This window comes from Pipistrellus hanaki (assembly GCF_964339955.1).
Source record: "Pipistrellus hanaki genome assembly, chromosome: 1".
NCBI lineage: Eukaryota > Metazoa > Chordata > Mammalia > Chiroptera > Vespertilionidae > Pipistrellus > Pipistrellus hanaki.
The window spans coordinates 42,554,690-42,671,527 of record NC_140503.1 but is presented as its reverse complement, the minus strand read 5'-3'; the positions used below and the strand labels follow the sequence as shown (position 1 = coordinate 42,671,527).

At 36.3% G+C, this 116,838-nt stretch overlaps 1 protein-coding gene across 9 annotated transcripts; it reads right to left on the bottom strand.

Annotated features, from left to right (window-relative positions):
* Window positions 1-2,282: 2,282 nt before the first annotated feature.
* DENND4A (DENN domain containing 4A) lies at window positions 2,283-111,502 on the bottom strand. 9 transcript variants are annotated; one of them, XM_084886473.1, is made up of 35 exons: window positions 111,185-111,502; window positions 74,099-74,176; window positions 71,903-72,030; window positions 66,551-66,883; window positions 59,488-59,737; window positions 56,003-56,072; window positions 53,840-54,009; window positions 52,788-53,029; window positions 49,196-49,262; window positions 47,765-47,823; window positions 45,291-45,435; window positions 44,861-45,036; window positions 40,427-40,527; window positions 37,160-37,378; window positions 35,562-35,707; window positions 33,812-33,945; window positions 30,777-30,912; window positions 30,203-30,409; window positions 29,984-30,112; window positions 29,584-29,725; window positions 28,828-28,959; window positions 26,374-26,490; window positions 25,436-25,567; window positions 22,824-23,923; window positions 16,142-16,331; window positions 12,596-12,690; window positions 11,184-11,359; window positions 10,950-11,093; window positions 9,741-9,939; window positions 8,813-9,067; window positions 7,730-7,847; window positions 7,588-7,614; window positions 6,907-7,069; window positions 6,696-6,760; window positions 2,283-4,914 (listed from the first exon to the last, which is right to left on the bottom strand). In XM_084886473.1, exons 4-35 carry the CDS (start codon window positions 66,859-66,861, stop codon window positions 4,778-4,780), a joined length of 5,754 nt encoding a protein of 1,917 aa, XP_084742599.1. In that variant the 5' UTR covers window positions 66,862-66,883; window positions 71,903-72,030; window positions 74,099-74,176; window positions 111,185-111,502; the 3' UTR covers window positions 2,283-4,777. The 9 variants fall into 9 exon arrangements, with proteins under 9 accessions (XP_084742599.1, XP_084742598.1, XP_084742601.1 ...); XM_084886472.1 differs by lacking the exon at window positions 111,185-111,502 and adding an exon at window positions 96,294-96,591; XM_084886475.1 differs by lacking the exon at window positions 111,185-111,502 and adding an exon at window positions 96,294-96,591 and having other exon boundaries at window positions 28,828-28,956.
* Window positions 111,503-116,838: the final 5,336 nt, after the last annotated feature.

Below are 116,838 nucleotides of genomic sequence, written 5' to 3'. Positions count from 1 at the left end.
CAACCTCAGGTTCCCCGGCCTAGTGCTGGGTGGGGGGGGGGGCACAGTCTCAGGTCCTCCAGCATATCCTCAGGTCCCCTGGCCTGGCGCTGGGGTGAGGAGCACACCTTGAGGTCCCCTGTCAAGCCCTACTGGGTGGGGGTGGGGGGGGCACAGCCTCAGGTCCTCCCTCACCAGCCCGGTGCTACATAGCCTGAGGTCCTGCTGATTGCTCATTACAAGAACCCCGCATCCACTGTGGGTGCAGCCATCTTGTGTTACGGGAACCCTTCCTCTGCTGTGGGCACAGCCATCTCATGACAGCGTGAGGGTTAATTTGCATATCATCTCTTTATTATCTAGGATTGAATACCAAAGGCAGCCAAAATTGGAATGTAATATTCTGAGAAAAGCCTGGTAGATACAAATGAAGAACTGGTCAACCTTATATGTCAAAGAATACCCTTGGTTCTGACCCTGTTTTTGTGGGCAGGCCCTGCTGCAGGTGGGACTGGTCTCTGTAAAAGGTTCATGGAAAGAGCTCATGATCAGGCTGTCTACCCCTGGGGGTGGGGGGTCACTAGAACCAACAGGTCCCCCTGGCCTAAGGCTGCCCACACACCCAAGGCACTGCTTCTGCTCTTCAGGCCCCTCCCTGTGATGATCAGGTAAAACCTGGAGAATTTCATTTAAAGAAAATTCCATCAGTTGCTCCACTGGTCTATCACAGTTCTATGTTTAAAAGAAAATCATTAAATACCAAAGGAGGGAGCCATCCAAATGAACAGCTACCGTGGAAAGGGCCACAGTAACTTTGTCAGATGAGTTTGTTCCCATCTCGGAGAACAAGCCCACACACACAGATTTTTTGAATCAGAGTCAGAAATGCCTGTGTGAATCTGTACACTGTTAATTTTGTGAACAAGAATAATTAAGCCAGCAAATGCACTGTGAGGCCAGAGGAAGAGGGTAATATGAAGGCATTAAAAAGAAGAGACCAAGGACTGAGGACATGGAGGTAAACTGGTATGCAGCTGCTACCGAATTCAATTCTGAAGTGAATCTCAGCCTTGTGTCTAAACAGAAAGGGCAGAGAATACAGACTCGAGCACAAAGGTGGGCCCAGTGCAGTCTGCTCTTCCCTTCCTGCTCTGAGAGAAGGTGCCTGGAAGCAGCCTTCAAGGTCTAGAGGGGGGAATACAAACAAAGCTGGGCTATCACACTTTACCATACAAATGGGCATTTTCTTACCGTATACTGACAAAGTATTTAGAAAGTCAACATAACAGCCTTCTATGTACAGTAGGCTAATAATTGTTAGTTGCACTAAAATATAGTAATTACCAGCATAAAGTAAATTTAGTATTTATCACCTGAAATGCTGAACCAACATTTTCAGGGATCATTTCTCTACATACAAAAATGGAAAGACGTATTAGAAAATCCTATATAATAAAGAGCTAATATGCAAATGGTTGTCACACCCTCATGCCCTTGCACCTTTGTGCCAGGGCCAGGGAACCAGTGGGCCAGGGGACCTGAGGCAACACCCCCTCCTGCCCCCCCAGCACCAGCCTCGGGGCTAGAGAACCTGAGGCCCGGCTGGGGGACTTGAGGCTACGCCCCCACCTGGCGGGGCTTAATGGGGGTGGTGCCAGCCAGATCTGGGTCTCATGCAATTTCGAGACATGCGAGCATGGGCAGGGACTTCACTCTGGGTCTGCAGTGCACCCCAGACTTTGACAGGAGGGAGATTTTCATATACATTTTACTAATTTTCTTTAATCTCTGACACTTCTATTATAGAGAAAGGGCAAATAGCAATATTAAAATATTTCCTCTAATTCCCTTTTAATGTGTACGAATTTTGTGCATTGAGCCACTAGTCATATAATAAAACAGGCTGGTGATTTTAGGGTTTTTTTTTTTTTTTTAATATATTTTATTGATTTTGTACAGAGAGGAAGGGAGAGAGATAGAGAGTTAGAAATACCGATGAGAGAGAGTCATCGATCAGCTGCCTCTTGCACACCTCCTACTGGGGATATGCCCGTAACCAAGGTACATGCCCTTGACTGGAATCGAACCCGGGGCCCTTCAGTCCCCAAGCCAACGCTCTATCCATTGAGCCAAACCGGTCTCGGTGATTTTAGAGTTTTAAAGTAAAAAAACACCCCTCCAATCATAAAAGACAAAATAAGAATATGAACAAGCTGCATAACTCCCTGACAATAGGGTGATAAACTACCTAAATATGATATAAAATACAAATGTGTGACATTCAAAACACAATTGAAAAGTAGTAAAGTTATACCAGGACACAGAATGATTTATTTGCAACTATTAAACATATAAACAAAACTAAGAGTAAGAAAATTAGAGACAGATAATATAGCAAAGGGTATTTCTCTCCAACACAACTGGCCATGATTCTCCAAAATGTATGGTCAACAGAGAAAAAAACTGAAGGAAAGAATGCATAGGGTTATTTTAAAGGATGATCATATTTTAATTTTGTTTTGAGCAGAGTTTACCACTTCCTTTTCATGGTTCAGAGTATTTTTCAAGACTAAATTTGTGTAAATAATATTCCTTGGGGATTAAAAAGTAGGGGAAACAAAACCCAACCAAAAGCAGAAACAAAACTGTGTGTGGGGGGAGGGGATATCAATTACATTCACTTTCCAAGTAAGTTTGACCCATGAGGAATGGGCTTTACCTCACCGTTTTTGGTCAGATTTGAAATTAAAAAAAACTGTGACTCATACTGTGTTAAAGATAGGTAAACATAGTGAAAGCTGTTCTTATAAGGGACACAGACCAACCAACAAACAACAAAAGCCAGAATAGAACCCCAGGATCCAGTCTGGAGGGATGTTTGAGGGCAATGCCAAAAGCCTCACCTATCACACATTTCTCACTGGACAGCTTACAAGTGATTCAGATCAGCGGTCGCCAACAAGGGGTCCGCAGACCTGGTGGTCCCTGAGGTCCCAAAGGCTGGCGACTGCTGATGTAGAGATCGTAAGACTCAGAATGTGAAGCTTGGATTTGAATAGTAAAAGACAAAATTGGGAGTGGTATTTACAAAGGAGAGGCAGACACATGTGCATAGCACCAGATTTTTCAAGTAAGCAAAGTTAGCCCCAAACTAACTGAACTAAAATATTACATTTTCAAACTCTTCCCATTATTTTCCAGAGTAGAAGAAAGCTGTGAAATGTTTCAGCGTGGTGATATTCACTAACAGTGTGATCTCAAAAGGTGGTTTTCTGGAGCTGAACTGATTCTAAGCCTCACGACTTCATGAAATCTCCAGTCCAAATGTCCTGGGTGCTACTGGCTTTATACATAAACTGAGACCACCCATTTTTTTCTTTGAAATTGGCTAGAGAATTCCTTCCTTATTGATAATGTATGCAAACATACACACACATTGAAAATCTATAAATAATTCTAACAGCCAAGGAATACTTTTGACCAGAATTACCCAAAGAAAGTAAAATTAGAAATGATATTAAAAATATATTTTAGAGTCTATTCATGGTGCTTAAATATTCAATTTATTGTCTGATTTCTGGATTTTAAATTCCATAAACTTCAGATCCTGAAGGCTTATTGAAAAAGCGAATTTCCTCAATATTAGAAATTCTCTCTGACTTTACTTTTAGAGTTCTTTCTACTTTTGAAAAAAAAATTGAATATTTATACGTGTATATAATGTTAACTGAATACTCCAGTAGACCATATTCCCGAAAAATACAGTACAATTTGCATCATACCCAATATTTTAGATTAAAGTTAAAACCTAGAATAGAGTGCACTGTCTGACACATTTCCCAACATAAATATTTATGTAGAGTATTAAAATTTAAACTGATATTTGGCTTCGTAAGCTATTCTCCCTGTGGCCTGTGTGTATCCATTAGCAACAGAGAAGTTTTGCAGTTGTGGTTCGCTGACCCTGACTTTGCAGAAACAGACTCGGAGCCTCTCGGCCCTCCTTCCACAGGGCTCAGTGAGTCCGTCTGGGCGGTGCACGCCCTTGTCATGACTCACGCCCTGCAGCGAGGCGTAGGAGTGCTAACGTGCAATTCCAGGACAACACAGACACTATCACTGACAACTTTTTTTAATCATTCCCCCAAGTCATAAAAAAAATAGAGATAGATAGATATACATATAGAGATCTGCAGCTGTACTAGTCACTTCAAATAGCAGACAAGGAAAATAAGCACTTCATTGCTTGCTTTACAAGTTTAAGTTCATTTTAAGCTTGCTATATTAAGTTTAAAAATTAAAAAAATATCAACTTACTATAAACAATTTAAAATATGTATAATACAACTTCATGGTCAAAACATTTGACTAGTCTATGAAAACAGGGAATACTACATTAGTTCAAGTTCCATACATGAGTTTTCAATCTGTCTCTTTCAAGAGAAGCCATGAAAAGGCTGTTTTATTTTATGGGAACTAATTTTGTTTAGGGATTTCCTCATCACAAAACTAATTGATTGTTACAGGAAAAGTAAAAAAAAAAAAAAAAAAAAAAGGAAAGGGGAAACAGAGTGGCTCTCTCCCTATTTGTCACTATTCTCTTCTTAAAATATTCTGTACATAAGCTATATGGACATTCTGAGCCATTTACAAATCCATTTTCAAAAATTGAAGAAAAAAGTTTAGAGTCTAAAAGTGTTATTTTATACACGGATTATATAATACATATTGAAAGTACACACACACACACACACACACACACACACACACAGACACACACACACACACACACACACTCTTAAAGATAAGGTTCTCCAAAGGTTTTTCGACATTCCATCACTCCTGTACTTGGTGGTCTATCACAGTTGTGTGTACTCTTGACTTGACTAGGTGTGAGACGATCGTATGCCATCTTGTATTCTTTATCAAATACATCTGAAAAAAATTCACAAAGAAACAAGGCATAAAGAAATTTATATTAGACTTTGACAACAACCAAGTGTTGTAATACTACAGAACTGCAAAATTAAAGACCAAGAAGGAATCTTGAGGGTTTTTTCTGACAACTAAAGGACCACAGAATTTCAGAGCTGGAAAACGGGGACGTTAGAGTCCACAGCTCTTTCGCTCTTTAGAGTGAGATTACACAGACCAGTGAAATTTGGAGCTTTAAGATACCAACTTTTAAAAATGATTTTCCCAAATTTTAAAATTGAGGTAAATATATATAACATAAAATTTTACCATCTTAACCATTTTTAATTTTTAAAAAATTTTAAATTTAAATTTTTATTATTTTTATTTATTTTTTATTTTTGGGAGAGGGAGAAGGATAGGGAAAGAGAGAGGATTAGGAGAGGGGGAAGAGAAAGGGGGAGGGAAACATCGATTTGTTGTTTCACTTATTTATATTGATTCTTATATATGCCTTGACTGGGGATTTAACCTCAACCTTGACGAAATGGGACTCTGCTCTAACCAACTTAGTTACACAGCCAAGGCCACTATCTTAGCTATTTTCAACTATACAGTTCAGTGGTATTGCATACATTCATAATGTGCAACCATTATAATCATCCATCTCCATAACTCTTTTCATCTTATAAAATGCAAACACTACATACATTAAACAATAATTCCCCATTTTCCACTCCTCAAGCTTCTGGCAACTACCATTCTACTTTAGTCTCTATGAATTTGACTACTGTAAGTACTTTGTAAATGGACTCATAATAGAATTTGACTTGTTTTGACTGGCTTATTTCGCTTAACATAATGTCCTCAAGGTTCATCCATGTTGTGGCATATGTCAGAATTTCTTTACTTTTTAAGACTAAATAATATTCCATTGTATGTATTTATCACATCTTGTTTATTCACTCATACTTCAATGAACACTTGTGTTGTTTCCATTTTAGCTATTATAAATAATGCTACCATGAGCATGGGTGCACAAATGTCTCCTTAAGACCCTGCTTTCTTTAAAAAAAATATTTTTATTGATTTAGGAGAGAAAGGGAGAGGGAGAGAGAAATAGAAACATCAACAAAGAGAGAGAATCATTGACTGGCTGCCTTATGCATGTCCCCCACTGGGGATCGAGCCTGTAACCCGGGCATGTGCCCTTGACTAGAATCAAACCTGGAACCCTTCAGTCCTCAGGCTGATGCTCTATCCACTAAGCCAAACCAGCAAGGGCAAGACCCTGCTTTCAATTCTTTTGGGTATATATCCAGAAGTGGAATTAATGGATCATACGGAAATTCTTTTTTTTTTTTTTTTGAAATTTTTTGAAATTTTTTTACAGAGAGGAAGGGAGAGGGATAGAGAGCTAGAAACATCGATGAGAGAGAGATATCGATCAACTGCCTCCTGCACACCCCCTACTGGGGATGTGCCCACAACCAATGTACATGCCCTTGACCGGAATCAAACCTGGGACCTTTCAGTCCGCAGGCCGATGCTCCATCCACTGAGCCAAACCGGTTTCGGCTGGATCACATGGAAATTCTATTGTTACCTTTATTATTATTATTAACATTAGCAAAATGTCAAAGTATCTCATATAAAAAAAATCAAAGAAAAAGTATATTATGAATATAAATTATTAAAATAATAAAGACTACTAATATAAAAACTATATTATATTGAAAGTATACACACACATATATTTTATGATATATAAGTATTACATGTTAAGTATTATGCAGAATTACCTATATCAATGTTTTCTCTTCCCAGTGCCACAAGTGAGAGAAATAGTATTTCTCTATATAAACTCCTGGAGGGAAGAATGGAGAAGATATTACTATACATATAGTTTATTCATTTTCTACAAAAATTTTATGCTAATACAAGCATGAGATATTCTAACAAATTACTAATATGCCTAGAGGAACAATATGTTCATTTAAGATAATGACTTACCTCTGTCTTTTAAAATGAGGACATTTATTCAGTGTCTCTAAAATCTGACTCATTGGTCCATAGACATCATTCATTTTAATGCTTTTTACCATATTTTTCAATAGTTCTTGGCTAAATGAATTATCACCTTTTTGTAATAAATGGACCATTGGATACTTTTGGGCTGTAAAAGAACCAAGAAGCAGTTAAAGGAAAATGTTCTTTGTAGAAAGGAGAATGTAATTAAGCAGCAACTGATAGCTGGCAAAGAAGTTACAAAGCACTAAAAATAAATTAAGGGCAATAGAAATCTTAAAGTGAAGAAAGAAAAAAGAAAAAAGAAAATAAAAAAGATAATGATAAAAATAGGCTGAAAGCTTTTTTGGCCTCAAAGACAAAACTTAAAAACACTGTTTTCCTTAATATAGCTCCTGGGGGAAGTTCTACATCAGCAGCCCAGATGGAAACAGACAAACAAAAATAAATATAAAGAAGAAATTGGGACAAGCAATATGCTAAAAGCAGAACTCTACAAAACATAAACCCTTCAGCACATATACAACACTACTGGAAAAAACCCCCAAAAAACAAAACAAAAAAAACAACAGCAACAAAAAAAACACCCCAAAACATAAAAAACAAACAAAAAAACCTTGACCTCCATAGAAGATAAGCACTAAAAGCATTAAACTTAACACTCACTCTCAAACAAAAGAGTACGATTTTGACCTGTAAGACAAAAAGTAGTATAGTAAAATAAAAGTCAGTTACATTAGATTACTATTTAAAGTAAGTAGAGATTACGCTCATATAAAAAGAGCCAGCATTCTATGATCGCACTTACTGTGGGCATTCCAGAGGATATACAAGGGCTGTCCTGGATCCTGATGTAATTTCATATTGTCCCATAACATTTGTATTAAAACATATTTACTATCTTCAGACATACAATGGCGGGGAATCTGTGTTGAAAAATAAACATTCATTAATGATCCTTACATAATGTTTTACAAATATCTTATAAATAACCTTATAAATGTTTTTCGGATGTATGTGTGCAAGAGATAACGAGAACAGAAAATGACTGGTTTGTATGCATTTTATATTGACTGAAGATGGGCTGAGTTGAGAATCCAATGATCTCTAAAGTAAAGTGATCTCTGCTCTGAAGCAGATTTTACAAAGTCCAGAGCCCTGTGAGGAAGGGTAGTACGAAGGGTAACCTCTACCAGCTTATGACTGACGGTCCAAACCAGGCAGCCCCATTCTGCATCAGTCCAAGACCCTAGGCCAGATAATGCTGACTGACTTAACCTTTAGACACTCATTCATCATGCACTGAAAATCCAAAATGTACGCACAGTCATAGATATAAAGCACAAGAAAGGAGAATACGAGGTTTCTGAACTTAGATGCTGCACAGTTTCGTGGTGAGAGCATATGAAAAATAAGAACATTTTTATAGAACAGCGTATCAAAACTACAAATGAACACATAACAAAATGACTACCTAAATGTTAAGCAAAATTCAGAGTAAAGGAATGAAGAGAATGGTAGCACATGACTGCAATATGAATTAGAGAGACCCTCTTTAAAGAAGTGTCAGGCTTGTTTTTGAAGGAGGTCTGAAACGTGAGTGGGGCCAGCTCACAAACTCTTCTCAAAAGAGTCATTTACAGTTAATTCTTGAGACCATAACTAAAATGCAAACCCATTTTGAATAAATTTTACAAGAAGGCTAAAAAACATGACTTAAACTGTAAGAAGAAAAATTATTTGTAAACACAATTTGATCAATCTTAGTAGTCTAATGATTAAGATGGTTATTAAAAATAGCATAAACATTACTTTTTTTGTGATTAGGAATATGCAAACATTACCATGGTAACAACAGCACTACCTTTTAGTTAATTTTTTACTCTCATACCTTTGAATACTTGTTACAATGCTCAGAAGAAAGAATTAATCCAGGTAAGTTGCTGGGCAGGTTAAGACGTCTAAAATACCACACCAGGTTCCAAAAAACAATTGGATGATGATCCACAAAGTCTGCCACTGTTATTGCATGATCGCCTTCATTTTCCAATAAGCTCTCAAGTTCCTTCCATACTACTAAAGGACTGAGATACGGGACAGTGATAGGATCTGGGCTTGGGAGGTGCCATTCTAATCCTAAAGAATCCTGTTGAATAAACAAAAACCATAAATGGTAAATACAAGATTTATGATACGAAGTCATTAAAAAATTTCCTGTCAGTGTTTTCCATGTAAGTAGAAAGGTACTATAATTGTATCATGGAATAAGAAACTCTCCTTTACAATAATAAAGTTAAAGCTGGCCCTGGCCAGGTGGCTCAGTTGGTTGGGCATCATCTGGTACACCAAAAAGTTGCTAGTTCGATTCCCGGTAGGGGCACATATGGGAGGCAACCGATGGATGTTTCTCTCTTACATTGATGTTTCTCTCTCTCTCCCCCCTCCTCAGTCTCTAAAATCAATGAATATATCCTCTGATGAGATTTAAAAAAATTAAAGCTAATAAGGCTGTTTTGGACAAGGTGAACAAAATCATGTAAATGACCAATGTCCAAATTTTTATTTTATTTTTAAAATATATTTTATTGAGTTTTCACAGAGAGAAAGAAAGATGGATAGAGAGTTAGAAACATTGATGAGAGAGAATCATCGATCAGCTGCCTCCTGCACACCCCCCACTGGGGATGTGCCTGCAACCAAGGTACATGCCCTTGACGGGAATCAAACCGGGACCTTTTAGTACGCAGACCGACGCTCTATCCACTGACCCAAACTGGTTTCGGCAATGTCCAAATTTTTAAAAACACCAAAATACATACTGTAGCTCCTTGTAAAGTAGCTGGCAGGCTGCCTGTAGGAATTAGCTTCTTCCCTCCAGAGTCTTCCTTATCCAAGGGACCAGAAGTACTGACACTCCTGGTCATGGGAAATATTGGACATTTTGATATAGCTGTTTTTGATCTATCAGCAGGAATCTGAATACTTCGGGCATATGTATTTTCCAGCCGTTTAGATTTGCTATTGAAAAAAGAAAAAAGCATATCACTGTTTAGATTTACTTTATTTCTCTAGAAAGACCATATTCTGCTCTTTAGCATCAGTGCTGGACATAGCAAAGTAAATCCAAGGAACTCAGGCTTCAGCTTGGAAAAAGGAATATATTTTTAAGTAGTCTAGTCATGTTAAATTTCCTTTTTATCCAGTGCATTTTAAATATTCAAGAGCCATTTAATTATTCAAAAACAGTGGACAACTTTTATACAGCAGGAACTACAGCAGGCCCAGATAATATAAAGCAGAGAAAACAGGCATCTATTCTTTCAGCTTGTGGGAAGGGAGATTCCCACCTACTCATAAGCTAGTGGCAGTCAACGTAAGGGCTACAACAGACCTGTGATGAAAAATAGTGCACATACAGATTTGCGATTTCGCTGCCTAAGCATTTAGGATTAAGCAGAGCATACCAGCCTGCTGGTACTATGCAGGCATTTTCTTTTGCACATGTGGCTACCAATATGGCTTCCTCTGCCAGCTATCTATATTTGGTACTTCTCCAAAATGAATTTTAAGCATAGATTTATATATATTAGGCTTATTGTATATATATCTTAGCTAAATTTTACAGTTCCTTTGTCAGCTCCAAATTCTTTTAGATGAAATAATCCTAAATAGAAGATTAAATATTCCAAAATAGTAGTACTGACTTAATTCCTGAAGAGATAGACATAAGAGAAAGGTGTTCATTATAAACCTCAAGTGTTCTACAAAATTTTTACCTTTAAAATACTAGTAAACATTACATTATATAAATATATAACTGATACCATGAGGATTCATAGAGCATAAACTACAACTACTTAAACATTTAGGTTATTAAGATAATTTTAATATTGTTTTGCTTAGAATTTAAGATTATGAGTCTATTATACATAGCAAATTAAACCTTAAAATGTTCATCTAATTCTTGTCATTATAAGAAACTTGTATAATATAAATTGTTAACATATAGTTCCACATAATATACTCACCTATTTAAATCAAAATTCCCTTGAACAGAGCTAACAGATGTGTCAAGACCAGAAGCTGATGCTGAAATACAAGACTGCCTTCCCTGACTTGAAAAGGATGGAAAATGTATATTTTCTATAGATGGACTTGACTTCAAAAAGTATCTGCAATGTGAATCAAAGGAGCTTATTGAGAAAGGAGAGATTCTAGGAAATGATTCTTAAACATGAAGGGAAAAAAGCATAAATCATTACCTTCCAGGTCGTCTTAAATCTCTTATCTCGACACTTAAAAAGGGCAAGAAAAGATTGCCACAAAACGGGCATGTAGTATTGAGATTTGAATCATCTGCTGTCCAGCCAGCCATGATTTCTTCATCATGGACAAGGCAATCACAAGTTCTACACCGAGAGCAACTTGAGATGAGAACCTGAGGGAGAAAACGGCACTGTATAAAGTAAGCTGGTTGGTGCATATTACAAATTAAAAACCAGTTCAATTCACAAATATACTGGGAAACTAAAATTCAGAAGGATTCAGAAGTTACAAACAAAATATGAATTACATTCATTGCATTATATATTTATCTTTAACTATTTCAGCTAAATCTATTCCAAAAATTTTGCCTGAAAAGGAAACTTGCATTTAAGCGAGCATTTTAACCATTATAATTACTAAAAAGGCCTGCCATGGAAAAGTAAACCCAAGCATAATTTGTTAATACCCCAAATCAGTATTTGTAATTACACATTATAGATTTGTGCTACTCAAAGTACAGTCACCAGACAAATGTTAGTCCACAAATTCTTACTGGTTTGTAATAAGATAAGTTAAAGAAATTGAAGGGATGACTTAGAAACCTTTAAAGTAATTTGTCAATGCTGAAACAGCTAAGCGTGTGATCAATGTATTTTGCAAGAGTATCAGCCATTACAGATTGGAGATTTAAAACAATAATAACCCCCTGGTCTGTCACGATAGATAGCTGCTGTGGATAAACATAAATACTGTCTTTAAATCAATAAAATGTAGAAATTACTGAAGCCATCAGAAACTTTGTAAATTGTAACATCAGTGCTCATCATTTATTTTCCTACTGCATACAAATTTATTCTCCATTTTATGCAACTGTTTTTGAAAGTAAATTATACCAAAAAATTTGGGGAAAATGTTAAAGGGTAAAAAAGTAACTTTTTTATTGTAAGAAAATGAGATGGAGCAGCACATCCAGCAGATAGCTACATTAAACTGATACAAAAAATGAAAAACATGATGGAAAAAGTTGACATAAATGCCAAAATGGCTCCCTGTTCCTTCATCAAACAAGTGTAGCTTGCACAGCAAACTTGGTTGTTAAGTGTTTAAGATGTAAAATAAAAATTCAAAGAGAACATACATATAATAAGGGATAAATAGAAACGCTGAAATGAAAATGTTTTTGTATGTTGATAAATCCCAAAGGAACTTTTCTAAACAGGAAAAATGGTACAACTTCAACAATCTGAAATACTAGATATTTTAAGTTCATTCAGGTGCAACATACATTTTGAAATTTTCAGATTCTACATATTTACCATTGAATTACTCTATCCAAGACCATCAATACTTTAGAAAGGTAAATTTTATAAAGTAGTACATAAAAATGCTCTTTTGATTAAAATTGTACCTCCATGGCATAGTTCTGGAAGATATTTGTATTACTCGTGTTGCAGGAAGATGCCACCTCTGATTTCCCAGGTAAGGCAAACTTTGACAGGGATCCTATCCATTATTAAAAAACAAAGAGCAAAACCATTAAAATTAATGAGAAAGAATATGAGAATCTTTCACTTTCTTAAATTTTCTGATAAAATTCAAACTGTTCTACTCAAAATATTAAAGGTAATTTAAGGAAAAAAAACCACAAATAAATAATGAAAAATATTTTTCAATGCATACGTCTTTGTTTTGAGTGTAAACCTAAGGAAATGCGCCCTCATTCCCGATTCTCACATGCTTGGTGTGTTCATCACTCACTATTAAGCACTTTATGTGTACAGAGTAGAAGGCATTCTAGCTGTTTATAATTACTATTTTGCTGATTGTGTTTTCCCATGTTTAAAATACAAGAAAATGTTTAGTTCTAAGGTTTAAAAAATATAAAATAGCTAATCTTGTTTCAAATCATGAAAGACTCTAAAAATTAGGAAAGAGTTTCCAAGTATATGCTTAAGAGCAATGGGATATCAACAAGTACTAAAACAATAAAAACAACAAAAAGTAAGGGGATTCCTGTGGTCAAATCAATAGTTTACAGTGATTATATCTTGTTGGTAAAACTAGAGATAATCTATACCTTTTGTTTTTCTCTAGCAGCTGTTAAATTTTAAGAATGAGCATTGGTATTTTAATATATATAAAGGTAAAAAAAAAAAAAAGTAACTACTAGTTTACAAGAAATAGAGAGGACAGGAAAACTTGTTAAATACCACCATGGGCATGCAATCAGCATAATCCGGACTAATGACTGGTTACGTCAGCAAATAAGTGATGATGGGGAGGCGGGAGGAATGACTGCCCCAGAGAGATCACTGGCCCTACGCCTGCAGGAGATGTAGAGGCAGAGAGAGACCTGAAGCCTCATATCACCCATTAGGTGCTGAGAGCTGGTGGGAACTGCAGTTCTTTCCTGGATGGCTCCCCAGTAACCTTCTGGAATCCCTCTCTGCTAATGCTAGTTCAAAGCTGCTTTCTAATATTTGCCTTGACTGATTCAATATTTTATGTGGGCACCTTTGTATCTAATGAATCATCAGTAAAGAATATTCATTTGAATAAGTATAAATCAGGTTGTGAGCTAAGTTGTATTTGCTTAGCACATCAAACTACCCATGTTTCCCCGAAAATAAGACATCCTCTGAAAATAAGACCTAGCGCATGGAAAGATAAGACATCCCCTGAAAATAAGACCTAGTGCAACTTTGGGAGAAAAAATTAATATAAGACACTGTCTTATTTTCGGGGAAACGGGGTATTCTGTTATTGTTAAAAAAACTAAAAAGGAAGGGAGTTAATCACCTGATTTCTTCATGAATATATGACAAAGGGGATAAAAGAAGAGAGGGAACAAAGATAAAAGAAAGTTAATAGACATCAACCGAATGCAACAAGTAGACCTTGTTTGGATCCCAATGTGAATAAATCACCTAAAAAAGAGCATTATGAGATAATTTTGAAAATTTAAATATTTAATATAAGATATATAATAACTATTGTCATATTAAAAATACAATGGTATTACAATTATGTTTTTAAAAAATGAATGTATCACAAAAGATACATACCATATAAGTCCATAAAATTCTTAAAAATGGCCATGCTAACATATAGTATTAGAAGATAATGCTTATCTGTGAAGGGAGTAGTGACAAGAACTGGGCATGACAGGAAGTTCTGGATATTGTCAATGCCTGTTTCTTGATCTGAGTGCTGATTACTCAGGTGTCCTCAATTTATAAAATGTTATTTACATACATGGAAGTGCGCACATTATATGCATAACACATAAGATAAAAATAAATAACTTTAATAAGTTAAAAATATATAACATTAAAGTTCTTATATTTTAGAGATACATATTTAAGTACTTATAAATAAAATTATATGTTGTCTGAGATTTAATTTAAAATAATCCAGTGAGGAAGAAAAAATGTTGGCAGTAGAGGGGAGAGAGGAAAAGATAAAACAAGACTTGCCACTTGCATATACTACTGAAACTGGATGAAGGACACATGGGGGGGGATTCATTGTGCTATTACTTCTACTTTGCTGTATGTTTTAGAATTTCCACAATTAAATTTTTTTAAATTAGCAAAGGTACAAATGAAAAAAAATATGATATTCATCCATTCCTCATATCATATACCAGGATAAATTTCAAATGGATCGAATATCTAAATCAAGGTTCAAATCTGTTTTTGTAGAGCCGTAAGAATGGTTTTTACATTTTAAAGCATTGTTTAGAAGAATAAGACAAAAATGAACTATGTGGTTTAAAAAAAAAAAGATGCTTGGTGCCTACAAAACCTAAAATATTTATGTATGGCAGCCCTTTACAGAAAAATATACTGACTCCAGAAAATGTGACAAAGGAAACCAGAAAAGTCTCAGAAGAAAACACTGGTGAACCCGGGGGAGGGGAAGTACTTCCTAATGACTCAACCCAGAAGCCAGATGGGGGAGACTGATAAATCTGATGACAGACAATTAGAACCTTACTTGTGACAAACCCCCACCCCAGACTAGGAAAAGTACTTGCCTTTTACATAAGAGATAAAGGGTTAATTCCTTAATATTATAAGAGTTACTAAAACATTTTAAATAAAGGACCAATACGTGAAGTGTAGGCAAAGGATAGTCCATAGAAAGAGAAATACAAATAGTCCTTAAACATATAAAAAGATCTTCAATTTAGTTCATAAAAGAAATATAAATGAAAACTAAATTGAAATACATTCCTTAGTTATCAGATGGCAAAAATACAAAAGTTTGCCAACATATTTTGCTAACAAGGCTCTGAGGAAATAGGTATTCTTATATTCCCACTGCCAGAGGGAATGCAAAAGAGTGTAGTCCTGAGGAAGGGAACTTGGCAATATCACTTCAAGGAAAAATTTTAAAGTATCTTTGAAAGTCCTGGCAAAAACAATATGATATATATGCATCACAGCATTTTTTTATAATAGTCAAAGGCTGGAAACTTCATAGCCATCAACAGAGTAGTGGTTAAAATAAAGTAGGATACACTGACACATGATGACCTATGCAACCATAAAAATGAATGAGGGACAATGTTATATGATGATATGTAATGATCTACTGTTAAGTGGGGGGGGAGAGGGAATGGGAAGGTAATTCTAGTAGGCTACCTTTTGAATAACAAGACAAGGAAATAATAAGAATACACACACATGCACACATGGGCCTATTATTTTTTAAAAAGCAACAATGGAAGAATAATTAAAATGAATAAAAATGGTTGGTTACCTCTAGTGACAGGGAGAAAACAAATGAAGGGGTTGGGGATGGATACTAGACTTCTCTGGAAATGCCTTGGTTCAATATCGTTTTGACTTTGGAGCCATGCAAATCTTTTACAAAAATAAAACATATAGGGAAATAAAGGTAAAGTGCCACCTATCAAACGAATTATGGCCACACCGTCTGAACAAACCTTCCTGGGAGGCAGCACTTTCTAGGCTTGTTCTGCTGAAGTCAAAGCTCTTGGTCCTCGCGGCGGCACTGCACTCCTGGGAGGAAGTGGTTCCCTCCAACTCGGGGCAGGTGTCTTCGTCCGTCCAAGAGGTGGATTCAGAATCCTGGGCTCCCACTGAAGAAAGACTGGTACGATCAGAACTTTGATCCTAAGGACATAATTACAAGCTTACTTTCCTTCATATTTAAAGTGCATTATTTAAAGTCACTTCTAAGGCAGAGGAAGTACTTAATTACTCAGATGATCAGTTAATCAACATTACAAGAAAAAAAACCCCTGATTTTACAAGTGCAAACTACTTTGGACCAACATATGCTATAGATTCCCCCCCCCTTCTTTATCATTGTTTTAATGCACTTTAAAATGTATCTACATTAGTTGGGAACAAAGAAACAAAAATAGACATTTCTTTGTTTTTCATAAATAACTACTCTCCATATTTGATAAAAATCTCAAAACATTATTTTACCTTCCCACAAATATACACAAAATTTTTCTGAAACAATGCCAGCAAATTATCATGAGACTAAAATAACCACATACACAGCTGTTCTATTGATTTCCAGGATCAAAACAAAACAAAACAAAAAAAGAAAAGATGCTCTGGGTTTCCATTTGTTAATGCTATGGTCTCAGAATTATAATCATCTGCCAATAACTTATAGAATCAAGTTGATTGTCAACAAATAAAATAGCGCTGGCTCTGATTCATGAGTTCTGGAGATGTCTTTGTGAAGCTACTGCATGGGATAGGCACTATACATATATGGAAATCATAAAAATTATTAAATGCCCTTAAATGCCTGGATTCGATCTCCTGACCTGGTATGTGCCTCATTTGGCTCAGTAATAAATTCACCTCCATCAAACCCATATCAAAAGTCACTAAATTTCTCAAATATATACACACACACACACACACACACACACACACATCACATACATACTATATATATAGATCTATTTTTAAGACAGCATTTTAAAATTAGATCAAAATAAGTATCTGTTAATAAGATAACCTTGCTGACTTTATAAATCTCTATTTATTGTTAATTTCTTCTTTGTGAAACTCAGCCCAGGATAATACCTTAGAAATATATTTTATTCTTTAAAATTTATATTTATATTTTATTCATTTTCACAATAATCCAGGCTATATTTCTAGTTTTATATTAAGACATATTTCTAGTTTTCACTTTTAAGAACACCAACATTAATTTTTTTCTGGTAATACCATAATCCATAAGAAAATCTGGTAGATACAAATTTTTGTAGGCAGAAAAAATTAATATCTATAATTCTATTGCCCAGATAATACAACTGATTTTTTTCTAGTTGAGTGTGTGTTACTGAGTTGTTATTTATAAAATTATTTGAATATTTTTATGGGCTTTTTGGCTACATTTCATTGTTGTTTTTTTAATCCTCACCCGAGGATATGTTTTTTTCATTGATTATGAAGAGAAAGGGAGGAGTGAAGGGGGGAGAGAATGAGAGAGAAACATTAATGAGAGAAACAATGATCTGCTGCCTCCTAACAGGGGATGAACTCACAACCCTTCCATACAAGGGATGAGGCTCCGGGCAACTGAGCCAACAACAGCCAGGGCTTATTGTATTTTTCAAGTAGGTGCTCAGGGATTAGCACCTAATCATTTTGATCTACTTAAAGTTAGTAATGTATCACTTTGTATATAATAATATCACTATAGGGGAGTGCAAAAGTAGGTTTACAGTTGTTCCTATGGAAAATACAATAATAAAATAATACAAGAATAAACTTTCACATACTCACAACTGTAAACCTACTTTTGCCCCACTCTGTATAATAAACGTCAGTGGGATGAGTCCCTTTACCATTACAAAACATCACATATATATTTTGAAAAATTCCCAAGAAATAATGTTATAATGTTTGTTTTAGGCAATCATAAGTATTTTAAGAAACTTAAGAGGTAAAGAAATAGTGTTTATATTAACCAGAGGTATCATTTATTTTCAGCCTGAAGAACTTCCTTTAGCACATCTTCTAGAACAGATCTGTTGGCCAAGAATTCTTTTTCTTTATTGAAAATATTTTTATTTCATCTTTACTCTGAAGAATATTTCCACTGGAGATGAATTCTGGGTTGTTGACAGGTTTGTTCTTTCAACACATTAAAGGTGTTCTACTATATTCTTACCTCCATGGGTGATGAAAAGTACAAGGTTACTTAAATCTTTATTCTTTTGTAGGTAATGTGCCATTTTTCTTTAACAGCTTGTAAGGTATTTTTTATTTTTGTTTTCTTTTTTTAGCAATCACTTTCTTATTGGCAGATGGATAGCTCTGGTTTTGAGTAATTTGTGTGGGTATGGTTTTCTTTGAGTTTATCCTGTCTATAATTCACTGGGTCTCTTGTATCTATCTGTAAATATAAATCTCTTACCAACTCTAGTAAGTTTTTTCTACCATTATTTTTCTCCCATTCTTCTGAGACTCCAAATATATATTATACCTTTTGATATCTGTCCCCAAAATCTGAAGTTTTACTCATTTTCATAAAAAATATTTTTTCTCCATTCTTTTTTCTTTTTTATTCTCCCCCTATTCTTCAATTATATAGTTTTATAGACTCTTTCCTTTGCCATCTCCATTCTCCTACTGAACCCATCCAATGAGTTTCAGAGTATTTTTTATAAATTTAAAAAATGAATTCTATTCCTTCTGAGAATTCATGTGTTTTTCTTTACCTCAGGGAATCTAGTTATAATAGCTGCTTTATAGTTTCTGTCTTATAATTCCAGTATCAGGGCTATTTCAGAGTCATCTTTCCCTTTAGAACTGGTCATATTTTTCTTTATATATATCAACTAATTTTGGATTTTATTTTAGACACTGTGAATTTTATGTTGAGTAGTCTGAATGCTGTTATAATCTCTTAGAGAACATTGATACTTTTGTTTTAGCAGGCAGTCAAGTGAGTTATTTCAGATTATAATTTGTGTTTCCATTTTTGAGACTTGTGTGGGCCATCCACAGAATTAGGGAATCCCCTTCTTTTAGATTCCCCTCAAATGTTCTAGCCCAAAGAGGCCCCCTTCCTTGGTTCCTTTGTCCAGGAAATATGGGGATTCTCTTGAAGTTTTAGCTTCCAAAGTTGCCATGTCACATTCTGATGGGCACGTGCACTTGAGGCAAATGTGTGTAAAAAAAGAAAATGGGAAATTCTTCTCTGTGTGAGTCCCTCCTCATAAACTGCCTGATTTTATTTTTCAGAATCCTTAGTTGTTGTGTTTTTAAAAATATATATTTTTATTCATTTCAGAGAGGAAGAGAGAAGGAGAGAGAGAGTAACCTCCATGATGAGAGAAAATCATGGATCTACTGCCTCCTGCATGTCCACAACCTGGGCATGTGCCCTTGACCGGAATTGAACCTGGGACCTTTCAGTTTGCAGGCCGACACTCTATCCACTGAGCCAAACTGGAGAGGGCTTTAGTTATTTTTTGTATTCTGTGTGGAGTTTTTAGTTGTAATTGATGGGAAGGACTGGTGTTGGTGGCTTTATGGTTACCACAGTGGAACTAGAACTCTCATCTTAATTTATAAAGAATATTACTGCTGAATATAGAAAAATGATTGGCAGTTATTTTCTTTTTGTTTTTGGTTAATCCTCACCAGGGAATATTTTTTCCATTGATTTCTAAAGAGAGTGGGAGGGAGGGAAGGAGGAGGAGAGACAGAGAGAAACATTGATATGAGAGAGACACATTGACTGGATGCCTCGTGCACATGCCCTGACCAGGGCCCCAGAGCAAACATGCAATCTAGGTCATGCCCTTGACTGATAATTGAACCAGAGACCCTTGGGTATGCAAGCCAACCACTGAACCACACCAGCCGAGGGCAGCTGGCAGTCATTTTCTTTCAGCACCTTATTCAGGTAATTTGAGTTCCAGAAGAAGAAAAAAGAATTGGATACAGGAAAATTTAAAAAGCTAATTGTCAGTAATTTTCCAAAAGAAAACTAAAGATGTCAAGGTACATATTTAAAGTATCTACAAATCTCAAGCAGAATAAAAAAAAAATCATCCTTCAGTTTTGAAATAGATGAAAATGAAACTCAAAGAAAAATCTTAAAAGAGCCAGAGAAAAGAGATATATTAACTTCCAAGGAACAGCAATAAGAAATGGACAGAAGCCCTAACTTGTTTGGCTCAGTGGATAGAGCATCAGCCTGAGGACTGAAAGGTCCCAGGTTCGATTCTGGTCAAGGCATGTACTTTGGTTGCAGGCACATCCCCAATGGGGGTGTGTGCAGGAGGCAGCTGATGGATGTTCCTCTCCCATTGATGTTTCTAACTCTCTCTCCCTCTCCCTTCCTCTCTGTAAAAAATCAATGAAATATATTAAAAACAAAGGACAGTTGACTTCTGAACAGAAATTATGATGTCATAATATACTGAAAAGACATCTTTAGAGTGCTGAAAGAAAGTGACTGCCAGCTGCCCTCTTCTATGCTTCAGTGTAGATATTTTCTACTCAATTCTCATCTAGTTTACTAGCCTTTATTTTTTCTGTGTTTTGTCTGCTATTAAATCCAACTATTGCACTATTAATTTTTTGTATCTTTTCTGGTTCTAAAATTTATATGTGATTCCTTTATATATATTTTTAAAATTGATTTCAGAGGGAGAAAGGGAAAGGGAGAGAGAGAGAAATATCAATGATGAGAGAGAATAATTGATTGCCTGCCTCCTGCATGTCCCTACTGGGTATTGAACCTGCAACCCTTGACTTACTGGGCCATGAGTTGATGCTCAACCACTGAGCCACACTGGCTGGGCTACATTTGATTCTTTTTAATAAATAATTATCTGGTGAAATTTTCCAACTTGGGAGCTATTTTTTAAACCTCTTTTCTTTATTTTTTTAAAAACACAATTATTTCAAAGTCTCCTGCTATTCAAATATTTGGATCTCCAACCGAAGGACTTGTATGCATGCATATAAGCAAAACCAATGGATGAAAAACTCTAGGGGGGGGGATTTTTTTACAGAGAGGAAGGGAGAGGGACAGAGAGTTAGAAACATCAATGGGAGAGGGGGGGCAATGGAAAGATATGTACACATATAATACCTTAATTAAAAAATTAAAAAAACCCTACTCAAATAAAAACAAACAAACAAACAAATATTTGGATCTCCTAAAGATCTATTTTTAATATCTGTTTTTCTTTCGTTTTTTAGTTGTGGTCTTGTCTCTTGGCATAGTTATTTTTAATTGAACGACAGAATATAAAAAAATTGTATGGACTCCAGATGATGTTCTATTTCTCCAGAAAGGATACACTTTTTCCTCTTTCTAATAAAGGCTGATTATTTTAATCTAACCACAGACTGAAATGAGTCAAGCCTGGGTTTCAGTTTTGGTCAGGCCCGGTCTACCTCCAGTTTGCCAATGCTCCAAAGGTATAGCTCTACAGGGCTTCCAACTAAGGGCTCAGTGTATTCACCAGCACCCTCAGACCCTTGACCAGCATCAGTTCATGAACTCTAGCTATTACTATTATAGTATATTCCCAGTGCCATGAAACTTCTTATCTGTCAGAGACTTTCTTTTTTTAGCCTCCTATCTCATGCAGTTTCAGTGTTTAGAAAATGTCTTGAAGGAAAAAAGTTGTGTATTTGAAGACCCTCAGGTCTCCAATTTTGTTTCTCCAGCTATACATAAGATCTTCAAAGCTCTGCTGCCCCCTTCACCTCTCCACAGCCCTCTGATACAGCAAAGCCTGGATTTGCAAACTCTTGCTCTGTGCTCAAAACAAGCAAATGACCTCAGGGAAAAAGTAGCTACAGAACTTCAGCTCACCTCTGCAAGTCTCCTCTCTCTAGAATCTTGTCCCTCTATTTTCTTTTTTTTTTTTTTAATATATTTTATTGATTTTGTACAGAGAGGAAAGGAGAGAGATACAGAGTTAGAAACATCGATGAGAGAGAGTCATCGATCAGCTGCCTCTTGCACACCCCCTACTGGGGACAGGCCCGCAACCAAGGCACGTGCCCTTGACTGGAATCGAACCCGGGACCCTTCAGTCCCCAAGCCGATGCTCTATCCATTGAGCCAAACCGGTTTCGGCTTGTCCCTCTATTTTCTAATTGCTTCAGCAGTTCTCTGATGACTATGAACAGCTATTTTCTATATTTCACCTAGCTTTTTGTTCTTCGAAGGTATGTAGGTATATCACAAGCTATTCCATCCTAATCAGGAAAAGTCCTACGACAGGCTGGTAATTTTTGAAGGTATGCTGGACACTGTCTGAAAAAAATTTGCATTTTGAAGGAAATAATGAAGTAAGCATTTTCAGATAAGACTAATTTTTACTCTAGCTACAAATCACTTCCTTTCAAAATCTAACTATAAACATAACTTTAGTTAGTTAAATGTTTTCAAGTTTGTATTCAAGTCTAAATTCTAATACTTACAAACTTCACACATCTGAAGAATCCTTTTTAAAAGCTGTGTTTAAGGAGAATGTAAAAAAAACAAAAACAAAAACAAACCCCCCCCCCCCCCCCCCAGACATCTCTACAAGTAAGGGAATTTTGGTGGTGAAGGAGGATAAAGGATAAGTAAAAAATACTAGTAATACATACTTTAGATGATGTGGTATACATGGTGAATCTTGAATACCATTTGCTTGCTTTCTCTGCAACTCCTTTTCCAGCAGTGAACATACTGTTCCTTAGAACATCTAGTTTAGGTACTAGTAGTGTATCTAAATTAAATGAAGGTGATGAATGGGTTAATGCATCTTGAGTTTCTTCCCTAAATGGGCAAGAAGGTGAGAATGTAGGAGAAGACCAGAGTCTATTCCTTGGTCTGTCTTCATTTTTTGTATAACTTTTAGATTTGGTAAGCCTCATTGGCCTAGGAGAATTAGGAGGCAGGCTGGATCTTCTGCACGCCTTGACCAATGTTGGACTTTTCTTATCGATTAATTTATCATCATATGCCCGTTGTAAATCAATGCTTGGTGTCCGACTTGTCAAAGGACTGGTCATGTTATTCATATACATCACAATTTCTTCAGCTAAATCACGCTTAGCAGTAGGTGTTGAAATGCTTTTGCTGTCATCTTCATCTTCTTCCTCCTCTTCTTTTTGCTGCTGCTCAGTCTCAGCAACCAAAAGAGAGAGCGGATCAAATCCTGTTGCAACATCAGTTTTTTCAAAAGGTTTTACTGAAAAACTGCTATTGAGACGTTGAATCCTTTTGGGATTTTGTGTGGAAACATATCCCATTTTTGACCCATAGGTTTCATTGTCTAAGTCTTCTAAGTCAAAAATTACTGGAGAATCCACTTTATCTGCCAAACAATTAGAACCATCAAAAGGTGTATCGTCATCACTAGATTCCTTTTCTAGACTGTCTCTTTTTGATCGTAAAGATGGACTTCCAATATCAAGACTATTTGGTCTTTTGCTTTTTGAGATAGCATGTGAAAGAATTTTTGCATCAGCTCCTAATTTTTCAACCATATCTCCAGGGTTTGCTTCCTGGTTAATTCTATTGAGCATAAGTCCCATCATTACTCCTCCACTATGACTGAGATTTCTATTTCCCCAGGACATTTGCTGCTGCAAATTAGGTTCACTGCCATTTTTATCTCTTTTCCTGAAGCATCTACTTTGAACGTTTCCTGTTTCATTTATATCCTCACAAGATGATATTAAGAGAGGCTCAGATGTGCTTTCTGAAAAACAAGAAAAGTGTTTTTAGCCATAAAAATGTAATGTGCTACTATAAGTTGTCTTAAATATTTAAAATACTAATAATAGAAAATGATAATAGTAAGAACTCATCAAGTGTCTGCTATTTGACTGGAACTATACTAGGTACTTTATTTACATTGTCTACCCATAATTATTCCAACATCCTTAGAACTCGAGAAAAAACTGACACTCAAGAGAGATTATAATCTAGCCCAAAATTACCCAGTCTTTAAATGACAGAACTAGGATTAAAACCCAGATCTGACGAACTATAAAAGGTATATTCCTACATGTTAGACTACTGTTTTTTAAAACTTACAAATTAAAATTTACTCATGGTATACTTAATAATAATATTACCCTACATAATAAAAGGCTAATATGCAAATCAACCAAATGGCAGAACAACTGGTTGCTAGCGCACTGACCAGGGGCCAGATGCTCAACACAGGCATCCCCTGTGGGAGTGCCACTCAGCCAGAAGCTGGACTCATGGCTGCCAAGCGTAGCGGTGATGGTGGGAGCCTCTGTGGCAGCACTATGACCTCCGAGGGTTCCCAGACAGGTAGAGGGAGCAGGCTGGGCAAAGGGACCCCCCACCACCACGGTGCACGAATTTTGTGCACCAGGCCTCTAGTTGTTAATAATAATATTCATGTTAATTCCACTAAATTGATTAAATAACAGTGGTTACTACAATTATGGTTGTGTTAGATGACCTTAAAAGTCTGAGTCTTCTGCCTATAAAAATGAAAAACCAAACCAATTAAAGGCAGCTGTGATAGTTTTATCCACAAAAAATAATAATTATTTAATATGTTTTTATTGATTAAAGGGAGAGGGGGAGAGAAATAGAAACATCAGTGATGAGAGAAAAATCACTGATCAGCTGCCCCCTGAAAGGTCCCTACTGGGGATCAAGCCCTCAAACCAGGCATGTGCCCTGGCCGGGAATCTACAGAGACCCGCTAACATTCTTAGGTCGATACTCAATCACTGAGCTACACCAGCCAGACAAGCATTACTATATTTATAAATATAAAATAATATGTAAAAGCACTTTAAAAAGAAAAAATATTATGTATTGTTACCTAAACAATATGAAGGACTATCCTTTTGTCCCTGAAAAACCAGGAACAATATAAAGACTAATGTCTTCATTAAGCCTATAAGCTTAAAAAATGGCTCTGTATGATGAACCCTCAGACTGATCATCTCAATTGCTCCCACTTCCCTCTTCACAAAAGTCCCAACAGTCCAAACTCAAAAGATAGTATATAGCTTATAAGTTTGTCTCTATACTTTCTTATCATAAAAACTTGAATGAACTATATTACAAAATACAGAATTCAAACTACTAAACTATACTATGTGAGGATGCATAAATATATAAAAAATAATCCTGGAGAATGAAGATTTAAAAAAATAAAAATTTACTAGAAATACAGATACAAGATACACTGCACATAACAGAGGTATACTATTCAACTCACCTGTGCCTTCTCCCAATATTTTATCAGCACTGTTGTTATTTGTACTACTGAGGCGAACTATACTGGAAGAACTTTGATAATTGAGCTTAGGAAGACAATCAGCACTTCCTTTTGCACTCTCACTCTCTGACACTGTAAAAGTTAAATGAAATTGGTAAGATGAAAACTATATGCATCATAAAAGGCATAAAAAGAAGTAGCTTTTAGTTCTAATTATTTCTCCTCCAAATAGATAAATTGTCGAACAACCCTGTATGAATTTGTCAATCACAAATGATTACACTGATCTGAGGCCTCAAGGTATATATTAAATATGTACTGTTTTAAATGAGGTCCATGCATACATATTATAATATTTCTTTGGTTGTAAATCACTGTTTTCAATACGAAGAGGTAAGGGTGAGAATATAAGTAAAAGATGGTTAATAAAAGCATTATTAAACCTCAGGAAAGAGCCACTGTTTGCCCTGGCCATGTGGCTCAGTTGGTGGGAGCATCATAGACCAAAAGGTTTCAGGCTTGAAACCTGGTCAGGGCACATTCTAGATTGTGGGTTTGATTCCCGGTTGGGGTGCATACAAGCGGCAACAGATTGATGTTTCTCTCTCATGTCAAAATTTCTCTCTCTTTCTCCTTCCTACTTCTCTAAAATCAATAAAACATATCATCAGATGACGATTTTAAAAAAAAGATTCACTGTTTGAAGAAATAGATTTCTATTTCAAGAGGAATAGTATTTAATTTGAGATTGGTTGTGCCACTAAAACTATAGACTTCACACATGAAGATTTGTATGTTGGAATATTAAGTGGTAGAGAGGAAAGAGGAGTTATAATAGGAAAGTGAAAAATGAAATTAGTACTTTTATACTGAAAGCCAGTTGTATTAAATTATTAATATAAGCCCACAATTTTATACAATATCAAATTAACACTTACAAGAACTAGAATCACTCCCTTTCTTATCTTTTTCTTCTTGAATGTCTTCAGTAGATGTATCTCCTCTTCTAACTTCATCTTTGGATAATGAATTATATCCAAGATCAGACTGGCCACCTAGAAGAAGAAAAAAAAAAGGAGCAAAATCCCTATGGTGTTTATCATAAACTTCTTTACTGAGAAATGGAATTAGGAGCAACACATTACTATTCTGATTTATTTATAGAAATTTTTCTGGATAACTTTCATTGGAAGCATTATTTTGTTAGGTTCCATCCCCCATCTCTATTAAAGTAAGAAAGGGATAATATTAAAATAATTTATTTTTGGCTCCATGCTGCAGTCAAAAGCATATATATGCACACTACTAGCTGGGCTCCAAAGATAAAGACAAACCAGACATTCTTTATACAAGTCCATAACCTTCCTAGTAAAAGTCTGAGTTCCAACTAAGCAATGAAGAAAAATCTGCATGGAATTCATAACAAGACCTTCACACACAGGAAGCTGAATGTCTAAATAATTTTACCCCAAAAAAGGGTTTATGTAAGTTTATAAGTAAGTAATTACTTTTTCTGAAAATTCAATAGAATACTGAATTGCACTTAAGTACAAATACATGAGAATGAGAAAAAGAATATGTTAAAGCTATTTTTAGGAAATGCAAAAGTTGCATTGTTAAAAGAAAACTTCTGATATATTATAGTATTGTTAGAGGTTCTCTACTTTTCAGCAAATTATTTTCACTAGATTAGCATCAAGACATAAGGTTTTGAAACCTAGTTCTCTATCCTAACAGACATAATTTTAAGTAAACCATATAACCTTTTTTGTTTGGATCTCTAATTCCAAGATTTATAATACACACGGTTGTTATGATTATATGAGAAACTATATATGGTATGGTTTAAATACTTGTAAAGAACTATCTAAAGGAAACTTTATCACTAGGTATTTAATACATTTGTTATACTTTTGAGTTTGTACTTTTAATAATCAATTTTTCAGCTCTATTCCCAAATAAATAAGTTAAAAATGTGAAGATAATCTTGAAATTCATGCTTTCATTATGTCCTGTACTGTTATAAGATAGTATTTTTTTTTTTTTAAAAAGGACATAGTTAAAAACGAAAGATAGACTTCTTCATTTTTAAGAGATAATGCCTGAGGATGACTGCAATGACTAATTATATTCACATTGTATAATTAATAAAACCAGCCCTATAAAAAACTATAAAAATTACATCTCAACACAACTAGCTTATATGTATATTCTTAAAAGAAGGCATAAAAGGAGACTAGCCAAAATGTTACTGTTTGCAGAGATAGTAAAACTTTATATTTTATGCCTTTATAGAAGCATTTATATTTTATTAATGGTTGGAGTTTTAAATTTAAAATTTCTGTCTATTAAGAGGTAGCTCCTATATTTGAAAAGCATATGTAATTTTTAAATATAATAATAAAAAGGACAGAATTATTCAAGTAATTTATTTTTAAAATGTCAGTTTTAATATTAGAGAAGGATATGTACAAACCTATTTTAATGAAATTAATACCATCTTCAGTGCTAGAAAGCTACACATTTTATATATAATTAAATTACTTATTTGTAACTTTTATTTTAATACTAGAGGCCCAGTGCACAAAATTTCTGCACTGGGGTGGGGGGGCCATCAGCCTAGCCTGCACCCTCTTGCAGTCTGGGAGCCCTCAGGGATATGTCTGACAGGCAGCTTAGGCCTGCTCAAGTACAGCCTTAGCACTGCCATGGAGGCAGGAGAGGCTCCTGCCACTGCCGTTGCACTCGGCAACTGTGAGCCTGGCTTTTGGCTGAGCAGCACTCCCCCTGTGGGAGCGCACTGACCACCAGGGGGCAGCTCCCACACTGAGCATCTATTCCCTGGTGGTCAGTGTGTGTCATAGCAACTGGTAATTCTGCTGTTTGGTCGATTTGTATATTAGTCTTTTATTATGTAGGATAGTTTAAGACTCAGAAGGAATTGCAAAAATAATACAATACAGAGAAAGCTCCTGTGTACCATTTACTCAGCTTCCTCCAATAATAATATCTTATATGAAACAGTAAATTGATGTTGATATGGTACTTTTAACTCAGAGCTATAAGTTTTGTTATTTAAAACTTTAATTAAATTTTCATATTTACAAAGAACTTATCCTATAAAATTGATATGATGAAGAGATCTGTGTGCCATCCAGAGTTAATTGGATTATCATAGACTAAATACTTGAATAAATTTTTATTTCTAGTCAAATAAAGAATGAATAAAATTGCATATATTTATTAAGTGCAATATCAAATCAAATGCCTAACATATAAAATTAAAGTGACAGTTAAGTACATCATTGAAAATTAAAATCCTGAAAAGATCAGAGAGAAAATCTAATTTTTAAAATGTACTTTAATATATGTATACATAAGCACAAACAAACCTGTACTAGATCTATCATCAGTAGCATATACTTTGATTAAACCCGTATTAAAAGGTGCCTGCTCCACAGTGTGTGTCCCATGACCACTATCCATGCTGCCATGACTAACAGCATCCAGGTCACTGCCATCTGCTTAAGAACACAATTTGACAGCGTTTTACTACTCAGGGAGATACCAAAAACACACATCAGTTTGTTGCTCAAGCTAATATCTATTAATACTGAATACAAAAAGTGCCACATAATTAGCAAAATATAATTGTTAACAAAGAACGCTACTGTGAATCATCAACGAATACTAAAACAAGACCACCAACAGTTGATAGTTTAAGTTACAAGAAAAAAAGTGAAATTTTGTGTTTTTTAAATGTGAAGAATACGCCAATTAAAATTTGCTTAATGGCTGCTGAAACTGGTTTGGCTCAGTGGATAGAGCGTCGACCTGCGGACTGAAAGGTCCCGGGTTCGATTCCGGTCAAGAGCATGTACCTTGGTTGCGGGCACATCCACAGTAGGGGGTGTGCAAGAGGCAGCTGATCAATGATTCTCTCTCATCAATGTTTCTAACTCTCTATCCCTCTCTCTTCCTTTCTGTAAAACATCAATAAAATATATATATTTTTAAAAGAATTTGTTTAATGGCAATAAAAAACTAGGAAACATTCTATAACTTGAAAGTATTTAAAATTTCTAAAAAATGTCAATTAATTTTAAAGAAAAATATTAACATAAACATCCTTAAAAATCTTTAGTTACCTGAGAGAGTTGTTTGTGATAAATGTGCATGTTTCTTTAAAGTTCTTTTGAACTGTGCTACTCCTAAAACAACGTTTCTTAATTTTGTCCAAAGATAATAGCCATTATGACTTCGTGAAGGCCAGGTACTTTCTAAAACAGCCTATTTGTTCAACAAAATAAAATAATTAGTATAATAATTTTTATAAATGAACACATATGCTGTAGATTCAAACTAAAGAATATCTAAGTAGATTGTATAACACAAAATAATACAAAAATTTTACTTGATTTACAAAATATATTTTAAATAGTCTAAAATAAATGTCAAATAAACCCTGCATCAGCAACTTCTGCCATTAAATTAAGGTTGTATAATCACAAAAGTTATACTCTTTCTCCATGAAATAAAAGTAATTACCTTATTATAATAACCATAAGTAATGGCATTGGGGTCAATACCAGCTTTCCGCATTTCAAAAAGCACTCGAACTGCAAGCACTGGCTGATCATATTGTCCACAGAGCTGCATGAGAATGCGGTAGCACACCTGAAACACAGTTAAGTTCAAAAGCGTACAGAAACAAAAACACCTATGAACATAAATATAGAAATAATGCATTTTAAAGATAATTGCTACCTCATCAGGTGGATCCATCTTCTTTGACTGCATTTTTTTAAGCACATCATATGCCGTTTGCAGCGCCCTGACTTTTGAATGACATACTTTCACATAAGCTGGGAGACAAATAAACCATAGTCCATAACAGTGACGCAGCAGACACCGAGACCACATCTGAGGAATGGAAGAATACCGCTTGGCAATTTTATGGGCTGATTTAATTTCCTAGGGAAAAATGTAAGGATCTTATTAATAAATTTATACACATGGCATTCTTATTTAACTGCATGTTGAACAGGTATAAGTCACTTGCTTTTATAATGTTTCCCTAGTAAAATCTGCTAATAATTAATATATATTCAAGTCTCTGCTTGAATTTGCATTATATCATATATAAAATAAAGTTCTAGACAAGAGAACTAGTTAACGTTTTGAAGTCTGCTTACTCTAAATTATCTTCAGCATTCTTCAGGGAGCTTAATCTAGTCACAGTTATATGTGAGGTGGTAAAGTATATTAAGGGAGGATGAGTGTCATATTTACTTTTGTTCTAATATTTGATTACATGAAATACACAAAAATTTCAAAGCACCTGTTTTGTTCTTCTGAACATAGGAGAAGGACTACTAGGACTACTTGATTTTGAAGGCAATTTGCTCTTTCGTGTTTGTAGAAATCCTTCAGGTCTCTCAAATAAACTGTTCCTAAGAACTGGAAATCCATTATAGCTGTTTTTGAAAAGAAAAAGAAAATCTCAAACACACATGGATTATATCATACTGGTTACACGCTAAAAAAATGTATGACCAATAACTTCTTAATTTACAATTTATCCTGTGTTTCTCCATCAGACTGGGATATATACTCAACAAATATTCATGCTAATGTTGCTTTCCTTATTATAATATTTGGAAATGTAATAGCCAAACATAAACTCAAATATATATTTTGAAGGAAAAAGTTCTGCTGAATTGACATTAAACTACAAAGTAACTCAAGCACTTTGGTAGTATTTATGTAAATATATAGCAAACTTATCAGATATTATGACAGTTGATAAAAGACAGTCATTAATATCGTTATTTGAATTAACTAATCACTGCAGAATTTCCCTCTTAAAAAGATGTAAATAACAGTGCTCACTTTGGAAGCACATATACTAAAATTGGAACAATACAGAGAAGATTAGCATGACCCCTGAACAAGGATGACATGCAAATTCATGAAGTGTTCCATATTATAAAAAAATAAATGTAAAAACATATTAGCATACCAGAACAAGCTCTCATATCGTCATGAATTGTTTTATCAGGTTAGCTAGCAGGTTTAGGGCCTCATTTATCAGGGGGGAAATGAAGAGGGTAGAGAATAGGAAGGAAAAGATTAGACTAGGTAGCTCTTTGAGGAAGAGGGTTTAATTTGGGTGCTAGTGAACGTGTTTGGGCATTTAAGATAGTGGTAGCTAAGAAAAAGACATACTGAAAAGAACAAAAGAAGCCTCTGAACAGCAAAGGTAACCTAGTTTATAATATCCTTAAATAGTTTTAATTAATTAAGAAGAAAACAATAATAAAAGACGGCAAACTATATCAATTATATAAAAGCAAATTCAGTTGAGTAATAAAATATTGGTAATGACTGAATGTTAAACGGCAATAAAATCTCAAAGTTCAGGAAAATCCTGACCCTTAAAAATTCTTTGTATGTATATGGTGTGATAAGATCATTCTGTGTATCCTATAGAAACTTACTGCCTTATCATTTTATATAGAAAATGTAAGTATGTGATCTATTTTTAAAATATATATATTTTTATTGATTTTTTTTTTACAGAGAGGAAGGGAGAGAGATAGAGTCAGAAACATCAATCAGCCACCTCCTGCACCCGCCCCCCATATGGGATGTGCCCACAACCAAGGCAGATGCCCCTGATCAGAATCGAACCCGGGACCCTCCAGTCCGCAGGCCGACGCGCTATCCACTGAGCCAAACCCGTTTTAGCTATGATAATCTCTTATTAAGAGAGCAGACGGTGCTCATTAAAGACATTTGTTTCGAGTAATGGGGATGATTACACCAAAATTATAATGGGTAGTGTCAGGGGGAAAAATAACTTAAGATTCTTTAAAAAAAAAAAAGGGGGGAACTTTTTAAGCTAAGTGATTTTATTATTAAAGGACTAAATCTCAAAGTAAAATTTTAACTAAAAGGTTAAAACCAAGCCCCAAAATCCCACAAAAGTATATTAGTAAACATACCAAAAGAAGTTTTAGAAATACCATGTACAGCCCTGGCTGGTTAGAATGTCAGCCCTTGCACAAAAGGATCTCAGGTTTGATTTTAGGTCAAGGGCACATACTTGGGTTTTGGGTTTGCTCCCTGCCACTGGTCAGGGCATGTTTGTGAGGCAACTGATTGATGTTTCTCTCTCTCCCTCTTTATAAAATCAATAAAAAATGTCCTCAGGTGAGGATTAAAAACAATGAGTGAGCCTGGCCAATGTGACTCAGTGGTTGAAAAGTATCGACCTATGAATCCGGAGGTCACAGTTCAATTCCAGGTCAGGGCACATGCCTGGGGTTTCAGGCTCTATTCTGAGCAGGGGCATGCAGGAGGCAGCCGACTGATTCTCTTTCATCATTGATGTTTCTATCTTTCTCTCCCTCTCCCGTTCTCTCTGAAGTCAATAAAAAAAATATGTATTTTAAAAAATGATATGAATAACATCATCAATAGATGTAAAGGGCAGGAATCAAGTGGCCTATGAATATTTATAAATACCGGTTACACCACTTTTTAAAATTTAATAATCTGGGTTCTAAATAAGGATGTCCTGAAAAATCCTTTCTTAATGAAAATAACAAATTGTGACTTAATGAATGATAGGTGAGAAATGGTTTTAGAATCTTTAAAGTAAGAAATATTATTAGAGAAGAAATAATTTAAAATCTAAAAGGAAATACGACTTTAAGTAAAAATAAATATATACTGGAAACTAACAATAGTATATAACAAATGTATATACACAAAATATATCAGATAGATATATGTATAATAAATCTACCTCTGTTAGGACTTTTCTATAGATTTGAAGACAGAAACTGTGTGTCATTCAAGTCTAAAAACCAAGCACTTAGCAGCAACTGGCCAAATTTCCTCAATTAATAACCATAAATTCCAATCGTTCTGAATCTCCTTTACTTAAAATAAAAAATCATGGGAATAATTAATAACCTAAAAAATTACACATTAACCAATGTGTGTGTGTATGGGGATGGGGAGTGAGGAAACCAGCTTTAGTGAGAAACAAAAACCAAAATTTTATAATAAAAGTGCTGCATTTTGGTGGGGGTAGAGTCCTAACTGAATGCAATCAACATTTATGAGAACAGATACTTATGCAGATATAGAACTTCCCATCCCCAAATCTATATTATGCAAAATTATAATTTTTTTCTTTTTAGACCTCAAAACTTAATAACGGATGTGGGATAAGCTTGCTTACCACCTAAAAATTAGGGATCTGTAAAGTTTGGATTTTTGAAAATACCACAGTCCTTAGAAAGCTACGTCACAGATGATGGATTGCTTCTCTCTTTCAATCTCACACATTCGCCTCTTGAATACCTGTACTGTAAAGGGGGTTCTTCACCATTGGGTAGATGGGGGATCTCAGGTGGTGTTACAAAAACAGTATGTTCACTTTTGAAAGATTCATCCAGTTCTATAAGTCGCATTTCACCACTTTTGTCCATATCCACCTGAAGGAGTTTTAAAAAAGCATATATTAAAAACACACACATCACAATGGTTAGCCAAGTGTTCATCTATAGGGGAATGGTTAAATAAACCATGTATACTACTGGGTACTATAGAGCTATTAAATTAAAAAAAAAAAAAAAGAATGAGCAGGTTGTCTATGTATGACTATAGAAAGAGACCCAAGACAATTAAGTGAAAGTAACAAGGTACAGAGCATTATATATAGTGAACTAATTTTTGAGGAAGAAAGGAGACTTGGCCAGCATGGTTCAGTGGTTAGAGAGTCATAAGTTTGATTCCCTATTAAGGGCATACATATGGGTTGTAGGTCTGATTTCCACCCCCGGTTGGGGTGGGTGTGGAAGGCAACCAATCAATCTTACATCAACAATTCTCTTTCTCTCTTCTCTCTCTGTCCCCCTACTCCTCTTTTCCACTCCCTCAAAAATTCAATGGAAAAAAGATCCTTATTCTTTGGGTGAAAATTAAAACGAAAAAAGAAAAAAGAGGGAAAAACAAGAATACACACACACACACACACACACACACACACACACACTAGAGGACCAGTGCATGGATTAGTGCACCGGTGGGTCCCTCAGCCTTGCCTCGAGGCTGCATTGTCCAGTCCTGATTGGGCTGGGGAGGGACCACGGGAGGGCTCTAGGGTGTGTCCGGCCCCTCTTGCCCAGTCCCGATCAGCCAGACCCCAGCAGGAAGCTAACCTACCAGTCTAATACTCAAACTACATTTGAATTTTGTTGATTAGCTTAATGTTATATCAAATGCATTTAGTTCTAGCCCTAACCACTGAGCAGTGGTTAGAGTGTTGGCCTGAGCACCAAAGGGTCACAGTTTAGATTCTGGTCAAGGGCACTTGCAGGATTGATGCTGGCCTTAGTTGGGGTACATGTAGAAGGAAACCTATTATATATATATATATATATATATATATATATATATATATATATATATATATATATATATATATAATTTTATTGATTTTTTTACAGAGAGGAAGAGAGAGGGATAGAGAGTTAGAAACATTGATCAGTTGCCTTCTGCACCCCCCCCCCCCCTCACTGGGGATGTGCCCGCAACCAAGGTACATGCCCTTGACCAGAATTGAACCTGGGACCCTTCAGTACGCAAGCTGACGTTCTATCCACTGAGCCAAACTGGTTTTGGCAGGAAACCTATTGATGTGCCTCTCTCATATTGATGTTTTTTTCTCTGTCCTGTACCTTCCTTCTCTTCTACTCTTTCTTTAAAAATTAATGAAAAAAATATCCTCAGATGAGAATTAATAACAAAATGCTCAAGTTAGAGGTCCACAGGCTTGAACAAAAGTCCTACTGTCCGTAAGTGGGCAGGCAGAGATACAGACCTGACTGCTAAAATAAAACTCATGATTTAGTAAAACACTTCAGGAAATTTCCAAGAGGTTGTGTGTTCTATAATGGTAGGCCACCAAAACTTTCATAATAAAGGGTCAATAATGGAATGAAATTAATTTAGATTTGTTAAAATCTAGTAAAGCTTATAAGCAGAAACCATAATTTCTAACATTTGTAACAGTCACACGAAATAAGCAGAGCATTGCCGACAAACTTACTTTATCCACACAGTCATCAAAAAAGGCCAGGCTTGCATCTTTGTCACTGACAAAAGAGCATTCCTCAATGAAGCGGATAAACATTTGTGTTTTGGTCATCATGTTATAGAATTTTTGATGTGATCGGTCTCGGCTTCTTAAGAAAGCTGTTCAACACAAATTTACAATGTCAGAAAGAACTTGATCAACCATGTCATTTATACCCACCATTTTGCAGAAAAAGAAACTAAGACCCTGAAAGTAGAAATGATTTGACAAAGATAGCAACAGGAAAGAAACTTGAATCAAGATCTTTCAAATCTTCAGCCAGAACTGTCTCTGTTGTCTGCTCACTACCTTGAAGATTACACATAAACTAGTAAGTGTGAAAGCATCTTAAAACTGCAATTTCCCTCCCTCCTTTATGTATTGCCTGGTATGGGCCTGTGGCTCATGCTCTCTCCATATACATATATAGTTTTTTCAAAGCAGCAGTTACATCACCTCTAGTATTAACTTATGCTTGTGTCATACTTACTGTAACAGAGTAAAAGTTTATTTCCTGATTTCACATTCCACCTCATTCACTATACTCAATTACACAACACGGGTTTCCTTTGGGCGCATGAACTCAAACTATTTCCAGCCTTAGGGACTTTGCATAAACTTTTCTCTCTGCCTGAAACATTCTTCCATTTTCCCTTTGCCTGTCTAATTTCTACTCCTCCTTTTGAACATAGCTCTTATGTGAATTCCTCACAAGGGCCTTCTGTGACCTAAAGTTGTGAACTGAAGTGTTCATTCATATTATTTTCAAACTAGAGGCCCGATGCACAAAATTCGTACAAGAGGCTTGGCCTTCGCAGCCCTGGAGGCTTGCCTTGGCCCTTGCAGCCCCGACCTCATCCGGAAGGTCATTGGGCTGTCCAGTCTAATTAGTATATTATGCTTTTATTAGGGAGTGCTTATCTTTTTACTATAAGCTTTATGGGAGAAGTGACCATGTTTCTCTTTTCTTTTTCTTTTGTGTGCATAACCACGTATCTTATGCATACCACTATATACCCAAAGCCTAGCATTTGGAGGCACTCAATATATTTTTATTAAATAAATTATCTTTTAAATGTTAAACACCACAAAAGAAAGTAAATACACCTTATAGTACAAATGCATTCCAGGGTTTCCCAACATTTTTTTTTTTTTTTACTTTGTGTTATGAACAGAAAATAATATTTGTAAAGCATACTGAAGTAAAACAAATGAAGCTGCTCCAGCCTAGAGGTGACCCTCAAAGGCTACTCGGCATGTCCAACATTGTCTGGCTTCCCTGAAAGCTAAAAGCATCAACATCAACACAACTGTGATGCAAGTGCAATAGTGTATGTTTAGAAATTTCTGTACTTTTCAAATAGTTTTTATGCATACTTTTGCCAATGGGATTATACCTAATGTGCCTGAGAAATAACTAGTCCTATGGAAATGGATTACCAACAGAATTGCTATTCACATACTCTCAAAATAGTTATATATTTTGATACATATGAGTTGTGAGCCAGAAAACAAATCACACAAGGTTAAGCTCAATAATGTGACAACTGTAAAACTATGCCAGCACTTACCTTGTAGGTCAAAAAGAGAGCTTGCATCTGTGGCTGTCTCAGATGGGGCTTGTGTTATTGGTGTTAAGTATGATCTATAACCTTTTAAAATAGAGGCCATGAAACACAAAAATGCCTCTTGGATTTCCAAATCTATCATATGTAACTGCTTTCCAGAATTAAAATCATAGTCATTCATTGCTAAATCCATTAGTCCATCATCTCTTGGTCTCTGCTGCACTGTGAAGAAATAGTTTTAATGTTTCTCCAAATAGTCAAAATTAATGTTAATAGTTGTATTATTGTCAATATAAATTTGTTGCATATGTATATCAAGTCATTATGCTATACACCTTAAACTTACTAGATCTGTATGTCAATTATCCTATATAATAAAGAGGTAATATGCAAATTGACCATCACTCCAATATACAAGATGGTCACCCCCATGTGGTCAAAGATGGCTGTCCCCATGTGGACACAAGAGGCTGCCACAAGATGGCCAGCGGAGAAAGGCAGTTGTGGGCATTCATGCCAGCAGGGTAGGACAGTTGAGAGGAAACAGGCCTGCAAGGGAGGACAGCTGGGGGCAGTCAAGCTTGCAGGGAGGGGCAGTTAGGGGTGACTGGGCTGACAAAGGAGGGCAGCTGGGGGCGATCAGGCCTTCAGGGGAGGACAGTTGGGGGGGGGACCCAGGCCTACAGGGGAAGGCAGTTGAAGGGAACTAAGCCTTCAAGAATGAGGTGACTGATTTCTGATCAGGGCACATGCCCAGGTTGAAGGCTCAATCTCCAATAATGGGCAAGTAGGAGGCAGCTAATCAATGATTATCTCTCATCATTGATATTTCTATTTCTCTCTTCCTCTCCCTTCATCTCTGGAATCAATTAAAAATATATATATATGTATTTTTAATTGAACATAAAATAATTCCTTTTTATCTGATTACTATCAGAAAAAATGTTCATGTTATAAAATAATTATATGTAGATTAATAAATGAAGATCATAACAACCATAGCAACTGGACATAGGGTTAAATGCAATAGTCCTTCCTTTCCTCTTTTGTTTCTTTTAAATATAAGTGCTTATAGGAGGAACATTCTGGGATTAAAATGTGAAAATCAACTCTTACTCTTTCTGAACAATTCAATGCTAAAGCCATTAGGTAGTAAAAGAATAACTTTATAGTAGAGAAAAAGCCTGGTAGATATCACATAATCAAGTGACCAATATGAACATTTTCATCAATAATGGGACATATTGATATAGTGCTCAATCTGATAAGGATACTATGCAATAAACTCAGTGTCACTTCTGTCAAAGTTGCATGATCTGTACTTATCATGAGGACATTCAGACAAACCCATATCATGGACCATTCTACAATAAATATAACCTTCAAAAGTGTCAAGAAAATGAAGAAAAAATTGATGAATTTTTTGGAGAAAAGGACACAAAAGAGACCTGAGACTAAATACAACATCTGATATGCAAATGGGTTCTTTTGCTTTAAAGAACATTACATATTATGATAACTAGCAAAACTAAAATCAGGCCTGAGAATAATGATGGCAGGAATGCTAATTCCCTGATTTCCATGGTTATATGGTTATACTGTAGTGCTATAGGAAAATGTACTTGTTGGTAGGAAATAAATTTCATTTGGAGGTGATGGGACAGCTATTCTCTAAGGATCAGGAGCAAAAAGTTTATGATTGCTTAAAACTTTAAAAACTTTTTAAAATATGAGGAATAAATATCTTAGCAAGTTTTTTTGAGTTCTTATTGTCTAAAAAAATAGAAGTATTAGAAAGAATGTAGGCATTGGAACAGAAGGTTTTAATCATTAGGGTCAACTGAATGATTTCTAAGAAAGTACTTTTTACTTTTTTCAACCTTATTATCCTCACCTCATAGATGCAAAGGTAAAAGAATGTATGTTAAAGTACTCCGAAGCTATAAAATGTTATACAGTCCTGAACTGTCAGTATTGCTTAAAAGTCTATAGTTTTAAGCTTTTAAATTCTGTACTTCAATAGAGCTAAATGAACTATTTCTTTGATTTTAATAATATTTAAGTATTGCTATGTATTCACTGCTGGACTTTTCTGCTATTCAAAGGAAGTGCATGTACTTTTAGAAAGCAATGAACTAGGTAGTTCAAATAAAATTCCATATACAATTTACTTGTTCCATAAGACAAAATTTTATTTATTTGATGTTATTTTTTTAATATTCCAATATTTATGAACCACATTCAAATTATCTACACCTGTTGTGAGTTTATTTTGTAAACATTCTCTTTCGCCCTAGCCAGTTTAGTTCAGTGGATAGAGTGTAGGCCTGCAGACTGAAGGGTCCAAGGTTCAATTCCTGTCAAGGACACATGCCTAGGTTGCAGGCTTGGTTCCCAGTAGGGGGTACACAGGAGGCAGCCGATCAATGGTTCAATGATTCTCTCTTATCGTTGATGCTTTTATATCTCTCTTCCTCTCCCTTCCTCTTGTAAATCAATAAAAATACACTTTTTAAAAAACCAACAAAAGATTGTTTTTCATGTCCTCTTCCATATATACTACAGGTTATAAGCCATTTCCTATGCTTATATTTTATCTACTACATAAATGAGAACCTCAAATATTGCTACACAATTACTGACCATTTTTCATACAGTAAGTACTGCCCTGAATAGACAGTTACTATAAAATACCAAGAGGATTAGATAAATGAAGGTTTAATTCTTTGAATTCTGGATCACTGTCAAGATATTCTTACATAGCTTTTACTGAAATATTCTATATTCTAATCAATTTACATTTTGATTAATTTCCTAATGCTTGCAGCAAGTTTCTATTTTCAAATTATTTGAAGAAAGCACAGTAGGTGAAAAGCAAATGACCTAGCTCTCACCCTATTGGAAATTAACATTTTCTAATGTAACTGAAACCATCTAATATATTCAAACCTAACTTTCTATTCCATGTGTGAAGAAAATATACAAGCAATAAATGCTTAGTTTTTCCATGGTGTTTCAATAACAGTAAGATTAAAGAAAACAACCAGCTTAACTTCTTTTTGAATTTTATTATTCTAAAATGGTTCTATAAAAAAGTGATATCAAAAATAAATCTCCCATTTAGCTTCTAACAAATTCTGCCTATATACTCATTTGCCTTTAAGACTGTAAAAATACTCGCCTTTAGATAAACTTTTTATAAGTACAGCAAAGTAACTGGAGTTCTTTTCTCAGATTAAATTACTTCCTTTAATTAATTTAGACACTTACATTTTGCCAATTGCTGGTACAAATTATTCAGTGTGTTCATCAGATGTTTACATGGTTTCTTTGGAAGTATCTTCCAGGCTACATTTTTCTTGTCACCAGTTCTGAGATTAAATGGCAAAAATAATATATTTGTTAGATGAACTTTTTTTTTGTGGGGGAAGGGAAAATATATACTTAATTATATAAAAAAGAAAAAAGAGAAAACACATTGAACGAAAAAGAAAACATTTAACAAAATATTCTAGTTAATAGGAGAAAACTATTACTGGGGTAAATTGGAATGTTGAATATTAAAGAGTAATTTATATAAGGATGAAACCCTGCAATAAATATAGCTCAAATATTTGTAATTATGTTGGTATTGAGTACATTGCATGTGCACTGGAATCATGCCCATCACTACCAAATTTAATGTGATGGTCATTACTCTTAAACTCCACTTAAGAGTCTTTAAATACCTAAATACTGGGAAAATCCTACTATGTGGATTTTTTTTGTTATGGATTAGAAAACTTTCAATAAGCTTATCAAAATACTTTGACATAAATACTGTTTTTTAGTTTCCTAAAAGAAAAATTATTTTGTTTCCTTTAGAAAAGAAATAATCTATAATATTAACTTAATTGAATAAACTAGAACATTCCAAAATACTTTTATAACTATAAAATAGAATATGTGATTATTTTATATTCATAGTCAATAAAGTGGTATCTTTAGGGGGGGAAAAAGTGGTATCTTTGTTTCTATGACAAACTTCTATAATCTCCTTTAGTACCACTATGGCAACAGTTAGTTGCTCTTTAAACTACATATGGGGTAGGAGGAAAAAAAAAATGGTCATAAAATACCATAAAGGTTTTGGACTTAACTATAACTTTGTTTATTCCACTCTTTATTAAATCTTTTTTTGAAATTTCAATAGCAATGAATACTCATTTTAGAAAACTTGAAAAATGTACAGAAAAAGAAGAAAAGTACATCACTCATGTTTTAACCACCAAACATAACGATATAGCACAGGTGTGCAGTGAAACTTGCTGAACTTTTTCCCCCCAATGTTCCCTAAACTTCCCACAGAACAAAAGGACAAATATCACTTTGAAAATTAAACGACGAAAAAAGAGTAGATGGGAAAGCTTAAGCAGACAAAGAACAACTGTCTTGGAATCTATCCTATCTTTCCACAAATGAGAATAAAAATATAGATAGGAGCGTCGGCCTGCATACTGAAGGGTCCAGGGTTTGATTCCAGTCAAGGGCATGTACCTTGGTTGCAGGCATATCCCCAGTAGAGGGTGTGCAAGAGGCAGCTGATCAATGACTCTCTCATCGATGTTTCTAACTCTCTATCCCTCTCCGTTCCTCTCTGTAAAAAATCAATAAAAATAAATATTAAAAAAAGTATATAGATAGGGCAAGATCAAATTGCAGGTGTCCTGCCATGAAGGTTTTATTTCATTTACTAGAAGCCTGACGCACAAAATTTGTGCAAGGGGCTAGGCCTCACAGCTGTGGTGGCTTGCCTTGGTCCTTGCAGCCCTGGCTTTGTCTGGAAAGTCGTTTGGCTGTCTGGTCTAGTTAGCATATTACGCTTTTATTATTATAGATAATGTGACCAGGAGCATGTAATCCTACATTACAATGAGAACACGACATAAAAACAATATTTACATTATTTTTTTGATAAAACTTTGCAACACAGTACTCCCACTGTGTCTTATTCACTATATGCATGCCTGCCTTAGATTAGATTATGAGCAACTTAAGAAAAGGGAGTGTACTTGGTTTACCTTTTTATTCCCAGTGCCTAGCAAAGGAAGTATTCAAGATGTAGCATAAATGAATGAAAAGTATCTTATCATTTCATTAAATCTAATTATTTACATCAAATAATTAATTTCCTTCTCTAATGCTTGATATCTTCAGTTTAAAACTTGGCTGACTAGGACAGGTTAATTTGGTATCTGAATTTGATTCTATGATAGCTCTCTGCATTTGCATCCATAGTAACATCATTCACAAGGTAACTATTACATAAATAATTAGCTAATAATTAGTGATAGATATATTAGTTTGGAGTCAGACAGTGATAGTTTCAAAAATCCAGTTCTGGCAGTATAAATTATGTGCCTTTTGATAAATGACTTAAAAATCTAAGCTTTGGTTTTCTTCTGTCACAGGGCTAATAGAAACTACCTCGCAAAATAAAGAGAATAATATGAGACAACTAAGGCTATGCATAAAGCTTTATGACTAGTACATATCAGATTCTAATTGCCCTTCTTTCAGATTCTTTACATTAATAATATACTCTGTATTATATTACAGAGAGGGAAAAGGAAACCAAAAATTCCATATTCAGAATTTGTTTTTCTTTCAAATTTCAGGTTGAGGATCCAGAAATTCTGGATGAAGGAAGGTCAAAAGCTGTTAGTTTATTAGTTTAGTGTTCCCAGTTTTATAAGGATGATATCAAGAAGGAAGAATACTAAAGAATGCAAAGACTCATGTTTCTTTGATTCTTTAATTCATTAGTGATCAAAACAGAAAGATAAAATAATAATTAAAAATTCTGTTAGCCATGGCTGGTATGGCTCAGTTGGCTGAAGCATCTTCCCATGCACCCAAAGGTTGCTGGTTCGATTCCCAGTCAGGGTCCATATATAGGTTGGGGCACATTCAGGAGACAACCAATTTATGTTTCTCTCTCACATTGAATATTTCTCTCTTTCTCCCTCCCTTCCGCTCTCTCTAAAATAATCCTTAGGTGAAGATTAAAAAAATTCTTTTAACAAATTGAGAGGAAGTATAAAAAGAGAGAAATGTAATTTATCACCAAAATAAACCTAGTATATACTCATTTACCATCCTTAATTTCAATTTTTAAAAACATTATATCATGTAACATTAACAAATGGCAAAGAAAAGAGATACTACTTTGATATTTAAAGAGTTAAATATTCTGAGTAAATAATTAAATATTCCTAGTAAATAATTTTTTACTCTATTTATCCCATAAGTAAAATGGCTTTTACATACCAAGTACATCCCATATTTCTTGATTAGGCTTTCTCTGAATAAAAGCTTTTTGACAGTAGACATGTTTTATAGTAGAAAATTATTTTTTTGCTAAACTTTTCTGATGATTTAGGAGGTATTTGAAGTTTTGACATATGACAAAATTAGAATTAATGTAAGATTTCAAGATTAAATTAAAAAGCTTTAATATAACACATGCATATTTTAAAATGAAGAAAACCTATTTCACATATACATAAGTTATAAAAGGCATACTAGCTTTTGGGCTTTACTGATAATTATTTTAAGCATGTCCTGTGGATTTAATGTGGACACTGCATCAATTTCCTCTTTCCTGAATAGCATAAGTATGATTAAACTGAAAATAAGGGATATTAAGAGAAACAATTATTAAAAAGATGAAAATATACAGCTCTAATAGTAAAACTTAAATATTATTTCAATAAAAGAGAGAATCTTATAAAATCCTTAAACTCCTAGGATATAAAAGTTAAAAGTGATTTAATGACAGAGGTGGGGGCTAGAAGGACTGGATAAAGGAAGGTGAAGGGACCAGCTAAAGAATATATATATACACTGCCGAAACCGGTTTGGCTCAGTGGATAGAGCATCGGCCTGTGGACTGAAAGGTTCCGGGTTCAAGTCTGGTCAGGGGCATGTACCTTGGTTGAGGGCACATCCCCAGTAGGGGGTGTGCAAGAGGCAGCTGATCGGTGATTCCCTCTCATCGATGTTTCTAACTCTCTATCTCTCTCTCTTCCTCTCTGTAAAAAATCAATAAAATATATATTTTTTTAAAAAGAATATATATACACAGAGCCTATGGACACAGACAATAGTGTGATGAGGGCCAAAGGAGGTGGGGCGGGGCTGAATGGAGGTGGACAAAAGGGGGGAGGGAATAGGGGACATCTGTGATAGAGTGAACAATAAAAATTTTTTTAAGTTATTTAAAAATTTAAAAACATTACATTAATTTTGATATGAAGTATCAGTATTCCAAATAGGATTACACTATACTAGAAACAGGATTGAAATACTAATCAAGGAATAGTATTTCAATTCAATTTGTTTCACCCATACTCATTTGACTAAAGGGAAATAAATTTTTTTCTATTTCTAACCTCAATGTCCCTTCTGCTAAATTTCTAGGTAAGCATAAGATTATATATATTTTTTTAATATTTAAAAAGCTAAGGATGAAAGGTACATTTTCTTATGTCCTAAATCTATCCCACTGTATATAGTAAGAGCTTATTCAAAGATGGTATTAATCCCAAACACAAAAACAATATAGCTAAAGGGAAATTCTAATAAGCATTCATAAAATAAACAATGATACACACAGACTATGAAGTAAAATTTGTGGGTGTAGAATCAGTAAAATATACTTACTGAGAAATGGTGTTGGTATCTAGGTCAACACAACTAACATCTGGTGGAGGGTCATAGAGATCAAAATATCTTGAATCAATTCCTACTATGAATGGACATGGTGCACTCAAGACATCGGCTAGAGCCAGTGGGCAGAGAGGAACATACGGGCATGGCCAGTGAAAAGGGAATATCATCTTGGATAAACAAAAAATTAAAGAATATTTAGCTATTTGACACTGAGCATAATTTATCAGCAAGCACAAAAATTATATTTTAAATATTTAGACTTAAAGTCTAATGCTTAATAATTAAAACTGAATTAAATAATTATAACTAGTGTCAATGGTCAGAAAATTTAAATTATTTTTACAACATTAAAATTCATTACACTTTGAATTAAAATAGCTTTAAATCACATATTTTCATAATTAGAAATGGTGATACTCACAGACACTAATGCTTCCGTCACACTAGTAAGCACAGAAGGCCGTAAGGAATGGATGAGAATCTTATGTTCTGTTACTGCAAACACCAGTAGTGTCACAGCATTTTCAGGGCCTAGATTCTGAAGTAGTGTTGAAAACTTGCCACCACTGTCAACCCAAACAAAAATAAGATAATTAATAAGATATAGATCCAATGACCTCATTACACAAAATAATGAATAAAATTCATGATTAGGGTAGAATCTGTATTATATATTCAACTTTAAATGTGATTGCTGATCTTATGTAGGGAAAACTGCATCAGAAACACTAAAAACAATGATGCTTTATGAGGTTTCAAAATCATTGAATTCTTCTGCATTGTATTCATTATGGAAAATGAAAAATCATCTGCTTTATTTTATATATGAAGATCTACCGTGTAGGTAATGTCCAAATAAAGAATTTAATTTATAACAGGTATACTTTGATTGAAAGCAAATCTTCAATGAACGTTTTGGCTCATCTTCCACTGTAATAATAATAAAAAAAAGCTACATGACTTACAGGTCCACCTCCCTTAAGTTAAATACACATATTATTACAAGTAGATAATTATTTTATATTGTAATAATAGTAATATGAAATCAAGAGCTATCAAGTGATGATATAAATACAAAGCAAATTCATAACCAAAACTTAGATATCTAAGTGGTTGAGCATAGACCTATGAACCAGGAGATTATGGTTTGATTCCTGGTCAGGGTACATGCCTGGGTTACTGGCTAGATCCCCCTTGCAGGTTGTACAGGGAGCAGATGATCAATGATTCTCTCTCATCATTGCTGCTTCTTTCTCCCTCTTCCTCCCCCTCTCCCTTCCTGTCCAAAATCAATAAAGATATATTTTTTTAAAAATCACTTATACATCTTTATAGTAACAAAATACTAACAAGTAAATAGCTTTGTAAGCCAACCAGTATTTTGTCTCTGTAATCTATAATAATAAAAGCATAACATCTATAATAATAAAAGTGAAATATGCTAATTAGACTGGACATCCTTCTAGACAAAGCCGGGGCAGCAAGGGAAGCCCAGATCCCGGTGCCAGAGGGAAGCAGGTGTCAGCAGCCAGGGGAAGGAAGGCCAACTCTTGCATGATTTCATGTATCAGGCCTCTAGTGCTAAATAATTGGCTTCGCTGGATTTTTTTTAAATAAAGCAAAATGAGTAACAAAAGTCTCTTGGAGAAATGAAAACATATGTCCACAAAGATCTTGTGCATGTTCATAGCAGCATTATTCATAGTAGCCAAAAAGCCTATCAACTGATGAATGGATAAATAATATATAGTATATTCATATACTGAAATATTTGTTGGAACTAAAAAGAAACGAAGTACTGATACATACTACGTCATGGATGAACCTTGGAAACATTATGCTAAGTGAAAGAAACTAAACACAAAAGGTCAAATATTATATGATTCCATTTATATGAAATAGTTAGAATAGGCACACCTGTGGAGACAGAAACAGATTAGCTATTGCCAAGGGTTGGGGAGGTGCATGTGTTTGTGTGTGTAGGGATGGGAGAAATAGGGAAGGTAAACTGCTAACGCATACAGGATTTCTTTGTAGAGAGATTAAAATGTTCTAAAAATGATTATAGTGACAGTTGCAAAATTCTGTAAATATAATCAGTAGATTGTACAATTTATAATAATTGAGTGAATTGTTTAATAAGTGAAATATATAGCAAAAAAGCTGTTAATAACAACAAGAACAAAAAGTTCTTGTGAATTTAGAATCATTTTAATATAGTTTCAGTCAGTATTTCTAGTTTATTTTTGGTTTAAACAAAGGTTAAGAAAACACTGATCACTCTGGGCCAAGACCTAATGATGAAATAATCTGCAATTTTTACAAAATTAATGACAAGGATGGCAGCTTTTCTCCCTTAGATGTGTGCTACAAAATAACCTAATTATATTGTAGCTATTTCTCTGCAAAATAATTATACAGCTAATTAAATTTCAAGAAATGAAACCACAGAAAAAATATATATTTCATAATTCCTCTGAATTCTTAAGGTGATGAAAGACATTGTTCTACTCCACGGTTTAATATTTATAGGGATCTTTTTATTTTGAGATTAAATGGAAAGTTACTTACATTGAATGTTCTTCAGAGAGTATTTAAAGCTAAAAATAACTGTTTCATAATCTACACACATATATACCTATTTATGTAATAGTACTTAACAAATGGATACACAAAATACCAAACACTACCTCAAAAATCTTTCTTTTTCTTTTTTTTTTTTTTTAAGAACATTAACCTAAATATTAAGTAAATGGAATTTAGATGAAAAAAGAGTTAAATGAAAATATTTACGTCAACATTTGAAATTTTACTTAGGAAAGAGAGAAAATACTTGAATGTTATTTGAGCTCACACTAGTTTTAGAGAAATAAACAGAAAGGAAGTTTTACTTGCCTTAGTGGAAGAGGCGAAGAAACTGGCTGACTGAGGATCAGATTATCGTGTGGTGATAACTGAAAGAGGATTTAAAACAAAGTATTTGAAATACAAAGATAAACTTTAAATACCACTTTCTGGTAAAAACATACAGATTAATGATGGTGATGTTTCAATATATTCATTCATGAGTATAATCATTTACTAAGATCCTGAAGATGTCTTGATTACTGACCTCTTCTGACTACTAACTCTTCCATTCTAAACCCTCTATCTTTTCTTCTATTCCTCAATGTTTTCCTAATGCCATTTTAACAAATCTCTATTGAAAGACAAAATTATTAATTTAATACCATAAAACCAGAGTTAGCAAATCCATGGCCTCCAGGGCAAATCCAAGGCCACCTGTTTTTATAAGAACTCATCATTTACATATTATCTCTAGCTGATTTTGTGTAATAACAACAGGGCTGAGATCAAATGGCTTGTAAACACTAAGATATTTACTTTTTGGTCCTCACCAGAAAAAACTTGCCATAAAACAAATGTTTTATGTGTATTCAAACTGACTGCTACATATATTATCTGGCACTAAATACCAAGAAGTAAGACAGAATTTATATATATATATATATATATATATATATATATATGCGCAGACTGATGATAAAACTTATCAAATGATATTTTTCTGTATTAGTATAATAATGCAGTTATTTTTATCTACATTTTCAAATTTATGAAGATTTTTACAAGTTTGTAAATATCTATTTGTCAAATGATTTCTAATTTTGAATGATATTCCAATAATGGCTGTGACAGATTTAGTGCAGCACACATAGTGATGTTATATGAAAATGTCTTAATGTAAATCACTTCATAAATGATGATTAAATAAGCAGAAATTTACATATCAAGAGTATAAACAAAAACAAATATGAACAAGAGAAGAAAGTTGCAGGCTGGAAGAGGTTAATGGGGTGGGGGGAGGATCTATAGAATACTTTCAACAATAAATATTAAAAGGAAAAAGAAGAAGAAAGTCAATTGGGAAAAAGAGAGGGGGAAATAATTTATGTTCATTTTAATCTTCCCCCTTCACAAAGGTATGAGCATTCCTTCCTGCAATATAGAAAAATATACAACTTTCCCTTCTGTATATTGTAATATCCTAGGGACCAATGCCAAAACCATAGAGAAACTTTCAAACACAGAACAAATTTAAGAAAATAAGTTCCTTTTTTTTTGTATTCAATATGTCTACTGCCTCATACTTCTTTAACTCTGCAATTCTTTATTTAAGAAAGAAAAGTTAGTTGTCAATAAGGGCCCAAACTCCAAAATAAATTAGCATCTTGTTCTCTTTCAATCTCATTTTTTTCCCATTTAAAATTTTTATTCTTATGTTACATTTTGACAGAGCCAACACTTACATCAAGAAAATCTTACCTGAACTAAAATCCGTGGTCTCTGAGGAGATGGAAAAGGAACTTTATGCATAAAATGAGAAATATGCCTTAAAAACAAACAAACAAAAAACCAATTGATCAAAGTGAGTGCCATATGCTACAAAGGTCAACATGTCATCATAAGTCCAAGTTAAGTCAAAAGCTCTGTGAACCTATAATTTTGTAATCTCTGCTACTATGAAAACAAGTGAACAAACAACCAAAAAATGTTTGTCCCATTAAAGTTGCTTCTACCTAAATTCAATAGCTTCTCATATTAATAGTTGTTCACATTCAACAATGTTTATGTCATGAATATCTCAAAAGCCATTTTACCTCTCCCTACGTACATAATATACAACATATAAGAGATGTGGACAGTATATTTGTAATATATACTTTAGTCATATTTTAAAAATGAAACACCATTTAGAGTGCTTTAGAAAAATGTGAACTATTTCTAAAAGATGAACAATATACAGACACATCTTGTTTTATTGCACGTCACTTTACAACTTTATAGATGTGTTCTTTACAAACTAAATGCAAGACTCTCCACCAGCAAAAAGATTATGACTCACTTTATTGCAATACTTGCTTTATTACAGTGATCTGGGTTGGAAATCGCAATATCTCCAAGGAATGCCTGTACTTTCTATTAATAATAGGTTTTGAGTTTGTTTTTTTCTAGAAATAAATAAAAACTGAGACTGACGTGTTTTGTCTTTGAGCACCATGAAAAAGAAAAAAGGAAACATTAGTGAAAAATCCTTTTTTTTTTTTTTTTAGAAAAAGTTATTTTATTACTTTTCTCTTAAATATTATTTCAAAATCATCTTTGTTTCAGAACTGGGGTAATTTCAACAGGATAGAGAACATTAAAAGAGAAATGTATTAATTTTACAAACATGTTTTGACTGCTTGCTATGTATAAGACACTGCCAGACATTTTGGGAATTATAAAAAAAGCATATTACACTACCACTTTATACCATAAAGGTACTCACAACCTAAGAAAAAAAGATAAGGGGAATGAGTTCCAGAACACACTTTTGCTTGAATTATCTTAAGTCGTTAGGACAGCAGAAAACAAAGTGTACTCCATGAACATCTAAAAATCTAAAAATCTCCAAAACCCATCCATGGAGGATCTGCAAAGACAAAACTATTTTTTTTTTTAATCCTCATGAGAGGATATGTTGATTGAATTTGAGAGACACAGGCATTAATGTGAGAGAGAAACATCAATTGCCTCCCGTATGAGTGCCCTGACTGAAAATCGAAACTGCCACCTTCTGGGGTATGGGACCACGCTCCAATTGAGCCATATTGGCCAGGGCTTCAGTGTATTTGAGAAAAAAATAATAATTTGTGGCCTTGGCTGGTTTGGCTCAGTGGATAGAGTGTTGGCCTGCGGACTACAGGGTCCTGGGTTTAATTCTGGTCAAGGGCACATGCCCGGGTTGCAGGCCTGATCCCCATGCAGGAGGCAGCCAATCATAGATTCTCTCTCATCACTGATGTTTCCATCTCTCTCTCCCCCTCTCCCTTTCTCTTTGAAACAATAAGTATATTAAAAATAATAATAATCTGTAATGGAAGGGGAAGTATGTATAAAACACTTCTGCTGTGCATAGCAGTACAATGGTTGTCTTGAAGAAAAGCATTTGTACAACTGAGTCCACAGCAACATTTAGTTCATGCCAAAAGGTCCTTAATATTTGGTTCTATGAAAAACATCCATGAGCATATATGGTACATGACAAATTGTTCTTTATATTTGGTCCTGTCAAAAATGTCCACGCTTAGAAAATGTCTTCAGGTTCAGATAGCCCCTAACAGTTATTTGTAATTTTGGTTTTATAGGATTGACACATAAGAAATACTATCAAATTTTATTGATCTTATAAATGTGTTGTAGCTGTATTGCCGATAATAATCCTTCTTGTCTCAGTAACCAGCTAGTAATGGCACATGGGGTAGACAGATGGGTCAACGTGGACTAAATATCTCCATGGATGTTTTAGAAAGAACCAAATATCTGCTAACCCCTATAATAAACTCTACTTGTCATGTCTGGGTGCAGTAACAAAAAGAATAGCCTGTTCACAATTTTATGAACAGGCTATTCAAATGTGCACTTACTTATCTTTCCCACCCACTTATCTGCATAAGGTCAGATTCATGTACTTGACCCAAGCAACATTTTGCAACATATTAAATACAGAAGCACACATGAGAATCTACCTGTGTTCAATTAATCCAGATATTGGGTTTATAAAAATGTAAAATAGTGTCACTCTCTAACTTTTTGTTTTGAAAAACAGCTATTTAAAAAAAAATTATGTTAGCATGTATTGGGTTTATTATTTTTAAAAATAAATTAGTATATTTTTAAGTTTTCAGTTTTAATTTCTACTATAGTAAATATCAACAGATATAAAGCTCTTCGAGGGTACTCAGTTGTTAAAAGTATAAAGGGGTCCTGAGATTAAAAAACCTGAGAACTGCACCGGAATACTGACACTAGAAAAGTGCAAGAAAAAATTAAAGAATAATCCTGTACACCAATGTACTTATGATAATTCTATCACTTTCCAACTGTCATTTGAGTCAGAGAATTCTGCCTAAGAACACAAAAGAGCTTAAGTGATTGATGGTATAAAACAAACAGTCCTCTCTGCTGGTTTAGCTCAGTGGTTGAGCATCAACCTATGGATCAAAAAGTCATATTCCCAGTTAGATTCCCAGTGGGGAGTATGCAGGAGGCAGCCAATCAATGATTCTTTTTCATCATTGATGTTTCTATCTCTCTCTCTCTCACTTCCTTTCTGAAATCAATAAAAAATCTATTTTTAAAAGAAAATAAATAATAGTCAGACATTAGAGATATTTAGATCTCATTTACATCAGATCTTATACATAAAAAATTATTCATTTATTTTAATGACCTTAAATTACTAAAATTTTTAAAAGAAAGCACTTGTCTGATTTTTCCTTTAAATTCATTACATCTAAAAATAGGAATATTTTAAAAAGTCCATAATAAACCCAAATTATATGCAAAATAAAAATTATAAAACTATGTTTTACAATTCTAATTAGGATTTCCAAACTTCACAAGAACATCAAAAAATGAAACACTGCCCTGCCAGTATAGCTCAGTGGTTGGATGTCAATCTATAAATCAGGAGGTCATGGTTTGATTCCCAGTCAGGGCACATGCCTGTGATGCGTGTTGATTCCTAGTAGAGGGTGTGCAGGAGGCAGCTGATCAATGATTCTCTCATCACTGATGCTTCTATCTCTCTCTCTCCTGTCCTCTCTGAAATCAATAAAAAATACATATATATTTTTTAAATGAAACACTTATTTTGTTAGAGATAAAGCTACTTAAAATAGCATGACTGTAAAAGTATAATAGAGAAATATTCCTGGTTGAAATCATCAAACTCTTTTTTTTTTTTTCAAATAACTCCTGACAAACCTAGTTTCCATATAAAATTTACCAGTAAAATTCAATTATAAGTACAAATATACCACACATAAAAGAAAATCTGCCACATTTTGAACCAAGAAAGTTTCTAACTTACTTCTCAATTGGAAGCACATGAGGGCCAGAGATGGAATAACGATACAAAAAAGTCAGAAACTTCCTGAATGCATCAAAAAAAGGCCAGTGAGAAAGAAGACAGATGCATTTATTAGTGTGAACTGTTTTGGAACTGTCAGACTTCCCATCTGCCGATGATGCTAAACCCAATAGAAGTCTCTGTTTTTCTGTGAGATTCTCCTCGGGATATGGTTCATAAAACTGAATAGCAGCACCATAGACCTGGAATACAAGTAATTTATTTACTAAATACACCTTATATCATTTATTCAAATCATGTAATTAGTTAAATATTTAATGGGTGAGCCAGGCCACTATGAACCACTATATGCCTATGCGTTAGGCAAGGTGCCAGGAACATTGTAGTGAACAGACATCACTCTTTGCTTTCTTGAAATACATTAAAAAATAAAATAAAAATTTAAAACTACACAAGTGCTATTCTCACATCTCTATATTTTTTCAAAAAGGTGTTTCAATTAAATTGTATTTGTTTCATAGAAAGTGAAATAAATTATATCAATATTCTCTATAAGAAAATGATTAAGAACTATTATTTAGTAGATAGTGGGACAATTTTAGATAGGGAAATACAAATTCCAACTTTAGGCAATTCACTGAATTTCTGTGATCTCAATTTCTCAATCTACAAAAAGAGAGCATCAGACTAAATTTCCAAGGTCCCTTCCAACTATAACAGTCTATGATTCTAAATAACATTGATTATTAATAATGTCTTTTATATTATTTTCAAAGCTTCTATATTACAAAAAATAAATCAATGAAGGATCATTATTTGACAATTAAAAAATCTTTCACCAAATTCACAAGAAAACATTTGGGTACATGGGACAGCATGAAAACTCTCTTTTCCTATGTCCCTGGATATAGTTACTTTAACCAAATAAAAGAGGTGTGCATTATAGATTCAATTTAATCAGTCATGTTTTCTCACTGTTCCTTGCACTATATAAAATTTAAATTTAAAATGTACAAGAATTTCCTGATATAATTTGTTAAAACACATAGTACCTTTTCAGCTGAGGCTCCAGTTAACACAAATGTAGAAAATATAGGGAGAGGGTATTTGCTATTTGATGGCCAACATTCAATAGTTGCACCCATTGGTAAACAAAATAGGGGGACAGATTCTGGGAGTGAGAATGACTCATAATCTTCTTGAGGATATCTACAAATTAGACCTACAAAAACAACAATAAATATTAGGTTATCATCTCTTGAATTAGGTGCTTGTAATTTAAATGATGCTGAAATGCTTTATTTAACACATTTCAAAGTTCAAAACATTACATACACTGGGTGAGGCAAAAGTAGGTTTACATTTGTGAGTATGCAAAACAGAGTTTATTCTTGTATTATTATTTATTAATTAATGCATTATTTTCCATATGAACAACTGTGAACCTCCTTTGGCTCCATCCTGTATGTTCATCAAATAATTGAATGCTTCAGTAGGATTTATGTAGATTTTAATCCTCAAATATGGTGATTCATATTAACTGCTTAATATTTCTCAAGCTTCATCCACAAAGACTAAGTAAGGCGAACGAGAAAAGATTATTCTAAAGAAATGTACATAAACTAGAGGTCCGGTGCTCGAAATTTGTGCACTTAGGGAAGGGGTTCCTCAGCGTCTCGCAGTGCTGGAGCCCTGGCATTGCCACGGAGGCAGGAGAGACTTGAGCTGAGCTTCTGGCTGAATGGAGTTCCCCTGTGGGAGCACACTGACCACCATGGGGCAGCTCCTGCATTGAGTGTCTGCCCGTGGTTGTCAGCACTCATCATAGTGACCAGTCATTCCACCATTTGGTCGTTTGCATATTAGCCTTTTATTATATAGGATACACAAATATTAAAAAATTCAGTTTGTGGTCAAACTACCACCTTAAAGCACATGAATATACTATTTTTTAATTTTTTCAATATGGTTACTTGCATATATCCATTTCACCAGTTCTCAATAACTTTCTCTCAGGGTGTTTTACACATTAAAACAGATGTTTTATAGGAATACATACATAACTTCTAACACAAATACAAGAAAAATACTAATAAAAATAGAAGAGTCACATATTAACAATGTCTTCAGAATAGTATCAACTCAAATCCTGCTTCTGAATAACCCCAACTTCTATGAAGATAGCGTTTCAAGTGGCCTATGATTTCATATTAAATGGACTAGTTTAGAAAGTGGTCCAGAAATCTTCTATTGAACACAACCTCCAGCAGAGTCTTGTACTGGATTTTGTGAGACTAGAAATAGCAAATAGGTTCCCTGAACTTGAATAGTAAAAGTCAAGTGGAAACCATCACTAGATATGATCTTAAAAGCAAAATGATAAATTAGGAATACCAGTGGCTGGTTTGTCACTAATATCTATGTGATTCTGAACAAATCATATACCTGTAAGACTGCTTTTCTCATTTATAAAGTGAGATGAACTAGATATACGAAGGGCCAAGGCAGTTCTCAAATTGTCTAATTATATGCTGGCCAACCAGTAGATCCCATGAGGGTCTACAGTTAATTGTCTACTACTCTCTTAGGTCATAAGGCTACAGAGTATGGGCTTTAAGTAGTTCAGAAATAGTGATAAATTGTATATAGATCTTTAAAAAAATCAAAGTTAGAACAGAAAGTAATAGTCTAGGACTTGATTTTAAAACTACATATAAAAAAAGACTAATATGTGTACAAATTTCATGCACTGGGTCTCTAGTATTATTTAAAAGACTGAATCTACTCTGAAAATAAGATGAGAATGTTTGTTATTTTGAGGTTTTTGGAATTTCAGTTATGTATTATAGAATCACAAATTAGCTTATAATATCTCAGATTATTATGACACAATTACATATGAACTATAAATTTGACTAAATTTGATATATTAAAGAAGCATTAATTTAACTAGAAAACACTTTCCCCCATTTTCTACTGATTTAAAAACTTAAAGAGAATTTCTACTTATTTATTTATACCTGATGTTTAAAAAATCATGCTTTCTTTTAACATTAATCTTTCATTAACTGTATGGATGACAACAAAACAGAACCAAAAGAGAGGTTACAGTCCTGATGCTAACACACTGTAAGATGGGTTTTATTTTAATATTATTGGCCCTAATAAAACATTTATATATAACTATACATTAATCCATGAAAAATTCTACTTACCAGCTTTGTAAGATATAGTGTTAGTTTTTGCCACTGATTTTTTATAACATAAGTATACTGCGGATCCCCACTGAAATAAAAAAAGAAAATACCATTAATTTTAAAAGGTAATAACTTAATAAAATGGAGTATCTTTAATCTTTCTAGTACGTATTATCTAAGATGTAAAAGATTGCTCTCTGTAAGCTATTTCAGTTGGTTGTTTTGTGAGCACCTTATTAGAGTTACTGTACACTTTTTTCTCAGAAGTAAAATTTAATATATTTTTTCCTAGCAAAAGCATAACATGAAACTCTGACCCTATAAAACAAAAATAAGCCACAAAAATTTGGATTTTATGCTAAGTCCAAAATTTGGGCAGAAGTGGATAATCTAAGAATTATCTACTAGTATGTATACCTTCCATTTGATTCCATAACCCCTTTCAGATACTGCCATATTTTTCTGCAGCTCTTTATACCAAATCTTGAGTAGTAATTTGCCATATACATTTCCTTACATCCCATTCTCTCCTGAATCCATCCCAAAACATGTTTTAATTTCACCATTCCTTAAAAGAACACCTTGACAACTTTAATGATGCCAAATCAAATAAAGTAGTTGATTCCTAGTTTTCATTTTATTCAACCTCTCAGTAAATTTTGTTACCACTAATGACTCCCTTCCTGAAACATTTTCTTTCTTGGCTTTTCAGGCATCACATTCTCCAGGTCCCATTCCATCAAATTTATGGCCAACCCTCAGACTTCTTTTTTAAAACCTCACCCAAAGATAGGTAGATAGATAGATTATACATATCAATATTGATTTTAGAGAAAGGAAGGGGAAGAGAAATGTCAATTGGTTGCCTCTCATATGCACCCCAAACAGGATCAAATCTAAAAGCAATCAAACCCACAACCTTTTGGTGTATGGGATGATACTCCAACTGAGTCACCTGGCTATGGCCCTCAGTTTTCTTTGTAGCATCCTCTCTTTTCCTGATCATTAAATGTGATCTCTTATGTTCTTTCCTTTCTCTAAATGATCTCATACATTGGTTTTAAATAACTGCTACTCCCAAAGGAGTTTCAATTTTCTAGTCCTATCTGTAACTGAGATGAGGAATACTGACTGAAGCAAATTTTGGGATGAAGAAAAGGCATTCAGTTTTAGACATATTAAGTTTGAAAAATCTATTAGACATCCAAATGAAGAATCATACAGAGCTAAGGTGAGAAATGGAGATGTAACTTGGGAAGATATCACCACTTGACATTAGGTAGTGACAGATATATTCACATAGCACACTTCCTTACCTTCTTTAGGCCTTAACTCAAAGGCTACTTTATTATTCCATCACCTTATACTATCTAATAAAAGAGTAATATGCAAATTGACCACACATCTGCCATACCCACAAGCCATGCCCACCAGCCAATCAGAAATAAGTATGCAAATTAACCCAACTAAGATGGCTGCAGCCATGGAGAGAGCAGGAGGTTTGAGTTACCCCCGGTGATGGAGGAAACTAAGCTTTCTGCCTGCCCTGGCCTGCCTTGGCCTCTGCTCAAGGCTACAAAGTTTCAATGATAGAAGATAAATAAATCCCAGATACCAGGGCTTCCACTTGGATCTCTGGGGAGCATGGCTGACCTGTAAACCACCACAGGCCCCTCATCCAGCCACCCCATGCCCCAAGGAGCCCCACCCTGATCCGGGACAACCTTAAGGGCAAACCAGCTGGCCCCCCTCCCATGCATCAGGCCTCTATCTTATCTAATAAAGGAGTAATATAAAATATAAAATAGTAATATAAAATTGGCAAATTGACCATCACTCCAACACAAGATGGCTGCCCCCATGTTGTCAAAGATGGCTGCTCCATGTGGACACAAGATGGCCACCACAAGATGGCCAGCAGGGGAAAGCAGTTGGGAGAAACCCTGCCAGCAGAGTGTGAAGTTGGGGGTGACTGGGCCTGCAGGGAAGGGCAGTTGGGGGGGACCAGGCCTACAGGGGAGGGCAGTTAGGGGTGACCAAGCCTGCAGAGGAGGCAGGTATGGGCAAACAGGCTGGCAGGAGAGCAGTTAGGCATTAATCAGGCTGGCAGGGGAGTGGTTAGGGGCTGATCAGGTTGGTAGGTAGAAACAGGGACAATCAGGAAGGCAGGCAGGCGAGCAGTTGGGAGCCAGCAGTCCTGGATTGTGAGAGGTCCCAGTTTCGAGAGGGTGCAGGCTGGGCTGAGGGACACATACCCCCATGCATGAATTTCATGCACCAGGCCTCTAGTATGCAATAATAAGCCTCCATCTATCCTTCCCAGTCCTCCCTATCTCCCCTTTCTTGCTTTTCTTCCCTGCATAGCACTTACCACCATTTGGCATATTGCATATTTTCTTATTTATTATCTACCTCTCACCACTAAAATATAAGTTTTATGATGACAAGGGTTTTATATTGTTCACTATTATATCTGTAGCACTTAAAACCATGCCTGCTATGCTCAATAAATATGTGTTAAATGAGTCAGGACATGTTTGTGCACACATGATAGAGTACCTCTATAAACCAGTACATGAGGACAGATTCATAGCATTGAGACAAATATATGGAGAAAATAAACTTAAAGAATATATATTTAAATGTTTTATTTATTATATAGAGAGAAAAACACACATCTATGTGAGAAACATCTACTGATTGCCTTCTGCATGCATCCCAACTGGGGATTGAACCCACAACCTGGGCATGTGCTCTGGGAATCTAACCAGTGACCTTTTGTTGCATAGTATGATGCTCAACCAACTAAGCCAGGGGTCTTCAAACTACGGCCCGTGGGCCACATGCGGCCCGCAGAGGAGTCTGATCCGGCCCGCCAGGTTTTTTGGGCAGTGAACGCAGTAGGAATTACTAGTAGTTCATATAGTCCGGCCCTCCAGCTCTCTGAGGGACCGTGATCTGGCCCCCACTTTAAAAAGTTTGAGGACCCCTGAACTAAGCCATACTGGCCAGGGCTAAGAAATATTTTTTAAATATTAAGAGACTACTATAACAAACACCCACTTACCACCAAGATTTAACAAATGTTAACAATTTATCAGGGGGTCAAGTTTTATAAAGATGGAAGAAACATGGTTTGCATGCAATAGAGAAAAAATTGATGATTCAGAAAGGAAATAAGGAGAATTCCTGAAGTTATGTCCTCAAATAGGTAAGGATATGGGATCTAGTGCACAAATGGGGGGAGGATTTAACCTTGGCTAGTGCATTACTTTTGCTATAGGGGAAAAAATTTTATTTCAATTAAAAAAGTTTTTTGTTTTTTTTTTGCATAGATCCTTTTAAAAGTACAACTAAAGTACTTTTCTAAAAATAAAATATCTAATATCTTTAAAAACATGTTTTTAATTCAGTAATTGTGCTATGCTGTTTTCCAAACAAAGATTTTACATTATGGTCTTTTTATCAGTGGCTAATTTTATCAGTGCAAAAGAATCACTTACCATACTGTTATTGAGATTCTTGTCGACTCTGCAGAATGTGTGTGGGGGACTTTCTCCTTTACTGGGTATAATAATACATATGTCTGTGACAGCCAATGTATTCTGAGTCATATTTTCAGAGGCTCTTCGGTAAGTGATATAAATTTTTTGTGATGAGGTACTGCCGCTAATAGTTGCAGGGCGTCCATAGGGAGTACTGTGAATAATTTCACACCCCTGTTTCAATCTTTCTTTCCAGTCATATAAAACCCTTAAAAATAAATAAATAAATAAATAAATAAATAAATAAATACACACACACACACACACACACACACACACACACATCACCATCAAATGAAAGTTAATATTATTAGATATCATGAACTGGTCCTTAAATGTAGCCAATATATCAATTTTACTGCAAATTTGAATTGCACTGTCCCATAATATAATTAAAGGATAACTTTTCCCTACCAAAATTTAAGTAATGTAAGAAAAATTCAGATTAACTTTTGTTGACATAAACCACAGGAAAGCAATGATTAAGTGCAAAGGTACCTGATTAGTGTTCCATTTAATGGATTTATTTATTTATTTATGTCTTTAAACCCAAGCATCTTCTTGAGAAAAAGCAAATTTGTATTGTTCCCAAAATTAAAATTAAAAAAAAGCTCTTTAACCAGAAGGAAAAGGACCTGCCTGCACACTTTTATTTCCAATACTTCCCTCAGATTTAAGAGATATTTTTAGTCTTTCAAAAGAGAAAATAACCTCAAAAGTATAGGGGAAAAGTCATGGTTTATTTCTCCCTTCTTTATTGTGGTAAAAATCGTAGGCTCTTCATAATGGGCAGGCTAGACATCCATTCCTTAAGTCTTCTAAATACTATACTTAAAGTACTTGGGGAAACAAAGAAAATGTCATGATTAAATAATATAGTGTAATTCTTTCACAAAATTCACTTATTAGACTTTAAAGTTAAGTCTTTAGCATCAGTTAAAAAAAAAATAAGGTCTACTATACTGTGTTTTTGCTATAATAAAAATGGTTGCAACTGGCAATGTCTTTAATAGCAATCAGTGTCCTCTTTTATAAAATCCATTACAAAGAAAAACTAGTACCAGAAATTGGCCAATTATTGCTTTCTGTTTTAATTTTTAAAATATATTTTTTATTGATTTCAGAGATGAAGGAAGAGGAAAAGATAGGAACATCAATGATGAGAGAGAATCATTGATTGGCTGCCTTCTGCACACACCCTACTGGGGGGCAAGCCTGTAACTCGGGTATATATCCTGATAGGGAATTGAACCATGACCTCCTACTTCATAGGTCAATGCTCAACCACTGAGCCACATCTGTCAGGTTAATAAAATTTTTAATTTCCCTTTATGACCTAGCTATCAGAAAGAAAAAAAAGTTAACACTTTAAAGCTAACTTGGATGCTTAATCATAGGAACTATGTTTATCCTATAGTTGGCTTAATTGCTTATTCCTCCTCTTTTTGATCTTGTTTTTCTGTGTGTGTGTTTTTTTTTTCAATTTAAAAAAAAGGCTTTGTTACAGAGGAATTACACACATCTGAATTCAAATTCCTACTACTTGTTACTAGTTATACTATCACAAAACAATATAAACAAATAAAATAGAAACAGACCTACAGATACAGAGAACAGACTGATGGTTGCCAGAGGGGAGGAGGGTTGAGAGACTGGTGAAGGGATTGAGAAGTACAGATTGGCAGTTACAAAATATTCATGGGGATGTTAAAGCACAGAATAGAAAATATAGCAATGATATTGTAATAACTGTGTATGGTGCCAGATGGGTACTGGAAATACCAGGGGGAACATTTTGTAAAGTATATGATTATCTCACCACTATTCTGTACACCTGAAACTAATGCAAAACAATAGTGGATGTAATCAGCAGATGAATGGATTAAATACAATGGAATACTATGCTGCTATAAAAAAGAAGGAACTTTTACCATTTGCAACAGCATGAATGGAACTGGAGAGCATTATTCTAAGTGAAACAAGCCAGTCAGAGAAAGGTAAATATCACATGATCTCATATGTGGGATATAATGATCAACATAATTTGATGATCAAGAATCAATCCAGAGACAAATGGCAGGGGAGGGGAGAGGGTTAGAGAGCAACCAAAGGACTTGTATGCATGCATATTAGCATAAGCAATGGACACAGACACTGGGGTGGTGGTTGGCTGAGGGAGGAGGGTCAACAAGGGAAAAAGTAGACATATGTAAAATTTTAGACAATAAAAAAAAATAGTGGATATAAACTGTAATTGAAAAAATAAAAAATAAACTAAGATTTAAAAGACAAGAATGATGTCATATTCTTCACAATGACAAACATATAAAGGTAGCTACAAGAGTAGTTGATTTGTTCATTTCAGTTCAAGTCCTTTCCTATTCCAGAATCCTTCCTATGCTTGGAAAATTCTTCATCTCTACTCTAGGGAACTTCAACATCCAAATGAGAATCTGCAACATTGCCTTCATTTTATCCACAAGCTAAAATTCTAATGATAGTGGTCATAGGAGCAACTTACCTAATCAAGATTTAACAGCTGGTTTATTTTCTTTTAAAACTAGTGATCCGGTACACGAAATTCATGCATGCCAAAGGCGGGGGGAAGAGTGGGGGGAAGGTGTCCCTCAGCCCAGCCTGCACCCTCTCCAATCTAGGACACCTTGGCGGACATCCCTCTCACAATCCAAGACTGCTGGCTCCTAACTGCTCACCTGCCTGCCTGCCTGATCTCCCCTAATTACTCTGCCTGCCCGCCTTCTAGCCCCAACTGCCTCCCGCCCTCCCCCCTCCCACACTAGCATAATGGCCCTCAACTGCCCCCCTGCCAACCTGATCTCCCCCAACTGCCCCACCCGCCAGCCTGCTTGTCCCCAACTGCCCTCCCCCCTGCCCCCAGCCTGGTCTGATTGCCACTAACAGCTTTGGCCCCACCACCATGGCTTTGTCCAAAAGGACATCTGGAAGGTCTCCAAGTCTAATTAGCCTATTACCCTTTTATTAGTATAGATTCTTTATTGTTTAAAGTATTACATATAATATTACATATGTCTCCTTTTTCCTCCATTGACCTCTCCCTGGCCACCCCCCAGTCCCTATCACATGCCCTCACCCCCCTAGTGACTGAGTCCATTGGTTATGTTTATATGCATACACGCAAGTCCTTTGGTTGATCTCTTACCTCCCCCCCTTCCCTCTGAAGTTTGATGGTCTGTTCAATGCTTCTCTGTCTCTGGATCTATTTTTGTTCATCAGCTTATGTTGTTCATTATATTCCACAAATGAGTGAGATCATGTGATATTTCTCTTTCTCTGACTGGCTTATTTCACTTAGCATAATGCTCTCCATGTGCATCTATGCTGTTGTGAATGGTAAAGAGTTCCTTCTTTTTTATAGCAGTGTAGTATTCCATTGTGTAGATGTACCACAGTTTTTAATCCACTCATCAGCTGATGGGCACTTAGGCTGTTTCCAAGTCTTAGCTTTTATATGCTGCTATGAACATAGGGGTGTATATATCCTTTCTGATTGGTGGTTCTGATTTCTTGGGATATATTCCTAGGAGTGGGATTACTGGGTCAAACAGGAGTTCCATTTTTAATTTTTTGAGGAAATTCCATACTGTTTTCCACAGTGGCTGCACCAGACTTCATTCCCACCATCAGTGCAAGAGGGTTTCTTTTTCTCCAAGTCTTCACCAGCACTTGTCATTGTTGATTTGTTGATGATAGCCATTCTGACAGGTGTGAAATGGTACCTCATTGTCATTTTGATTTGCATCTCTCAGATGATTAGTGACTTTGTGCATGTTTTCATGTCTCTTGGCTTTCTGCATATCCACTTTCAAAAAGTGTCTAAATCCTTTGCCCATTTTTTGATTGGATTATTTATCTTCCTTTGGTTCAGATGAATGAGTTTCCTATACAATTTGGAGATTAGGCCCTTATTAGATATGACATTTGCAAATATGTTCTCTCATGCAATGGACTTTCTTGTTTTACTGATGGTTACTTTTGCTGTGCAGAAGCTTTTTAATTTTGATATAGACCCATTTGTTTTTTTTCTCCTTAGTTTCCATTGCCCTAGGAGCTGTATCAGTAAAGATGTTGCTATGACATATGTCTGATATTTTCCTGCCTATGCCATTTACTAAATATGTAAATGTCATATGAAGCAATATAGTAGCTCTTTTGCAACCAATTTAAAATTATTGCAATTAATTCATGAATTAACAGAATAAGACTGATTTTTAATGTAACTTTAAAAAAAAAAAATATATATATATATATATATATATATATATATATATATTATTGATTTTTTTACAGAGAGGAAGAGAGAGGGATAGAGAGTTAGAAACATCGATGAGAATCATCGATCAGCTGCCTCTTACACCCCCCGCACTGGGGATGTGCCCACAACCAAGGTACATGCCCTTGACTGGAATCGAACCCGGACCTTTCAGTCTGCAGGCCGACACTCTATCCACTGAGCCAAACCGGTTTCAGCATGATTTTTAATGTAACTTTTTGACATCAACCAATAATGACAGAATTTTAAAAGTATAAGAAAATTCAGGAGCTCATCTTATCTTCCCTCCAGTGTTAGTAAACATGACTACATATCCTCTTTCAAACTTAATATATTAGGAGATGAAACCTTTATAGCCCTTTCTGGCAACATCAGTGGGGATGGTGATATCTTCCTTATTTTTAACCAAAAATGCTGTAAGTTATGAACCTATCCCTTTTTGTAACACAGCAATGAAAACAAGAAAGCTAATCTTCATTCCTTATCGAACCACATCCAGCACAGCCAGGTGTGAACCTGAGGAGGGGCAGTTAAGGATTAAAGAAGACATACAAGAGAATACAGTTGGGGCCAGGTACGATCACTGTGCCTGGATGAGGAAACAGTGACCCAGCCTGTAAGCCAGCCGAAGCTTTATTTTATAGTCAGATCACACAAAGCAAAGGGGAGTGGTCAACATGTTTACAATGCTCTTGCGAGTTTAAAATCTATTTCCTTACTCAAGCCTTCATTTGGCAGCACTTGCTGCACCTCCCATAGCCCATTAGCTACTTAGGAACAAGGGAGGTGTATAAGGTCAAGCTTAATTGTGCTAGGAGGGCTCTGTCCTCCGAGCTGGGACTTGTATGTGGCTCTGCCACAGGTCAGTCCAAGGCTTGACCCTATAGCTGCTCCCTACACCTTATAAACTCTTATCCATTTTGAAGACATTCTTAGTGCTATTACTGGCCTTTCTTTGATCTTTTTTTTTTTCTTCCAGTTTTCCTGTTGGAATCTTATTTTTCTACCTTTTGTTCCTCTTTTCCTACAAAAATTGTATGTCTTTACATTTATATAATCCTCTTTTACATATATGTAAAATATGCATATAATCCTCTTTTAAAAGAACCCCAATCTTTGCAGAAATTGACAAGCTGATCCTAAAACTCATATTAAAATTTAAAAGGCCCAGAATAGCCAAAACAATCTTGAAAAAGAGGAACGAAGTTGGACTACTTACTCTCCAATGTAAATACTAACTTCAGTAATCTAAACTGTCTAGTACTGGCCTAAGGACAGACATGTAGACAAATGGAATAGAATTGAGAGCGAAATAAACCCATACATCTATGGCCAATTAATTTTTGAAAATGGGAGAAGAATATTCTCTTTAGCAGATGGCCCTGGATTGTGAGAATGATGTCCTAAATCGGGATCAGGCCTAAATGGGCAGTTGGACATCCCTCAAAGGGTACCAGATTGGAGAGGGTGCAGGCTGGGCTGAGGGACACCCCGCCCCCCCATGCACTAATTTCGTGCACCTCTAGTCCTATATAATAAAAGCTTAATATGCAAATCAACTAAATGGTGGAATGACTGGTGGAACGGGTTGCTATGATGCACACTGACCAGGGGGCAGACGCTCAACACAGGAGCTGCCCCCAGCCCACAGGTACCAGGCCAGTCAAGGCATCTGCCAGTGGAAACCACCACCCCCCCCCAAAAAAAAATCGCTCCACTGGGGACCAGCGAACAGGCGGCGCCAGGCTAGCCAAGATGGGTGCCAGTGGGGGCCCCCAGACTGCCTCGCCAGTAGCCCCACAAATTAGCCCTGATCGCCGGCCAGGCCTAGGGACCCTACCCATGCACAAATTTTGTTTACCTGGCCTCTAGTCCATTTATAATGATCATTACAGTACATGCTTAAAAACCACCCTTTTCTTGTACTTTTAAAATAATTTAATATTTTATGATCGGGATAATACATTAATTTTCTGTACTTTTCTATAATTGTTTTTCAAATTCTCTCCATCCTTTTAAAAAAATACGTTTTTATTGATTTTATAGAGAGTGGAAGGGAGATATGAGAGCGAGAGCGAGAGCGAGAGCGAGAGCGAGAGCGAGAGCGAGAGCGAGAGCGAGAGCGAGAGAGAGAGAGAGAGAGAGACAGAGATGGATTGGCTGCCTCCTGCACACCTCCTACTGGAGATACTGTCTGAAACCTGGGCATGTGCCTTGACTGGGAATCAAACTGGTAATCTCTGGGTGCAACCAACTGAGCCACACTGGCCAGAACATCCCCCCTACCTTTAATAGAAAGAGACTCAGACAAGATGGAAGTTCTGGGAACATATAGGACAAAGGGATTCTGAAAAGGTATAATGAACAAAGGATAGAATACAGGATTCTGGATTACATATATATTTCTTTTTCTAAAGCTGCCATATATTTATTAATTAAAAATAATAAATAGTTAACTTCAGAATCTATAACAACAATAATAATGACAATAATTGCTTTTAATCCTCCCCTGAGAATATGTTTTATTGATTTCTTTAAGAGAAAGAGAGAGAGAAACATCAATGTATGAGAGAAACATTGATTTGTTGCCTCCTGTTCATGCCCCAACCGAGAATCAAACCTGAAACCTGTTTTGGTGCATGGGCCAGCACTCTAACCAACTGCACCACCCAGCCAGGGAAACAAAAATTACTTTTTAAAAAGACTTACCCAAGATCTGTAAGTGGAGGCTTATCTCTTCCTCTTCTATAGCAAAGATAAATCTGTGGCCCCACAAGACTTCCATTATTGAGGTCGGCTGACAATCCAGATGGGGTAACATCAATACACGTAAAATCCTGTGGCACTTCCTCCCCAAGAGATTTAATAATAACTGAAACGTCTGTGATAGGTTCTTTTGGTTTAGCTACTTTATGGCAGGCGTCATTGAAGTGAATTTCTTCTTCAAAAGGCTTTGAAACATCAGTTAATCCTGCTACAACAAAGTAGTCAGCAACACGAGGCCCTTTATCTTCAATCATCTTCCATTACAGAAGGTTACATCTAAAAGAAAAGGAGAAGACTAGTATTTGCCTATAATAAGCCAAAAAATATATAAGTGGTTTTGTGCAAATAAAAATAAACTACAGAAAGAACACTACCTCTTTGATAAACACATTAGTATACATTTCACTTTCATATATAAAAAGTACGACTTTTTTAAAAAAATGAGAATATAGTTGGCATTATTTGTGATTATAAAAATAACATAAGAATTTCCATTTTTGACAATATGGATGCCTTGATTACTTAAGTGGACAGAAAATAAGACCCCCATACCTTTAATATATATATATATATATATATATATATATATATATATAGAGAGAGAGAGAGAGAGAGAGAGAGAGAGAGAGAGAGAGAGAAAGAGAGAGAAATATCAATGATGATAGAGAATCATTGATTGGCTGCCTCCTGCATGCTTCCTACTGGGGAATGAGTTTGCAAATCAGACGTGTGCCCTTGATTGGAATTGAACCTGAGACCTTTCAGTCCACAGGACGACCCTCTAACCACTGAGCCAAGTAGGCCAGGGCCCCCATATTCTTTTAAATGCATAGATTAATATTTTTAAAAATGTAAGAAAATCCCCAAGGTCCCCAAAACAGTGAGGAAACCGAAGATCAGAATACAGTATATAAACTGATACCGGTGGAGGAAGTTTGCTGACCTTCTCAGTTATCAAGAGGTTTGTGTTTTAAAAGGTATCACAGAGATAGGAGACAAGATTCTAGATCACATAACATAGGGAATTGGAACTGAGACATCTGTAAAAAGTCAAGAGTCTCAAAGAACTATATCCCCAGTTAGAGAGTGAATTTTGAAAATCCATCAACTGATATAGGGACATAATTAAGTTTGCCTCAATCTGGGCCCTGCTTTGGAGGGTAAAAAGTCTCTGTGCATGTATAACAATAGGCCTACTCACAATTAGATTTGAGGTTTGATCTTAAGCTTTGGTCCCAGAAAGCTCTAAACTGAGATATTAATAATAACCGTGTTCTCAGGCTAGTGATACTCTTGGGGAAGTAAATGCAAAACCATTCTAGAAAGTACACCCTCAACCCAGGTTTTCCACAGGAAAAGCCCAACTGAATATGACCTCCTATTCTAGTAAAACCACAAAAACACGCAGAGAAAAATCCACTCTGAATGAGTCTAAGCACATAAACAAACAGAACTTCAAACAATAAAAAAAGGCAGAGCTTATAACAGAAATGCATGATTATAACATATTCAAAGAAAAAATACACAAAGTAAAATCCATCATGTAATGCAAATACTAACCGCAAAATTTCCTTTCATTGCCTAGTATCATTTAAATCTTATTTCTTTAACTAGGAAGATTTCACCCCACAGTACTGTCATTACTTATTTAACAGCTATAGAAAAATAATTTAAAACAAAAATGTCCCAACACACGTCTCATGTCAGATTTAGTTGCAATAAATGCAAAGAAAGGATTCTGTGTACAAATAAATTAGGTATGTATACTACATGCCTCTTTTGTATACTTACAATACATAAAGATATTAAAGTCTCGGCAGTCATCTGATAAAGGTACTTGATTAACTTTGTTTAACCCAGGATGCCCCAAGTCTTTTTGAATAATGAGCCCTATTTTTCCACTTAAAAACTAGGAAAAAAATTCCTCAGAACATACTTTAGAAAATGTTACTTTAAAGTGAGGAACAAGCCGAGACCGGTTTGGCTCAGTGGATAGAGCGTCGGCTTGGGGACTGAAAGGTCCCGGGTTCGATTCCGGTCAAGGGCATGTACCTTGGTTGCGGGCATATCCCCAGTGGGGGGTGTGCAAGAGGCAGCTAATCGATGACTCTCTTCATCGATGTTTCTAACTCTCTATCTCTCTCCCTTCCTCTCTGTAAAAAATCAATAAAAAATATATTTTAAAGTGAGGAACAAACTTCTTGTATAGACTGTAAAACATCTGAGGACAAAGTATACTTGTTTATTATATAAGTATCACCATATTTATCATAATCCCAAAATTCATTTAGTTTTCTATATTCCTAATGTTATGAGTTTTCAAAATTTATGCCGCATTTCTTGGAATCTGTACTCAATGCTGAAATATACTCTATAAATATGCCCCTATTTGTTTAGGAAACAAGCCTAACAGAGGATGAATATCCCTTCTTGTTTTATTTAGATACATATGGCTCCTGTATAGCAATTCCCTTACACATAAGATTTTTGCATAAGATAATGGGCTTAAATTTTTCAGGAATGTCTCCAAGCTGACAGTAAAGAGAAAGTAAAAACCTGTTCTTCAGAAGAAATTCTGTTAAACTGAATAGTCACTATCAACTGACTGCATATAACAGGTGCTCCACAAAAAAACAACTAGTGTTACCCAGTTAACCATCTAATCATTCTCAAAAAGTAGGAGAATAAAAGCACTTTGCACTTAATTTTTTTCTTCATTTCATGAAATAGTCTTCAAAATAATTTTTAATGGCTGCATAGTATTTTATTTTGTGAACGTAACACCTTTTTCCTTATTGTTGATCATTTTTACTTCTACTTATTTTGCTAATATTTCTTAAAAGTTGTGATAAATAACTTTGAACATAAACCTCTGGCTACAACTCTTATGTCTTCTGTATAAATTTGTGGTAAAACCTCTAGATAATGGTCTAATTCAGGTGAGAGGATGTCCATTAGAGCAAAAAGACTGTGATATAATATAGTAGATTTTCCAAATGTGTATGTTAAAAATTTGACAAATTAGCCCAGCCAGAATGGCTTCACTGGCCCATCTATGAACCAGGAGGTCACGGTTCGATTCCCAGTCAGTCAGGGCACATGCCCGGGTTGTGGCCTCGATTCCCAGTGTGGGGTGTGCAGGAGGCAGCCGGTCAATGATTCTCTCTCATCATTTATATTTCTGTCTCTCTTCCCCTCTCCCTTCCTTTCTGAAATCAATAATAAATTTAAAAAAAGTTTTAAAATTGACAAAATAGTTATTTTACCTGTTTTTATTTATGTAGATCCATTTGTATAATTAAAATTAAGTATGTATGAAAAGTCTAATTTCACAGAAAAGTTTTCTATATGCATTACAGTAATTTTAAATTTATAACAAGTAGGTCTAGTAAATGCATGCATTTGCCAGTCATCAAGAGTAAACAAATGCACTCAGCTGGGGCATGGCTTAGTGTAGTGGGAACCACAGAACAGAACCAATTAACCTCACATGATGTGGTGTGATTATGTGCTAATCATCCGCTGAATATTACTTACGAGTGGTGATTTTTGTATTTAAATATGTACACTATAGTTGTAGATATGTAATATTTATTTATGTTGGAAAAATTACTACAGTGTTTTTTCCCCCAATATATGGCTTATTCTCTAAAATGTGTTAAAAGTAACAGTGAATTAATAACAAACAAAAAAAAATAGATGTTAATTTAATAAGTAAATCTTGGATAAAAGCATTTAAAATTAACAGGGTGTTAATTTTCACAGATGAAATAAGGACCTGAAACTTAGTCCATTAAATCCAAAGTCCGTTAAAGCAAAGTCTACAAAATCATAGGTTTACTGTATTGAATTTGAATGGCGAGGTCAAAAGTTACATAACCAGTCTTTCTATAAGTGCTTAGGTGGTTTTATGTGTCCATGAATTTTAAATGATAAGCTTTTGATAGACACTATTCTTAAAAATTACTTTGGTGGAGCATTTTCCTCTCTTCATAATGAAGAGATTCGAATATTTTCCTTTTTTCCAACTTCATGTTATTTAAACTAAAGCATATAGTCACTATTGTGTATATTAGTTTTATGTCTTGCTATGCCAAAAGAAGGGAAAGAGAATGGAAATTGTACTATCATGGAAACATTCTTACATATATATTTAATAAGGTCTTTTGAAAGCTACTATTTCAGCCACTAAAATAAATAGCTATTGTACTAATAAGCAGATATTTGGGAGACATTTGTATAAAAAATTTGTTTTTGTTAGATTTGCTCACAAATTTTAGTAACTTGTTCTCATTCATAATTGAATATAGTAAATAACTACTGCCGAAGCCGGTTTGGCTCAGTGGTAGAGCATCGGTCTGTGGACTGAAAGGTCCCAGGTTCGATTCCGGTCAAGGGCATGTACCTTAGTTGCAGGCACATCCCTGGTAGGGGGTGTGCAAGAGGCAGCTGGTCGATGTTTCTCTCTCATCGACGTTTCTAGCTCTCTATCTCTCTCCCTTCCTCTCTGTAAAAAATCAATAAAATAGATTTTAAAAAATAAATAAATAAAATAAAATAAAATAAAAAAGTAAATAACTACTAAAAAGAAACAAGTTATTGTTCTTCATTAAGACATAAGAATAATTAATTTTAAAGTGATGATAAAATTCTCACACATTTATTAACAAGAAAGTAAATTTTATATCACTTCAGTTCTCTTGCCTTGTTGTTAGTTTTATTCATTTGTGGGTGGAGAGTGGTTAGAAAGGCCTGCAAGATATTTTACAGCACAATTAACAAAGTATGTAATGTCAAGAACATAACTGGAGAATTTCCAGGTGACTTCTTAAAACACCTACATGCTTTTAAATTCATTCAGGAAATCTACAATACTGAAAATGCAACTTTACTTTTTATTTTCAATCAACTGTTTTTAGAATAAATTTGAGATTTAGAAGCTAGATGGAAGACATTGTTAAAAATTACAAGTTAGCCGAAACCGGTTTGGCTCAGTGGTAGAGTGTCGGTCTGCAGACTGAAAGGTCCCAGGTTCGATTCCGGTCAGGGGCATGTACCTTGGTTGCAGGCACATCCCCGGTAGGGGGTGTGCAAGAGGCAGCTGGTCGATGTTTCTCTCTCATTGACATTTCAGAAGATGTTAGTAGGCTTCTTAAAATTTCAGACATCTGCTTAACTAGTATTTCATTTAAAATTAAATCTATTTTCTTTGATAATGACAAACAAGGAGGATGTCTTCTCTATTCCTTAAAGGTTCATCAGAATTAAATTAAGAAATTATAAGAAAGCTCTTACCTATTCAGCAACTATTGGAGACTTATTTTCCTCCTTTCAATCTCTGCTCAATCAATTCAAATCCTTTTTTATTTTTTATATAGTTCCATTAGCTCAGAATAGTTAAGCATTTGCTATTTAGACTAATCCTAAGGATAAAAAAAGGCAAGAGTGGAAATCAAAGATAACCTTTTAAAGATTTTTTAAAAACAAAAAATCTATACATAAAAGTTTTACCACATTATAAACTCTTACTGAAATGGCAAAATGAGCAAATTTACCTGATTCAGAGTCACAAATTCAAGATACATATAAAATGGTCTATAACTCAATGGACCAATTCAACTACTTCTTATTTCAGTTCACTTATATAAATTAGAATAAATTTATAAAAACATAATTCCACAGATAATAACCTAATTCAGCTCATCTTTCCTTACATTATCAAAATTAAACTAGACACCATCAATCTCATCTTTTTTAAACTTCATCTCTCATTTTTCTTCCAACAAAGGCAATCTGTCTATTGTCCTTCAAAAGTGGTTTTGCTCTTTCCCTCTTTGACAATTCACTACAGTATTTCCTCTTTCCAGTCAATATATGTTCATGGTATTTTTCAAATATTTTAAATTTATGTGGATTTTCATTTAAACTTTATGAATTATACAAAAGAGCAGAAAATTAAATAATCCCATATACAATAATAAATATGGCTTATAGATGACAATGTTTCCTAGTTTCTTTTGAGAACAGAAAATGTTCCTCTTATCATGCACAGTTATAACATAGAATACAAATACTTATATATTTTATTCATTTAATAAGCATCTTCTAAACTGCTATAATATTTATTATTTTAAATGACTACATAATATTCCATCAAATAGAAATAATATATACTGTAACCAACGCCCTATTTTTCCATTCCCAGCTAGACCCAAGGTATGGTAGACAGATACTTAAAAATATTTATTAAATGAATGAACAGTTCACTTTGTAATCCTTCTAAAGCATATTATACTTAAACATAATGTCTTTTTTCTATAATTTAGAATCAATATTCTGAATTTCAATTGCCTTAAATATTATAATTATTGTTAAATGTACGATATAGATAAACTAAATGATCTGAGTCAAGTATTCAAAACCCAAAACCATCAGGACCTTAGGCAAAATTAGAAATTTACTCAAAAATTAACTGATTCATTCATTCAATAATTTTTTCATAAAGACTTATTAAGATCTAACACTATTCTAGGAGCCAGTGATGATACTGATTAAAGCTATAGCCTCTGCCTTCAAGGCATTTTTTACTTAGTTCTACTTTTCCACATCTCTTTCTATACTCTTATTTACTATCCCCGCTTCCAGATTCCAAGTGTGTGCCTCCACTTTGACCAAAGTTGCTCTACCATTTTCTCCCCAAAGTCCCTTATGCACAAACATGATGATCCTTATTTTATTGTCCCTTTTCCCCGTCTCCTTAAAAACTGGCACTCCTTCAGCATCAGCATTCTCTGGAAATTTTGAAAGGAAAGAAACCTTATTTGTATATCATATTTAACTTTCTTTGAAAAGGTTAAACCCACCCAAGGCAGACTTGACTTTTTAAAAGTAAGTTTTATTAATCCAAATTGTTGGACTATCTGGAGCAAACTTCTTGAGCACGGGAGGCGTACTTGTCTCCTCGATCTACTTTGGAAGCACCTCCCCTTTCAATACCAATTCCCAATCAAAAGCCAACAACAAAAATCAAAACACAACTGTAATTTGACAACACCCTCATGAAAAATTAGCAACCCCTGATTTATTGGAAAAAAATAGTTAAGATAGGAATAACAGACATTTAGAGGGAAAGGAAATATATCATTTCATAGCCAAAGAAACTGAAGCACAAAAGGTGGTTTATTTAAGGATACCTATCTAGTAAGTGGCAACCTGGACAAGAACTCAAGTCCCTTAATGCAGTGTTCTCTACATTTGAGGTTGCTATCTCTAATAAATGGTCATTAATACTGATCAAGGGCACATCTTTCAATAAGTTCTCTGTGTCACTTGTTACTTATAATCATTATATGGTGAATATGTGCCAAAATCTGGTTAAGAAATATGGTAAATTAAACTTTTAGTGTTTAATACAGAAAACAGCTAATAGAAACAAATCAAAACTAACAACAACAAAAAACCTAAAAAAAACAAACAAAAAAAACTACTTACTCATTACGAAGGTCTTTCTCTGAAGTTAAAGCCAGATATCAATTTGTGAATTTTGCAAGCCTCAGAGTTTGAGAAATACTGTATTGAAAGGAACAAGAATTGAGCTTAAGTTAATTCCAATCAAATATTACCTCTACAGTGTCTTAAAGTTCTGTTAACAATGATAATTTTCGATAACAATAATAAAATGCTTGCATATATTGTTTTCATATGGTTAAGAGCCAATAAGTAATTTTTAAACACTAGCTCTTTCAGAAAACACATTTCAGTCAAGAATAGACATGCACACAGAGCAGATAATGGGGACAAAAACAGAAAATAAAAGAAATATGACATAATGAGTAAATATACAGAAGCAATGTGAGTGAGAAAGAAAAACATATTACCTCTGGGGCATTAGATATAGTATTTCATTCCTACAGGAAAAATATACACATTTAAGATATAAACTCAAATAACTTCCATATATAAAAGAAGTCAACACCCTAAGTATTTTCCCTTTATTACAAATTCTTTAAATATTTATACTAAAATCAAATCAGTTATATCAAATCCTTAACATGGTTGAGATCTCATCAAGGAACCCAGGACTTCTATCCAAGATAATAAATGATATTGAATTATGAGATTCAATATGCTATTATCATATTTTCTTCAAAGGCGAGTAATTTAGTAAGTTGTAGTTATGAGTAATTTTAAATACCAAGTGGAAAGATGATGCCACTGACAAAGTTTTAGAGTATAACCATTCCAACTGAATTGTACAAATCATTGTGGGTTAGCTTCATGAGGAAGACTTGTACAGGCAGGAGTTTTACTAAGAGTCAAAAGCTTTTGCAGGAAAGCAATTTGAAATATAGTAATCACAATTATATCATGAGGAAGAAACCACAGCTCTAACCAATGTGGATTATCTACTAACTAGAGGTTCGGTGCACAAATTTCTTGCATGGGTAGGGTCCTTAGGCCTGGCCAGAGATCAGAGCTCATCAGAGCCTCCCTTCCCTGGCTACCAGCTGGGGCCTTTCTTTATTCCACACTGCCCCCTGGTGGTCAGTGCATGTCATAGCGAGCGATTGAACCCCCGGTCTCCTGGTTGAACTCCTGAGGGGACAATTTGCATATTAGGTTTTTATATATATATATAGATGACAAGGAAACAGGAGCAAAAACAGACACCAGATTTACCTAACTTGGTTTGTCTTTGAAAAATAGGAGAAAAGGGTGAAAAGGGCCAAAATTATTTGAGTCAAGATTTGATAAAATGTCTTAGAAGGGAATGGGTGAAAAGAATGAATGAGAAATAAAGTGAAATACAATCTTATTACATTTAGCACTGCTAAAATGGTCAGAATGGATATATGTTTTAAAAACTAGCCCTAGCTGTTTTGGCTCAGTGATTAAAATGTTGGCCTACAGACCAAAATGTCCAGGGTTCGATTCCAGTCAACCTTCTCAGTGAGGCTTTCCATGACTGCCCTATTTAAAATTTCAACAACTTCCCACACCCAACACTCATATTCTCTTTCCTTGTTTTAATTTTCTCACCTTATTACTTTTCACTAACATATTACATGTTCTACTTATTCGTTTTATTTATTATCTCTCTCTCCACAAGATTGGAAGTTCAATGAGGGTAGGTATTTTTCTGTTCTAGTCAATGCCATATAACCAATACCTACAACAGTGCCTGGAAATAGTATGTGGCAAATATATGTTGAATGAATGAATAAACAAACTGAAGTGTCCATAAGTAAAGAAGTAATTTTTAAATATGGCAGATACCATGATTTGAATACCATGCAACAGTCAGAAACAATAAAATAGATGTAAACAGCGACATATATAATTTGTTTATAGTTAATCCTCAACCGAGGATATTTTTCCACTGATTTTCAGAGAGAGTGAAATGGAGGGGGAGAGACAGGAGAAACATCACATCAATTGGTTGCCTTCCACACATGCCCCAACCAGGGCCTGCTGAGGTATATGCCCTTGACTGGAATAGAACTGAGACCCTTTAGTCCACAGGTCAACACTCTATCCAATGAGTCAAACCAGCTAAGACAGTGGTCAGCAAATTTGCGGCTAGCGAGCCACATGTGGCTTTTTAGACCCTGAGTGTGGCTCTTCCACAAAATACCACATGTGGGTGCACATGTACAGTGCGATTGAAATTTCGTGACCCATGCGCAGAAGTCAGTTTTTGGTTCTCAAAAGAAATTTCAGTCGTTGTACTGTTGATATTTGGCTCTGCTGACTAATGAGTTTGCCGACCACTGGGCTAGGACTGTGTGTGTGTGTGTGTGTGTGTGTGTGTATATATATTTAAATATATATTTAAATTTAGTTTTTAATGAGTAGGAAACAAAAGGAATTCTCATCATTTGCAGCAACCTGGATGGAATTGGAGAGCATCATGCTGAGTGAAATAAGCCAATCAACGAAAGAGAAACACCACATGACCTCACACATCGGTGGATGATAAAGATCTTTATAAACTGATGAACCAAGAGACAGATATAGAGAAAGTAAAGCAACAGGCAGACTGTCAAATTACAGTGGGGAGGGTAGGGATATCAGGGGGAGATAATAGATCAACCGAAGGACTTGTATAAATGCATATAAGTACAACCAATGGACATAAAACTATGGGGAGGGAGGGGATGTGTGGGAGGGAGGGAGGGGGGCAATAAAAAAAAATCAAGAAAATATGTAAAAAATAAATAAATAAATAAATAAATTTAAAAAAAAAAGTACCATTTATATAAATTAAAAACACATTCAAAACAGCCCTATAGTTTTCAAAGATATATTCAGGATGATATGCTAAACACATTAAAGTATATATCTATTGGAGAAAGGAAATGGGAGTGAGGATGGAGAATAAAGGAGGATAAAATAAAATTAAGGCAGGGCCCCACACAGGTCAACGATGAAAGTGTACCAGGAAATAAGAAATATGAGTAAATCAATTCTCTATGCCTGAGATGCTCTCACTCAACTTCCTTCCAAAGAGAAATGTTTAATCACTAGTTTTAGCAAAACTCAAATCACTGTGACTTTGAAAAAATCCATTTCAGTAAAGTGTTAGCAAGAAAAAAAGCCTAACTGGGGAGAGAATGTAAGGTAAGAAAGGATAATACATAATCTGTAGGAATTCTGATGTGAAGAAGGGGAAGGAAATGGAGTGGTTGATAGAAGATATGGTATCAACAGAGGACTATTAAAAAAAGGAATTAATGTTCATCAGAGAGAGAAAATGGGGATGGAGAAAAAGAGGATGACTGTAAAAGCAAAAGCCTTAAGAAAATGGAGAGATGGTACCCAAAACATACAGTCAAGGATATATCACATAAAACAAGCTTTTCATAAAAAAAGTTTAATAATTTTTCTGTATATACAGGCCTTGACGTTGTGGTTCTTAATCTTTTTTTGGGTCATGCACCGCCCCCGTTCCCCCTTTGAGAATCTGATCTGTGCTATGGATTGTCTCTCCCTTAAAATACTCATATAGATATTCAGATAAAACTTTACATAAAACTTTAGGAATTTTGCTGACACATGCTCCCCAAGCTATGTAATCCATATGCAAGTCTGATTATTATTTTTTTTTTTACTTTTTAGTTAAGGTATAACATACTTTGAGAAAAGTAAACTCTAGGAATTTTCATTAAGTGAACACCATCCATTATTAAAAAAAAAAACACCTCCCAGGTGAACAAATAGAACGTTACCAGTAACAGGAAGTCCCCAATCCCCCTCCAACCTTCCCCAAAAGAACACCATCCTGACTTCTAACATTAGATTAATTTTATCTACTTCTGAACTTTATATACATGGAACATGGAAGGATTCATATATATTCTTTTGGTCTAGCTTTTTTCACTCTACAATGTTTCTGGGATTTAGTTATACTCATATGCATAGCGGTTTATTCATTTCATTTTTGTATGGTTTTTCATTTTGAAAACATATCATACTTTTGTTTATCCACTCTATTGTTAGTAGAATTTGGTTTGTTTCCAATGTCAAAGTCATGTATAAAGTATTATGCATATCATGATGCACTAGTGCAGTGGTCGGCAAACCTTGGCCCCTTGAGTGTGCTAATGCCCCTTCTTCAAAATAGACTCGCCCAGGCCGAAAACCTACTTCTGCACATGGGCCACGAAGTTTCAATCACACTGTATGTGCGTGCCTGCACGTGGCATTTTGTGGAAGAGCCACGCACAAGGGGCCAAAGAGCCGCATGCGGCTAGCGAGCCACGGTTTTCCAACCACTGCACTAGAGTATACATTTTTTAAAAATACCTACAAATAAAACTGCTAGGATACAGAGTATATGTCCTATATGTCTGGTACATAATGCCAGCATTCTGAAGTGGTTTAATACAATCTTATATTTGATAGGTAAGATATTTTAGAAATAAAATTAAAAAATTGCAAGCAAAAATATTCCTCTGAGGTCTCTTAATATATTAGTTTATGTTTTTATTTAAATTAAGTCAGTATTGAATACAACTATATAAAGACTATAAAAATAGCAGTTAAGTGCTCTGGAATCAGTTAGGCCAAGTTCAAATCCTGGCTTTATCCAGTGTTAGAATATCAGATAATCAAATAAACATGTGCTTAGGGTATTGCAAAAAAGGGAGCATCAAAAGTTTAAATTTGCCGGGACCGGTTTGGCTCAGTGGATAGAGCGTCGGCCTGCGGACTGAAAGGTCCCGGGTTCGATTCTGGGCAAGGGCATGTGCCTTGGTTGCGGGCACATCCCCAGTGGGGGGTGTGCAAGAGGCAGCTGATCAATGATTCTCTCTCATCGATGTTTCTAACTCTCTATCCCTCTCTCTTCCTCTCTGTGAAAAATCAATAAAATATATTAAAAAAAATTTAAATTTAATTCAAATAATTTTAAAAAATTTAACGAGGTATCATTTTAAAAATCAGAATTTTGCTGATTTTGCTTATCTTTTGCTTATTTTATGGTTTGGAATTGATTTTGTTTTAGATTACAGAAGTGGCACCATATTCATTTCAATGGTTGATAATGTAAAGCATTAAAGACAGAAATTATAACTGATTTTCTCATTAATTCATCTAATAATTATTTTTATCAAAAGTTTTTTGAAAAGCACATCTGTCTTTTTTTTTTTTTTTTACTACTAACATCTGAACTCCCTTTATAAGACAGTTTAAAATTCATTTTAGAACAGTGACATACAGCACCCATGGCAGTGTTCCAGCTATGGCATCCAATGTTCTGCATAAGAGCAATGGTATCTTAAATAGAAAAAGGATATTTCTGTGGCATAACTTCGGCCATGGTCTAGCACTGAAGATGGCTAGTTGGTTTGTTTCCTAGTTGTTCTCAGAGTCTGGTTCTTCAAATCATTTCTATAAGCTAACTAATATCCTTCCAATAAAATAATTTTCTTTTTCTTCAATTAACCAGAGTTGATTTCTGTTGTTTGCATCCGAGAATCCTGAAATGGTAACCCTACCATGTGTCAAACTGGAAACACAATGACAAATAAGATATAGCCCTGCATTATAGGAGTATAATGGAGAATGCAGACAAGTAAATAAGATGTTACAATAAATGATGCCTATATAATGTGAGTGGTCACAGAAATTACAAGGACACGCCGAAACCGATTTGGCTCAGTGGATAAAGTGTCAGCCTGCGGACTGAAAGATCCAGGGTTCGATTCCGGTCAAGGGCATGTACCTTGGTTGCGGGCACATCCCCAGTAGGGGGCGTGCAAGAGGCAGCTGATCGATGATTCTCTCATAGATGTTTCTAACTCTCTATCCCTCTCTCTTACTCCCTGTAAAAAAATCAATTAAATATATTAAAAAAAGAAAAGAAATTACAAGGACATATATTTTAGGCTTGAGAAATTGGAAAAGAAAAAGATATCATCTAAATCTTGAAATATGAGTAGAATAATATAAGAGTTGAATGGGCATTCCAAACAAAAGGAGCAACAATAAAAGGACTATAACCTTTTCCTTTTTTATGTTCATTACCTCTTTCCTACACAGTATGTCAAAAGCATATTTGAAGGACAAAAACCAGACTGATAGATTTGAAGGGGCTGAGAAAACAATCACAATTTGTGATCAGTGATAATGATGGTATTTCTGACCTTTCTACATGAAAATGAGCCTCATGTTTGAAACATAGCCACCTGCCACCACCACTGCTGCAGCTGCAAAACTGCCTCCCTTTTCTCTTTCTTCACCTCCCTCATTCACTTCTCAAAACAGTCAACTGTGGAGTTCTGGGTTTGGGGGAGTTTTTTCATTTAGTTGGTTGGTTATTTGTAATGGGGGTGGTGTAGGAATCATGACTGAGTGAATAAAGGAATTGAAAAGAGAAGGTGTTAACTGGGAGTGGTGAAGCACTAAGCATTCTGCCAACTGCTTACACTAGTTTTGCTTAAAGGAAGGTACCATTCTAGTCGAAAAAAAAACACTGATGTAAAATATTTTACAAAATAGTGTATGTTTTTCATCTAAAATTAAAAGATTTCAGTATTGACACAGATCATTTTTTATCTGTTAATATTAGGTTTATGCTATGTATGGTTTTCATTGCTTACTTTTATAAAAATTTGGATCTTCATATGTGTTTTTTTAATTTATTGATTTGAGAGAAACAGAGAGATTTGTTGTCCCACTTATTTATACTTTCAATGGTTGCTTCTTGTATGGGCTCTGACTGGGGATCAAACCCACAATCTTGGTGTATCAGGGCAACACTCTAACCAATGAGCTATCTGACCAAGACTGTAAGTATTATAAGCTCTCTGCTTAAATAGGAAAAATCAACATAAAAGTAAACCAACAACTAACCAACCACTATTTGAAAATTTTGATAAAGGAGACTAAAAGCAAAAGATCAGTGACATCTCATCCTTGAAAGTGACATCAAAGTCATAGAACAAGCCCTGCCAGTTTTGCTCATTGGTTGAGTGTAGACCCATGAACTAAGAGTCACTGGTTCAATTCTCGGCCATAGCACATGCCCAGGTTGCAGGCTCAATCCCCAGAAGGGGGCATGCAGGAGGCAGCCAATCGATGATGTTTCTCTCTCAAGGATGTTTCTATTTCTCTATCCCTCTCCCTTCCTCTCTAAAAATCAATAAAAACATACATTTTTTTTAAAGTTATAGAACAAAATTATTTTAGTAAACTAAAATCTACAACCCACCTTTGAAAAGAGTAGTGTTCACTATCATGTGAAGGACAGTTATGAAAAATAAGTTTTCATTTCAGTTTCATTAAATTAAATGGTGTAAAAATTTACTTCATTCATACCAAACTTCACACCACCTATGCAAATTCAGTTCTGTGACAATGTCCCTGTTCAAATGGCCACTCTTGTGCAATATTTGAGACCTGCTCTTAGAAGCCTTCCCTAACCTCTTTCCCCAGGCCAGAATGCTATTCTCTCTTCTTATGCTTTAAGAGTATCCTATACTAATTTATATTATGATTATAACACCAATACTATACTTGTTTCTGTGAACGTGTACTCTTTGAAACTAGATTAGGAATTCTTTGAAAGTAAGCGATGTTACATTTCCATCTCTGTAAATACCTGTTTTAGCACAGTTCCTAGCATAGTAAATGACAGCAGTCAGTAAATGCTTCCTGAATAGAAAAGTAAATGATGTGTTAATAATCATATTAAACATAAAGTTATTTGTGTTCATAAAACAGCATGGCTCAAACTTCAAATTCTGTATGCAGAAGCTAAAATATCAGCTACACTGGTTTTTATTTGAAAAGAGGAGATATTTTTACCACTCTCACAATAATCACCTATGGATCAGGGATGAAATAATTTAAGTTCTTTACTACTATATAAAAGCCAATGAGTGGTCTCTTTTTTATTTAAAAAAAAACAAACAAAATAAAAACCTGCACCTTAATTTTATTTTGTATTATTGAGTATTCCTTTGTAATCACCACCTTTTAGGATATGTATTTGGCTACATACCTCTCCTTCTGAGAGTTGTATGCCCTGCATCCACTCCCCTACCATAAAAATGGGGCCTGAAATGTTCTATAAGACCTTAATTTCATCAACTGTAGTTGATGGGACCAGACATTTTCTCCCAGGGGTATAAATGTGATCACGGAACCATGAGTAAATATATGAATTTAAGAGTTAGAGAACTTGTTCAGCCATGCACAGTGGTTAAAAGACAACATGCAGAGAGAGAAAAATGAAGTGGGCAAACAGGGAGAAGCAGAAAGACCATGCTGCCCCAGGGTGGTGAGAAAATAACTGCCTGCCTGCGTTAAGTTTCCAGTTCTTGGTTCCCCTCCCCCTCGTGAAGCTTGGCTGTACTTCTATCTTTAGGCACTGTGAAATCCCCAGTATCCTTTACGTTAACATTAATCCCCCCCCACACACTTTTAATTAGTTTGAATGTGTTTTTTTGTACTTACAAACCAAATAAATTTGATTTTAAAGTCTCAAAAAAGGAAAGGTCATGCAGGAATAGCAAAAGGTCAGTTAATCACGGGGAGGGTGGGGCTTGTTAAAAAAAAATGGCTATTACATTGATACCATATGTGCAGGCATTCTTTAGCATAAGAAAGTGAAAAATACTCAACACCCTAACAGGTTCAAACAACATCCTATAAATCCAATCTTAGCCTAGAGTGAGTCAGTATGATTAAATTCTATTTCAAAGTTCAGAAACAAGTGAGAGATTACAAGGGATAGAGAATATTTTAGGGCTTGTTAGAACAATTTTTTTTTTTTTTAAAGAAAAAATACTACTTACTACAATTTTGACCAAAAAGTAATTGGGGATATGTTTTTTTCTGGTAATAATAGCCAGTCCTATCAGACAAGCTTAAACATCATTACAGTTTTTCCCATCCATCTATACCACTTATCTTAAAAACAGGCCACTTTAAAGAATCTTCAACTAAAACACTCATCAGTAGAAGGCTGTGACCTATAAAAAAAGGATGCCTTTCCCAACAGAAGTCATTACATGACTTTAGCTTCTAAAATAAGACTGACATATTTCATTTTCTATTTTGTTTTTATTGTTTGTTAGTAAGAAGTTTCCTTTTTCATTCCAAATCATAAAAAGTTTCTTTAGTAAGTTTTCATATGGATATTGAAGAATGAATATCAGTAACTGTACAGTTCCTTTGTTCAAAACAAGGCAAACTTACATTAGTAAGAAAAACTGATCAGTTTGCTTCACATAATCAAAATTTTTTAAGACTAAGAAAATCTAGAAATGTAACAGTAAGTTCAGAGATAAAAATAAACAAAAATATTTCTATCAAATTCTGGTATTCAAAAAAGGAAGAAGACATTAAATTTGGGGTAAAAAGAAAAGTTTATGAAAAATTAAAGTGATTGCTATAAAAAAGATTTTAAGTAAACATGTCTCAATTGTTTATAATAATGAAAGAAGACAGCCAAAATCAGTTTAGCTCAGTGGATAGAGCGTCAGCCTGCGGACTGAAGGGTCCCAGGTTTGATTTCTGTCAAGGGCATGTACGTTGGTTGTGGGCACATCCCCAGTGGGGGGGTGTGTGTGTGCAGGAGGCAGCTGATCAATATTTTTCTCTCATCGATGATTCTAACTCTCTAACCTTCTCTCTTCCTCTCTGTAAAAATCAATAAATATATTTTTAAAAAATAATGAAAGAAGGCAGAGGGATTAATAATTTTTAATGACTTATATTGTCCCTAGAATGTATATTGAAATTATGTTTGACTGTTAGTGTCCAATATTCTGAGAATTTTATTTATTTTTACTTTTTAACGTTTATTGTTTATTTTATTTGTTTTATTTATCAATTACAGTTGACATTCAATATTATTTTATGTTAGTTTCAGGGGTACAGCATAGTGGTTAGGCATTTATATAACTTACAAAGTAATCCCCCTAAAAAGTCTATACATAGTTATTACAATATTAGAGGCCCATTGCATGATATTTGTGCAAAATTAGGCCTTTCTTCCCAACTTCACTTCCAGCCGCCCAGGAGCCGGCATGTCTCCACTCCTGGCCCACCTGGAGACTGCAAGTCCGCTGAGCCTGCAAGTCCGCTGGAGCCTACAAGTCCTCGCTTCTGTGGGAACATAGCTCCAGTAGTTCACTCTGCCTCCCTACCCCTCATAGAAGGCATCATGCATCTGCATATGCAAATTAAACTCCATCTTTGTTGGGTTAATTTGCATACTCGCTCTGATTGGCTATGGGCATAGCAGAGTGATAGTTAATTTGCATGTTTCTCTTTTATTAGGTAAGACTAGAGGCCTGGTGCATGAATTTGTGCAATTGGGGTGGGAGGGGCCGATCTGGCCAGGTCAACCTGAAAGTGGGGGCGTGGATGGTTGGCTGGAAAGCCCCACCCCCTGGTCGAACTCCCAGCGGAGGAACAATTTGCATATTAGGCTTTTATTATATAGGATTACTGACTACAATACCTATGCTATACTTTACACACCTGTGACTATTTTGTAATTATCCATTTGTATTTCTTAATAGCTTCACCTTTCCACCCATATTCCCAGCCCCCTTTCTGAGAATTTATTTTGAACCACAGTGAAGGGGTACTGTGCAGGGTAGGCTCCGAAGTAGTTGGTAAATTTCCAATTTCCCCATTCTGCCCCCTTATACAATCTTTCTCTTTACCATGCTTCAGTTTATCTCTGGAATTAATAACAAGTAGAATTTTCATAGAGTTACCACCCTTACATCTAAATCCAAAATAGGAAATGCTAGTTAAAATGCTACAGTACAGACTATATGAAGATTAAAAATAGAGGGCATTCCTAGAGTTTAAACAATGCTAATAATAAGCAAATTGTGCTGAAGTTTAAATAACTAATTAAATAAGAAATGCTAATCACCATGAATGCCAATTTCAAATTTGTGACAGAACACCAAAACTCTACAGAGAAAAGTTAATGGTCAACTTGCCATGACAGTCTCAAAAGCTAGGACTGTATCTTTCATTTTAAAACCCAGGGTAGTTGGTTTGTTCATTCATTTGCTAATTCTAGACTAGTGGGCAGGGGACACGGATCCATAAATTAAAACATCCTAAAGGTGCCCTGGCTAGGTGGCTCAGTTAATTGGAGCATGATCCCATACACCAAAAAAGGTTGTGGGTCAATTCCCAATCAGGGCACATAACTAGGTTTCAAGTTCAATCCCCAATTGGGGTAAGTACAGGAGGCAACAGATTGATGCTTCTTTCTCACATCAATGTTTTCTCCCCATCCTTTCCCCATACCTTTCTCTTTAAAATCAATAAACACATCCTCATATGAGGATTAAAAACAATAATATTCCAGCCTGGCCAGTGTTGCTCAGTAGTTGAGCATCGACCATGAACCAGGAGGTCACGGTTCAATTCCATATCAAGGCACTGGCTCAGTGTGAGCTTGGTCCCCAGTAGGGGGCCTGCAGCAGAGCTGATGGATGATTCTCTCATCATTAAAGTTTGTCTCTCTCTCTCTCTCCCTTCTTCTCTCAAAAACCAATTAAAAAACATATAATATTTTTTAAAAAAGCATTCCAAGGGCAATAGTAGCTATAATAGGTAATTTATTGAACATTTACTAAGTGTCAGCAACTGTTCTAAGTGCTTTACTTTTATTAACAAATTTAAGCTTCACAATGTTAGGAAGACACTAGGGGCCCAGTGCACCTTGAAAGGAACTGTGGGCCACGAGCCTGTGGTGGGCCCAGGGGCTGGTCTCGGCCTATCCTCTGAGCCCCCATCCGGTCCCTCCCACCGCAGCCACAGGTCCCCTGTGGGTCCCATCTGCTGGCAGCACTCCTGCCACCCCCGCTCCCACCCGCTGATGGTGTGGAGCAACTGGGCCCCGTGCCAGCAGCAGGTGAGAGTGGGGCTGGTGCCATCAGCAGATGTGAGCAGCAGCTGCTGCCCCGATCACCCTTCAGGAGCAGGAGGAAGTGGAGAAGCCCTCAGGGTAGATAGGGGCTGGCAGCTGCTCTCACCAACTGACAGCGCCAAGCGATCCGGACTTGCTTCAGGCACCGGCAGCAGTGCGAGCAGGACCATCACGAGTAGTGGGTGGGAGAGGCGGATGCTGGCCCCAACCACCCCTCAGGACAAGGGGGAAGTGGAGAAACCCTCAGGGGCAATTGTGGCCAGCAGCTGTGGCTCATACCTGCTAATGGCACTGAGCGATTGGGGCCAGTGCCAGGTGCCGGCAGTGGGTGTGAGCGGTGGGCGGGACAGTGGTGCGTGGGACCATGGTGCATGGGAGCAAATAATCCTCAGTAACCACCAGAGGCTTGCCCCTATGACAGCGACCAGTGCCCCGCCTTGGTCTGGTGCCCCCGCTCAACTGCTCCACCATCCTGCTGCAGCCAACGCCCACCATGTTCCGCATTCTGCCCCCTGCTGCGATGCCTGCCATGTTCTGTGCTCAATCCCTTGGTGGCCAGCACATGTCATAATGACTGGTTGTTCAGTTGTTCCGCTGTTTAGTCTATTTGCATATTAGACTTTTATTATTTAGGAAGGATAGCAGCAAAGTCAGATGTCAATCCCAGACAGTCTGGCGAGAGCTAGCCTTACCCGTTCACTTTTAGAGAGAAGGGGTAAGGCTAAAAGGAAACATGTGGTACTGAAGTAGAATCAAAGATAACAGTATGAACTCATGGTTAGCTACAGATAAAGATGGATAGATAGAAAAATAGTTACATGTTTGAATATGTGGGTTAATATATCTTTCCTAGATTTGTATACTGATAGGGCCTAGAAGCAATGATACCCCAGCTACAATGAGCAGCCCCACTGCCCAGATCTTGGGTTTCGAGCATCATTCTCTAATAAAAGTAACCAGGGACTCTTGGAGAAATGGGTGGAGGTAAGGAATAAATGAGCCTGGAGCAAAAAAAGTAAGGAAGTGTTCAAAAAGCAAAACAATGGGGTACGTCCTGTTGGTCACAGGAGCCAACATGAAAGATGTGGAATAATTTGAACCACAAAATAAAGTAGTGTAGGATTATAACCCAAAGCTATAAAATGAGTGTCCATAGTCCATACTGATACAAATGATTGAAAAAATAAATTGGAGAAGACAAAAATCCTTTATAGAAATTCCAAATATTTTTGTAGATATTCCCCCCTTAAGTAGTTAAAACATGTCTCCCCTCCCATTTGAGTACATGGTCTGCACTTAGTGACTTGTTTCAAAAAGTAGAAAACTTTTTATAGGAAAACTTTACAGCAGAGAAACCTGGCAAACATTACCCTGGTCAGATGATAGAGGTTAAAATATCAGTGACAGCCCAACCGGTTGAGCACTGTCCAAGGCACCAAGAGGTCACTTATTCAATTCCGGGTCAGGACAAATGCCCAGGTTGCAGGCCTGATCTCCAGCGGGGTGAGGGGCGGGGGGTCAGGAGGCAGCCAATCAGCATTTATTTTTCATCAATGTTTTTTTTCTCTCCTTCTCCCTTCCTCTCTAAAAAATCAGTGATAAACCATATTGATAGTATGTACCCTTGACGCAATGTAATAAGAAAGGCATTTTACCTCTGTGGTCAGCCTCCTCCCAAACCAATAATCTCAGTCTAACTCTGAATAAATATCAAACAAACCCAAATTGAGGGACATTCTACAAAATTTTTGACCTATACTCCTTGAAACTGCGAAAGTCATCAAAACAATGAAAATCAGAGAAGCTGTCATAGCCCAGAGGAGCCAAAGGAAACATGACAACTAAATGAAATGTTGTTCTGGATGGGATCCTGGAACCCAAAAAGGACATTAGGTAAAAACTAATGAAATCCAAATAAACTATGGATTTCAGTTAATAGCAATGTTCCGATGTTGGCTCCTTGGCTATGACAAATGTAACATAGAAATGTCAAACATTAACAATAGGGAAAGGTGGATCTAGGCTATATGGTAACTCACTGCAACTTTTCTGTAAATGTACGACAATTCTAAAATTAAGTTTATAAGAATAAACTTAATTAGACTGATATTAGTCTTTTAAGTGATGTATAGTAGGTTGGACCAAAATAGAAATATAGTTAGCATTGTACAAAACAATCTCAACATTGATGAACAGTTTATAATATTGTACATGTAAGTACACATTTCATATTTGTACATTTTTATTTAATTTGTAAGCACTTTAGGAGCAGAAAATTCTCCTCCAGCAAGAGGCCATTCAAATTTTGGATTAAAGCAAAATTTTGGCACTAATTATATTAATAAAAATTCCACCTGGTTTTTGGAGTCCACAAAGTTTGAATAGTTTTAGGTAACATCTATTTGCAGTACATTTCTGAAACATTTCTTCATAGTTTCAGAAGGAGAGGAATGTAACTATACATATTTTAAGAAGAAACATTGGAGCTGGCCGGTGTGACTCAGTAGATGAGCATTGACCCATGAACCAGAAGGTCACGGTTGGATTCCAGTCAGGACACATTGTGGGGGCCACAGGCTCCATCCCTAGTAGGGGCATGCAGGAGGCAGCCAATCAGTGATTCTTTCTCATCGTTGATGTTTCTATAAATTCTCTCTCCTTATCCCTTCCTCTCTGAAACGAGTGTGTGTGTGTGTGTGTGTGTGTGTACTAAAAGAAAGTACATTGAAGAGTTCACTAGTAACAATATACTATAGTATAAAATTCACAATAACTTGGGTCCATAATAGTCATTGTTCAAGAGATTTAGAAACTTCAAAAAACAAACTTCACTAACATTTTTAACTATCCAACAAAAAACCTCTTGTTACACATTGAAATAAATGCTGGGCCTTTCTGACTCCATCATGTTCAAGCCAGCTTTGCGACCCTGGCTATCAGGTTAATAGCTTCTTGCATATAGACATGCTAATCATTATAGGAATTCTGCTTGCAGCTTGAGTTTTACAAAAACATCCCCTTACCATAAAATGCCTCTTCCAAGGAAATAAGAGATGTGCTGTTTATCAAAGATTTGCAGGAACCTCATGACCAGACTCACATCAATTAGGATCAGCAGACTAAGCACAATTTCCTTGGACCCCTGCTGGTGCCCAGATGTCTGTGGTAGTCAATCACCTCTTGCCCTTCAGGTTTCCCCCTTCCCTTGACATAAAAAAAGCCTAAACTCTGGACTTCCTTAAGATGTATTTGAAGCACTGCCAAGTCTCCCATTTTCTCAGTTGGTGCCTTCTCAATCAATAAACCTTTCCTTACTCCAAAACCTGACATTTTGAGTTTTGGCCTTTTGAAGTGTGGGGCACACAGACTTTTTACATATCAGTAAGAAAAAGACAGCCCAGCCCTAGCTGGTTTAACTCTGGATAAAGTGTTGGCCTGTGTACTGAAGGATCTTGGGTTCAATTCCAATCAACGTACCTCGATTGCAAGCTCGATCCCAAGCCTGTCAGGGCATGTCCAAAAGGCAGCCAGTCGCTATGTCTCTCTCACATCGATGTTCCTCTCTCTCTGACTCCCCTCTTCCTTTATACTCTCTCTAAAAATCAACGGGAAAATGTCCTCAGCTGAGAATTAACAAACAAAAAAAGACAGCCCAATGTATAAAGGAAAGGTATAGGCAAATCATTGCATAGATAACAAAAAAATGTTCATACATAAGAGAAGATGAAAGAAAATAGAAATAAAATGCCATTTCACACCAATCAGATAGGAAAAAAATTAAAAGTCTGACAACACTAACTGCTGGTAAGAATATGAAGAAACAGAACTTGTGTGTCAATATCCTATAAATAGCTTGTAAAGATAAAAGATGCTTATATCCTAAATGCAGAAATTTGACAATAGTATATGACCTGGAGAAACTCTGGCATGTTGCTTCCAGAGATACATGGATGTTCATAAGGCAATGTTTATAATAAATAACTATAATAAATAAGAAATAAAAACAACCTCATCAGCAGGCTGTTCTTTCCCAACTCGCCTCCCTTGTAACATCGGTTGTGCGGTGCTGTCTGTGAATGCCAACACTAATGCCCTTTCCAGCCCACTGCCAATAAATAACTATTTAAGGGGGGGGGAATCATCAACATAGGAAATAATAAATTGCAGAATATTCAATGAATGGAACATTGCATACCAATCAAAACAAATAAACTAGTCCTATAGGGCAATAAGGGTTGGAGGAAGTAGGGAGTAAAATTTAGCCTTGGCTGGGTGGCTCGGTTGGAGCATTGTCCCATGCACCAAAAGGTTGAGGGTTCAATTCCCACTTAAGGCATATACCTATGTTGTGGGTTTGATCCCTGGTTGGGCCAAGTGCTGGAATCAATCAACTGATGTTTCTCTTTATCTCTCTCTCTCTCTCCCTTCCTGTTTCTACAAATCAGTAAAAACCTATTCCTAGGTAAGGATTAAAAAAAAAAAAAAAAAAAAAAAAAGTAGCCCTGGCCAGCATTGTTCAGTGATTAGAGCATTGACCCGGGCACTAAAGGGTTGCAGGTTTGATCTCTGGCGCCAGTTAAGTTGGGGCATGCGCAGGAGGCAACCAATTGATGTATCTCTCTCACAAGATGTTTCTCTCTCCCTCCTCCCTCCGATATTCCGTCCACTCACTCTAAAAATCAATGAAAAAAATATCCCTGGGTGAGGATTAACAACAAAAACAAAAAAGTAAAATTTAAAAAGCAAGTTTCAAAATATGCATACAATGACAGATCATATTAATAGATGCTTAAATTTACCATCATTTTTTTTTTTTTTTTTAAGATCTAGGCACAGTTTTAAGCACCTTCTGTAAATCAACTCATTTACTTTTTACAACAATCTTATGAGGGTGATACTTCTATTATCCCTGTTTGATAGATGAGGACAAAGAGGCATGAAAAAGATTTAAAAACTTTCCTAAGGTCACAAAATTATTAAGCAGCAGAATAAAGATTCAAACCAAGAAAATATGGCTCCAAAGTCCACACTCCTCAAAAGCATCCAAAGAGCCCTAACTGGTTTGGCTCGGTGGATAGAGCCTTGGCCTGCAGACTGAAAGGGCCTGGGCTCAATTCTCATCAAGGGCACATGCCCAGGTTTTGGGCTCAATCCCAGTATGGGGTGTGCAGGAGGCAGCTAATCAATGATTCTCTTATATCATTGATGTTTCTCTCTCTCTTCCTCTCCCTTCCTCTCTGAAATAAATAAAAAATATATGTTTTAAAAAGCATCCAAAGAAATGTCATGTACTCTTTATGTAAATACACTGAGTGACCAGATTATTATGATCTCTGAATGCATAATAACCTAGTCACTCAGTGTATATACTATATAATAAAAGGCTAATATGCAAATTGTCCCCTCAACTAGGAATTCGACCAGCAGGCAGGCCAGCCAAATGTCCATGTCTCCTCCCCATGGCCAGGCTGGCTAGATCCCACCCATGCATGAATTCATTCATCAGGCCTCTAATATATATATGTATGTATGACAGTTGCTTAGGCTTTTATATATATAGATGTGTGTGTGTGTGTGTGTGTGTGTGTGTGTGTGTGTATAAATATATATATGTGTGTGTGTGTGTATTAGTGTAAATATGGAAAATATCTTTTTACATGGATCTAAAAAAGATACTAAAAGTACTAGTATATCAGAAATAGTATCTCTTATTATATATTTTGATGACTCACTATTCCTCAGTGAAAACAGTACTAGCAGGAAAATTCCTTTGATATCTTTCCACCTTGTTTTCCTTTCTTTCCTTTTTAAAAATAAGTTGCACCCCAGCCCTTCGATGCACAGGATGACTCTCAGCAAGCCACACCACCAGCCAGGGCCCATCTCATTTATTTATTTATTTTTATAGTCTGTCTCTTCTCTGTTCTTTCTATTTGTTTGCTTTTTAAAAAGAGGATGCAAGAATAAGGTACTAAGAAATTGTCACACACTTTACAAATAACATCCACAGATGAATATATATGCAGCCTTTGTGAATACAAGTTTCCACAACATACAAATCAAGTAATAACTGAAAAATCTACTTATAAATTGGTTGTCTGGAACTCAGAACGTATTTTCCCATAAAGAAAGTTAAAAGAGGTTATATGAAAAATACTGCCTGAAGTGCCAGGCCTTGAACAGTGAGACAGAAAAAACAGAGAACACAATATGGCCTGATAGCCCAAGAAGAAAAGAAAGTGTTCTCAACCACAATTTGAGAACAGAAATCATGTCTCATTCACCTTTGTGGCAAAATACAGCTGACCATTGAACAACACAAGTGCGAAATGTTCGGGTCCATTTACACACAGATTTTTTTCAATACATAGTGTAAATGTATTTTCTCTGCCTTATGATTTTCTAAGTAACATTTTCTTTTCTTACTTTATTGTAAGGATACACTGTATCATATATATAACGTACAAAATATGTGTTAATTGACTATGTTATTGGTCAACATTGGCTACTAGTAGTTAAGTTTGGGGAGTCAAAAGGTATATGCAGATTTTTTACTGCATGGGGGATCTGTGCCTTAGCCCCCATGTTGTTCAAGAGTCAACTCTACCTGGCACCTCATAAACATTCAAAAACTCCTACTACTGCCTAATCAGGCAATGAGAAAAAGACTAAGTCAAGAAATCCATCAATAGGTGGCACTGTCAACACAGAACAATTTGACTGTAAGACCCAAACAGCATCCACATACTTAAAACTATCACCAGGTTGGTGCTGTTAACTAGGAGAATGACTTCACCTAAGTTATCAGCTGTCTCCATTATTGTATCAATATATTGCATAAGCACCATATTTTGAGGGGGGTTTTTTTGGTTGGTTTTTTTTTTTTTTGCTAATATGAGTCATAAGATAGTTTCTCTGTTGGAGCAGTGGTTATGTGGGACTTTCAGGATTTTCTCTTATGACCTTGGAAAATATTTTAATGTCATTTTATGATTATTAGAGTAATATTATTCAAAAGATAGAACATAGAAAAGTATAAACACTAAAATAAAAATTAGCTATAATCTTATCCAGAGACACCTTTTTGTATTTTATGTATACCTGCCATTTCATTTTGCCATATACTATGTGACATCCTATATAATAATAGGTTGATATGCAAATTGTCCCCTTTACCAGGAATTCAACCAGGAATTTGACCAGGGGGCAGGGCCAGCTGGCCCACCTCCCATGCCCCCTCACCCCAGCTGGCCCAGCCCAATCGGCCCTGATTGGAGCGGACTGGACAGACCACACCCACGCATGATTTCATGCACCAGGCCTCTAGTGTTATAAATAACACAGTGTATATATTTCCTTATATTATGATTTTTCTCTCAACAATTGGATTTCTCATGTCAGTAAATATTTTTAATATATGACTTTTTAAAACTTCATATATTACATGAATTATTAATTTCACTATCCTATCATAATGCATTTTGACTGTTACAAATTTTTCACTACATAGTAGCACACTATAGAAAATAATACTTTCTTATGTAACCCTAACCAGTTTGGTTCAATGGATAGAGCATTGTTCCATAGACTGAAGGGTCCCAGGGTTCAATTCCAATCAAGAGCACATCATACTTGGTTACAGGCTAGATTCCGGCCTGATCCGGGCAGGTGGTGGGAGGCAACCAATTGATGTGGCTCTCCCACATCAACATTTCTCTCTCTTTGTCTCTCCCCGTCCCCTCCACTCTCTCTTAAAAAATAAAAATCAATGGGAAAATATTCTAGGGTAAGGATTAACAATATATATATATATATATATATATATATATATATTCTTATGTATAAAATTCTATATCCCTGTTTTAGGATTCCAAATGGTAACTATGATATACAGTAACAAAGTGTGCGGTGCTTGACTTCTCCCCAATCCACAGATTCTATTGAGCAATAATCTAGGACATTAAAAAAACCAACCAAACAAGAAAGGAAGGCATTTTTGTCAACTTTTCTTGAATCATTCGCTTGTTCCACATCTGATGGGAAAGAAGAAAGTCCCACAAAGTCTTTGACATGAGAGAGGACAAGAACAAGTCAATTTTCCTGCTAGAACCACTTTTGTTTTCTACTTAGAATAATAAACCATCAATTTAAACAGGAGAAGCACAGATTTGTAATATATAAAAAAATCTTTGTGTATCAGTGCTTAAATTCAGGTTCTCACAGTAAGTAGACTACTTAGAAAATATCTGCAAACAAAAAGATAATGTAACTAATATCACATAATGAGAAAATAAATTTTCATTTAAAATTCTGCCATGATTTCTTATTGTTTGAATAAAGTAATAAATGTCATATATTCTAGCTCCTCCTTCGTATAGCCTCCTAATTATTTGAATATTATTCAAGTTGCCATAGATAGGCCAACAGCTCCAGAAGCTTAAGAATCATTAACTATTTAAGCCAGTGGTAAGTCATATGGAAAAGTTTAGAACAAATCAACATCAGCTTTGTGCTTCCCTTGCACAAAGAAAAAATTTATATCGCTTACCAATTTTCAAGAGTGTAAATTTGTGTATGAAATTTCAAAACTCAGCCCAAAATTTACTCATTTATTCCCAGTAATGGACTTGTGTCAAAATCAATTAACTTCCCTAACAAGTACATCCTTATAAAATTTCACAATGAGGTAGATCTATTTTTAATCATTCAGAAAAATAAAATTATGTAACATATAGTATATATAGGGATGATAAATGCTATTCTGAACTCCTACTTGAGAGCTGCAGTTCAAAGGAAATTTGTAAAAATGATGCAGAAGTTGCCTAAAATGTACATCTTTATTGTTCAGATTATTACAGGTAATTCCAATGAAAGTTCTTATAAAAGAAGTCAAATACAATAATTTGTTTCGTTATAAGTTCAAATAGCTCGGAAATTCTGTATACTTAAATTTCAAAAACAGAAATCCCAGAACCATATTTGCTAAACATAAACTGAACAATTTGCCCAACAGTCCTTACTTATTACCTAATCTTACTGGTAGGTCTCCCAGAGACTTTTTACAGTAATCTCAAATATACTTCAATAGATTTGTGTAACCTGGGCCACGCTGTTTACAGGTGTGTCTCCGCCTCCTTCCACCAACAGGCGAGTAAGGCAATCAGAAAATAGTGGCCATAAACACCAAGCCACAGCTTGTAATCTTTATAAAACTGCTTCTTTACATTTGGGGCTACTCTTTTCATTCATGTGTAACACATTTTCAAGAATAACATATTAACGGAGTGATACAATTCGTGAGGACGGGTCTCTAGATGATACAATTCGTGAGGACGGAGTGATACAATTCGTGAGGACGGGTCTCTAGATGGCTGGCACGCGTTTTCTCCCTCAATAAATACATGCCTGTTGACTGATGCCTGTCCTGCCCTTGCAAACAAGAAATAACTGTCCTGCAAAACAAAAACCCTTCTCTGGGGCTCCAGGCGTAACCATGCGTTTGTATTAAAGGCACACTGAGACAAAAACAAAAACCTTCCAGCACATCTGTCATGTAAAAGCACGATCATGAAAAGCTGTCGCTGCGACCCAGTTTTAGGTCACAAGATTTTTTTCATTTTTTCTCCTCCCCACCAGAATGCGAGAAACTTCAAAAGGAATGGTGGCGACCAGGAATCGTTTCAACACCCTCCCTCCATAAAAATAAAAAATAAAAAATAAATAAAAAGAAGAAGAAAAGACTCGGGGTGAGGTGGAAACTAGCGAACTTGGACGCAGAGGCAGCTCCCGCTGGTCGGAGGAGACGAAGCAGACCCGTGGGAAGGAAGCCGGGCCTCGGGGGGTGGGCCCCCCCCCCCCCCCGCCAGGCTCCCGCAGCCGCCGGTGCGAAACACCGAGCAGGTGGGATTCCGGGAAGCCACCTCCGGCTTACGTAACGGGCTTGTCAAAATCCCAGCTCCGGGACCTCCCCTCTCACCGCCCCCGTCCCCACCCCCACCTCCCGACAACAGAGCCCCAGGCCAGCCGCGGAGAGAAACCCCAATGAAAACAGCGGAGCCCTCCACGCCGCCGAGGCAGCACCGCCGCGCCATCCCGGAGCGGACCGAGCCGCGGGGGACGGCGGGCTCGGAGGAGGCCCCCCGGGCGGAGGTCGCGATCCTCCGCGCCGCCTCTGCGAGCCCGGCTGGCCCCGCTCCTGCACCCCCGGCTGTCACCGCTCCGGGCTGTGACAGCTCCACATGCCGCCGCTGCCCGCCCGGCCGCCCCCGCACTCACCTCACCGCTGGCTCCGGAGCGAGCAGCGAGCGGGGCGAGCTGGGCAACGCGGTGCCTGGTCCCCCTCACGAGCGGCCGCGGGACACGAGGGGTTGAATGCCGCGGTGCTCTGAGCCCGCTTAGCTCATCCCCAGCCCAGCGCTCCGCCCTGCGCAGCACCCCCGCCCGCCCAGGCCTGCCTCTGTCTCAGTCAGGCGGGACTCCCCCTCCCCTTGCGGCCGCCGCTGCCTCCGCCTCTTTCTCTGACTCCTGCCGCCGCCGCAAACTCCGCCGCTGCGACCAGCGCCATCTTGGCAATGACGGAAGGGGTGGGAGGATGTCACCGCGGCCCGCGAGAGCCAATCACGGGCCAGGTCCGGCCACAGGGGGCGGGGCCAGAGCGCCTGAGACTGATTGCGTGAGAAAGTGGGCGGGGCCCGGCCGGTGACGCGCCGTGTTGTTTGGGGGGGGGGGAAGATGCGCCGTGTGGTTCCCCTTCTGGTCTGGAGATCCCCAGCCTGAGGCGTGCGTGGGCGAGACACACCTTCCCTTCTCTTTTCGCCCTCGGCAGGGCCAGGGATCGGTCTGGGAGACTCTGACCTGTTAGCTCCCTTCTCCGCTGCAGCCCTGGGAGTGCTGACAGCGCTGAGCCAGAGCCCCGTACATCAGTCCGAGCGACCGCTCCTCCACCGAGGATGCCTCGATTCCCTAGGAAACCCGCTCAGGGGTTAGCAACCGCCTTGTTAGTTAGGTTTCGGTCCCAAGGTACTGAAGGTCAGATAAAATGGGAGCTTCAGTGGGGTTCTCTGAAAAGTGTGTAGATAAAACACCCATTGTTGGCAGAAGGGGTGTAGATTACCTTGAATTAATGGGATAGGGCCTACTTAAACCTGGCTATGGCTCCACCGTAAGTAGCTTTTGGCAAGTTGCCTCTGAAAAATGAGCATCATAAAGGTTGGTTACCGCTATGGGGTTGCTCCGAGGGTTACATTCTTTAACACACGTGAAACGCTTTGGCGTAGTGCCTGAAAGTACTCAATAAATGTTAGATATTATTCCACGGACAACTGAAGGAAGAAAGGGGACTCTAAATGTCCCTCTGGTTTCAAGTGAGTTTTCCTAAATTGCACAGAATAGGCATTGATCTCTTTTACTAACCAAATTTATAGCTCTATTTCCTATCTCCATAACTTCCATTGTAGTATTCATTCTGTCAACAAATATTCATTGAAACAAACGCTTTGAGGTGGCTAGGGAAACAGACATGGTCTGCCTTCATGGAACTGACAGTGGGAAGAAAGAGGGGCAACAAAACGTCATCACATTTGGAGGGTAAACATGTTATAAACAGAATTCTGACAATCAACAGGATAGTTTAAAACAAAAATGGTGAGGAAAGGACCATCTGAGGGATGAGAAGGAGCCAGTAATATGAGAAATGAAGAGTGAATAGTTAAGGCAGTGGGAATGGCTGTGCAAAGGACCTGTGATAACGAGGAGCTTGGCTGTTGGAACTGAGTGGAGACCATGGTGCTGGGGATGCATAGTGCAAAGAGGAACCTGGCATCACACTGGAGAGATGAGAGAGGCTCATTCCCCTAGGGCCTAAGAAGACATAGGAGAAACAAGATTGGGTTTTATTGTAATTGCAACTAAAAGCTATTGAAGGGTGGCCAGCTGGTGTGGTTCAGTGGTTGAGCGCTGACCTATGAACCAGGAGGTCACAGTTCCGGGGATCAATCCCCAGTGTGTGGCGTGCAGGAGGCAGCCAGTGAATCATTCTCTCTCATCGTTGATGTCTCTCTCTCTCTCTCTCTCTCTCTCTCTCTCTCTCTCTCTCTCTCTCTCTTCCTCTCTGAAATCAATAAAAGATATATTTCAAAAAAAATAAAAACTATTGAAGAGTAGGGAACAACTCTGTTAGAGCAAGGGAGTTGGGAACAGTGTTGCTTTAGATCTGCAAACAATAGCCTCTTCAATACTAACTTGGTCAAATTATATGCTCTGATCTTCAATTACCTTATTGTTGAAAAGAAATGTGTGAGACTGTGTGTACAGAAAAATACTACTGTCACTGAAAATTGTTAAAGTTGTTTCTAAGTGTTTTGTATGTTATGTTAATGTTGGGTATGTTGCCTAATCAATACTATTTGAAAAGTACATTTTTTTAATTACAAATAATAATCCAAACCAGTCAGTCTTACTAAATTTTGCACAATGTGCTACAAGGGAAAAGATTATGAACTGTTATAAATGTGTAGTTTCTTGTACTTTCAACTGTATTTTTAAGTGCTTAGCTCTGCATTTTTCTAATAAAATTTGCTATCAAGACATGAATTTTTAAAATGTCATTATTGTAAAATATACATAACAAAATATAATATTTTTATTGTACAGTTAAGTAACATTAAGAACATTCACATTGTTGTGACACCACTGTCCATTTCTAGAACTTCTTTCATTATCCCAAACGGAAACTCTATTCAGTAACCAATAACTCCTATTCTTCTTTCTAAAACATGTATTTTTAAAGGTATGTGGTGAGGCCCCCCCTTCCCATTTCAAAATGGCAAATGGCCTTGGTGATTAACAGGATTCTTTGCTCCCATTGAAAGGTTCAATGGACCATACCATATAAGTTTGAAACCACCACCAAGAAATAGGTTGTTAGCTTGGATGGCTAACACATCACACTAATGAGAAATACTAATATAGAATCAACGAATTGTTAGCACTTAAAAACTTTTCCATGACAATGAAATGTGCTCTAAGGTCTTGTAAATGTATGGTCCAAAATGACCCAGACAACTTGTTCCTCCATTCATATATATACACCTACTCCAAATTAATATTTTAAATGCTATTAATTTTCATTAAAAAATAAGTAATTTCATCTCTGGCTAAATTTAATTTTAAAAATCACTTGTGAATAATAAAATAGAAAAAAGAAAGGATCTTTTTTGCCACATTTCAAATAACTAAGCATTCTATAAAGTTATGAATTTCAAAAGATCAAGATTTTGACCTGAAAACAGGTCAAAATTTTGAGTTGATAACTTTTTAAAAATATATTTTATTGATTTTTTACAGAGAGGAAGAGAGAGGGATAGAGAGTTAGAAACATCGATGAGAGAGAATCATCAATCAGCTGCCTCTTGCACACCTCCTACTGGGGATGTGCCCACAACCATGGTACATTCCCTTGACCGGAATCGAACCCAGGACCCTTCAGTCCGCAGGCCGACCCTCTATCCACTGAGCCAAACGGGTTTCGGCTGAGTTGATAACTTTTTAAAATTGATTTCTTATTGTTGACACTAATACAGATTAGTATTAGTGTCAACAATAAGAAATCAATTTTTGTTTTTAATATGTCCTAGATGCGCATTTTAACTCCACTAAACAAACTAAATTTATTTTTGTTGTTGTCCAGGGATTTTTTAATTTTAAAAAATGTTTATTGATTGAGGATTTTAGGAGAGAGAGGAAGTTGGTGGGGGGTGTGGAAGGAGAGATTTTGTTGCTCCACTTATTTATGTATTCATTGATTGATTCTTGTATGTGCCCTGACAGGGATCCAACCTGAAACCTTGACACATTGGGACGATGCTCCAACCAACTGAGCTACCCAGCCAGGGCTCAAACTAAATTTCTTTTCCAGACTAGACCCTTCCTCCTCTTGCCCATGTCATCCACAATTTTAAACCCAACCTGAGGACATGGCTGTAACCAGTCAGATTGCAAAAGAGAGGTCATAGCATAAAAGGACACAAAAGAACTTTTGAGGATGATGGATATGTCCACTATCAAGATTGTAGTGATAGTTTCATTTGACCTGTGTCAAACTTATCAAGTTGCATACTTTAAACATATGTAGTCATCTGTATGTCAATTATCCTATATTCCTATATAGTAAACAGCTAATATGCAAGTGGTTGTCATGCTGTAACAGCTCAGACACTCAACACTGGGGAAAGAAGAATGGGAACCAGCCAGGCACAAATGAGCTTGCAAGAAAGCAATGGGGACCAGCCAGGCACAAATAAGCTCGTGAGAGAGGAATAGGGACCAGCCAGGCACAAGTGAGCTTGCAAGAGAGGAGTAGGGACCAGCCAGGCTGCGGCCAGCCGGTGCCAGGGACATGCAGCCCACACCACAGTCCTGGGTCCCTTCAGCTGTGACCTGGGCAAAGCCACCTGCCCATAGTCCCCTGCAGCTGTGGCCAGCCTGGGCGAGGCCAGCCCGAGTCCTGGGTGCCTGTGGTTAGCCAGAGGAAAGAAAGCCCAGGTCCTGGGTGCCTGTGACCGACCAGAGGAGGGAATCCTGGGTCCCAGGTGCGGGGGGGGGGGGGGGGGGGGGGGGGGGGCGAGGCAGAGGTGGTTGGGGTGATCAGGCCAGCAAGGGAGCAGTTAGGGGAGGTCAGGCCACTAGGGGAGCAGTTAGGGGTGATCAGGCAGAAGGCAGAGGTGTTTAGGAGTGATCAGGCAGGCAGGCAGAGGGGTTATGGGCAATCAGGCAGGCAGGCAGGTTAGGAGCCAGTGGTCCCGGGTTTTGGGAGGCAGTTGGACATCTCCTGAAGGGTCCCAGATTGGAGAGGGTGCGGGTTGGGCAATCCCCATGAATGAATTTCGTACACAAGGCCTTTAGTATCTTTATAAAGCTGTAGAAATTGTAAAAGTCCAATCAAGAACCTCCCATCCTTTCACCATTAGATGCAGACTTAGCTTTTTAGTGGTTTTAATTGTTGGATACCTAACAGGTCAATTCCTCTTTGAGGAGTAGCTTGTTGTATCAAAACATTTCACTAGCAACAAAAGACACTCTTATTTGTTTGTTTGTTAATTCTCATCTGAGGATATTTTTTCCATTGATATTTTTTCTTTTTTAGGGAGAGAGAGAGAGAGTTAGAGAGAGAGAGGAAAGGGAAGAGAGAGGGGAAAAAATACATACACATTGATGTGAAAAAGACACATTGATTGGCTGCCTTCTGCACTCACCCTGACTGGGTCAGGGATTGAACCTGCAACCCATGTACATGCCCTTGACCGGAATAAAACCTGGGACCTTTTGGTACCTGGGATGATGTTCTAACCGCTGAGAACTTTGTCCAGGGCAAAATCACTCTCTTTTTTTTAACTGGCCAAAAGATTCACGCATTTTCATCTACATTACAGCACACCAATGAAAATATTACAAACATAGTTGTAAGCACAGTTTACAGAACAGTATTCTAAAAAGTTTCAAAAGTTGAAAAGGTTTTAATTGTATTTTTTCCTCAATCAGAGAGAACACTTTCTGAAAGAACATATTAAAAAGCAGTAGAAAACATGAAGCAGTACTTGACCTCATGCTCAGAAAGTGCCTTTAAGAATCTCAAAGCTCCTTAACAGTCATTTCACGAATCCTCTAAACATCCCATGAATATGTCACTATAGTCACAGTTAAACAAACTTGAAACTCAAGTGAGATTTGGGCAACGGAGACTAACAATGCAGATACAGGCCAGATAGAAAAAATGCCTTAGAAATTTGGGCCCCATGCCATTTCTAAAATTATGTCATTTTTTTTGCACCTGGAATTCTATATGGCTATTTCCTAGAAGTTATTTTTAAACACTGTGGTTTGAACAATGCAGGAAGAAATTGTTCTATGAAATTGTGCACTATGAAACCGGTAACAGCATTGGACGCTGTTGGACAGCCTAATCCTCTCCACCTGTTAAATCTATTCACCTTAATTGCTATGCCAGAAATTTCCCACATCCTATATAATAAAAGTGTAGTATGCAAATTGTGTCCTTGACTGGGAGTTGTTTGGAAGTTTGACCAGGGGGTGGGGCTGGCAGGGGGAAGGGAAGGAGGCCATTAGGGATCCTACCTGTGCACAAATTTCAAGTACTGGGCCTCTATTCTTTAAATAAAAACCTGGAGCCTTCCAAAAAGCGGTTCTTGATATCTATGCCATGGGCTTCCTGAAGGTTGAGAAAGCTTCCCACCAGGCACTTACGGTCCTGCAGAAACACTTTGGATGTGTCCCAAAGCAGAACACACATTGCCAAATTCTATTCATTGTGAAAGTGTTAGAATGGCATTCCAGTGTAGTCCATCCACAAACTGAAATTTATTAGCAATGCTGTCAAATGATCAATTAATTTCTTAACACAAATCTGATGAAATACTTTTGAAAGACAAATTATCTGAACAATTTGCAAAAACAATAGTGAGAAACGTCATGTTACAACTAATAAACTCTAAACCTGATACTTGAGAGGAGTGTCCAGGGACCAGAGAGCTGCCACAGTGTGATCCACTGCTGTCTCTTCCCTCTTGGCGGCCAATGAGCAATCAGAGAGTTGACTGAGCACTTTTTCACAAATTTAAAAATTATCACCTCTCAACGTCCTCCTCAAGTGAATGCTTTTACCTCTCTCAACAATTCCTTCTAAATTCAATTTTTAGTTTTTAAATGTCCTGCAAAAGAAACTTATTTTTATATAGTGTGTCTTTTTTAAATGCCGTTGTCCATTGTCAAGTATGTACCCTGTCCTATTATTTTTAAATGATAATGCATTTTTATAACTCTTAACAAATTCATTTCAGTCAGTATTTATACACAAAGCACTATGCTGGGCACAGAAGGAAAACAAAGGTAAGCAACTGGCATGTAAATCTAAAAAAATAAAATAAAATAAAGAACTAATAGAAGTATAGATGGATGAACTTGTTGCTGGGGAGCCTTAGGGAGCCTTAGGGAGTTGAGCGATTAATTCTGGTTGTGGGATTGAAGGTGACAAATAGATGAATTTCAAACCAGTCCTGAGAGAGCCTAGACTTTCTATGAAAGGTTAAAGCATCATTATTTGGGGTGTGAGGTGATGCAAGGCAGCAACAGCCTTTTTTTCTCTCTCTGAATCTTTATAACAGATGTTTTAGCATTGTTCTCAACAAGTGAAAGAGATACTTATAAACTGCTTCAGCACTTCGACTGTCTTTGTAATGGCCAAAGGTTCAAATAATTTGGAAGGATGGATCTCTGTGCTGACTTGCAGGAAATATGAGTCAGCTTTTCTCATGTGCTCAGCACAGTGCTGTTATTACAGCAGGGATATTTGGAAAACATTAAGCTGAACAAATCAGACACCGCAATTCTTTTCTTTTTATTGATTGGCCCAGACATGCATCCTGCAAGGGTAGACAACAGGAACACTCTTTTTATTGTCAGGGTTTAAGGAACCCTGCTGGCAAGGGGAAACACCTGCAATTGAAAAACAAAAAACAAAACACAAAAAACTCCCACAACTTCTGTTTTCTATATAATCCTTCAGGCTACGGACAGACACATCTTTAGTCCATACCTCTCTTTTATGCTTCAGGATTGTGTTTCAACTGTCTCCAGACATCTTAGTACCAAGTATTTCTGCAACTCAACCTTTTTTAAGGTAAACGCATTATGTTTACCCCAAACCTGTTTCTCCTATATTCTCTAATTTCTTTACCCACAATGCACCAATCACAAAAGTCAAAACCTGTGAGTAATCAATTCCCCTTTGTCCCTCATTCTTTAACACTTAGCCATCAAACCAATTGATACCACCTGCTTAACATCAATTGTGTCCTTCCTTACCTTCCTATCTCCATTTCCACCAAGCTAGTTCAAACACACATTTTATTTAACCCGAAATGTTGCTGCATTCAACTAATTGGATTCCCCATCTCCTGTCTTTCTTACATTTATCTTTCCCTTTGTTGCCAGGTTGATCTTTCTAAAGAAGAAATATGATCAGTTTTTCTAGATATAGTTTGAGGCTGCTAGCCTTCTTCTCTCTTTTCATTCTATTCTCAGTAGAAAAGTTCATTAGTGTCCGCTCTTGATATTACCTAAGAAGAGCAGGGCATCAGGGGCTATGCTTCATTCTCCCCTGCCCCTTTCCAATATGCTGGAGACAGCCTCTCATTCCGAACACATTCAGACTCAAGATGCCAGCCTCTTAATTGAGAGAAAGATTTAAGCAACCCATAAGCACAGTGTTTCCCTTTCCCACACAGATGTGTACAAAGAGATGGATTGGTTAGTTATATTGAGCTAGTTATATTAAGGGCAAAGTTAATCCAGAAGGGGAAAACTCCAACAATTTGCTTACTTGGGATTTGGAGGATAATAGACTGTTAGTAATAAAGATCTAAATTAAAAACAAAACAGAAAAAGATCTTCAAAGCCACTCACTCCTAATGGCTCTCTAGTGTCAGCATCACTTTACTATCTCTTAGAAACAGATATCCTTCCTCTACTTTCTCTGCTTATAGCCCTCCCTGCATGTTTTCATATTTTGTTGTACTTATTTTAACAGCATTTTTAAAATTTAATAAACATCTCCCTATTGATTTAATAGAAGTTAGGTTTCGTAATAATCACTATGGAGTTTAAAATTCTGCTAAAAGGTAAGCAGAAGGAAGTTGATATGAGGCTTTTATGTGAATGTATTGGAACTGAAATGGAAGAAAGGCTTTTAGAGATGGCACCATAGGCAGTGCTGGCAAACTCCTGCCTTCCTGTGCAGGGCTGTCTGGAAGGCAGTGGAGGGTACAGTGAAGAGAGAAGAGCCATGGAATCTTTGATGTTGGTCTGAAGAGGGTATATAACAATACAACTCATTTAAACCAACTCTATGATAAAAGAAAATTGTGAAGTTATGAAAAGAGACAAGAAACATTCTTCCATCACATTCTTCTGATGATCACATAGTGTATGGCTCCGTTTGCTACAAGGAAGGTCTGGAGCAAGAATTGAAATACTCAAGGTAATAAAAATGGTGGTTGATTGCAAAGGAAAATCTCAACCTTGGAGGGAAATTGGATAAGGGTAGGGGCAAGTGAATGGGGTTATAGAGCTATTGAGGTGGGGCATGGGGCAGGCAATTAGGAATGGATTTAAAATGTATCATCTGACCTATGTCATGATGGCTTTATGGGAATGACAATTTCATAAACTGAGTTTATGTTTCTCTGACCCAGAACAAAGGATTTTTGAGTAGAAAGGAAATTTAGTGATCATCTAGTGATCATTTTATTTTCCACAGGTGACCATTTGCCTACTTGTGATTTTTCCAAGGTCATATACATCCAAAAGTCGAGGAGAGTTAGGACTGGAATCCAGATCTCTAGATTCCCAGTTCTTTGATTACTTGACTACATAAATACCTATGAGTTCCAACAACTCAGAATTCCGAAGTTCCCATGAAGTAAACTCAATACACAAGGAAATCCTTATTTTGGAGATGAAGAAACAGGGGATCATAAAGGTGGAGTGAAATACAGTCAATAATCTTATATAATAAAAGCCTAATATATAAATTGTCCCCTCAGGCGGTTGGTCATTTGACTGGGAATTCAGCTGGGAAACCGGGGAGCTCGACTGCTCGCTATGAAGTGTGCTGACCATGGTGGGCATCAACAAAGTGCTGCAACCTCTTGCCAGCTACCTGGGGGTGGGGGTGACAGGGACCGAGGTGCAGTGAGAATGCGGGGTGTCCGTCAAGCTTGCTCTCACTCCCCCTGCTACCCTCCCCTGGGACTCCAGGGCTCACGCGCTGGGGAAGCCCCCATGCTCAGGTGCTGGGTGGCCTTGAGGAGCCCGCCCCTCACCTGCGTGGCCTCCTTTGGGTGAGCCAGGCCACAGCTGCAGTGACCACAGGGGCTGGTCGGGCTCCCCGTAGGTTCGCACAGAAGCCAGTCTGCAAGGCCAGTTAGGAGCGAGCTGTTGCCTGCCCGGCTTCCATATGGTGCTGCTGGGGGGCCCAGAGGCTCATGCTGTGCCCCAGCCCACGGTGTCCGGTTGCACTCACTGCATCTCTGTGTGGGGATTCGAGCGCTATGACTCAGGCAGAGGGGAGTGCGTGAGGGCCCAGGGGCCCTAGTGCTGCCCAGAGCCTAAAGATCAGCTGTGACCTGCCCTTCTATGCCAGATGCTTGCGCTTTGATCTCCGGCCAGGCCTAGGGATTGCATCCATGCACGAATTTCATGCACTGGGCCTCTAGTGTTATAATAATTATGTGTGGTGCCAGGTGGATACTGAAAATATCAGGGGGAACATTTTGTAAAATATATGACTGTCTAACCACTATGCTATAAACCTGAAACTAACCATCAAACCATATGCTAAGTGTCCATCTGGGTATGATGTCACATAGCAATGCCTGGCTTCCTCTCCCTAGTAACTAGCCTCCTGGAGTTTCTTCAGCCCAGCAACACAACTTGCTGTATAGCCAAGTAGAACCATTTTACACTGTAACCAAATGTCTATGAAGCATTTTCCCATGCCTCATCTCATTTGATTCTCACAGAAGTCCTGGTGTAGGTAGATAAGAGACTTGGTGGTATCCTATTTTATTTTCATTAGTTGGAAAACAGAGATTTAGAAAGCTTAGAAACTTGACTCAACTGAAAAGAAATAAGTAATAGTGGACCTTGAAAATGACTTCAGGTTTTCTCACTGTGCAGAATATAGTCAAACACTGCTGCAGTGAAATATTTTACCCTTTGTTCTCTCTGCATGATCTACAATAATAATCTGCTTCATGTTGATATTTACTGCTGTGTTGCTGACAATTACCTAAAAGAGAAGTTGGGGTGCTTCACTGGGCTGGAAAAAGTTCAGCTAAATTGGAAAGCAGGTCTAATTAAGTAAGTTTATTCTATATTTATAAAAGGTTATTTTGACTCGCACATGCATGATACATATAAAGGTCTCACTGGCACCAATCGCACACATGTGTTTCCATCTGTCATTGTTGATCATGAATTTGATTGACACTTCTATTATAGAGAAAGGGCAAATAGCTATATTAAAATATTTATTTTCAATGTGCACAAATTCATGCACTGAGCCACTAGTACAAAATAATACTGAGTGTAAATTGTAATTGAAAAAACGATTTTTTAAATTTTATTTTATTGATTTTTTACAGAGAGGAAGGGAGAGAGATAGAGAGTTAGAAATACCGATGAGAGAGAGTCATCGATCAGCTGCCTCTTGCACACCCTTTACTGGGGATATGCCCGCAACCAAGATACATGCCCTTGACCAGAATCGAACCCGGGACCCTTCAGTCCCCAAGCCGACGCTCTATCCATTGAGCCAAACCGGTTTCGGCGAAAAAACGATTTTTTAATTTTAAAAAAAAGCTGGAATAAATTTACCAAATCACATGGGTGGACTAGACCAGAATCCAGGCCTCTGGGCCAATTCTTGGACCAATGGGCGTCTACCAAGCATACTACCTCAAAGATTCAAAACAATGTCATGGGCCTACACACATTCCCTCATTCAAACTACAGGTACTTTACTTTGTACTGTTATATGTTATGCATTGTGCTAGGTGCTATAGCAAAGATTACAAAACTGAAAGATTTATTTTGCCAGACTAGATTTCTACTTTGCAAGACTAAAAATTGAACGTTACCTAATTATCAGGGAAATGCACATGCCTTTTGGTGGTTGATAAGTTAGCAGGAAGTAAGTCTCGGTGCACTACAATATTCAGAATGTTTCACTTTCACCAAAGGTTGGGTTTCAGATTCTATGCTGTATTACCCAGTAATACATCTATCAGATGGGCGAACATTAAAAAGTCTGACATTACCAACGGTTATTGAGGATGTAGATAACTGGAATTCTCATGCTCTGCTGGTGGGAATATCAAATGGCCCAACCCTTTCAGAAAGCAGTTTGGCAGTATTTAGTAAAATTAAAAATGCATATATCTTATGATACAGCAATTCTATTTATGGCTATATACTAAAGTAGTGGGGTTTTTTTGGTGTTTTTTTTTTTTTTTAAACTGTGATTTATGATCCATTAGTGGATTGTGAAATCAATTTAAAAGTTATAACAAACATTTTTAACAAATGAAATAGAACAGAAAATATCAGAGTAAGGATTGTGTGCCACTTAGATTCTCCCTCTCTGGGACTGAAGTTTTAATTCACCCAGAGGGTAGGTGGGTTGACTGCCAATAGCTTTTAGCTGGTTCCCTCTCCAGGAAGAGAGCTACTTGCCCAAGGTCACCCTCTCTTCCTGGGCTGGCTGTATTCAGTAACCGATCAATGCAACTGTATAAGGGCCTGATCCCTTTGCCCCAATTTGAAATTACTCTGGGTCACCAGAGCCGATGCAGGATCACCGGAGGTCTTTGTAGTCATTTCAGTAGATCCCAAAACTCCCCTGCCCATCTCTGTTTCCTTCACTCCCCCACAGGTGCTGATCCTGGTACACACCCCAACAAACATCCCCCACATAAATTTGTCTCAGATCTGCTTCCTGGGCAATTTGGCCTGTGATGATATATGCATATATGCATGTACAGGATCTGAAAGTAAAATTATTTATCATCATCTATATTGGCCATAAAATCTGGAAAACCCCTGTACCTAGAGAAACTCTTGCACATATGCACAAGTGGGGATTTCTCATACTTAATTACTGCAAAACTTTTAAAAGAGAATATCAACAGAATGTGATGGACTCCTGAAAGATTCCTGTATTGTTCTTATTACATAGAACTTAGTGATAATAAAAATAGGGGAAGAAGAAAAAGAACTTACAGGAAATCAAGCAGTTACAACTGGAATGTCTGTATTTCATGAGCCATTAAATTTTGACCAAATTTCTTGTATAAGAGGAAGTGACCTTGTTAACTGTGCTTTCACTACTTCCTGATGGTAAGATAAAGTTAAAAATGCCTTGTTTTTGTGTGTAGATTTTCTGCAATAATAATTCATTGAATAAAAAGTAATTTTAAAACATTTTAAACATATAGAAAAGTGAGAAAAGAAACCCATATACCCATACAGAGTGGCGCAAAAGTAGGTTAACAGTTGTGGGTACGTGAAACACAGTTTATTCTTCTAAGTATTGTATTATTTTTCATATGAACAACTGTAAAACTAGTTTTTGTCCCACATTGTATGAGGCACTTAGAGTTCAAAAGAAACTAGCCAACTTACATTAAAAGGAGGAATTCAATAGAGGTTAGTGTTATTCTCCAAAAACGTATGTAGGGGTTAGACCTAAGGAAGAAACTAAAAAAAAAAAAAGCAAGCAAAATAAAAGTGTGGCCAGTAATGAAACTATAAATTAGGGTAAGAAGTGGTTGCGGCTTTGGGAGAGTCTGCTGGATTGTTGACTTGACCCTCTATTTTACTTACTTAGGTTGGGTTTTATCTTTCTACAGAACATGTGCCAAGAGATCTACAAAATTTAATGCAGAATCTTTATTAATATTTCAACTAATGCATATATTTAAGGAAAAGCAAACTTTTAGAATCTTAGTAAATCCCATGTATAAAAGCAACCAATATGAAACAAATCTTCATACCTAGAGATGAGAACATGGCAAGTCTATTTATAAGGAAATACAATAATGTAAAATAACTCCAAATGATGATATGTAGGAATTTCCAAAACCACAGGGGAGTTTTCCAAAGAAAATTTGGAGGTTAGAGTCTATTCGAAATAGCTGCAGATGAAAATTTGAGGAAGTATCACTATAGCCACCTCGATCCTTAGACTAAGAAATTCAAAGATTGTGAATAACTGGACCAGAAGCTGATTTGGAATTTTTCATCTAGATCAGCAATTTTCAACTGGTGTGCCAGAGCAGACTTACTGGTGTGATGCAACATTTTTTAAAACATGCAACACCTGACTATTTAGTCAGGGACACTGACCTCTTTTCCCTTAGACTATCAAATAAAAAAATGACAACAACAAAAGCAACAATAGTCATCCAGTGTGAATGAAGAAAAATTAAACTTTTTTTTTTGTCAGATTGGCAAAAAGTGTTTTTTTTGGTGTGCTGCAGAATTTTAGTAATTAGTTTATGTGTGCCATGAGGTTTTTAAAAAAAGGTGAACATTGCTGATTTAGACTGAACACATCTACACTAACAAGAGTGAAATATCTTCTCATATAATTTGCTCTTGTCATTGCTTTGCATTGTAAGAAGACTTATGACTTGAATGAGTATACTGTCTATGAACAAGGTTTCATAGACAGTGTACTTAACAAGATGTTAAGCACCTGCAGAGTGAGATCTGTCACTTTCTGGAACTGGAACAGCAGGTAACATACGTTTTGTTTGTGAAAAGATGGGGCCTTTGGACCCTGATAATTAGCCTATAGTTCCAGGGAAATTTCAGATCCAGGGTCTAAGAAACCTCACTCAATATTTTTCTTTTTGGTCTAGTTAAATTCCTTAGGATGAAAAGTTATGATGGTATTTTTTTTCAAGAACTGCGTAGATGCCTCTGAGAAACTTTTGTAAGGTCCTTTAAAAAATATCCATAACTTTACAGGAACCAAGAAAGAGAATTTTTGTATAGAATAAGACTAGAGTAGAAGTCCCAGACATGAAGATATTAGCAAGTCCTAGCCCAGATTTGGGAATACTAGGGGGGAAACCCTGACCTTTAATTTTCAATTAACTACCTTCCTTCCCCTCCAAGTACAACGCCAACCACATCTTAATCATTTCCTCTTTTTGAGTATTTTATGGTCATGGCTATAATTGTTTGAAGGACTTCTTAGCTCTTTCATCACATCGCCTATCATTTGTTTTGTGAATATATGTTGTCCCAGTTCTTAATTACATAGCTTATAACAACATGCGTATTTGGATAGAATGATTGTTAATTATTATCATCATCAAAAACATTCATCTGTCTATATATATCCACACAAGCAATCATTTACAAAAGAAATTCCACAGGCATAAGCCCTTGCTCCCATCAGCCAAAAATAACCTTAACACAAGATAATTACTTTAGATGATATATTTTTTGTTCCCCCATTTTTATCCCTCAACCCCATCTCAAATTCTGAAACCTCAAGAGAGGAATTGCATAGGATTACATACCTTTTCGGTACTTGATAAGTGATGATCAATTGTTATTGCATTGGTCTTCATAATTTTCATAAAGGTGACAACCATTTATTTAGATGGTTAATTGTCCTTAATCCAGTTTTGTCCTAAACTTTAGAGTCTCTGCAGTATTGCCTTAAATATTAGCAAAAACAGGGCTCATTCAGGGTAGAAGCTCAGAGAACTTAGAATTTTTTTGTTTTAAAAATCAGTTACCTATTATAATGCCTTCAGGTGAACAAGTGAAAAGTTATGTAGAGTACTCTTTTCTTTTTCTTTTTCTTTTTTCTTTTTTTTCCCTGTCCTCTCCGGTTTACAACAGACAGAGCTATGTCAAAACCACACAGCAAAGTTTTGCAACAGAATGGCCTTGAAATAGAATACTGCCCAGTTGAAAACTTGGGCAATCAAAATGGAATAAGTGAAACCCTGTCTGCTGGACTTTACATGTTGCTTTTTAATAAGGAAAATTATCACCTTTTTAGGAGAATAAGTGACCCTGTACCCTGTCTATATCAAAGCATTCTTAATTGCTATAAAAATCAGTATAGAACTATGACTAAGACATAACCCTAATATCTACAAGTGCTGCTTTAATCACTAAAATGCTGAAAATAAATGCTACTACTTGGTAGCTACTATAATGTTTCTCATTTCTCTTAAAAATGATAAAATCACTGAGGGCATAACTTTTTAAGAATTTACTATAAATGTCTATATACTTGAGCTGCAACCGCAAATGAATTAAACAGCTGTACTAATTCTCTAAAACCAAAGCCTGTTTCTCAAAAATGTATTAATCTTTTTTTTTTTTTTGCAAGAGGCCTCATTACTCTGGCCACAGATGACTTGCTTGGGTTTCAAAGTTTTCTTTTTTTTCAATTTTATTTCTGATAAGAAATTGAAGTGACAAATAGCAACATGTGGGCCACTCTGATAGACTGAAATTCTCCTTAGCCTGCACATGGCTTGTGATAAAAGTGCAATATGTTGTCATTAGAACTGCTAATCTGACCATCTCAAAACATTTAGTAAACATGTGTGTCTACTCAAAGCCAGCCTACCAAGAGTAACTTTTTCACATCTTTCTCCATTCCTACACACGTAAGATCATTTTAAATATATATATATTTTATTGATTTTTTACAGAGAGGAGGAGAGAGGGATAGAGAGCCAGAAATGTCGATGAGAGAGAAACATCAACCAGCTGCCTCTTACACATCCCCTACCGGGGATATGCCGGCAACCAAGGTACATGCCCTTGACCGGAATCGAACCCGGGACCCTTCAGTCCACAGACCGACGCTCTACCACTGAGCCAAACCGGTTTCGGCCATAAGATCATTTTTAATGTGGAAGCTTGAAGAAAGGTTTAACAAAATTTTTTTTCAGTTGTTGTGGGTAAATTGTCAGTCAGGGTTCTTATAAATGTCACAAGCCGGTGGTCAATAGTTCAGTAATATAGTTTCCTAACCACAAAGAGCTATGTTTAGCCCGTCAGTAGTCTCATGATCTATTTAGTAGCTTTATTGTGTTACTTGGAGCATTATTTTATGAAAATTAGGTGACACACAAGCCTAAGAAAAGCATGATTCTAGGACAATATAAGATGCCAATTTCATTTGGTCTTTTTATTTATTTTTTTATAGAAGTTTCTTGGTTTCTTGGCTAATTCAGCTAACTTATTTAGGTGGCCTTGGGATTGGTTGAATTATTCTATACATTAAGATTTTTTTTAAGTAGTTTATTGAAAACTCATCATTGAATAAGCTGTTCTTAACATTTAAATCCTTCCTCATACAGCACTTGGACCTGTGAAGAGTTACATGAAATTGTCTTCTCTTAATCTGTTTTGTTTCATAGTTAATAAGTGAAAAGTCATTGTAACAGAATGAAAAAGATGGCCTAATTTTGACCTGAACATGTAAAATATCTTGCATTTGTGGCTGTGTATACATAGATGGTACAACAAAAAGTGGATTTCGGTGTGCACTCAATTCTAGTAACTTTGAGAAATGGAGAAAACTAGTCTGGACTTTGTGGACAAAATTATTTGGTTTGGGTAAGACCATTGCTCAAAAAATGTGGCAATGTGTTCCATGTTGCTGATGATTCTATTCCTGTCAGAAAAAAGAAAGTAAGGGAAGCAGCTAGGACAGTCTTCAGCAATAGTAGGCAAGCTTATCCCTCTTGCATACATAACAAAGCAAATGTAATCATTCAATTTGCAGGAAAGAATAATCTGTCACACACTATGATTTCCACATTATTTTTCATGGATTGAGAAGAAATTTTTATTTGCAATTTTATTTTAATTTTAAAGTCCATTAATACAAAGAAGCTGGAATTCAACTCTTGCAGAAGTTAACTATGATTCTTTAGCTAAACGTTTCGTGGCTTAGCCCTAGATTTATGGTTCAGATTTATTCTCAGGCTGCTGGCTTGGTTCAGAAAACCAAGTACCCTGTACAACACTGAATTAGAAGTCTAAAAAAACCCCAAACAACCCCAAACCTATTTTTCTTAATTATACTGTATTTTATAAGATTACGCCTTCTAAAGTTAGCTCTCTGATGGCAAAACAGCTGGATGAAAAGTGCAAAACTCAGGGACTCATATTGCTGTTTCAGATGATTTTTAAAAAAAGAAAATACAAAGTAGAAAACATCTTTTCAAAATAAGAAACTATAGAAAGTAGTTATGTAGATTTTTTAAAAATTAGAACTTCCAGAAATGAAAAACACAGTAACTGAAATCAATACAATGGGCGAAAAGAGTCTGATTCTTAGTCTCCATATGTTTTGCAGTTGTATAAGATATACAAAACTACAGTATATTAAAGTATATTTAACTCTGATGTGTATTGGTTTTTATTTCCTGCTAGATGGTAGCAGTCTAAAAATAGAAAAACTGTTCACTTTCTAATGAGGTTTGGTACATAATCTTATAGGAGTTTTCAGAATGAGAATGGAACTTTTTCTTGAGCAAACTTTGCCTAGGGCCTAGGCCAACAGAGATTTTCAGACCCTATGTTTTTTACCCAGTCTGACAATTTTGTTTTTGTTTTTTTGGTTTGTTGTGTTTTTTTTTAGTTATTTAACATAAGTTAAATAAATTTGGCAAATGTGTAGAGTGGTAAAACTACCACTATAATCAAGATATGGGACACAAACCCCCAAATCCCCCTGTGCTATCCCTTTGTGATCAAATCATCACCCCACTTTTAACTCTAAACAACTACCAGTTTGCTCTGTATTCCTATAGTGTTGCCTTTTCTGGAATGTTATATAAATGTAATCATGCAATATGTAGTCTTTTGAGCCTGGCTTCTTTCACTAAGCAAAATGCTATTGGAATTCATCCATTGATCTTTTGTATCAAGTGTTTATTCCTTTTTATTGCTGAGTAGTATTCCATATTATTTATCCATTTCTTCCGTCAGTGGACATATGGGCTGTTTCCAACTTTTGTTATTACAAATAAAGCTACTATAAACATGTGTTCAGGTTTTTGGGTGAACATGTTTTAACTTTACCCTGATAAATACCTAGGAGTGAGACTGTTATGACTGTGGTAATTCTGTTTAACTTTATAAAAAACAACAACAACTGCCAAACTCTTTTCTAGAGCGGCTGAATCAATTGTGCATTGGCTACCAGTAATGTCTGAGAGAATTCAGTTGCTCCCTGTTCTTACTAGTTCTTGGTATTTCAGATGGTTTTAGTTTAGTCATTCTAACAAGTATGTGGGAGTATCTCATTATGGTTTTAATTTCTATTTCCCTAATGACTGATGGTGTGGAACAACTCTTCGCCATCCATGTCTCTTCTTTGGTGAAGTATACTGTATACTCACATCTTTTTTGCCCATTGTGTTTTGATTTCAGTTTCTGTGCTTTCCGTGTTCAAAGTTCTAATTTTTTAATCTACTAGGCTATTTTCTATAGTTTCTTGTTTTGAATAGGTGCTTTTCACTTTGTATTTAAAAAAAATAAAATATAGCTATTTCATCTTCTGTGTCTGATTATTCAAATGTCTGAAGTTTTTGTGAGAATTGTCTTTGGTTTCTATTGGATATTGTTCCTGCTGGTTCTCACCCATAGTAGCTTATTCTTAGAGTGCTTAGTGTTTATTACTGTGAGCCACTCATTTTCCTTGGAAAATAATTTGTGGATTTTTTCGGTACATTCCTCTAGAGAAGGTTTGCATTTGTTTCTTCTATACACTTGGGATCTATTTAATTTATTGTAATGTCTGGAGGCTTTTTAAAAAAAAAACCAAAAAAAAAAACCTGTTGGCTATAGATTAAGTTATTTTTTTTTGTTTGTTTTTTTGTTTTTTTGTTTGTTTGTTTGTTTTCAGGGACAGGATCTTTTGGCCCTTGGTTCTGCTTAGCACCATGGAAATTTTCCTTGCAGTTGTCTGAGGATGAACGAGTATATAGGTGTTTTTTTAAAATATATATTTTATTGACTTTTACAGAGGAGAAGGGAGAGGGATATAGAGTTAGAAACATCGATGAGAGGGAAACATCGATCAGTTGCCTTCTGAACACCCCCTACTGGGGATGTGCCCACAACCAAGGTACATGCCCTTGACAGGAATTGAACCTGAGACCCTTCAGTCTGCAGGCCGATACTCTATCCATTGAGCCAAACCGATTAGGGCTTTTTTGTGTTTTTAAAAATATATGTATTTTATTGATTTTTATAGAGAGAAAACAGAGGGGGAGAGAGAAAGAAACATTGTTGGCTGCTTCCTGCATGCCCCCTATAGGGGATAGAGCCTGCTATTCTAGCATGTTGCCTTGACTGGGAATAGAACCGGTGACCTCTCAGTGCATGGGACAATGCTCAACCAACTGAGCCACACTGGCCAGGGCTGTAAGTTTTTTATATCCACCTACCTTTACTGGGAGGAATGTCTCTTATGGGTTTCTTCAAGCCTTGGGCTTTTGCTTGTTTTCCCCTTAATGAAGCCAAAGCTGAAGTTCTCCAGCTTGAACAAAGAGACTTCAAGGCCATAGGACTGAGCAACTGCTGAGGCATAGTTTAGGTGAATAGCTGTGAATAGTGCCTCCTGGTGTTATATATCTGGACAGGGTCGTCCATTTACCTGTTTGGGTTCCTATTCTCTATGACCTGATAATTCCTTGCATTCTAGTTCATGCTTCAATGATTTTTAAATGTTTAGGAATTTTTTAAAATTTAGCCTTGTTAAAAAATTGTGTTTAGTGGGAAGGGCAGTCTAAATGTCTAGCCTGTCATATGCCAGGAAATAGAACTCTCAAAACTCAACTTTATATACCCAGCAATTTATAAAATACCTGATTGCCTCATTTATTCAAATAATAATTTCCTTTTTTTTTCCTAACACAAATCTTTAGTAGAAGTAGTTCAGTGGAATTATAAAGAATCTATAGTTCCTGTACTTAACTGTTTCCTCATGAATTTTACTAGCACATATATTAGATTTACATTGAAATAATTAAGTCGCTTAAAGGTTTACTTGTCACCGCAATTTTCTTAATGTTTCTCAGAAAGTGAGTACATTAAGCCAGAATCGTGCGTGTCAGTTGCATCCCCATAGTTACGTTAAACATAACAAGGGAAATGTCTTTTGGTGGTTGATAAGCAAAAAGGAAGTGAG

Excerpts from the sequence above, each read along its gene's own strand:
- DENND4A (XM_084886473.1), bottom strand. The coding sequence starts at position 66,861 with ATGATTGAAGATAAAGGGCCTCGTGTTGCTGACTACTTTGTTGTAGCA. Across the intron at positions 59,738-66,550 it reads CCTCCACTTACAGATCTTGG|GGTTTTATATGACTGGAAAG; the intron begins GTAAGTCTTTTT and ends TTTATTTTTAAG. Across the intron at positions 9,940-10,949 it reads GGGAATTTTGATTTAAATAG|CAAATCTAAACGGCTGGAAA; the intron begins GTGAGTATATTA and ends TTTTTTCAATAG.